Here is a 144,179-nt window from a genome sequence, read left to right as displayed (position 1 = left end):
ACATCTCCTGATATTACCCAAATCATATTCCTCACAAAGCTGCGCAATTTGCTGAAGAGGCTGGCCATCCCCATTTGAGAAGCTTTGTCTTTACTGCTAGAACCTCCAAAGATAATAAACAAGCACCAAGGATTTTTTTAGGGTAGCTCCAAGTCTGCAGACACATCCAAGTTAGGAACTTGGTCTGTGAGAAGATACTTACCTCCCACAGGGATCTCTCCCCGAGAAGGCTGGGTATATATGAGGAAACATCAGGTAGCAGGAGATGTATATGGAGGATGGTAATGACCGCAATGATTATGCTGTGTCCACCCACCTATCTTTTAAAGGTATTGCGCTTCACCCACCCAATTATCTATCTACCGACTTACCCAGCCATCTATTTATCTAGCTATCGATCTATCTAATGATTTACCATCTATCTACCTACCTACCCACCCCTCTAACTCTCTTAAAATGTACCATCTATCTACCCACCCATCCATCTATCTATCTATCTATCTATCTATCTATCTATCTTTTGATTTAACATCTGTATACCCACCCACCTATTTGTCTATCAAATGATATACCACCTGTCTACAAACCCCAAATGGATAACAAAAAACATATTATCAGTAATTAATGATGTTCATTAATTACCTGGCTTGGGTCTCTTGTTGCTGTGCACCATCTTTGATCGTTGACTTGAGGACGATTCTGCAGTCCAGGTCCCGGTCACCCTGCAGTAGTCGCATATTAGGACTTCTTCATCGGTTTCATGTAGACCACTCACCTAAAAAAAAAGGAAAGAGGTATGATAATATGTTCTTGGTATACACTGACAATTAAGCCCCATACACACTGGAGACCAGGGACACTTGCGATATAGTTAACTATATCGACAATTCCACTGGATACTCTAGAAATCGGTTACGACATCGTTCACTGATTTCCTAGTGACCTGCTAAACACGCGGGTCATCAGCTATATGGCCAGTGAAAAAAATAAAAAAAAAATATCGCTCAAAAGTGCCCTTGGAGCGGTATATTTTTATTTCTCATCAACTGTGTATGAGGGCTTTAGAAACATGCACTATGCATGCATCTTCTTTTTAAATAATCGAGCTATGATTTGGCCATTAAAAGAATGATTTGCCAACTATTCATTATGTCTCCAGGATCAGTCAATTATTGATCCATTATCTACCTACTGTATGTATCTATTTAACTGTCTATATAAATATCTATCTATATGTATTGTGCTGGGTTATGCTAATGATTTGCCATCTATGTACCTACCCACATATCTATCTAATGATTTACAATCTTTGTATATACCCACCTATCTATCTTTCGATTTAACATCTGTGTACCCTATTGGAGGGCCATGCTGGTGGTAGCCTCGTGACTCACAAAGAATCATCCTTCAGCACTCAGGAGAGGGAAAACCCCCTGTGGGGGAAACCTCTGGGGACCCGTGGCTGATGGACTGCCCGTCCCTCTGGGCATTAGGAGGCTATGCGGCATTATATTGACAAATTTATCGAAATACTTCATGAATGTGGAAGAATGACATATACATTCATATGAAGCGAAATATACAAATATACCCTAATAGCTATCATTGGCTGATGTCATTAATAAAGCTCCTGTCCACATCTCCTGATATTACCCAAATCATATTCCTCACAAAGCTGCGCAATTTGCTGAAGAGGCTGGCCATCCCCATTTGAGAAGCTTTGTCTTTACTGCTAGAACCTCCAAAGATAATAAACAAGCACCAAGGATTTTTTTAGGGTAGCTCCAAGTCTGCAGACACATCCAAGTTAGGAACTTGGTCTGTGAGAAGATACTTACCTCCCACAGGGATCTCTCCCCGAGAAGGCTGGGTATATATGAGGAAACATCAGGTAGCAGGAGATGTATATGGAGGATGGTAATGACCGCAATGATTATGCTGTGTCCACCCACCTATCTTTTAAAGGTATTGCGCTTCACCCACCCAATTATCTATCTACCGACTTACCCAGCCATCTATTTATCTAGCTATCGATCTATCTAATGATTTACCATCTATCTACCTACCTACCCACCCCTCTAACTCTCTTAAAATGTACCATCTATCTACCCACCCATCCATCTATCTATCTATCTTTTGATTTAACATCTGTATACCCACCCACCTATTTGTCTATCAAATGATTTACCACCTGTCTACAAACCCCAAATGGATACCAAAAAACATATTATCAGTAATTAATGATGTTCATTAATTACCTGGCTTGGGTCTCTTGTTGCTGTGCACCATCTTTGATCGTTGACTTGAGGACGATTCTGCAGTCCAGGTCCCGGTCACCCTGCAGTAGTCGCATATTAGGACTTCTTCATCGGTTTCATGTAGACCACTCACCTAAAAAAAAAGGAAAGAGGTATGATAATATGTTCTTGGTATACACTGACAATTAAGCCCCATACACACTGGAGACCAGGGACACTTGCGATATAGTTAACTATATCGACAATTCCACTGGATACTCTAGAAATCGGTTACAACATCGTTCACTGATTTCCTAGTGACCTGCTAAACACGCGGGTCATCAGCTATATGGCCAGTGGAAAAAAAAAAAAAAATATCGCTCAAAAGTGCCATTGGAGCGGTATATTTTTATTTCTCATCAACTGTGTATGAGGGCTTTAGAAACATGCACTATGCATGCATCTTCTTTTTAAATAATCGAGCTATGATTTGGCCATTAAAAGAATGATTTGCCAACTATTCATTATGTCTCCAGGATCGGTCAATTATTGATCCATTATCTACCTACTGTATGTATCTATTTAACTGTCTATATAAATATCTATCTATATGTATTGTGCTGGGTTATGCTAATGATTTGCCATCTATGTACCTACCCACATATCTATCTAATGATTTACCATCTATGTATATACCCACCTATCTATCTTTTGATTTAACATCTGTGTACCCTATAAGAGGGCAAAGCTGGTGGTAGCCTCGTGACTCACAAAGAATCATCCTTCAGCACTCAGGAGAGGGAAAACTCCCTGTGGGGGAAACCTCTGGGGACCCGTGGCTGATGGACTGCCCGTCCCTCTGGGCATTAGGAGGCTATGCGGCATTATATTGACAAATTTATCGAAATACTTCATGAATGTGGAAGAATGACATATACATTCATATGAAGCGAAATATACAAATATACCCTAATAGCTATCATTGGCTGATGTCATTAATAAAGCTCCTGTCCACATCTCCTGATATTACCCAAATCATATTCCTCACAAAGCTGCGCAATTTGCTGAAGAGAATGGCCATCCCCATTTGAGAAGCTTTGTCTTTACTGCTAGAACCTCCAAAGATAATAAACAAGCACCAAGGATTTTTTTAGGGTAGCTCCAAGTCTGCAGACACATCCAAGTTAGGAACTTGGTCTGTGAGAAGATACTTACCTCCCACAGGGATCTCTCCCCGAGAAGGCTGGGTATATATGAGGAAACATCAGGTAGCAGGAGATGTATATGGAGGATGGTAATGACCGCAATGATTATGCTGTGTCCACCCACCTATCTTTTAAAGGTATTGCGCTTCACCCACCCAATTATCTATCTACCGACTTACCCAGCCATCTATTTATCTATCTATCGATCTATCTAATGATTTACCATCTATCTACCTACCTACCCACCCCTCTAACTCTCTTAAAATGTACCATCTATCTACCCACCCATCCATCTATCTATCTATCTATCTATCTATCTATCTTTTGATTTAACATCTGTATACCCACCCACCTATTTGTCTATCAAATGATTTACCACCTGTCTACAAACCCCAAATGGATAACAAAAAACATATTATCAGTAATTAATGATGTTCATTAATTACCTGGCTTGGGTCTCTTGTTGCTGTGCACCATCTTTGATCGTTGACTTGAGGACGATTCTGCAGTCCAGGTCCCGGTCACCCTGCAGTAGTCGCATATTAGGACTTCTTCATCGGTTTCATGTAGACCACTCACCTAAAAAAAAAGGAAAGAGGTATGATAATATGTTCTTGGTATACACTGACAATTAAGCCCCATACACACTGGAGACCATGGACACTTGCGATATAGTTAACTATATCGACAATTCCACTGGATACTCTAGAAATCGGTTACGACATCGTTCACTGATTTCCTAGTGACCTGCTAAACACGCGGGTCATCAGCTATATGGCCAGTAAAAAAAAAAAAAAAAAAAATATCGCTCAAAAGTGCCCTTGGAGCGGTATATTTTTATTTCTCATCAACTGTGTATGAGGGCTTTAGAAACATGCACTATGCATGCATCTTCTTTTTAAATAATCGAGCTATGATTTGGCCATTAAAAGAATGATTTGCCAACTATTCATTATGTCTCCAGGATCGGTCAATTATTGATCCATTATCTACCTACTGTATGTATCTATTTAACTGTCTATATAAATATCTATCTATATGTATTGTGCTGGGTTATGCTAATGATTTGCCATCTATGTACCTACCCACATATCTATCTAATGATTTACCATCTATGTATATACCCACCTATCTATCTTTTGATTTAACATCTGTGTACCCTATAGGAGGGCCAAGCTGGTGGTAGCCTCGTGACTCACAAAGAATCATCCTTCAGCACTCAGGAGAGGGAAAACCCCCTGTGGGGGAAACCTCTGGGGACCCGTGGCTGATGGACTACCCGTCCCTCTGGGCATTAGGAGGCTATGCGGCATTATATTGACAAATTTATCGAAATACTTCATGAATGTGGAAGAATGACATATACATTCATATGAAGCGAAATATACAAATATACCCTAATAGCTATCATTGGCTGATGTCATTAATAAAGCTCCTGTCCACATCTCCTGATATTACCCAAATCATATTCCTCACAAAGCTGCGCAATTTGCTGAAGAGGCTGGCCATCCCCATTTGAGAAGCTTTGTCTTTACTGCTAGAACCTCCAAAGATAATAAACAAGCACCAAGGATTTTTTTAGGGTAGCTCAAAGTCTGCAGACACATCCAAGTTAGGAACTTGGTCTGTGAGAAGATACTTACCTCCCACAGGGATCTATCCCCGAGAAGGCTGGGTATATATGAGGAAACATCAGGTAGCAGGAGATGTATATGGAGGATGGTAATGACCGCAATGATTATGCTGTGTCCACCCACCTATCTTTTAAAGGTATTGCGCTTCACCCACCCAATTATCTATCTACCGACTTACCCAGCCATCTATTTATCTAGCTATCGATCTATCTAATGATTTACCATCTATCTACCTACCTACCCACCCCTCTAACTCTCTTAAAATGTACCATCTATCTACCCACCCATCCATCTATCTATCTATCTATCTTTTGATTTAACATCTGTATACCCACCCACCTATTTGTCTATCAAATGATTTACCACCTGTCTACAAACCCCAAATGGATACCAAAAAACATTATCAGTAATTAATGATGTTCATTAATTACCTGGCTTGGGTCTCTTGTTGCTGTGCACCATCTTTGATCGTTGACTTGAGGACGATTCTGCAGTCCAGGTCCCGGTCACCCTGCAGTAGTCGCATATTAGGACTTCTTCATCGGTTTCATGTAGACCACTCACCTAAAAAAAAAGGAAAGAGGTATGATAATATGTTCTTGGTATACACTGACAATTAAGCCCCATACACACTGGAGACCAGGGACACTTGCAAAATAGTTAACTATATCGTCGATTCCACTGGATACTCTAGAAATCGGTTACGACATCGTTCACTGATTTCCTAGTGACCTGCTAAACACGCGGGTCATCAGCTATATGGCCAGTGGAAAAAAAAAAAAAATATCGCTCAAAAGTGCCCTTGGAGCGGTATATTTTTATTTCTCATCAACTGTGTATGAGGGCTTTAGAAACATGCACTATGCATGCATCTTCTTTTTAAATAATCGAGCTATGATTTGGCCATTAAAAGAATGATTTGCCAACTATTCATTATGTCTCCAGGATCGGTCAATTATTAATCCATTATCTACCTACTGTATGTATCTATTTAACTGTCTATATAAATATCTATCTATATGTATTGTGCTGGGTTATGCTAATGATTTGCCATTTATGTACCTACCCACATATCTATTTAATGATTTACCATCTATGTATATACCCACCTATCTATCTTTTGATTTAACATCTGTGTACCCTATAGGAGGGCCAAGCTGGTGGTAGCCTCGTGACTCACAAAGAATCATCCTTCAGCACTCAGGAGAGGGAAAACCCCCTGTGGGGGAAACCTCTGGGGACCCGTGGCTGATGGACTGCCCGTCCCTCTGGGCATTAGGAGGCTATGCGGCATTATATTGACAAATTTATCGAAATACTTCATGAATGTGGAAGAATGACATATACATTCATATGAAGCGAAATATACAAATATACCCTAATAGCTATCATTGGCTGATGTCATTAATAAAGCTCCTGTCCACATCTCCTGATATTACCCAAATCATATTCCTCACAAAGCTGCGCAATTTGCTGAAGAGGCTGGCCATCCCCATTTGAGAAGCTTTGTCTTTACTGCTAGAACCTCCAAAGATAATAAACAAGCACCAAGGATTTTTTTAGGGTAGCTCCAAGTCTGCAGACACATTCAAGTTAGGAACTTGGTCTGTGAGAAGATACTTACCTCCCACAGGGATCTCTCCCCGAGAAGGCTGGGTATATATGAGGAAACATCAGGTAGCAGGAGATGTATATGGAGGATGGTAATGACCGCAATGATTATGCTGTGTCCACCAACCTATCTTTTAAAGGTATTGCGCTTCACCCACCCAATTATCTATCTACCGACTTACCCAGCCATCTATTTATCTAGCTATCGATCTATCTAATGATTTACCATCTATCTACCTACCTACCCACCCCTCTAACTCTCTTAAAATGTACCATCTATCTACCCACCCATCCATCTATCTATCTATCTTTTGATTTAACATCTGTATACCCACCCACCTATATGTCTATCAAATGATTTACCACCTGTCTACAAACCCCAAATGGATACCAAAAAACATATTATCAGTAATTAATGATGTTCATTAATTACCTGGCTTGGGTCTCTTGTTGCTGTGCACCATCTTTGATCGTTGACTTGAGGACGATTCTGCAGTCCAGGTCCCGGTCACCCTGCAGTAGTCGCATATTAGGACTTCTTCATCGGTTTCATGTAGACCACTCACCTAAAAAAAAAGGAAAGAGGTATGATAATATGTTCTTGGTATACACTGACAATTAAGCCCCATACACACTGGAGACCAGGGACACTTGCGATATAGTTAACTATATCGTCAATTCCACTGGATACTCTAGAAATCGGTTACGACATCGTTCACTGATTTCCTAGTGACCTGCTAAACACGCGGGTCATCAGCTATATGGCCAGTGGAAAAAAAAAAAAAAATATCGCTCAAAAGTGCCCTTGGAGCGGTATATTTTTATTTCTCATCAACTGTGTATGAGGGCTTTAGAAACATGCACTATGCATGCATCTTCTTTTTAAATAATCGAGCTATGATTTGGCCATTAAAAGAATGATTTGCCAACTATTCATTATGTCTCCAGGATCGGTCAATTATTGATCCATTATCTACCTACTGTATGTATCTATTTAACTGTCTATATAAATATCTATCTATATGTATTGTGCTGGGTTATGCTAATGATTTGCCATCTATGTACCTACCCACATATCTATCTAATGATTTACCATCTATGTATATACCCACCTATCTATCTTTTGATTTAACATCTGTGTACCCTATAGGAGGGCCAAGCTGGTGGTAGCCTCGTGACTCACAAAGAATCATCCTTCAGCACTCAGGAGAGGGAAAACCCCCTGTGGGGGAAACCTCTGGGGACCCGTGGCTGATGGACTGCCCGTCCCTCTGGGCATTAGGAGGCTATGCGGCATTATATTGACAAATTTATCGAAATACTTCATGAATGTGGAAGAATGACATATACATTCATATGAAGCGAAATATACAAATATACCCTAATAGCTATCATTGGCTGATGTCATTAATAAAGCTCCTGTCCACATCTCCTGATATTACCCAAATCATATTCCTCACAAAGCTGCGCAATTTGCTGAAGAGGCTGGCCATCCCCATTTTTATTTCTCATCAACTGTGTATGAGGGCTTTAGAAACATGCACTATGCATGCATCTTCTTTTTAAATAATCGAGCTATGATTTGGCCATTAAAAGAATGATTTGCCAACTATTCATTATGTCTCCAGGATCGGTCAATTATTGATCCATTATCTACCTACTGTATGTATCTATTTAACTGTCTATATAAATATCTATCTATATGTATTGTGCTGGGTTATGCTAATGATTTGCCATCTATGTACCTACCCACATATCTATCTAATGATTTACCATCTATGTATATACCCACCTATCTATCTTTTGATTTAACATCTGTGTACCCTATAGGAGGGCCAAGCTGGTGGTAGCCTCGTGACTCACAAAGAATCATCCCTCAGCACTCAGGAGAGGGAAAACCCCCTGTGGGGGAAACCTCTGGGGACCCGTGGCTGATGGACTGCCCGTCCCTCTGGGCATTAGGAGGCTATGCGGCATTATATTGACAAATTTATCGAAATACTTCATGAATGTGGAAGAATGACATATACATTCATATGAAGCGAAATATACAAATATACCCTAATAGCTATCATTGGCTGATGTCATTAATAAAGCTCCTGTCCACATCTCCTGATATTACCCAAATCATATTCCTCACAAAGCTGCGCAATTTGCTGAAGAGGCTGGCCATCCCCATTTGAGAAGCTTTGTCTTTACTGCTAGAACCTCCAAAGATAATAAACAAGCACCAAGGATTTTTTTAGGGTAGCTCCAAGTCTGCAGACACATCCAAGTTAGGAACTTGGTCTGTGAGAAGATACTTACCTCCCACAGGGATCTCTCCCCGAGAAGGCTGGGTATATATGAGGAAACATCAGGTAGCAGGAGATGTATATGGAGGATGGTAATGACCGCAATGATTATGCTGTGTCCACCCACCTATCTTTTAAAGGTATTGCGCTTCACCCACCCAATTATCTATCTACCGACTTACCCAGCCATCTATTTATCTAGCTATCGATCTATCTAATGATTTACCATCTATCTACCTACCTACCCACCCCTCTAACTCTCTTAAAATGTACCATCTATCTACCCACCCATCCATCTATCTATCTATCTTTTGATTTAACATCTGTATACCCACCCACCTATTTGTCTATCAAATGATTTACCACCTGTCTACAAACCCCAAATGGATACCAAAAAACATATTATCAGTAATTAATGATGTTCATTAATTACCTGGCTTGGGTCTCTTGTTGCTGTGCACCATCTTTGATCGTTGACTTGAGGACGATTCTGCAGTCCAGGTCCCGGTCACCCTGCAGTAGTCGCATATTAGGACTTCTTCATCGGTTTCATGTAGACCACTCACCTAAAAAAAAAGGAAAGAGGTATGATAATATGTTCTTGGTATACACTGACAATTAAGCCCCATACACACTGGAGACCAGGGACACTTGCGATATAGTTAACTATATCGACAATTCCACTGGATACTCTAGAAATCGGTTACGACATCGTTCACTGATTTCCTAGTGACCTGCTAAACACGCGGGTCATCAGCTATATGGCCAGTGGGAAAAAAAAAATATATATTGCTCAAAAGTGCCCTTGGAGCGGTATATTTTTATTTCTCATCAACTGTGTATGAGGGCTTTAGAAACATGCACTATGCATGCATCTTCTTTTTAAATAATCGAGCTATGATTTGGCCATTAAAAGAATGATTTGCCAACTATTCATTATGTCTCCAGGATCGGTCAATTATTGATCCATTATCTACCTACTGTATGTATCTATTTAACTGTCTATATAAATATCTATCTATATGTATTGTGCTGGGTTATGCTAATGATTTGCCATCTATGTACCTACCCACATATCTATCTAATGATTTACCATCTATGTATATACCCACCTATCTATCTTTTGATTTAACATCTGTGTACCCTATAGGAGGGCCAAGCTGGTGGTAGCCTCGTGACTCACAAAGAATCATCCTTCAGCACTCAGGAGAGGGAAAACCCCCTGTGGGGGAAACCTCTGGGGACCCGTGGCTGATGGACTGCCCGTCCCTCTGGGCATTAGGAGGCTATGCGGCATTATATTGACAAATTTATCGAAATACTTCATGAATGTGGAAGAATGACATATACATTCATATGAAGCAAAATATACAAATATACCCTAATAGCTATCATTGGCTGATGTCATTAATAAAGCTCCTGTCCACATCTCCTGATATTACCCAAATCATATTCCTCACAAAGCTGCGCAATTTGCTGAAGAGGCTGGCCATCCCCATTTGAGAAGCTTTGTCTTTACTGCTAGAACCTCCAAAGATAATAAACAAGCACCAAGGATTTTTTTAGGGTAGCTCCAAGTCTGCAGACACATGCAAGTTAGGAACTTGGTCTGTGAGAAGATACTTAACTCCCACAGGGATCTCTCCCCGAGAAGACTGGGTATATATGAGGAAACATCAGGTAGCAGGAGATGTATATGGAGGATGGTAATGACCGCAATGATTATGCTGTGTCCACCCACCTATCTTTTAAAGGTATTGCGCTTCACCCACCCAATTATCTATCTACCGACTTACCCAGCCATCTATTTATCTAGCTATCGATCTATCTAATGATTTACCATCTATCTACCTACCTACCCACCCCTCTAACTCTCTTAAAATGTACCATCTATCTACCCACCCATCCATCTATCTATCTATCTTTTGATTTAACATCTGTATACCCACCCACCTATTTGTCTATCAAATGATTTACCACCTGTCTACAAACCCCAAATGGATACCAAAAAACATATTATCAGTAATTAATGATGTCCATTAATTACCTGGCTTGGGTCTCTTGTTGCTGTGCACCATCTTTGATCGTTGACTTGAGGACGATTCTGCAGTCCAGGTCCCGGTCACCCTGCAGTAGTCGCATATTAGGACTTCTTCATCGGTTTCATGTAGACCACTCACCTAAAAAAAAAGGAAAGAGGTATGATAATATGTTCTTGGTATACACTGACAATTAAGCCCCATACACACTGGAGACCAGGGACACTTGCGATATAGTTAACTATATCGACAATTCCACTGGATACTCTAGAAATCGGTTACAACATCGTTCACTGATTTCCTAGTGACCTGCTAAACACGCGGGTCATCAGCTATATGGCCAGTGGAAAAAAAAAAAAAAATATCGCTCAAAAGTGCCCTTGGTGCGGTATATTTTTATTTCTCATCAACTGTGTATGAGGGCTTTAGAAACATGCACTATGCATGCATCTTCTTTTTAAATAATCGAGCTATGATTTGGCCATTAAAAGAATGATTTGCCAACTATTCATTATGTCTCCAGGATCGGTCAATTATTGATCCATTATCTACCTACTGTATGTATCTATTTAACTGTCTATATAAATATCTATCTATATGTATTGTGCTGGGTTATGCTAATGATTTGCCATCTATGTACCTACCCACATATCTATCTAATGATTTACCATCTATGTATATACCCACCTATCTATCTTTTGATTTAACATCTGTGTACCCTATAGGAGGGCCAAGCTGGTGGTAGCCTCGTGACTCACAAAGAATCATCCTTCAGCACTCAGGAGAGGGAAAACCCCCTGTGGGGGAAACCTCTGGGGACCCGTGGCTGATGGACTGCCCGTCCCTCTGGGCATTAGGAGGCTATGCGGCATTATATTGACAAATTTATCGAAATACTTCATGAATGTGGAAGAATGACATATACATTCATATGAAGCGAAATATACAAATATACCCTAATAGCTATCATTGGCTGATGTCATTAATAAAGCTCCTGTCCACATCTCCTGATATTACCCAAATCATATTCCTCACAAAGCTGCGCAATTTGCTGAAGAGGCTGGCCATCCCCATTTGAGAAGCTTTGTCTTTACTGCTAGAACCTCCAAAGATAATAAACAAGCACCAAGGATTTTTTTAGGGTAGCTCCAAGTCTGCAGACACATCCAAGTTAGGAACTTGGTCTGTGAGAAGATACTTACCTCCCACAGGGATCTCTCCCCGAGAAGGCTGGGTATATATGAGGAAACATCAGGTAGCAGGAGATGTATATGGAGGATGGTAATGACCGCAATGATTATGCTGTGTCCACCCACCTATCTTTTAAAGGTATTGCGCTTCACCCACCCAATTATCTATCTACCGACTTACCCAGCCATCTATTTATCTAGCTATCGATCTATCTAATGATTTACCATCTATCTACCTACCTACCCACCCCTCTAACTCTCTTAAAATGTACCATCTATCTACCCACCCATCCATCTATCTATCTATCTATCTATCTATCTATCTTTTGATTTAACATCTGTATACCCACCCACCTATTTGTCTATCAAATGATTTACCACCTGTCTACAAACCCCAAATGGATACCAAAAAACATATTATCAGTAATTAATGATTAGAGACAGGATTATATGCATTATAAAAAGCTTGAAATATGCATGCAAATATGCAGGAAAAATACTTAAAATATGCATGAAATGTGTTAAAATATGCTACATTAAATAATAAAAAAAGTCATTTTTAACTTATTTATTTAAAAATCAGCATCCTGCTAGTTGCAAATAAACCTCAAAAATAGGCCCACAGCATCTGCAGATGTTTAGTGCGGTACACATGATTTATTTTCTTCCAGGCTGCTACAGCAGACAGCAGCATCCTAGACTCTTCTGTTATCAACTACACAGACCCTCATCTCCAGCGCAGATGGATCAAATATCAGCATAGCATGTGAAAGCGGCACAGTGGAAGGCTTTCTCCCTGTGCCGCATACTCACTGTAAGTTTCCTCCGCGCCCCATGATGTCACAATCCTTCCGCCCACCTCCTCTGCTGCAGAAGTCTCTCTCTTGGCGCAAAGTCCCAGGCCAGGGGCAGGCAAAGGTTCAGGAGCTTTGTGGCATAACCCGCCCCGACTGGCAGCCTAGAGCAATGTCCCCCCACACTGCGCACATATTGGCCCGGCCTGCACACTCTACCAATACCTGGCCAGCAGGAGTGCAAATCAGTGCTGTGATTTGTGGGTGGAAAGGTGGTGGTTCCTAAATTATGCACCATCACTAGATTTTAGGTAAAATATGCAATAACAAGTGAGAATGGGCAAAATATGCGAATGCATATGCAAATATGCAAATGCATATAATCCTGTCTCTATTAATGATGTTCATTAATTACCTGGCTTGGGTCTCTTGTTGCTGTGCACCATCTTTGATCGTTGACTTGAGGACGATTCTGCAGTCCAGGTCCCGGTCACCCTGCAGTAGTCGCATATTAGGACTTCTTCATCGGTTTCATGTAGACCACTCACCTAAAAAAAAAGGAAAGAGGTATGATAATATGTTCTTGGTATACACTGACAATTAAGCCCCATACACACTGGAGACCAGGGACACTTGCGATATAGTTAACTATATCGACAATTCCACTGGATACTCTAGAAATCGGTTACAACATCGTTCACTGATTTCCTAGTGACCTGCTAAACACGCGGGTCATCAGCTATATGGCCAGTGAAAAAAAAAAAAAAATATCGCTCAAAAGTGCCCTTGGAGCGGTATATTTTTATTTCTCATCAACTGTGTATGAGGGCTTTAGAAACATGCACTATGCATGCATCTTCTTTTTAAATAATCGAGCTATGATTTGGCCATTAAAAGAATGATTTGCCAACTATTCATTATGTCTCCAGGATCGGTCAATTATTGATCCATTATCTACCTACTGTATGTATCTATTTAACTGTCTATATAAATATCTATCTATATGTATTGTGCTGGGTTATGCTAATGATTTGCCATCTATGTACCTACCCACATATCTATCTAATGATTTACCATCTATGTATATACCCACCTATCTATCTTTTGATTTAACATCTGTGTACCCTATAGGAGGGCCAAGCTGGTGGTAGCCTCGTGACTCACAAAGAATCATCCTTCAGCACTCAGGAGAGGGAAAACCCCCTGTGGGGGAAACCTCTGGGGACCCGTGGCTGATGGACTGCCCGTCCCTCTGGGCATTAGGAGGCTATGCGGCATTATATTGACAAATTTATCGAAATACTTCATGAATGTGGAAGAATGACATATACATTCATATGAAGCGAAATATACAAATATACCCTAATAGCTATCATTGGCTGATGTCATTAATAAAGCTCCTGTCCACATCTCCTGATATTACCCAAATCATATTCCTCACAAAGCTGCGCAATTTGCTGAAGAGAATGGCCATCCCCATTTGAGAAGCTTTGTCTTTACTGCTAGAACCTCCAAAGATAATAAACAAGCACCAAGGATTTTTTTAGGGTAGCTCCAAGTCTGCAGACACATCCAAGTTAGGAACTTGGTCTGTGAGAAGATACTTACCTCCCACAGGGATCTCTCCCCGAGAAGGCTGGGTATATATGAGGAAATATCAGGTAGCAGGAGATGTATATGGAGGATGGTAATGACCGCAATGATTATGCTGTGTCCACCCACCTATCTTTTAAAGGTATTGCGCTTCACCCACCCAATTATCTATCTACCGACTTACCCAGCCATCTATTTATCTAGCTATCGATCTATCTAATGATTTACCATCTATCTACCTACCTACCCACCCCTCTAACTCTCTTAAAATGTACCATCTATCTACCCACCCATCCATCTATCTATCTATCTATCTATCTATCTATCTATCTTTTGATTTAACATCTGTATACCCACCCACCTATTTGTCTATCAAATGATATACCACCTGTCTACAAACCCCAAATGGATAACAAAAAACATATTATCAGTAATTAATGATGTTCATTAATTACCTGGCTTGGGTCTCTTGTTGCTGTGCACCATCTTTGATCGTTGACTTGAGGACGATTCTGCAGTCCAGGTCCCGGTCACCCTGCAGTAGTCGCATATTAGGACTTCTTCATCGGTTTCATGTAGACCACTCACCTAAAAAAAAAGGAAAGAGGTATGATAATATGTTCTTGGTATACACTGACAATTAAGCCCCATACACACTGGAGACCAGGGACACTTGCGATATAGTTAACTATATCGACAATTCCACTGGATACTCTAGAAATCGGTTACGACATCGTTCACTGATTTCCTAGTGACCTGCTAAACACGCGGGTCATCAGCTATATGGCCAGTGAAAAAAATAAAAAAAAAATATCGCTCAAAAGTGCCCTTGGAGCGGTATATTTTTATTTCTCATCAACTGTGTATGAGGGCTTTAGAAACATGCACTATGCATGCATCTTCTTTTTAAATAATCGAGCTATGATTTGGCCATTAAAAGAATGATTTGCCAACTATTCATTATGTCTCCAGGATCAGTCAATTATTGATCCATTATCTACCTACTGTATGTATCTATTTAACTGTCTATATAAATATCTATCTATATGTATTGTGCTGGGTTATGCTAATGATTTGCCATCTATGTACCTACCCACATATCTATCTAATGATTTACAATCTTTGTATATACCCACCTATCTATCTTTCGATTTAACATCTGTGTACCCTATTGGAGGGCCATGCTGGTGGTAGCCTCGTGACTCACAAAGAATCATCCTTCAGCACTCAGGAGAGGGAAAACCCCCTGTGGGGGAAACCTCTGGGGACCCGTGGCTGATGGACTGCCCGTCCCTCTGGGCATTAGGAGGCTATGCGGCATTATATTGACAAATTTATCGAAATACTTCATGAATGTGGAAGAATGACATATACATTCATATGAAGCGAAATATACAAATATACCCTAATAGCTATCATTGGCTGATGTCATTAATAAAGCTCCTGTCCACATCTCCTGATATTACCCAAATCATATTCCTCACAAAGCTGCGCAATTTGCTGAAGAGGCTGGCCATCCCCATTTGAGAAGCTTTGTCTTTACTGCTAGAACCTCCAAAGATAATAAACAAGCACCAAGGATTTTTTTAGGGTAGCTCCAAGTCTGCAGACACATCCAAGTTAGGAACTTGGTCTGTGAGAAGATACTTACCTCCCACAGGGATCTCTCCCCGAGAAGGCTGGGTATATATGAGGAAACATCAGGTAGCAGGAGATGTATATGGAGGATGGTAATGACCGCAATGATTATGCTGTGTCCACCCACCTATCTTTTAAAGGTATTGCGCTTCACCCACCCAATTATCTATCTACCGACTTACCCAGCCATCTATTTATCTAGCTATCGATCTATCTAATGATTTACCATCTATCTACCTACCTACCCACCCCTCTAACTCTCTTAAAATGTACCATCTATCTACCCACCCATCCATCTATCTATCTATCTTTTGATTTAACATCTGTATACCCACCCACCTATTTGTCTATCAAATGATTTACCACCTGTCTACAAACCCCAAATGGATACCAAAAAACATATTATCAGTAATTAATGATGTTCATTAATTACCTGGCTTGGGTCTCTTGTTGCTGTGCACCATCTTTGATCGTTGACTTGAGGACGATTCTGCAGTCCAGGTCCCGGTCACCCTGCAGTAGTCGCATATTAGGACTTCTTCATCGGTTTCATGTAGACCACTCACCTAAAAAAAAAGGAAAGAGGTATGATAATATGTTCTTGGTATACACTGACAATTAAGCCCCATACACACTGGAGACCAGGGACACTTGCGATATAGTTAACTATATCGACAATTCCACTGGATACTCTAGAAATCGGTTACAACATCGTTCACTGATTTCCTAGTGACCTGCTAAACACGCGGGTCATCAGCTATATGGCCAGTGGAAAAAAAAAAAAAAATATCGCTCAAAAGTGCCATTGGAGCGGTATATTTTTATTTCTCATCAACTGTGTATGAGGGCTTTAGAAACATGCACTATGCATGCATCTTCTTTTTAAATAATCGAGCTATGATTTGGCCATTAAAAGAATGATTTGCCAACTATTCATTATGTCTCCAGGATCGGTCAATTATTGATCCATTATCTACCTACTGTATGTATCTATTTAACTGTCTATATAAATATCTATCTATATGTATTGTGCTGGGTTATGCTAATGATTTGCCATCTATGTACCTACCCACATATCTATCTAATGATTTACCATCTATGTATATACCCACCTATCTATCTTTTGATTTAACATCTGTGTACCCTATAAGAGGGCAAAGCTGGTGGTAGCCTCGTGACTCACAAAGAATCATCCTTCAGCACTCAGGAGAGGGAAAACTCCCTGTGGGGGAAACCTCTGGGGACCCGTGGCTGATGGACTGCCCGTCCCTCTGGGCATTAGGAGGCTATGCGGCATTATATTGACAAATTTATCGAAATACTTCATGAATGTGGAAGAATGACATATACATTCATATGAAGCGAAATATACAAATATACCCTAATAGCTATCATTGGCTGATGTCATTAATAAAGCTCCTGTCCACATCTCCTGATATTACCCAAATCATATTCCTCACAAAGCTGCGCAATTTGCTGAAGAGAATGGCCATCCCCATTTGAGAAGCTTTGTCTTTACTGCTAGAACCTCCAAAGATAATAAACAAGCACCAAGGATTTTTTTAGGGTAGCTCCAAGTCTGCAGACACATCCAAGTTAGGAACTTGGTCTGTGAGAAGATACTTACCTCCCACAGGGATCTCTCCCCGAGAAGGCTGGGTATATATGAGGAAACATCAGGTAGCAGGAGATGTATATGGAGGATGGTAATGACCGCAATGATTATGCTGTGTCCACCCACCTATCTTTTAAAGGTATTGCGCTTCACCCACCCAATTATCTATCTACCGACTTACCCAGCCATCTATTTATCTATCTATCGATCTATCTAATGATTTACCATCTATCTACCTACCTACCCACCCCTCTAACTCTCTTAAAATGTACCATCTATCTACCCACCCATCCATCTATCTATCTATCTATCTATCTTTTGATTTAACATCTGTATACCCACCCACCTATTTGTCTATCAAATGATTTACCACCTGTCTACAAACCCCAAATGGATAACAAAAAACATATTATCAGTAATTAATGATGTTCATTAATTACCTGGCTTGGGTCTCTTGTTGCTGTGCACCATCTTTGATCGTTGACTTGAGGACGATTCTGCAGTCCAGGTCCCGGTCACCCTGCAGTAGTCGCATATTAGGACTTCTTCATCGGTTTCATGTAGACCACTCACCTAAAAAAAAAGGAAAGAGGTATGATAATATGTTCTTGGTATACACTGACAATTAAGCCCCATACACACTGGAGACCAGGGACACTTGCGATATAGTTAACTATATCGACAATTCCACTGGATACTCTAGAAATCGGTTACGACATCGTTCACTGATTTCCTAGTGACCTGCTAAACACGCGGGTCATCAGCTATATGGACAGTAAAAAAAAAAAAAAAAAAAATATCGCTCAAAAGTGCCCTTGGAGCGGTATATTTTTATTTCTCATCAACTGTGTATGAGGGCTTTAGAAACATGCACTATGCATGCATCTTCTTTTTAAATAATCGAGCTATGATTTGGCCATTAAAAGAATGATTTGCCAACTATTCATTATGTCTCCAGGATCGGTCAATTATTGATCCATTATCTACCTACTGTATGTATCTATTTAACTGTCTATATAAATATCTATCTATATGTATTGTGCTGGGTTATGCTAATGATTTGCCATCTATGTACCTACCCACATATCTATCTAATGATTTACCATCTATGTATATACCCACCTATCTATCTTTTGATTTAACATCTGTGTACCCTATAGGAGGGCCAAGCTGGTGGTAGCCTCGTGACTCACAAAGAATCATCCTTCAGCACTCAGGAGAGGGAAAACCCCCTGTGGGGGAAACCTCTGGGGACCCGTGGCTGATGGACTGCCCGTCCCTCTGGGCATTAGGAGGCTATGCGGCATTATATTGACAAATTTATCGAAATACTTCATGAATGTGGAAGAATGACATATACATTCATATGAAGCGAAATATACAAATATACCCTAATAGCTATCATTGGCTGATGTCATTAATAAAGCTCCTGTCCACATCTCCTGATATTACCCAAATCATATTCCTCACAAAGCTGCGCAATTTGCTGAAGAGGCTGGCCATCCCCATTTGAGAAGCTTTGTCTTTACTGCTAGAACCTCCAAAGATAATAAACAAGCACCAAGGATTTTTTTAGGGTAGCTCAAAGTCTGCAGACACATCCAAGTTAGGAACTTGGTCTGTGAGATGATACTTACCTCCCACAGGGATCTCTCCCCGAGAAGGCTGGGTATATATGAGGAAACATCAGGTAGCAGGAGATGTATATGGAGGATGGTAATGACCGCAATGATTATGCTGTGTCCACCCACCTATCTTTTAAAGGTATTGCGCTTCACCCACCCAATTATCTATCTACCGACTTACCCAGCCATCTATTTATCTAGCTATCGATCTATCTAATGATTTACCATCTATCTACCTACCTACCCACCCCTCTAACTCTCTTAAAATGTACCATCTATCTACCCACCCATCCATCTATCTATCTATCTATCTTTTGATTTAACATCTGTATACCCACCCACCTATTTGTCTATCAAATGATTTACCACCTGTCTACAAACCCCAAATGGATACCAAAAAACATTATCAGTAATTAATGATGTTCATTAATTACCTGGCTTGGGTCTCTTGTTGCTGTGCACCATCTTTGATCGTTGACTTGAGGACGATTCTGCAGTCCAGGTCCCGGTCACCCTGCAGTAGTCGCATATTAGGACTTCTTCATCGGTTTCATGTAGACCACTCACCTAAAAAAAAAGGAAAGAGGTATGATAATATGTTCTTGGTATACACTGACAATTAAGCCCCATACACACTGGAGACCAGGGACACTTGCAAAATAGTTAACTATATCGTCGATTCCACTGGATACTCTAGAAATCGGTTACGACATCGTTCACTGATTTCCTAGTGACCTGCTAAACACGCGGGTCATCAGCTATATGGCCAGTGGAAAAAAAAAAAAAATATCGCTCAAAAGTGCCCTTGGAGCGGTATATTTTTATTTCTCATCAACTGTGTATGAGGGCTTTAGAAACATGCACTATGCATGCATCTTCTTTTTAAATAATCGAGCTATGATTTGGCCATTAAAAGAATGATTTGCCAACTATTCATTATGTCTCCAGGATCGGTCAATTATTAATCCATTATCTACCTACTGTATGTATCTATTATACTGTCTATATAAATATCTATCTATATGTATTGTGCTGGGTTATGCTAATGATTTGCCATTTATGTACCTACCCACATATCTATTTAATGATTTACCATCTATGTATATACCCACCTATCTATCTTTTGATTTAACATCTGTGTACCCTATAGGAGGGCCAAGCTGGTGGTAGCCTCGTGACTCACAAAGAATCATCCTTCAGCACTCAGGAGAGGGAAAACCCCCTGTGGGAGAAACCTCTGGGGACCCGTGGCTGATGGACTGCCCGTCCCTCTGGGCATTAGGAGGCTATGCGGCATTATATTGACAAATTTATCGAAATACTTCATGAATGTGGAAGAATGACATATACATTCATATGAAGCGAAATATACAAATATACCCTAATAGCTATCATTGGCTGATGTCATTAATAAAGCTCCTGTCCACATCTCCTGATATTACCCAAATCATATTCCTCACAAAGCTGCGCAATTTGCTGAAGAGGCTGGCCATCCCCATTTGAGAAGCTTTGTCTTTACTGCTAGAACCTCCAAAGATAATAAACAAGCACCAAGGATTTTTTTAGGGTAGCTCCAAGTCTGCAGACACATTCAAGTTAGGAACTTGGTCTGTGAGAAGATACTTACCTCCCACAGGGATCTCTCCCCGAGAAGGCTGGGTATATATGAGGAAACATCAGGTAGCAGGAGATGTATATGGAGGATGGTAATGACCGCAATGATTATGCTGTGTCCACCAACCTATCTTTTAAAGGTATTGCGCTTCACCCACCCAATTATCTATCTACCGACTTACCCAGCCATCTATTTATCTAGCTATCGATCTATCTAATGATTTACCATCTATCTACCTACCTACCCACCCCTCTAACTCTCTTAAAATGTACCATCTATCTACCCACCCATCCATCTATCTATCTATCTTTTGATTTAACATCTGTATACCCACCCACCTATATGTCTATCAAATGATTTACCACCTGTCTACAAACCCCAAATGGATACCAAAAAACATATTATCAGTAATTAATGATGTTCATTAATTACCTGGCTTGGGTCTCTTGTTGCTGTGCACCATCTTTGATCGTTGACTTGAGGACGATTCTGCAGTCCAGGTCCCGGTCACCCTGCAGTAGTCGCATATTAGGACTTCTTCATCGGTTTCATGTAGACCACTCACCTAAAAAAAAAGGAAAGAGGTATGATAATATGTTCTTGGTATACACTGACAATTAAGCCCCATACACACTGGAGACCAGGGACACTTGCGATATAGTTAACTATATCGTCAATTCCACTGGATACTCTAGAAATCGGTTACGACATCGTTCACTGATTTCCTAGTGACCTGCTAAACACGCGGGTCATCAGCTATATGGCCAGTGGAAAAAAAAAAAAAAAATATCGCTCAAAAGTGCCCTTGGAGCGGTATATTTTTATTTCTCATCAACTGTGTATGAGGGCTTTAGAAACATGCACTATGCATGCATCTTCTTTTTAAATAATCGAGCTATGATTTGGCCATTAAAAGAATGATTTGCCAACTATTCATTATGTCTCCAGGATCGGTCAATTATTGATCCATTATCTACCTACTGTATGTATCTATTTAACTGTCTATATAAATATCTATCTATATGTATTGTGCTGGGTTATGCTAATGATTTGCCATCTATGTACCTATTCACATATCTATCTAATGATTTACCATCTATGTATATACCCACCTATCTATCTTTTGATTTAACATCTGTGTACCCTATAGGAGGGCCAAGCTGGTGGTAGCCTCGTGACTCACAAAGAATCATCCTTCAGCACTCAGGAGAGGGAAAACCCCCTGTGGGGGAAACCTCTGGGGACCCGTGGCTGATGGACTGCCCGTCCCTCTGGGCATTAGGAGGCTATGCGGCATTATATTGACAAATTTATCGAAATACTTCATGAATGTGGAAGAATGACATATACATTCATATGAAGCGAAATATACAAATATACCCTAATAGCTATCATTGGCTGATGTCATTAATAAAGCTCCTGTCCACATCTCCTGATATTACCCAAATCATATTCCTCACAAAGCTGCGCAATTTGCTGAAGAGGCTGGCCATCCCCATTTGAGAAGCTTTGTCTTTACTGCTAGAACCTCCAAAGATAATAAACAAGCACCAAGGATTTTTTTAGGGTAGCTCCAAGTCTGCAGACACATCCAAGTTAGGAACTTGGTCTGTGAGAAGATACTTACCTCCCACAGGGATCTCTCCCCGAGAAGGCTGGGTATATATGAGGAAACATCAGGTAGCAGGAGATGTATATGGAGGATGGTAATGACCGCAATGATTATGCTGTGTCCACCCACCTATCTTTTAAAGGTATTGCGCTTCACCCACCCAATTATCTATCTACCGACTTACCCAGCCATCTATTTATCTAGCTATCGATCTATCTAATGATTTACCATCTATCTACCTACCTACCCACCCCTCTAACTCTCTTAAAATGTACCATCTATCTACCCACCCATCCATCTATCTATCTATCTATCTTTTGATTTAACATCTGTATACCCACCCACCTATTTGTCTATCAAATGATATACCACCTGTCTACAAACCCCAAATGGATAACAAAAAACATATTATCAGTAATTAATGATGTTCATTAATTACCTGGCTTGGGTCTCTTGTTGCTGTGCACCATCTTTGATCGTTGACTTGAGGACGATTCTGCAGTCCAGGTCCCGGTCACCCTGCAGTAGTCGCATATTAGGACTTCTTCATCGGTTTCATGTAGACCACTCACCTAAAAAAAAAGGAAAGAGGTATGATAATATGTTCTTGGTATACACTGACAATTAAGCCCCATACACACTGGAGACCAGGGACACTTGCGATATAGTTAACTATATCGACAATTCCACTGGATACTCTAGAAATCGGTTACGACATCGTTCACTGATTTCCTAGTGACCTGCTAAACACACGGGTCATCAGCTATATGGCCAGTGAAAAAAATAAAAAAAAAATATCGCTCAAAAGTGCCCTTTCTTGGAGCGGTATATTTTTATTTCTCATCAACTGTGTATGAGGGCTTTAGAAACATGCACTATGCATGCATCTTCTTTTAAAATAATCGAGCTATGATTTGGCCATTAAAAGAATGATTTGCCAACTATTCATTATGTCTCCAGGATCGGTCAATTATTGATCCATTATCTACCTACTGTATGTATCTATTTAACTGTCTATATAAATATCTATCTATATGTATTGTGCTGGGTTATGCTAATGATTTGCCATCTATGTACCTACCCACATATCTATCTAATGATTTACCATCTATGTATATACCCACCTATCTATCTTTTGATTTAACATCTGTGTACCCTATAGGAGGGCCAAGCTGGTGGTAGCCTCGTGACTCACAAAGAATCATCCCTCAGCACTCAGGAGAGGGAAAACCCCCTGTGGGGGAAACCTCTGGGGACCCGTGGCTGATGGACTGCCCGTCCCTCTGGGCATTAGGAGGCTATGCGGCATTATATTGACAAATTTATCGAAATACTTCATGAATGTGGAAGAATGACATATACATTCATATGAAGCGAAATATACAAATATACCCTAATAGCTATCATTGGCTGATGTCATTAATAAAGCTCCTGTCCACATCTCCTGATATTACCCAAATCATATTCCTCACAAAGCTGCGCAATTTGCTGAAGAGGCTGGCCATCCCCATTTGAGAAGCTTTGTCTTTACTGCTAGAACCTCCAAAGATAATAAACAAGCACCAAGGATTTTTTTAGGGTAGCTCCAAGTCTGCAGACACATCCAAGTTAGGAACTTGGTCTGTGAGAAGATACTTACCTCCCACAGGGATCTCTCCCCGAGAAGGCTGGGTATATATGAGGAAACATCAGGTAGCAGGAGATGTATATGGAGGATGGTAATGACCGCAATGATTATGCTGTGTCCACCCACCTATCTTTTAAAGGTATTGCGCTTCACCCACCCAATTATCTATCTACCGACTTACCCAGCCATCTATTTATCTAGCTATCGATCTATCTAATGATTTACCATCTATCTACCTACCTACCCACCCCTCTAACTCTCTTAAAATGTACCATCTATCTACCCACCCATCCATCTATCTATCTATCTTTTGATTTAACATCTGTATACCCACCCACCTATTTGTCTATCAAATGATTTACCACCTGTCTACAAACCCCAAATGGATACCAAAAAACATATTATCAGTAATTAATGATGTTCATTAATTACCTGGCTTGGGTCTCTTGTTGCTGTGCACCATCTTTGATCGTTGACTTGAGGACGATTCTGCAGTCCAGGTCCCGGTCACCCTGCAGTAGTCGCATATTAGGACTTCTTCATCGGTTTCATGTAGACCACTCACCTAAAAAAAAAGGAAAGAGGTATGATAATATGTTCTTGGTATACACTGACAATTAAGCCCCATACACACTGGAGACCAGGGACACTTGCGATATAGTTAACTATATCGACAATTCCACTGGATACTCTAGAAATCGGTTACGACATCGTTCACTGATTTCCTAGTGACCTGCTAAACACGCGGGTCATCAGCTATATGGCCAGTGAAAAAAAAAAGAAAAAATATCGCTCAAAAGTGCCCTTGGAGCGGTATATTTTTATTTCTCATCAACTGTGTATGAGGGCTTTAGAAACATGCACTATGCATGCATCTTCTTTTTAAATAATCGAGCTATGATTTGGCCATTAAAAGAATGATTTGCCAACTATTCATTATGTCTCCAGGATCGGTCAATTATTGATCCATTATCTACCTACTGTATGTATCTATTTAACTGTCTATATAAATATCTATCTATATGTATTGTGCTGGGTTATGCTAATGATTTGCCATCTATGTACCTACCCACATATCTATCTAATGATTTACCATCTATGTATATACCCACCTATCTATCTTTTGATTTAACATCTGTGTACCCTATAGGAGGGCCAAGCTGGTGGTAGCCTCGTGACTCACAAAGAATCATCCTTCAGCACTCAGGAGAGGGAAAACCCCCTGTGGGGGAAACCTCTGGGGACCCGTGGCTGATGGACTGCCCGTCCCTCTGGGCATTAGGAGGCTATGCGGCATTATATTGACAAATTTATCGAAATACTTCATGAATGTGGAAGAATGACATATACATTCATATGAAGCAAAATATACAAATATACCCTAATAGCTATCATTGGCTGATGTCATTAATAAAGCTCCTGTCCACATCTCCTGATATTACCCAAATCATATTCCTCAAAAAGCTGCGCAATTTGCTGAAGAGGCTGGCCATCCCCATTTGAGAAGCTTTGTCTTTACTGCTAGAACCTCCAAAGATAATAGACAAGCACCAAGGATTTTTTTAGGGTAGCTCCAAGTCTGCAGACACATCCAAGTTAGGAACTTGGTCTGTGAGAAGATACTTACCTCCCACAGGGATCTCTCCCCGAGAAGGCTGGGTATATATGAGGAAACATCAGGTAGCAGGAGATGTATATGGAGGATGGTAATGACCGCAATGATTATGCTGTGTCCACCCACCTATCTTTTAAAGGTATTGCGCTTCACCCACCCAATTATCTATCTACCGACTTACCCAGCCATCTATTTATCTAGCTATCGATCTATCTAATGATTTACCATCTATCTACCTACCTACCCACCCCTCTAACTCTCTTAAAATGTACCATCTATCTACCCACCCATCCATCTATCTATCTATCTATCTTTTGATTTAACATCTGTATACCCACCCACCTATTTGTCTATCAAATGATTTACCACCTGTCTACAAACCCCAAATGGATACCAAAAAACATATTATCAGTAATTAATGATGTTCATTAATTACCTGGCTTGGGTCTCTTGTTGCTGTGCACCATCTTTGATCGTTGACTTGAGGACGATTCTGCAGTCCAGGTCCCGGTCACCCTGCAGTAGTCGCATATTAGGACTTCTTCATCGGTTTCATGTAGACCACTCACCTAAAAAAAAAGGAAAGAGGTATGATAATATGTTCTTGGTATACACTGACAATTAAGCCCCATACACACTGGAGACCAGGGACACTTGCGATATAGTTAACTATATCGACAATTCCACTGGATACTCTAGAAATCGGTTACGACATCGTTCACTGATTTCCTAGTGACCTGCTAAACACGCGGGTCATCAGCTATATGGCCAGTGGAAAAAAAAAAAAATATATTGCTCAAAAGTGCCCTTGGAGCGGTATATTTTTATTTCTCATCAACTGTGTATGAGGGCTTTAGAAACATGCACTATGCATGCATCTTCTTTTTAAATAATCGAGCTATGATTTGGCCATTAAAAGAATGATTTGCCAACTATTCATTATGTCTCCAGGATCGGTCAATTATTGATCCATTATCTACCTACTGTATGTATCTATTTAACTGTCTATATAAATATCTATCTATATGTATTGTGCTGGGTTATGCTAATGATTTGCCATCTATGTACCTACCCACATATCTATCTAATGATTTACCATCTATGTATATACCCACCTATCTATCTTTTGATTTAACATCTGTGTACCCTATAGGAGGGCCAAGCTGGTGGTAGCCTCGTGACTCACAAAGAATCATCCTTCAGCACTCAGGAGAGGGAAAACCCCCTGTGGGGGAAACCTCTGGGGACCCGTGGCTGATGGACTGCCCGTCCCTCTGGGCATTAGGAGGCTATGCGGCATTATATTGACAAATTTATCGAAATACTTCATGAATGTGGAAGAATGACATATACATTCATATGAAGCAAAATATACAAATATACCCTAATAGCTATCATTGGCTGATGTCATTAATAAAGCTCCTGTCCACATCTCCTGATATTACCCAAATCATATTCCTCACAAAGCTGCGCAATTTGCTGAAGAGGCTGGCCATCCCCATTTGAGAAGCTTTGTCTTTATTGCTAGAACCTCCAAAGATAATAAACAAGCACCAAGGACTTTTTTAGGGTAGCTCCAAGTCTGCAGACACATGCAAGTTAGGAACTTGGTCTGTGAGAAGATACTTAACTCCCACAGGGATCTCTCCCCGAGAAGACTGGGTATATATGAGGAAACATCAGGTAGCAGGAGATGTATATGGAGGATGGTAATGACCGCAATGATTATGCTGTGTCCACCCACCTATCTTTTAAAGGTATTGCGCTTCACCCTCCCAATTATCTATCTACCGACTTACCCAGCCATCTATTTATCTAGCTATCGATCTATCTAATGATTTACCATCTATCTACCTACCTACCCACCCCTCTAACTCTCTTAAAATGTACCATCTATCTACCCACCCATCCATCTATCTATCTATCTATCTTTTGATTTAACATCTGTATACCCACCCACCTATTTGTCTATCAAATGATTTACCACCTGTCTACAAACCCCAAATGGATACCAAAAAACATATTATCAGTAATTAATGATGTTCATTAATTACCTGGCTTGGGTCTCTTGTTGCTGTGCACCATCTTTGATCGTTGACTTGAGGACGATTCTGCAGTCCAGGTCCCGGTCACCCTGCAGTAGTCGCATATTAGGACTTCTTCATCGGTTTCATGTAGACCACTCACCTAAAAAAAAAGGAAAGAGGTATGATAATATGTTCTTGGTATACACTGACAATTAAGCCCCATACACACTGGAGACCAGGGACACTTGCGATATAGTTAACTATATCGACAATTCCACTGGATACTCTAGAAATCGGTTACAACATCGTTCACTGATTTCCTAGTGACCTGCTAAACACGCGGGTCATCAGCTATATGGCCAGTGAAAAAAAAAAAAAAAATATCGCTCAAAAGTGCCCTTGGAGCGGTATATTTTTATTTCTCATCAACTGTGTATGAGGGCTTTAGAAACATGCACTATGCATGCATCTTCTTTTTAAATAATCGAGCTATGATTTGGCCATTAAAAGAATGATTTGCCAACTATTCATTATGTCTCCAGGATCGGTCAATTATTGATCCATTATCTACCTACTGTATGTATCTATTTAACTGTCTATATAAATATCTATCTATATGTATTGTGCTGGGTTATGCTAATGATTTGCCATCTATGTACCTACCCACATATCTATCTAATGATTTACCATCTATGTATATACCCACCTATCTATCTTTTGATTTAACATCTGTGTACCCTATAGGAGGGCCAAGCTGGTGGTAGCCTCGTGACTCACAAAGAATCATCCTTCAGCACTCAGGAGAGGGAAAACCTCCTGTGGGGGAAACCTCTGGGGACCCGTGGCTGATGGACTGCCCGTCCCTCTGGGCATTAGGAGGCTATGCGGCATTATATTGACAAATTTATCGAAATACTTCATGAATGTGGAAGAATGACATATACATTCATATGAAGCGAAATATACAAATATACCCTAATAGCTATCATTGGCTGATGTCATTAATAAAGCTCCTGTCCACATCTCCTGATATTACCCAAATCATATTCCTCACAAAGCTGCGCAATTTGCTGAAGAGGCTGGCCATCCCCATTTGAGAAGCTTTGTCTTTACTGCTAGAACCTCCAAAGATAATAAACAAGCACCAAGGATTTTTTTAGGGTAGCTCCAAGTCTGCAGACACATCCAAGTTAGGAACTTGGTCTGTGAGAAGATACTTACCTCCCACAGGGATCTCTCCCCGAGAAGGCTGGGTATATATGAGGAAACATCAGGTAGCAGGAGATGTATATGGAGGATGGTAATGACCGCAATGATTATGCTGTGTCCACCCACCTATCTTTTAAAGGTATTGCGCTTCACCCACCCAATTATCTATCTACCGACTTACCCAGCCATCTATTTATCTAGCTATCGATCTATCTAATGATTTACCATCTATCTACCTACCTACCCACCCCTCTAACTCTCTTAAAATGTACCATCTATCTACCCACCCATCCATCTATCTATCTATCTTTTGATTTAACATCTGTATACCCACCCACCTATTTGTCTATCAAATGATTTACCACCTGTCTACAAACCCCAAATGGATACCAAAAAACATATTATCAGTTATTAATGATGTTCATTAATTACCTGGCTTGGGTCTCTTGTTGCTGTGCACCATCTTTGATCGTTGACTTGAGGACGATTCTGCAGTCCAGGTCCCGGTCACCCTGCAGTAGTCGCATATTAGGACTTCTTCATCGGTTTCATGTAGACCACTCACCTAAAAAAAAAGGAAAGAGGTATGATAATATGTTCTTGGTATACACTGACAATTAAGCCCCATACACACTGGAGACCAGGGACACTTGCGATATAGTTAACTATATCGACAATTCCACTGGATACTCTAGAAATCGGTTACAACATCGTTCACTGATTTCCTAGTGACCTGCTAAACACGCGGGTCATCAGCTATATGGCCAGTGGAAAAAAAAAAAAAAAATATCGCTCAAAAGTGCCCTTGGAGCGGTATATTTTTATTTCTCATCAACTGTGTATGAGGGCTTTAGAAACATGCACTATGCATGCATCTTCTTTTTAAATAATCGAGCTATGATTTGGCCATTAAAAGAATGATTTGCCAACTATTCATTATGTCTCCAGGATCGGTCAATTATTGATCCATTATCTACCTACTGTATGTATCTATTTAACTGTCTATATAAATATCTATCTATATGTATTGTGCTGGGTTATGCTAATGATTTGCCATCTATGTACCTACCCACATATCTATCTAATGATTTACCATCTATGTATATACCCACCTATCTATCTTTTGATTTAACATCTGTGTACCCTATAGGAGGGCCAAGCTGGTGGTAGCCTAGTGACTCACAAAGAATCATCCTTCAGCACTCAGGAGAGGGAAAACCCCCTGTGGGGGAAACCTCTGGGGACCCGTGGCTGATGGACTGCCCGTCCCTCTGGGCATTAGGAGGCTATGCGGCATTATATTGACAAATTTATCGAAATACTTCATGAATGTGGAAGAATGACATATACATTCATATGAAGCGAAATATACAAATATACCCTAATAGCTATCATTGGCTGATGTCATTAATAAAGCTCCTGTCCACATCTCCTGATATTACCCAAATCATATTCCTCACAAAGCTGCGCAATTTGCTGAAGAGGCTGGCCATCCCCATTTGAGAAGCTTTGTCTTTACTGCTAGAACCTCCAAAGATAATAAACAAGCACCAAGGATTTTTTTAGGGTAGCTCCAAGTCTGCAGACACATCCAAGTTAGGAACTTGGTCTGTGAGAAGATACCTACCTCCCACAGGGATCTCTCCCCGAGAAGGCTGGGTATATATGAGGAAACATCAGGTAGCAGGAGATGTATATGGAGGATGGTAATGACCGCAATGATTATGCTGTGTCCACCCACCTATCTTTTAAAGGTATTGCGCTTCACCCACCCAATTATCTATCTACCGACTTACCCAGCCATCTATTTATCTAGCTATCGATTTATCTAATGATTTACCATCTATCTACCTACCTACCCACCCCTCTAACTCTCTTAAAATGTACCATCTATCTACCCACCCATCCATCTATCTATCTATCTATCTATCTATCTATCTATCTATCTTTTGATTTAACATCTGTATACCCACCCACCTATTTGTCTATCAAATGATATACCACCTGTCTACAAACCCCAAATGGATAACAAAAAACATATTATCAGTAATTAATGATGTTCATTAATTACCTGGCTTGGGTCTCTTGTTGCTGTGCACCATCTTTGATCGTTGACTTGAGGACGATTCTGCAGTCCAGGTCCCGGTCACCCTGCAGTAGTCGCATATTAGGACTTCTTCATCGGTTTCATGTAGACCACTCACCTAAAAAAAAAGGAAAGAGGTATGATAATATGTTCTTGGTATACACTGACAATAAAGCCCCATACACACTGGAGACCAGGGACACTTGCGATATAGTTAACTATATCGACAATTCCACTGGATACTCTAGAAATCGGTTACGACATCGTTCACTGATTTCCTAGTGACCTGCTAAACACGCGGGTCATCAGCTATATGGCCAGTGAAAAAAATAAAAAAAAAATATCGCTCAAAAGTGCCCTTGGAGCGGTATATTTTTATTTCTCATCAACTGTGTATGAGGGCTTTAGAAACATGCACTATGCATGCATCTTCTTTTTAAATAATCGAGCTATGATTTGGCCATTAAAAGAATGATTTGCCAACTATTCATTATGTCTCCAGGATCGGTCAATTATTGATCCATTATCTACCTACTGTATGTATCTATTTAACTGTCTATATAAATATCTATCTATATGTATTGTGCTGGGTTATGCTAATGATTTGCCATCTATGTACCTACCCACATATCTATCTAATGATTTACAATCTTTGTATATACCCACCTATCTATCTTTCGATTTAACATCTGTGTACCCTATTGGAGGGCCATGCTGGTGGTAGCCTCGTGACTCACAAAGAATCATCCTTCAGCACTCAGGAGAGGGAAAACCCCCTGTGGGGGAAACCTCTGGGGACCCGTGGCTGATGGACTGCCCGTCCCTCTGGGCATTAGGAGGCTATGCGGCATTATATTGACAAATTTATCGAAATACTTCATGAATGTGGAAGAATGACATATACATTCATATGAAGCGAAATATACAAATATACCCTAATAGCTATCATTGGCTGATGTCATTAATAAAGCTCCTGTCCACATCTCCTGATATTACCCAAATCATATTCCTCACAAAGCTGCGCAATTTGCTGAAGAGGCTGGCCATCCCCATTTGAGAAGCTTTGTCTTTACTGCTAGAACCTCCAAAGATAATAAACAAGCACCAAGGATTTTTTTAGGGTAGCTCCAAGTCTGCAGACACATCCAAGTTAGGAACTTGGTCTGTGAGAAGATACTTACCTCCCACAGGGATCTCTCCCCGAGAAGGCTGGGTATATATGAGGAAACATCAGGTAGCAGGAGATGTATATGGAGGATGGTAATGACCGCAATGATTATGCTGTGTCCACCCACCTATCTTTTAAAGGTATTGCGCTTCACCCACCCAATTATCTATCTACCGACTTACCCAGCCATCTATTTATCTAGCTATCGATCTATCTAATGATTTACCATCTATCTACCTACCTACCCACCCCTCTAACTCTCTTAAAATGTACCATCTATCTACCCACCCATCCATCTATCTATCTATCTTTTGATTTAACATCTGTATACCCACCCACCTATTTGTCTATCAAATGATTTACCACCTGTCTACAAACCCCAAATGGATACCAAAAAACATATTATCAGTAATTAATGATGTTCATTAATTACCTGGCTTGGGTCTCTTGTTGCTGTGCACCATCTTTGATCGTTGACTTGAGGACGATTCTGCAGTCCAGGTCCCGGTCACCCTGCAGTAGTCGCATATTAGGACTTCTTCATCGGTTTCATGTAGACCACTCACCTAAAAAAAAAGGAAAGAGGTATGATAATATGTTCTTGGTATACACTGACAATTAAGCCCCATACACACTGGAGACCAGGGACACTTGCGATATAGTTAACTATATCGACAATTCCACTGGATACTCTAGAAATCGGTTACAACATCGTTCACTGATTTCCTAGTGACCTGCTAAACACGCGGGTCATCAGCTATATGGCCAGTGGAAAAAAAAAAAAAATATATCGCTCAAAAGTGCCCTTGGAGCGGTATATTTTTATTTCTCATCAACTGTGTATGAGGGCTTTAGAAACATGCACTATGCATGCATCTTCTTTTTAAATAATCGAGCTATGATTTGGCCATTAAAAGAATGATTTGCCAACTATTCATTATGTCTCCAGGATCGGTCAATTATTGATCCATTATCTACCTACTGTATGTATCTATTTAACTGTCTATATAAATATCTATCTATATGTATTGTGCTGGGTTATGCTAATGATTTGCCATCTATGTACCTACCCACATATCTATCTAATGATTTACCATCTATGTATATACCCACCTATCTATCTTTTGATTTAACATCTGTGTACCCTATAAGAGGGCCAAGCTGGTGGTAGCCTCGTGACTCACAAAGAATCATCCTTCAGCACTCAGGAGAGGGAAAACCCCCTGTGGGGGAAACCTCTGGGGACCCGTGGCTGATGGACTGCCCGTCCCTCTGGGCATTAGGAGGCTATGCGGCATTATATTGACAAATTTATCTAAATACTTCATGAATGTGGAAGAATGACATATACATTCATATGAAGCGAAATATACAAATATACCCTAATAGCTATCATTGGCTGATGTCATTAATAAAGCTCCTGTCCACATCTCCTGATATTACCCAAATCATATTCCTCACAAAGCTGCGCAATTTGCTGAAGAGGCTGGCCATCCCCATTTGAGAAGCTTTGTCTTTACTGCTAGAACCTCCAAAGATAATAAACAAGCACCAAGGATTTTTTTAGGGTAGCTCCAAGTCTGCAGACACATCCAAGTTAGGAACTTGGTCTGTGAGAAGATACTTACCTCCCACAGGGATCTCTCCCCGAGAAGGCTGGGTATATATGAGGAAACATCAGGTAGCAGGAGATGTATATGGAGGATGGTAATGACCGCAATGATTATGCTGTGTCCACCCACCTATCTTTTAAAGGTATTGCGCTTCACCCACCCAATTATCTATCTACCGACTTACCCAGCCATCTATTTATCTAGCTATCGATCTATCTAATGATTTACCATCTATCTACCTACCTACCCACCCCTCTAACTCTCTTAAAATGTACCATCTATCTACCCACCCATCCATCTATCTATCTATCTATCTATCTATCTTTTGATTTAACATCTGTATACCCACCCACCTATTTGTCTATCAAATGATTTACCACCTGTCTACAAACCCCAAATGGATAACAAAAAACATATTATCAGTAATTAATGATGATCATTAATTACCTGGCTTGGGTCTCTTGTTGCTGTGCACCATCTTTGATCGTTGACTTGAGGACGATTCTGCAGTCCAGGTCCCGGTCACCCTGCAGTAGTCGCATATTAGGACTTCTTCATCGGTTTCATGTAGACCACTCACCTAAAAAAAAAGGAAAGAGGTATGATAATATGTTCTTGGTATACACTGACAATTAAGCCCCATACACACTGGAGACCAGGGACACTTGCGATATAGTTAACTATATCGACAATTCCACTGGATACTCTAGAAATCGGTTACGACATCGTTCACTGATTTCCTAGTGACCTGCTAAACACGCGGGTCATCAGCTATATGGCCAGTAAAAAAAAAAAAAAAAAAAATATCGCTCAAAAGTGCCCTTGGAGCGGTATATTTTTATTTCTCATCAACTGTGTATGAGGGCTTTAGAAACATGCACTATGCATGCATCTTCTTTTTAAATAATCGAGCTATGATTTGGCCATTAAAAGAATGATTTGCCAACTATTCATTATGTCTCCAGGATCGGTCAATTATTGATCCATTATCTACCTACTGTATGTATCTATTTAACTGTCTATATAAATATCTATCTATATGTATTGTGCTGGGTTATGCTAATGATTTGCCATCTATGTACCTACCCACATATCTATCTAATGATTTACCATCTATGTATATACCCACCTATCTATCTTTTGATTTAACATCTGTGTACCCTATAGGAGGGCCAAGCTGGTGGTAGCCTCGTGACTCACAAAGAATCATCCTTCAGCACTCAGGAGAGGGAAAACCCCCTGTGGGGGAAACCTCTGGGGACCCGTGGCTGATGGACTGCCCGTCCCTCTGGGCATTAGGAGGCTATGCGGCATTATATTGACAAATTTATCGAAATACTTCATGAATGTGGAAGAATGACATATACATTCATATGAAGCGAAATATACAAATATACCCTAATAGCTATCATTGGCTGATGTCATTAATAAAGCTCCTGTCCACATCTCCTGATATTACCCAAATCATATTCCTCACAAAGCTGCGCAATTTGCTGAAGAGGCTGGCCATCCCCATTTGAGAAGCTTTGTCTTTACTGCTAGAACCTCCAAAGATAATAAACAAGCACCAAGGATTTTTTTAGGGTAGCTCCAAGTCTGCAGACACATCCAAGTTAGGAACTTGGTCTGTGAGAAGATACTTACCTCCCACAGGGATCTCTCCCCGAGAAGGCTGGGTATATATGAGGAAACATCAGGTAGCAGGAGATGTATATGGAGGATGGTAATGACCGCAATGATTATGCTGTGTCCACCCACCTATCTTTTAAAGGTATTGCGCTTCACCCACCCAATTATCTATCTACCGACTTACCCAGCCATCTATTTATCTAGCTATCGATCTATCTAATGATTTACCATCTATCTACCTACCTACCCACCCCTCTAACTCTCTTAAAATGTACCATCTATCTACCCACCCATCCATCTATCTATCTATCTTTTGATTTAACATCTGTATACCCACCCACCTATTTGTCTATCAAATGATTTACCACCTGTCTACAAACCCCAAATGGATACCAAAAAACATTATCAGTAATTAATGATGTTCATTAATTACCTGGCTTGGGTCTCTTGTTGCTGTGCACCATCTTTGATCGTTGACTTGAGGACGATTCTGCAGTCCAGGTCCCGGTCACCCTGCAGTAGTCGCATATTAGGACTTCTTCATCGGTTTCATGTAGACCACTCACCTAAAAAAAAAGGAAAGAGGTATGATAATATGTTCTTGGTATACACTGACAATTAAGCCCCATACACACTGGAGACCAGGGACACTTGCAAAATAGTTAACTATATCGTCGATTCCACTGGATACTCTAGAAATCGGTTACGACATCGTTCACTGATTTCCTAGTGACCTGCTAAACACGCGGGTCATCAGCTATATGGCCAGTGGAAAAAAAAAAAAAATATCGCTCAAAAGTGCCCTTGGAGCGGTATATTTTTATTTCTCATCAACTGTGTATGAGGGCTTTAGAAACATGCACTATGCATGCATCTTCTTTTTAAATAATCGAGCTATGATTTGGCCATTAAAAGAATGATTTGCCAACTATTCATTATGTCTCCAGGATCGGTCAATTATTGATCCATTATCTACCTACTGTATGTATCTATTTAACTGTCTATATAAATATCTATCTATATGTATTGTGCTGGGTTATGCTAATGATTTGCCATTTATGTACCTACCCACATATCTATTTAATGATTTACCATCTATGTATATACCCACCTATCTATCTTTTGATTTAACATCTGTGTACCCTATAGGAGGGCCAAGCTGGTGGTAGCCTCGTGACTCACAAAGAATCATCCTTCAGCACTCAGGAGAGGGAAAACCCCCTGTGGGGGAAACCTCTGGGGACCCGTGGCTGATGGACTGCCCGTCCCTCTGGGCATTAGGAGGCTATGCGGCATTATATTGACAAATCTATCGAAATACTTCATGAATGTGGAAGAATGACATATACATTCATATGAAGCGAAATATACAAATATACCCTAATAGCTATCATTGGCTGATGTCATTAATAAAGCTCCTGTCCACATCTCCTGATATTACCCAAATCATATTCCTCACAAAGCTGCGCAATTTGCTGAAGAGGCTGGCCATCCCCATTTGAGAAGCTTTGTCTTTACTGCTAGAACCTCCAAAGATAATAAACAAGCACCAAGGATTTTTTTAGGGTAGCTCCAAGTCTGCAGACACATTCAAGTTAGGAACTTGGTCTGTGAGAAGATACTTACCTCCCACAGGGATCTCTCCCCGAGAAGGCTGGGTATATATGAGGAAACATCAGGTAGCAGGAGATGTATATGGAGGATGGTAATGACCGCAATGATAATGCTGTGTCCACCAACCTATCTTTTAAAGGTATTGCGCTTCACCCACCCAATTATCTATCTACCGACTTACCCAGCCATCTATTTATCTAGCTATCGATCTATCTAATGATTTACCATCTATCTACTTACCTACCCACCCCTCTAACTCTCTTAAAATGTACCATCTATCTACCCACCCATCCATCTATCTATCTATCTTTTGATTTAACATCTGTATACCCACCCACCTATATGTCTATCAAATGATTTACCACCTGTCTACAAACCCCAAATGGATACCAAAAAACATATTATCAGTAATTAATGATGTTCATTAATTACCTGGCTTGGGTCTCTTGTTGCTGTGCACCATCTTTGATCGTTGACTTGAGGACGATTCTGCAGTCCAGGTCCCGGTCACCCTGCAGTAGTCGCATATTAGGACTTCTTCATCGGTTTCATGTAGACCACTCACCTAAAAAAAAAGGAAAGAGGTATGATAATATGTTCTTGGTATACACTGACAATTAAGCCCCATACACACTGGAGACCAGGGACACTTGCGATATAGTTAACTATATCGTCAATTCCACTGGATACTCTAGAAATCGGTTACGACATCGTTCACTGATTTCCTAGTGACCTGCTAAACACGCGGGTCATCAGCTATATGGCCAGTGGAAAAAAAAAAAAAATATCGCTCAAAAGTGCCCTTGGAGCGGTATATTTTTATTTCTCATCAACTGTGTATGAGGGCTTTAGAAACATGCACTATGCATGCATCTTCTTTTTAAATAATCGAGCTATGATTTGGCCATTAAAAGAATGATTTGCCAACTATTCATTATGTCTCCAGGATCGGTCAATTATTGATCCATTATCTACCTACTGTATGTATCTATTTAACTGTCTATATAAATATCTATCTATATGTATTGTGCTGGGTTATGCTAATGATTTGCCATCTATGTACCTATTCACATATCTATCTAATGATTTACCATCTATGTATATACCCACCTATCTATCTTTTGATTTAACATCTGTGTACCCTATAGGAGGGCCAAGCTGGTGGTAGCCTCGTGACTCACAAAGAATCATCCTTCAGCACTCAGGAGAGGGAAAACCCCCTGTGGGGGAAACCTCTGGGGACCCGTGGCTGATGGACTGCCCGTCCCTCTGGGCATTAGGAGGCTATGCGGCATTATATTGACAAATTTATCTAAATACTTCATGAATGTGGAAGAATGACATATACATTCATATGAAGCGAAATATACAAATATACCATAATAGCTATCATTGGCTGATGTCATTAATAAAGCTCCTGTCCACATCTCCTGATATTACCCAAATCATATTCCTCACAAAGCTGCGCAATTTGCTGAAGAGGCTGGCCATCCCCATTTGAGAAGCTTTGTCTTTACTGCTAGAACCTCCAAAGATAATAAACAAGCACCAAGGATTTTTTTAGGGTAGCTCCAAGCCTGCAGACACATCCAAGTTAGGAACTTTGTCTGTGAGAAGATACTTACCTCCCACAGGGATCTCTCCCCGAGAAGGCTGGGTATATATGAGGAAACATCAGGTAGCAGGAGATGTATATGGAGGATGGTAATGACCGCAATGATTATGCTGTGTCCACCCACCTATCTTTTAAAGGTATTGCGCTTCACCCACCCAATTATCTATCTACCGACTTACCCAGCCATCTATTTATCTAGCTATCGATCTATCTAATGATTTACCATCTATCTACCTACCTACCCACCCCTCTAACTCTCTTAAAATGTACCATCTATCTACCCACCCATCCATCTATCTATCTATCTATCTATCTATCTATCTATCTTTTGATTTAACATCTGTATACCCACCCACCTATTTGTCTATCAAATGATTTACCACCTGTCTACAAACCCCAAATGGATAACAAAAAACATATTATCAGTAATTAATGATGTTCATTAATTACCTGGCTTGGGTCTCTTGTTGCTGTGCACCATCTTTGATTCGTTGACTTGAGGACGATTCTGCAGTCCAGGTCCCGGTCACCCTGCAGTAGTCGCATATTAGGACTTCTTCATCGGTTTCATGTAGACCACTCACCTAAAAAAAAAGGAAAGAGGTATGATAATATGTTCTTGGTATACACTGACAATTAAGCCCCATACACACTAGAGACCAGGGACACTTGCGATATAGTTAACTATATCGACAATTCCACTGGATACTCTAGAAATCGGTTACGACATCGTTCACTGATTTCCTAGTGACCTGCTAAACACGCGGGTCATCAGCTATATGGCCAGTGGAAAAAAAATAAAAAATATCGCTCAAAAGTGCCCTTGGAGCGGTATATTTTTATTTCTCATCAACTGTGTATGAGGGCTTTAGAAACATGCACTATGCATGCATCTTCTTTTTAAATAATCAAGCTATGATTTGGCCATTAAAAGAATGATTTGCCAACTATTCATTATGTCTCCAGGATCGGTCAATTATTGATCCATTATCTACCTACTGTATGTATCTATTTAACTGTCTATATAAATATCTATCTATATGTATTGTGCTGGGTTATGCTAATGATTTGCCATCTATGTACCTACCCACATATCTATCTAATGATTTACCATCTATGTATATACCCACCTATCTATCTTTTGATTTAACATCTGTGTACCCTATAGGAGGGCCAAGCTGGTGGTAGCCTCGTGACTCACAAAGAATCATCCTTCAGCACTCAGGAGAGGGAAAACCCCCTGTGGGGGAAACCTCTGGGGACCCGTGGCTGATGGACTGCCCGTCCCTCTGGGCATTAGGAGGCTATGCGGCATTATATTGACAAATTTATCGAAATACTTCATGAATGTGGAAGAATGACATATACATTCATATGAAGCGAAATATACAAATATACCCTAATAGCTATCATTGGCTGATGTCATTAATAAAGCTCCTGTCCACATCTCCTGATATTACCCAAATCATATTCCTCACAAAGCTGCGCAATTTGCTGAAGAGGCTGGCCATCCCCATTTGAGAAGCTTTGTCTTTACTGCTAGAACCTCCAAAGATAATAAACAAGCACCAAGGATTTTTTTAGGGTAGCTCCAAGTCTGCAGACACATCCAAGTTAGGAACTTGGTCTGTGAGAAGATACTTACCTCCCACAGGGATCTCTCCCCGAGAAGGCTGGGTATATATGAGGAAACATCAGGTAGCAGGAGATGTATATGGAGGATGGTAATGACCGCAATGATTATGCTGTGTCCACCCACCTATCTTTTAAAGGTATTGCGCTTCACCCACCCAATTATCTATCTACCGACTTACCCAGCCATCTATTTATCTAGCTATCGATCTATCTAATGATTTACCATCTATCTACCTACCTACCCACCCCTCTAACTCTCTTAAAATGTACCATCTATCTACCCACCCATCCATCTATCTATCTATCTATCTATCTTTTGATTTAACATCTGTATACCCACCCACCTATTTGTCTATCAAATGATTTACCACCTGTCTACAAACCCCAAATGGATACCAAAAAACATATTATCAGTAATTAATGATGTTCATTAATTACCTGGCTTGGGTCTCTTGTTGCTGTGCACCATCTTTGATCGTTGACTTGAGGACGATTCTGCAGTCCAGGTCCCGGTCACCCTGCAGTAGTCGCATATTAGGACTTCTTCATCGGTTTCATGTAGACCACTCACCTAAAAAAAAAGGAAAGAGGTATGATAATATGTTCTTGGTATACACTGACAATTAAGCCCCATACACACTGGAGACCAGGGACACTTGCGATATAGTTAACTATATCGACAATTCCACTGGATACTCTAGAAATCGGTTACGACATCGTTCACTGATTTCCTAGTGACCTGCTAAACACGCGGGTCATCAGCTATATGGCCAGTGAAAAAAATAAAAAAAAAATATCGCTCAAAAGTGCCCTTGGAGCGGTATATTTTTATTTCTCATCAACTGTGTATGAGGGCTTTAGAAACATGCACTATGCATGCATCTTCTTTTTAAATAATCGAGCTATGATTTGGCCATTAAAAGAATGATTTGCCAACTATTCATTATGTCTCCAGGATCGGTCAATTATTGATCCATTATCTACCTACTGTATGTATCTATTTAACTGTCTATATAAATATCTATCTATATGTATTGTGCTGGGTTATGCTAATGATTTGCCATCTATGTACCTACCCACATATCTATCTAATGATTTACCATCTATGTATATACCCACCTATCTATCTTTTGATTTAACATCTGTGTACCCTATAGGAGGGCCAAGCTGGTGGTAGCCTCGTGACTCACAAAGAATCATCCTTCAGCACTCAGGAGAGGGAAAACCCCCTGTGGGGGAAACCTCTGGGGACCCGTGGCTGATGGACTGCCCGTCCCTCTGGGCATTAGGAGGCTATGCGGCATTATATTGACAAATTTATCGAAATACTTCATGAATGTGGAAGAATGACATATACATTCATATGAAGCGAAATATACAAATATACCCTAATAGCTATCATTGGCTGATGTCATTAATAAAGCTCCTGTCCACATCTCCTGATATTACCCAAATCATATTCCTCACAAAGCTGCGCAATTTGCTGAAGAGGCTGGCCATCCCCATTTGAGAAGCTTTGTCTTTACTGCTAGAACCTCCAAAGATAATAAACAAGGACCAAGGATTTTTTTAGGGTAGCTCCAAGTCTGCAGACACATCCAAGTTAGGAACTTGGTCTGTGAGAAGATACTTACCTCCCACAGGGATCTCTCCCCGAGAAGGCTGGGTATATATGAGGAAACATCAGGTAGCAGGAGATGTATATGGAGGATGGTAATGACCGCAATGATTATGCTGTGTCCACCCACCTATCTTTTAAAGGTATTGCGCTTCACCCACCCAATTTTCTATCTACCGACTTACCCAGCCATCTATTTATCTAGCTATCGATCTATCTAATGATTTACCATCTATCTACCTACCTACCCACCCCTCTAACTCTCTTAAAATGTACCATCTATCTACCCACCCATCCATCTATCTATCTATCTATCTTTTGATTTAACATCTGTATACCCACCCACCTATTTGTCTATCAAATGATTTACCACCTGTCTACAAACCCCAAATGGATACCAAAAAACATATTATCAGTAATTAATGATGTTCATTAATTACCTGGCTTTGGTCTCTTGTTGCTGTGCACCATCTTTGATCGTTGACTTGAGGACGATTCTGCAGTCCAGGTCCCGGTCACCCTGCAGTAGTCGCATATTAGGACTTCTTCATCGGTTTCATGTAGACCACTCACCTAAAAAAAAAGGAAAGAGGTATGATAATATGTTCTTGGTATACACTGACAATTAAGCCCCATACACACTGGAGACCAGGGACACTTGCGATATAGTTAACTATATCGACAATTCCACTGGATACTCTAGAAATCGGTTACAACATCGTTCACTGATTTCCTAGTGACCTGCTAAACACGCGGGTCATCAGCTATATGGCCAGTGAAAAAAAAAAAAAAATATCGCTCAAAAGTGCCCTTGGAGCGGTATATTTTTATTTCTCATCAACTGTGTATGAGGGCTTTAGAAACATGCACTATGCATGCATCTTCTTTTTAAATAATCGAGCTATGATTTGGCCATTAAAAGAATGATTTGCCAACTATTCATTATGTCTCCAGGATCGGTCAATTATTGATCCATTATCTACCTACTGTATGTATCTATTTAACTGTCTATATAAATATCTATCTATATGTATTGTGCTGGGTTATGCTAATGATTTGCCATCTATGTACCTACCCACATATCTATCTAATGATTTACCATCTATGTATATACCCACCTATCTATCTTTTGATTTAACATCTGTGTACCCTATAGGAGGGCCAAGCTGGTGGTAGCCTCGTGACTCACAAAGAATCATCCTTCAGCACTCAGGAGAGGGAAAACCCCCTGTGGGGGAAACCTCTGGGGACCCGTGGCTGATGGACTGCCCGTCCCTCTGGGCATTAGGAGGCTATGCGGCATTATATTGACAAATTTATCGAAATACTTCATGAATGTGGAAGAATGACATATACATTCATATGAAGCGAAATATACAAATATACCCTAATAGCTATCATTGGCTGATGTCATTAATAAAGCTCCTGTCCACATCTCCTGATATTACCCAAATCATATTCCTCACAAAGCTGCGCAATTTGCTGAAGAGGCTGGCCATCCCCATTTGAGAAGCTTTGTCTTTACTGCTAGAACCTCCAAAGATAATAAACAAGCACCAAGGATTTTTTTAGGGTAGCTCCAAGTCTGCAGACACATCCAAGTTAGGAACTTGGTCTGTGAGAAGATACTTACCTCCCACAGGGATCTCTCCCCGAGAAGGCTGGGTATATATGAGGAAACATCAGGTAGCAGGAGATGTATATGGAGGATGGTAATGACCGCAATGATTATGCTGTGTCCACCCACCTATCTTTTAAAGGTATTGCGCTTCACCCACCCAATTATCTATCTACCGACTTACCCAGCCATCTATTTATCTAGCTATCGATCTATCTAATGATTTACCATCTATCTACCTACCTACCCACCCCTCTAACTCTCTTAAAATGTACCATCTATCTACCCACCCATCCATCTATCTATCTATCTATCTATCTTTTGATTTAACATCTGTATACCCACCCACCTATTTGTCTATCAAATGATATACCACCTGTCTACAAACCCCAAATGGATAACAAAAAACATATTATCAGTAATTAATGATGTTCATTAATTACCTGGCTTGGGTCTCTTGTTGCTGTGCACCATCTTTGATCGTTGACTTGAGGACGATTCTGCAGTCCAGGTCCCGGTCACCCTGCAGTAGTCGCATATTAGGACTTCTTCATCGGTTTCATGTAGACCACTCACCTAAAAAAAAAGGAAAGAGGTATGATAATATGTTCTTGGTATACACTGACAATTAAGCCCCATACACACTGGAGACCAGGGACACTTGCGATATAGTTAACTATATCGACAATTCCACTGGATACTCTAGAAATCGGTTACGACATCGTTCACTGATTTCCTAGTGACCTGCTAAACACGCGGGTCATCAGCTATATGGCCAGTGAAAAAAATAAAAAAAAAATATCGCTCAAAAGTGCCCTTGGAGCGGTATATTTTTATTTCTCATCAACTGTGTATGAGGGCTTTAGAAACATGCACTATGCATGCATCTTCTTTTTAAATAATCGAGCTATGATTTGGCCATTAAAAGAATGATTTGCCAACTATTCATTATGTCTCCAGGATTGGTCAATTATTGATCCATTATCTACCTACTGTATGTATCTATTTAACTGTCTATATAAATATCTATCTATATGTATTGTGCTGGGTTATGCTAATGATTTGCCATCTATGTACCTACCCACATATCTATCTAATGATTTACCATCTATGTATATACCCACCTATCTATCATTTGATTTAACATCTGTGTACCCTATAGGAGGGCCAAGCTGGTGGTAGCCTCGTGACTCACAAAGAATCATCCTTCAGCACTCAGGAGAGGGAAAACCCCCTGTGGGGGAAACCTCTGGGGACCCGTGGCTGATGGACTGCCCGTCCCTCTGGGCATTAGGAGGCTATGCGGCATTATATTGACAAATTTATCGAAATACTTCATGAATGTGGAAGAATGACATATACATTCATATGAAGCGAAATATACAAATATACCCTAATAGCTATCATTGGCTGATGTCATTAATAAAGCTCCTGTCCACATCTCCTGATATTACCCAAATCATATTCCTCACAAAGCTGCGCAATTTGCTGAAGAGGCTGGCCATCCCCATTTGAGAAGCTTTGTCTTTACTGCTAGAACCTCCAAAGATAATAAACAAGGACCAAGGATTTTTTTTAGGGTAGCTCCAAGACTGCAGACACATCCAAGTTAGGAACTTGGTCTGTGAGAAGATACTTACCTCCCACAGGGATCTCTCCCCGAGAAGGCTGGGTATATATGAGGAAACATCAGGTAGCAGGAGATGTATATGGAGGATGGTAATGACCGCAATGATTATGCTGTGTCCACCCACCTATCTTTTAAAGGTATTGCGCTTCACCCACCCAATTATCTATCTACCGACTTACCCAGCCATCTATTTATCTAGCTATCGATCTATCTAATGATTTACCATCTATCTACCTACCTACCCACCCCTCTAACTCTCTTAAAATGTACCATCTATCTACCCACCCATCCATCTGTCTATCTATCTATCTTTTGATTTAACATCTGTATACCCACCCACCTATTTGTCTATCAAATGATTTACCACCTGTCTACAAACCCCAAATGGATACCAAAAAACATATTATCAGTAATTAATGATGTTCATTAATTACCTGGCTTGGGTCTCTTGTTGCTGTGCACCATCTTTGATCGTTGACTTGAGGACGATTCTGCAGTCTAGGTCCCGGTCACCCTGCAGTAGTCGCATATTAGGACTTCTTCATCGGTTTCATGTAGACCACTCACCTAAAAAAAAAGGAAAGAGGTATGATAATATGTTCTTGGTATACACTGACAATTAAGCCCCATACACACTGGAGACCAGGGACACTTGCGATATAGTTAACTATATCGACAATTCCACTGGATACTCTAGAAATCGGTTACAACATCGTTCACTGATTTCCTAGTGACCTGCTAAACACGCGGGTCATCAGCTATATGGCCAGTGAAAAAAAAAAAAAAAATATCGCTCAAAAGTGCCCTTGGAGCGGTATATTTTTATTTCTCATCAACTGTGTATGAGGGCTTTAGAAACATGCACTATGCATGCATCTTCTTTTTAAATAATCGAGCTATGATTTGGCCATTAAAAGAATGATTTGCCAACTATTCATTATGTCTCCAGGATCGGTCAATTATTGATCCATTATCTACCTACTGTATGTATCTATTTAACTGTCTATATAAATATCTATCTATATGTATTGTGCTGGGTTATGCTAATGATTTGCCATCTATGTACCTACCCACATATCTATCTAATGATTTACCATCTATGTATATACCCACCTATCTATCTTTTGATTTAACATCTGTGTACCCTATAGGAGGGCCAAGCTGGTGGTAGCCTCGTGACTCACAAAGAATCATCCTTCAGCACTCAGGAGAGGGAAAACCCCCTGTGGGGGAAACCTCTGGGGACCCGTGGCTGATGGACTGCCCGTCCCTCTGGGCATTAGGAGGCTATGCGGCATTATATTGACAAATTTATCGAAATACTTCATGAATGTGGAAGAATGACATATACATTCATATGAAGCGAAATATACAAATATACCCTAATAGCTATCATTGGCTGATGTCATTAATAAAGCTCCTGTCCACATCTCCTGATATTACCCAAATCATATTCCTCACAAAGCTGCGCAATTTGCTGAAGAGGCTGGCCATCCCCATTTGAGAAGCTTTGTCTTTACTGCTAGAACCTCCAAAGATAATAAACAAGCACCAAGGATTTTTTTAGGGTAGCTCCAAGTCTGCAGACACATCCAAGTTAGGAACTTGGTCTGTGAGAAGATACTTACCTCCCACAGGGATCTCTCCCCGAGAAGGCTGGGTATATATGAGGAAACATCAGGTAGCAGGAGATGTATATGGAGGATGGTAATGACCGCAATGATTATGCTGTGTCCACCCACCTATCTTTTAAAGGTATTGCGCTTCACCCACCCAATTATCTATCTACCGACTTACCCAGCCATCTATTTATCTAGCTATCGATCTATCTAATGATTTACCATCTATCTACCTACCTACCCACCCCTCTAACTCTCTTAAAATGTACCATCTATCTACCCACCCATCCATCTATCTATCTATCTTTTGATTTAACATCTGTATACCCACCCACCTATTTGTCTATCAAATGATTTACCACCTGTCTACAAACCCCAAATGGATACCAAAAAACATATTATCAGTAATTAATGATGTTCATTAATTACCTGGCTTGGGTCTCTTGTTGCTGTGCACCATCTTTGATCGTTGACTTGAGGACGATTCTGCAGTCCAGGTCCCGGTCACCCTGCAGTAGTCGCATATTAGGACTTCTTCATCGGTTTCATGTAGACCACTCACCTAAAAAAAAAGGAAAGAGGTATGATAATATGTTCTTGGTATACACTGACAATTAAGCCCCATACACACTGGAGACCAGGGACACTTGCGATATAGTTAACTATATCGACAATTCCACTGGATACTCTAGAAATCGGTTACAACATCGTTCACTGATTTCCTAGTGACCTGCTAAACACGCGGGTCATCAGCTATATGGCCAGTGGAAAAAAAAAAAAAAATATCGCTCAAAAGTGCCCTTGGAGCGGTATATTTTTATTTCTCATCAACTGTGTATGAGGGCTTTAGAAACATGCACTATGCATGCATCTTCTTTTTAAATAATCGAGCTATGATTTGGCCATTAAAAGAATGATTTGCCAACTATTCATTATGTCTCCAGGATCGGTCAATTATTGATCCATTATCTACCTACTGTATGTATCTATTTAACTGTCTATATAAATATCTATCTATATGTATTGTGCTGGGTTATGCTAATGATTTGCCATCTATGTACCTACCCACATATCTATCTAATGATTTACCATCTATGTATATACCCACCTATCTATCTTTTGGTTTAACATCTGTGTACCCTATAAGAGGGCCAAGCTGGTGGTAGCCTCGTGACTCACAAAGAATCATCCTTCAGCACTCAGGAGAGGGAAAACCCCCTGTGGGGGAAACCTCTGGGGACCCGTGGCTGATGGACTGCCCGTCCCTCTGGGCATTAGGAGGCTATGCGGCATTATATTGACAAATTTATCGAAATACTTCATGAATGTGGAAGAATGACATATACATTCATATGAAGCGAAATATACAAATATACCCTAATAGCTATCATTGGCTGATGTCATTAATAAAGCTCCTGTCCACATCTCCTGATATTACCCAAATCATATTCCTCACAAAGCTGCGCAATTTGCTGAAGAGGCTGGCCATCCCCATTTGAGAAGCTTTGTCTTTACTGCTAGAACCTCCAAAGATAATAAACAAGCACCAAGGATTTTTTTAGGGTAGCTCCAAGTCTGCAGACACATCCAAGTTAGGAACTTGGTCTGTGAGAAGATACTTACCTCCCACAGGGATCTCTCCCCGAGAAGGCTGGGTATATATGAGGAAACATCAGGTAGCAGGAGATGTATATGGAGGATGGTAATGACCGCAATGATTATGCTGTGTCCACCCACCTATCTTTTAAAGGTATTGCGCTTCACCCACCCAATTATCTATCTACCGACTTACCCAGCCATCTATTTATCTAGCTATCGATCTATCTAATGATTTACCATCTATCTACCTACCTACCCACCCCTCTAACTCTCTTAAAATGTACCATCTATCTACCCACCCATCCATCTATCTATCTATCTATCTATCTATCTTTTGATTTAACATCTGTATACCCACCCACCTATTTGTCTATCAAATGATTTACCACCTGTCTACAAACCCCAAATGGATACCAAAAAACATATTATCAGTAATTAATGATGTTCATTAATTACCTGGCTTGGGTCTCTTGTTGCTGTGCACCATCTTTGATCGTTGACTTGAGGACGATTCTGCAGTCCAGGTCCCGGTCACCCTGCAGTAGTCGCATATTAGGACTTCTTCATCGGTTTCATGTAGACCACTCACCTAAAAAAAAAGGAAAGAGGTATGATAATATGTTCTTGGTATACACTGACAATTAAGCCCCATACACACTGGAGACCAGGGACACTTGCGATATAGTTAACTATATCGACAATTCCACTGGATACTCTAGAAATCGGTTACAACATCGTTCACTGATTTCCTAGTGACCTGCTAAACACGCGGGTCATCAGCTATATGGCCAGTGGAAAAAAAAAAAAAAATATCGCTCAAAAGTGCCCTTGGAGCGGTATATTTTTATTTCTCATCAACTGTGTATGAGGGCTTTAGAAACATGCACTATGCATGCATCTTCTTTTTAAATAATCGAGCTATGATTTGGCCATTAAAAGAATGATTTGCCAACTATTCATTATGTCTCCAGGATCGGTCAATTATTGATCCATTATCTACCTACTGTATGTATCTATTTAACTGTCTATATAAATATCTATCTATATGTATTGTGCTGGGTTATGCTAATGATTTGCCATCTATGTACCTACCCACATATCTATCTAATGATTTACCATCTATGTATATACCCACCTATCTATCTTTTGGTTTAACATCTGTGTACCCTATAAGAGGGCCAAGCTGGTGGTAGCCTCGTGACTCACAAAGAATCATCCTTCAGCACTCAGGAGAGGGAAAACCCCCTGTGGGGGAAACCTCTGGGGACCCGTGGCTGATGGACTGCCCGTCCCTCTGGGCATTAGGAGGCTATGCGGCATTATATTGACAAATTTATCGAAATACTTCATGAATGTGGAAGAATGACATATACATTCATATGAAGCGAAATATACAAATATACCCTAATAGCTATCATTGGCTGATGTCATTAATAAAGCTCCTGTCCACATCTCCTGATATTACCCAAATCATATTCCTCACAAAGCTGCGCAATTTGCTGAAGAGGCTGGCCATCCCCATTTGAGAAGCTTTGTCTTTACTGCTAGAACCTCCAAAGATAATAAACAAGCACCAAGGATTTTTTTAGGGTAGCTCCAAGTCTGCAGACACATCCAAGTTAGGAACTTGGTCTGTGAGAAGATACTTACCTCCCACAGGGATCTCTCCCCGAGAAGGCTGGGTATATATGAGGAAACATCAGGTAGCAGGAGATGTATATGGAGGATGGTAATGACCGCAATGATTATGCTGTGTCCACCCACCTATCTTTTAAAGGTATTGCGCTTCACCCACCCAATTATCTATCTACCGACTTACCCAGCCATCTATTTATCTAGCTATCGATCTATCTAATGATTTACCATCTATCTACCTACCTACCCACCCCTCTAACTCTCTTAAAATGTACCATCTATCTACCCACCCATCCATCTATCTATCTATCTATCTATCTATCTATCTATCTTTTGATTTAACATCTGTATACCCACCCACCTATTTGTCTATCAAATGATTTACCACCTGTCTACAAACCCCAAATGGATAACAAAAAACATATTATCAGTAATTAATGATGTTCATTAATTACCTGGCTTGGGTCTCTTGTTGCTGTGCACCATCTTTGATCGTTGACTTGAGGACGATTCTGCAGTCCAGGTCCCGGTCACCCTGCAGTAGTCGCATATTAGGACTTCTTCATCGGTTTCATGTAGACCACTCACCTAAAAAAAAAGGAAAGAGGTATGATAATATGTTCTTGGTATACACTGACAATTAAGCCCCATACACACTGGAGACCAGGGACACTTGCGATATAGTTAACTATATCGACAATTCCACTGGATACTCTAGAAATCGGTTACGACATCGTTCACTGATTTCCTAGTGACCTGCTAAACACGCGGGTCATCAGCTATATGGCCAGTAAAAAAAAAAAAAAAAAAAATATCGCTCAAAAGTGCCCTTGGAGCGGTATATTTTTATTTCTCATCAACTGTGTATGAGGGCTTTAGAAACATGCACTATGCATGCATCTTCTTTTTAAATAATCGAGCTATGATTTGGCCATTAAAAGAATGATTTGCCAACTATTCATTATGTCTCCAGGATCGGTCAATTATTGATCCATTATCTACCTACTGTATGTATCTATTTAACTGTCTATATAAATATCTATCTATATGTATTGTGCTGGGTTATGCTAATGATTTGCCATCTATGTACCTACCCACATATCTATCTAATGATTTACCATCTATGTATATACCCACCTATCTATCTTTTGATTTAACATCTGTGTACCCTATAGGAGGGCCAAGCTGGTGGTAGCCTCGTGACTCACAAAGAATCATCCTTCAGCACTCAGGAGAGGGAAAACCCCCTGTGGGGGAAACCTCTGGGGACCCGTGGCTGATGGACTGCCCGTCCCTCTGGGCATTAGGAGGCTATGCGGCATTATATTGACAAATTTATCGAAATACTTCATGAATGTGGAAGAATGACATATACATTCATATGAAGCGAAATATACAAATATACCCTAATAGCTATCATTGGCTGATGTCATTAATAAAGCTCCTGTCCACATCTCCTGATATTACCCAAATCATATTCCTCACAAAGCTGCGCAATTTGCTGAAGAGGCTGGCCATCCCCATTTGAGAAGCTTTGTCTTTACTGCTAGAACCTCCAAAGATAATAAACAAGCACCAAGGATTTTTTTAGGGTAGCTCCAAGTCTGCAGACACATCCAAGTTAGGAACTTGGTCTGTGAGAAGATACTTACCTCCCACAGGGATCTCTCCCCGAGAAGGCTGGGTATATATGAGGAAACATCAGGTAGCAGGAGATGTATATGGAGGATGGTAATGACCGCAATGATTATGCTGTGTCCACCCACCTATCTTTTAAAGGTATTGCGCTTCACCCACCCAATTATCTATCTACCGACTTACCCAGCCATCTATTTATCTAGCTATCGATCTATCTAATGATTTACCATCTATCTACCTACCTACCCACCCCTCTAACTCTCTTAAAATGTACCATCTATCTACCCACCCATCCATCTATCTATCTATCTATCTATCTATCTTTTGATTTAACATCTGTATACCCACCCACCTATTTGTCTATCAAATGATATACCACCTGTCTACAAACCCCAAATGGATAACAAAAAACTTATTATCAGTAATTAATGATGTTCATTAATTACCTGGCTTGGGTCTCTTGTTGCTGTGCACCATCTTTGATCGTTGACTTGAGGACGATTCTGCAGTCCAGGTCCCGGTCACCCTGCAGTAGTCGCATATTAGGACTTCTTCATCGGTTTCATGTAGACCACTCACCTAAAAAAAAAGGAAAGAGGTATGATAATATGTTCTTGGTATACACTGACAATTAAGCCCCATACACACTGGAGACCAGGGACACTTGCGATATAGTTAACTATATCGACAATTCCACTGGATACTCTAGAAATCGGTTACGACATCGTTCACTGATTTCCTAGTGACCTGCTAAACACGCGGGTCATCAGCTATATGGCCAGTGAAAAAAATAAAAAAAAAATATCGCTCAAAAGTGCCCTTGGAGCGGTATATTTTTATTTCTCATCAACTGTGTATGAGGGCTTTAGAAACATGCACTATGCATGCATCTTCTTTTTAAATAATCGAGCTATGATTTGGCCATTAAAAGAATGATTTGCCAACTATTCATTATGTCTCCAGGATCGGTCAATTAGTGATCCATTATCTACCTACTGTATGTATCTATTTAACTGTCTATATAAATATCTATCTATATGTATTGTGCTGGGTTATGCTAATGATTTGCCATCTATGTACCTACCCACATATCTATCTAATGATTTACCATCTATGTATATACCCACCTATCTATCTTTTGATTTAACATCTGTGTACCCTATAGGAGGGCCAAGCTGGTGGTAGCCTCGTGACTCACAAAGAATCATCCTTCAGCACTCAGGAGAGGGAAAACCCCCTGTGGGGGAAACCTCTGGGGACCCGTGGCTGATGGACTGCCCGTCCCTCTGGGCATTAGGAGGCTATGCGGCATTATATTGACAAATTTATCGAAATACTTCATGAATGTGGAAGAATGACATATACATTCATATGAAGCGAAATATACAAATATACCCTAATAGCTATCATTGGCTGATGTCATTAATAAAGCTCCTGTCCACATCTCCTGATATTACCCAAATCATATTCCTCACAAAGCTGCGCAATTTGCTGAAGAGGCTGGCCATCCCCATTTGAGAAGCTTTGTCTTTACTGCTAGAACCTCCAAAGATAATAAACAAGGACCAAGGATTTTTTTAGGGTAGCTCCAAGACTGCAGACACATCCAAGTTAGGAACTTGGTCTGTGAGAAGATACTTACCTCCCACAGGGATCTCTCCCCGAGAAGGCTGGGTATATATGAGGAAACATCAGGTAGCAGGAGATGTATATGGAGGATGGTAATGACCGCAATGATTATGCTGTGTCCACCCACCTATCTTTTAAAGGTATTGCGCTTCACCCACCCAATTATCTATCTACCGACTTACCCAGCCATCTATTTATCTAGCTATCGATCTATCTAATGATTTACCATCTATCTACCTACCTACCCACCCCTCTAACTCTCTTAAAATGTACCATCTATCTACCCACCCATCCATCTATCTATCTATCTATCTATCTTTTGATTTAACATCTGTATACCCACCCACCTATTTGTCTATCAAATGATTTACCACCTGTCTACAAACCCCAAATGGATAACAAAAAACATATTATCAGTAATTAATGATGTTCATTAATTACCTGGCTTGGGTCTCTTGTTGCTGTGCACCATCTTTGATCGTTGACTTGAGGACGATTCTGCAGTCCAGGTCCCGGTCACCCTGCAGTAGTCGCATATTAGGACTTCTTCATCGGTTTCATGTAGACCACTCACCTAAAAAAAAAGGAAAGAGGTATGATAATATGTTCTTGGTATACACTGACAATTAAGCCCCATACACACTGGAGACCAGGGACACTTGCGATATAGTTAACTATATCGACAATTCCACTGGATACTCTAGAAATCGGTTACGACATCGTTCACTGATTTCCTAGTGACCTGCTAAACACGCGGGTCATCAGCTATATGGCCAGTAAAAAAAAAAAAAAAAAAAATATCGCTCAAAAGTGCCCTTGGAGCGGTATATTTTTATTTCTCATCAACTGTGTATGAGGGCTTTAGAAACATGCACTATGCATGCATCTTCTTTTTAAATAATCGAGCTATGATTTGGCCATTAAAAGAATGATTTGCCAACTATTCATTATGTCTCCAGGATCGGTCAATTATTGATCCATTATCTACCTACTGTATGTATCTATTTAACTGTCTATATAAATATCTATCTATATGTATTGTGCTGGGTTATGCTAATGATTTGCCATCTATGTACCTACCCACATATCTATCTAATGATTTACCATCTATGTATATACCCACCTATCTATCTTTTGATTTAACATCTGTGTACCCTATAGGAGGGCCAAGCTGGTGGTAGCCTCGTGACTCACAAAGAATCATCCTTCAGCACTCAGGAGAGGGAAAACCCCCTGTGGGGGAAACCTCTGGGGACCCGTGGCTGATGGACTGCCCGTCCCTCTGGGCATTAGGAGGCTATGCGGCATTATATTGACAAATTTATCGAAATACTTCATGAATGTGGAAGAATGACATATACATTCATATGAAGCGAAATATACAAATATACCCTAATAGCTATCATTGGCTGATGTCATTAATAAAGCTCCTGTCCACATCTCCTGATATTACCCAAATCATATTCCTCACAAAGCTGCGCAATTTGCTGAAGAGGCTGGCCATCCCCATTTGAGAAGCTTTGTCTTTACTGCTAGAACCTCCAAAGATAATAAACAAGCACCAAGGATTTTTTTAGGGTAGCTCCAAGTCTGCAGACACATCCAAGTTAGGAACTTGGTCTGTGAGAAGATACTTACCTCCCACAGGGATCTCTCCCCGAGAAGGCTGGGTATATATGAGGAAACATCAGGTAGCAGGAGATGTATATGGAGGATGGTAATGACCGCAATGATTATGCTGTGTCCACCCACCTATCTTTTAAAGGTATTGCGCTTCACCCACCCAATTATCTATCTACCGACTTACCCAGCCATCTATTTATCTAGCTATCGATCTATCTAATGATTTACCATCTATCTACCTACCTACCCACCCCTCTAACTCTCTTAAAATGTACCATCTATCTACCCACCCATCCATCTATCTATCTATCTATCTATCTTTTGATTTAACATCTGTATACCCACCCACCTATTTGTCTATCAAATGATATACCACCTGTCTACAAACCCCAAATGGATAACAAAAAACTTATTATCAGTAATTAATGATGTTCATTAATTACCTGGCTTGGGTCTCTTGTTGCTGTGCACCATCTTTGATCGTTGACTTGAGGACGATTCTGCAGTCCAGGTCCCGGTCACCCTGCAGTAGTCGCATATTAGGACTTCTTCATCGGTTTCATGTAGACCACTCACCTAAAAAAAAAGGAAAGAGGTATGATAATATGTTCTTGGTATACACTGACAATTAAGCCCCATACACACTGGAGACCAGGGACACTTGCGATATAGTTAACTATATCGACAATTCCACTGGATACTCTAGAAATCGGTTACGACATCGTTCACTGATTTCCTAGTGACCTGCTAAACACGCGGGTCATCAGCTATATGGCCAGTGAAAAAAATAAAAAAAAAATATCGCTCAAAAGTGCCCTTGGAGCGGTATATTTTTATTTCTCATCAACTGTGTATGAGGGCTTTAGAAACATGCACTATGCATGCATCTTCTTTTTAAATAATCGAGCTATGATTTGGCCATTAAAAGAATGATTTGCCAACTATTCATTATGTCTCCAGGATCGGTCAATTAGTGATCCATTATCTACCTACTGTATGTATCTATTTAACTGTCTATATAAATATCTATCTATATGTATTGTGCTGGGTTATGCTAATGATTTGCCATCTATGTACCTACCCACATATCTATCTAATGATTTACCATCTATGTATATACCCACCTATCTATCTTTTGATTTAACATCTGTGTACCCTATAGGAGGGCCAAGCTGGTGGTAGCCTCGTGACTCACAAAGAATCATCCTTCAGCACTCAGGAGAGGGAAAACCCCCTGTGGGGGAAACCTCTGGGGACCCGTGGCTGATGGACTGCCCGTCCCTCTGGGCATTAGGAGGCTATGCGGCATTATATTGACAAATTTATCGAAATACTTCATGAATGTGGAAGAATGACATATACATTCATATGAAGCGAAATATACAAATATACCCTAATAGCTATCATTGGCTGATGTCATTAATAAAGCTCCTGTCCACATCTCCTGATATTACCCAAATCATATTCCTCACAAAGCTGCGCAATTTGCTGAAGAGGCTGGCCATCCCCATTTGAGAAGCTTTGTCTTTACTGCTAGAACCTCCAAAGATAATAAACAAGGACCAAGGATTTTTTTAGGGTAGCTCCAAGACTGCAGACACATCCAAGTTAGGAACTTGGTCTGTGAGAAGATACTTACCTCCCACAGGGATCTCTCCCCGAGAAGGCTGGGTATATATGAGGAAACATCAGGTAGCAGGAGATGTATATGGAGGATGGTAATGACCGCAATGATTATGCTGTGTCCACCCACCTATCTTTTAAAGGTATTGCGCTTCACCCACCCAATTATCTATCTACCGACTTACCCAGCCATCTATTTATCTAGCTATCGATCTATCTAATGATTTACCATCTATCTACCTACCTACCCACCCCTCTAACTCTCTTAAAATGTACCATCTATCTACCCACCCATCCATCTGTCTATCTATCTATCTTTTGATTTAACATCTGTATACCCACCCACCTATTTGTCTATCAAATGATTTACCACCTGTCTACAAACCCCAAATGGATACCAAAAAACATATTATCAGTAATTAATGATGTTCATTAATTACCTGGCTTGGGTCTCTTGTTGCTGTGCACCATCTTTGATCGTTGACTTGAGGACGATTCTGCAGTCCAGGTACCGGTCACCCTGCAGTAGTCGCATATTAGGACTTCTTCATCGGTTTCATGTAGACCACTCACCTAAAAAAAAAGGAAAGAGGTATGATAATATGTTCTTGGTATACACTGACAATTAAGCCCCATACACACTGGAGACCAGGGACACTTGCGATATAGTTAACTATATCGACAATTCCACTGGATACTCTAGAAATCGGTTACAACATCGTTCACTGATTTCCTAGTGACCTGCTAAACACGCGGGTCATCAGCTATATGGCCAGTGAAAAAAAAAAAAAAATATCGCTCAAAAGTGCCCTTGGAGCGGTATATTTTTATTTCTCATCAACTGTGTATGAGGGCTTTAGAAACATGCACTATGCATGCATCTTCTTTTTAAATAATCGAGCTATGATTTGGCCATTAAAAGAATGATTTGCCAACTATTCATTATGTCTCCAGGATCGGTCAATTATTGATCCATTATCTACCTACTGTATGTATCTAACTGTCTATATAAATATCTATCTATATGTATTGTGCTGGGTTATGCTAATGATTTGCCATCTATGTACCTACCCACATATCTATCTAATGATTTACCATCTATGTATATACCCACCTATCTATCTTTTGATTTAACATCTGTGTACCCTATAGGAGGGCCAAGCTGGTGGTAGCCTCGTGACTCACAAAGAATCATCCTTCAGCACTCAGGAGAGGGAAAACCCCCTGTGGGGGAAACCTCTGGGGACCCGTGGCTGATGGACTGCCCGTCCCTCTGGGCATTAGGAGGCTATGCGGCATTATATTGACAAATTTATGGAAATACTTCATGAATGTGGAAGAATGACATATACATTCATATGAAGCGAAATATACAAATATACCCTAATAGCTATCATTGGCTGATGTCATTAATAAAGCTCCTGTCCACATCTCCTGATATTACCCAAATCATATTCCTCACAAAGCTGCGCAATTTGCTGAAGAGGCTGGCCATCCCCATTTGAGAAGCTTTGTCTTTACTGCTAGAACCTCCAAAGATAATAAACAAGCACCAAGGATTTTTTTAGGGTAGCTCCAAGTCTGCAGACACATCCAAGTTAGGAACTTGGTCTGTGAGAAGATACTTACCTCCCACAGGGATCTCTACCCGAGAAGGCTGGGTATATATGAGGAAACATCAGGTAGCAGGAGATGTATATGGAGGATGGTAATGACCGCAATGATTATGCTGTGTCCACCCACCTATCTTTTAAAGGTATTGCGCTTCACCCACCCAATTATCTATCTACCGACTTACCCAGCCATCTATTTATCTAGCTATCGATCTATCTAATGATTTACCATCTATCTACCTACCTACCCACCCCTCTAACTCTCTTAAAATGTACCATCTATCTACCCACCCATCCATCCATCTATCTATCTATCTTTTGATTTAACATCTGTATACCCACCCACCTATTTGTCTATCAAATGATTTACCACCTGTCTACAAACCCCAAATGGATAACAAAAAACATATTATCAGTAATTAATGATGTTCATTAATTACCTGGCTTGGGTCTCTTGTTGCTGTGCACCATCTTTGATCGTTGACTTGAGGACGATTCTGCAGTCCAGGTCCCGGTCACCCTGCAGTAGTCGCATATTAGGACTTCTTCATCGGTTTCATGTAGACCACTCACCTAAAAAAAAAGGAAAGAGGTATGATAATATGTTCTTGGTATACACTGACAATTAAGCCCCATACACACTGGAGACCAGGGACACTTGCGATATAGTTAACTATATCGACAATTCCACTGGATACTCTAGAAATCGGTTACGACATCGTTCACTGATTTCCTAGTGACCTGCTAAACACGCGGGTCATCAGCTATATGGCCAGTGAAAAAAATAAAAAAAAAATATCGCTCAAAAGTAACCTTGGAGCGGTATATTTTTATTTCTCATCAACTGTGTATGAGGGCTTTAGAAACATGCACTATGCATGCATCTTCTTTTTAAATAATCGAGCTATGATTTGGCCATTAAAAGAATGATTTGCCAACTATTCATTATGTCTCCAGGATCGGTCAATTATTGATCAATTATCTACCTACTGTATGTATCTATTTAACTGTCTATATAAATATCTATCTATATGTATTGTGCTGGGTTATGCTAATGATTTGCCATCTATGTACCTATTCACATATCTATCTAATGATTTACCATCTATGTATATACCCACCTATCTATCTTTTGATTTAACATCTGTGTACCCTATAGGAGGGCCAAGCTGGTGGTAGCCTCGTGACTCACAAAGAATCATCCTTCAGCACTCAGGAGAGGGAAAACCCCCTGTGGGGGAAACCTCTGGGGACCCGTGGCTGATGGACTGCCCGTCCCTCTGGGCATTAGGAGGCTATGCGGCATTATATTGACAAATTTATCTAAATACTTCATGAATGTGGAAGAATGACATATACATTCATATGAAGCGAAATATACAAATATACCATAATAGCTTACATTGGCTGATGTCATTAATAAAGCTCCTGTCCACATCTCCTGATATTACCCAAATCATATTCCTCACAAAGCTGCGCAATTTGCTGAAGAGGCTGGCCATCCCCATTTGAGAAGCTTTGTCTTTACTGCTAGAACCTCCAAAGATAATAAACAAGCACCAAGGATTTTTTTAGGGTAGCTCCAAGCCTGCAGACACATCCAAGTTAGGAACTTTGTCTGTGAGAAGATACTTACCTCCCACAGGGATCTCTCCCCGAGAAGGCTGGGTATATATGAGGAAACATCAGGTAGCAGGAGATGTATATGGAGAATGGTAATGACCGCAATGATTATGCTGTGTCCACCCACCTATCTTTTAAAGGTATTGCGCTTCACCCACCCAATTATCTATCTACCGACTTACCCAGCCATCTATTTATCTAGCTATCGATCTATCTAATGATTTACCATCTATCTACCTACCTACCCACCCCTCTAACTCTCTTAAAATGTACCATCTATCTACCCACCCATCCATCTATCTATCTATCTATCTATCTTTTGATTTAACATCTGTATACCCACCCACCTATTTGTCTATCAAATGATTTACCACCTGTCTACAAACCCCAAATGGATAACAAAAAACATATTATCAGTAATTAATGATGTTCATTAATTACCTGGCTTGGGTCTCTTGTTGCTGTGCACCATCTTTGATTCGTTGACTTGAGGACGATTCTGCAGTCCAGGTCCCGGTCACCCTGCAGTAGTCGCATATTAGGACTTCTTCATCGGTTTCATGTAGACCACTCACCTAAAAAAAAAGGAAAGAGGTATGATAATATGTTCTTGGTATACACTGACAATTAAGCCCCATACACACTGGAGACCAGGGACACTTGCGATATAGTTAACTATATCGACAATTCCACTGGATACTCTAGAAATCGGTTACGACATCGTTCACTGATTTCCTAGTGACCTGCTAAACACGCGGGTCATCAGCTATATGGCCAGTGGAAAAAAAAATAAAAATATCGCTCAAAAGTGCCCTTGGAGCGGTATATTTTTATTTCTCATCAACTGTGTATGAGGGCTTTAGAAACATGCACTATGCATGCATCTTCTTTTTAAATAATCAAGCTATGATTTGGCCATTAAAAGAATGATTTGCCAACTATTCATTATGTCTCCAGGATCGGTCAATTATTGATCCATTATCTACCTACTGTATGTATCTATTTAACTGTCTATATAAATATCTATCTATATGTATTGTGCTGGGTTATGCTAATGATTTGCCATCTATGTACCTACCCACATATCTATCTAATGATTTACCATCTATGTATATACCCACCTATCTATCTTTTGATTTAACATCTGTGTACCCTATAGGAGGGCCAAGCTGGTGGTAGCCTCGTGACTCACAAAGAATCATCCTTCAGCACTCAGGAGAGGGAAAACCCCCTGTGGGGGAAACCTCTGGGGACCCGTGGCTGATGGACTGCCCGTCCCTCTGGGCATTAGGAGGCTATGCGGCATTATATTGACAAATTTATCGAAATACTTCATGAATGTGGAAGAATGACATATACATTCATATGAAGCGAAATATACAAATATACCCTAATAGCTATCATTGGCTGATGTCATTAATAAAGCTCCTGTCCACATCTCCTGATATTACCCAAATCATATTCCTCACAAAGCTGCGCAATTTGCTGAAGAGGCTGGCCATCCCCATTTGAGAAGCTTTGTCTTTACTGCTAGAACCTCCAAAGATAATAAACAAGCACCAAGGATTTTTTTAGGGTAGCTCCAAGTCTGCAGACACATCCAAGTTAGGAACTTGGTCTGTGAGAAGATACTTACCTCCCACAGGGATCTCTCCCCGAGAAGGCTGGGTATATATGAGGAAACATCAGGTAGCAGGAGATGTATATGGAGGATGGTAATGACCGCAATGATTATGCTGTGTCCACCCACCTATCTTTTAAAGGTATTGCGCTTCACCCACCCAATTATCTATCTACCGACTTACCCAGCCATCTATTTATCTGGCTATCGATCTATCTAATGATTTACCATCTATCTACCTACCTACCCACCCCTCTAACTCTCTTAAAATGTACCATCTATCTACCCACCCATCCATCTATCTATCTATCTATCTTTTGATTTAACATCTGTATACCCACCCACCTATTTGTCTATCAAATGATTTACCACCTGTCTACAAACCCCAAATGGATACCAAAAAACATATTATCAGTAATTAATGATGTTCATTAATTACCTGGCTTGGGTCTCTTGTTGCTGTGCACCATCTTTGATCGTTGACTTGAGGACGATTCTGCAGTCCAGGTCCCGGTCACCCTGCAGTAGTCGCATATTAGGACTTCTTCATCGGTTTCATGTAGACCACTCACCTAAAAAAAAAGGAAAGAGGTATGATAATATGTTCTTGGTATACACTGACAATTAAGCCCCATACACACTGGAGACCAGGGACACTTGCGATATAGTTAACTATATCGACAATTCCACTGGATACTCTAGAAATCGGTTACAACATCGTTCACTGATTTCCTAGTAACCTGCTAAACACGCGGGTCATCAGCTATATGGCCAGTGAAAAAAAAAAAAAATATCGCTCAAAAGTGCCCTTGGAGCGGTATATTTTTATTTCTCATCAACTGTGTATGAGGGCTTTAGAAACATGCACTATGCATGCATCTTCTTTTTAAATAATCGAGCTATGATTTGGCCATTAAAAGAATGATTTGCCAACTATTCATTATGTCTCCAGGATCGGTCAATTATTGATCAATTATCTACCTACTGTATGTATCTATTTAACTGTCTATATAAATATCTATCTATATGTATTGTGCTGGGTTATGCTAATGATTTGCCATCTATGTACCTACCCACATATCTATCTAATGATTTACCATCTATGTATATACCCACCTATCTATCTTTTGATTTAACATCTGTGTACCCTATAGGAGGGCCAAGCTGGTGGTAGCCTCGTGACTCACAAAGAATCATCCTTCAGCACTCAGGAGAGGGAAAACCCCCTGTGGGGGAAACCTCTGGGGACCCGTGGCTGATGGACTGCCCGTCCCTCTGGGCATTAGGAGGCTATGCGGCATTATATTGACAAATTTATCGAAATACTTCATGAATGTGGAAGAATGACATATACATTCATATGAAGCGAAATATACAAATATACCCTAATAGCTATCATTGGCTGATGTCATTAATAAAGCTCCTGTCCACATCTCCTGATATTACCCAAATCATATTCCTCACAAAGCTGCGCAATTTGCTGAAGAGGCTGGCCATCCCCATTTGAGAAGCTTTGTCTTTACTGCTAGAACCTCCAAAGATAATAAACAAGCACCAAGGATTTTTTTAGGGTAGCTCCAAGTCTGCAGACACATCCAAGTTAGGAACTTGGTCTGTGAGAAGATACTTACCTCCCACAGGGATCTCTCCCCGAGAAGGCTGGGTATATATGAGGAAACATCAGGTAGCAGGAGATGTATATGGAGGATGGTAATGACCGCAATGATTATGCTGTGTCCACCCACCTATCTTTTAAAGGTATTGCGCTTCACCCACCCAATTATCTATCTACCGACTTACCCAGCCATCTATTTATCTAGCTATCGATCTATCTAATGATTTACCATCTATCTACCTACCTACCCACCCCTCTAACTCTCTTAAAATGTACCATCTATCTACCCACCCATCCATCTATCTATCTATCTATCTTTTGATTTAACATCTGTATACCCACCCACCTATTTGTCTATCAAATGATATACCACCTGTCTACAAACCCCAAATGGATAACAAAAAATATATTATCAGTAATTAATGATGTTCATTAATTACCTGGCTTGGGTCTCTTGTTGCTGTGCACCATCTTTGATCGTTGACTTGAGGACGATTCTGCAGTCCAGGTCCCGGTCACCCTGCAGTAGTCGCATATTAGGACTTCTTCATCGGTTTCATGTAGACCACTCACCTAAAAAAAAGGAAAGAGGTATGATAATATGTTCTTGGTATACACTGACAATTAAGCCCCATACACACTGGAGACCAGGGACACTTGCGATATAGTTAACTATATCGACAATTCCACTGGATACTCTAGAAATCGGTTACGACATCGTTCACTGATTTCCTAGTGACCTGCTAAACACGCGGGTCATCAGCTATATGGCCAGTGAAAAAAATAAAAAAAAAATATCGCTCAAAAGTGCCCTTGGAGCGGTATATTTTTATTTCTCATCAACTGTGTATGAGGGCTTTAGAAACATGCACTATGCATGCATCTTCTTTTTAAATAATCGAGCTATGATTTGGCCATTAAAAGAATGATTTGCCAACTATTCATTATGTCTCCAGGATCGGTCAATTATTGATCCATTATCTACCTACTGTATGTATCTATTTAACTGTCTATATAAATATCTATCTATATGTATTGTGCTGGGTTATGCTAATGATTTGCCATCTATGTACCTACCCACATATCTATCTAATGATTTACCATCTATGTATATACCCACCTATCTATCTTTTGATTTAACATCTGTGTACCCTATAGGAGGGCCAAGCTGGTGGTAGCCTCGTGACTCACAAAGAATCATCCTTCAGCACTCAGGAGAGGGAAAACCCCCTGTGGGGGAAACCTCTGGGGACCCGTGGCTGATGGACTGCCCGTCCCTCTGGGCATTAGGAGGCTATGCGGCATTATATTGACAAATTTATCGAAATACTTCATGAATGTGGAAGAATGACATATACATTCATATGAAGCGAAATATACAAATATACCCTAATAGCTATCATTGGCTGATGTCATTAATAAAGCTCCTGTCCACATCTCCTGATATTACCCAAATCATATTCCTCACAAAGCTGCGCAATTTGCTGAAGAGGCTGGCCATCCCCATTTGAGAAGCTTTGTCTTTACTGCTAGAACCTCCAAAGATAATAAACAAGGACCAAGGATTTTTTTAGGGTAGCTCCAAGTCTGCAGACACATCCAAGTTAGGAACTTGGTCTGTGAGAAGATACTTACCTCCCACAGGGATCTCTCCCCGAGAAGGCTGGGTATATATGAGGAAACATCAGGTAGCAGGAGATGTATATGGAGGATGGTAATGACCGCAATGATTATGCTGTGTCCACCCACCTATCTTTTAAAGGTATTGCGCTTCACCCACCCAATTATCTATCTACCGACTTACCCAGCCATCTATTTATCTAGCTATCGATCTATCTAATGATTTACCATCTATCTACCTACCTACCCACCCCTCTAACTCTCTTAAAATGTACCATCTATCTACCCACCCATCCATCTATCTATCTATCTATCTTTTGATTTAACATCTGTATACCCACCCACCTATTTGTCTATCAAATGATTTACCACCTGTCTACAAACCCCAAATGGATACCAAAAAACATATTATCAGTAATTAATGATGTTCATTAATTACCTGGCTTGGGTCTCTTGTTGCTGTGCACCATCTTTGATCGTTGACTTGAGGACGATTCTGCAGTCCAGGTCCCGGTCACCCTGCAGTAGTCGCATATTAGGACTTCTTCATCGGTTTCATGTAGACCACTCACCTAAAAAAAAAGGAAAGAGGTATGATAATATGTTCTTGGTATACACTGACAATTAAGCCCCATACACACTGGAGACCAGGGACACTTGCGATATAGTTAACTATATCGACAATTCCACTGGATACTCTAGAAATCGGTTACAACATCGTTCACTGATTTCCTAGTGACCTGCTAAACACGCGGGTCATCAGCTATATGGCCAGTGAAAAAAAAAAAAAAAATATCGCTCAAAAGTGCCCTTGGAGCGGTATATTTTTATTTCTCATCAACTGTGTATGAGGGCTTTAGAAACATGCACTATGCATGCATCTTCTTTTTAAATAATCGAGCTATGATTTGGCCATTAAAAGAATGATTTGCCAACTATTCATTATGTCTCCAGGATCGGTCAATTATTGATCAATTATCTACCTACTGTATGTATCTATTTAACTGTCTATATAAATATCTATCTATATGTATTGTGCTGGGTTATGCTAATGATTTGCCATCTATGTACCTACCCACATATCTATCTAATGATTTACCATCTATGTATATACCCACCTATCTATCTTTTGATTTAACATCTGTGTACCCTATAGGAGGGCCAAGCTGGTGGTAGCCTCGTGACTCACAAAGAATCATCCTTCAGCACTCAGGAGAGGGAAAACCCCCTGTGGGGGAAACCTCTGGGGACCCGTGGCTGATGGACTGCCCGTCCCTCTGGGCATTAGGAGGCTATGCGGCATTATATTGACAAATTTATCGAAATACTTCATGAATGTGGAAGAATGACATATACATTCATATGAAGCGAAATATACAAATATACCCTAATAGCTATCATTGGCTGATGTCATTAATAAAGCTCCTGTCCACATCTCCTGATATTACCCAAATCATATTCCTCACAAAGCTGCGCAATTTGCTGAAGAGGCTGGCCATCCCCATTTGAGAAGCTTTGTCTTTACTGCTAGAACCTCCAAAGATAATAAACAAGCACCAAGGATTTTTTTAGGGTAGCTCCAAGTCTGCAGACACATCCAAGTTAGGAACTTGGTCTGTGAGAAGATACTTACCTCCCACAGGGATCTCTCCCCGAGAAGGCTGGGTATATATGAGGAAACATCAGGTAGCAGGAGATGTATATGGAGGATGGTAATGACCGCAATGATTATGCTGTGTCCACCCACCTATCTTTTAAAGGTATTGCGCTTCACCCACCCAATTATCTATCTACCGACTTACCCAGCCATCTATTTATCTAGCTATCGATCTATCTAATGATTTACCATCTATCTACCTACCTACCCACCCCTCTAACTCTCTTAAAATGTACCATCTATCTACCCACCCATCCATCTATCTATCTATCTATCTATCTATCTATCTATCTATCTATCTTTTGATTTAACATCTGTATACCCACCCACCTATTTGTCTATCAAATGATATACCACCTGTCTACAAACCCCAAATGGATAACAAAAAACATATTATCAGTAATTAATGATGTTCATTAATTACCTGGCTTGGGTCTCTTGTTGCTGTGCACCATCTTTGATCGTTGACTTGAGGACGATTCTGCAGTCCAGGTCCCGGTCACCCTGCAGTAGTCGCATATTAGGACTTCTTCATCGGTTTCATGTAGACCACTCACCTAAAAAAAAAGGAAAGAGGTATGATAATATGTTCTTGGTATACACTGACAATTAAGCCCCATACACACTGGAGACCAGGGACACTTGCGATATAGTTAACTATATCGACAATTCCACTGGATACTCTAGAAATCGGTTACGACATCGTTCACTGATTTCCTAGTGACCTGCTAAACACGCGGGTCATCAGCTATATGGCCAGTGAAAAAAAAAAAAAAAAAATATCGCTCAAAAGTGCCCTTGGAGCGGTATATTTTTATTTCTCATCAACTGTGTATGAGGGCTTTAGAAACATGCACTATGCATGCATCTTCTTTTTAAATAATCGAGCTATGATTTGGCCATTAAAAGAATGATTTGCCAACTATTCATTATGTCTCCAGGATCGGTCAATTATTGATCCATTATCTACCTACTGTATGTATCTATTTAACTGTCTATATAAATATCTATCTATATGTATTGTGCTGGGTTATGCTAATGATTTGCCATCTATGTACCTACCCACATATCTATCTAATGATTTACCATCTATGTATATACCCACCTATCTATCTTTTGATTTAACATCTGTGTACCCTATAGGAGGGCCAAGCTGGTGGTAGCCTCGTGACTCACAAAGAATCATCCTTCAGCACTCAGGAGAGGGAAAACCCCCTGTGGGGGAAACCTCTGGGGACCCGTGGCTGATGGACTGCCCGTCCCTCTGGGCATTAGGAGGCTATGCGGCATTATATTGACAAATTTATCGAAATACTTCATGAATGTGGAAGAATGACATATACATTCATATGAAGCGAAATATACAAATATACCCTAATAGCTATCATTGGCTGATGTCATTAATAAAGCTCCTGTCCACATCTCCTGATATTACCCAAATCATATTCCTCACAAAGCTGCGCAATTTGCTGAAGAGGCTGGCCATCCCCATTTGAGAAGCTTTGTCTTTACTGCTAGAACCTCCAAAGATAATAAACAAGGACCAAGGATTTTTTTAGGGTAGCTCCAAGACTGCAGACACATCCAAGTTAGGAACTTGGTCTGTGAGAAGATACTTACCTCCCACAGGGATCTCTCCCCGAGAAGGCTGGGTATATATGAGGAAACATCAGGTAGCAGGAGATGTATATGGAGGATGGTAATGACCGCAATGATTATGCTGTGTCCACCCACCTATCTTTTAAAGGTATTGCGCTTCACCCACCCAATTATCTATCTACTGACTTACCCAGCCATCTATTTATCTAGCTATCGATCTATCTAATGATTTACCATCTATCTACCTACCTACCCACCCCTCTAACTCTCTTAAAATGTACCATCTATCTACCCACCCATCCATCTGTCTATCTATCTATCTTTTGATTTAACATCTGTATACCCACCCACCTATTTGTCTATCAAATGATTTACCACCTGTCTACAAACCCCAAATGGATACCAAAAAACATATTATCAGTAATTAATGATGTTCATTAATTACCTGGCTTGGGTCTCTTGTTGCTGTGCACCATCTTTGATCGTTGACTTGAGGACGATTCTGCAGTCCAGGTCCCGGTCACCCTGCAGTAGTCGCATATTAGGACTTCTTCATCGGTTTCATGTAGACCACTCACCTAAAAAAAAAGGAAAGAGGTATGATAATATGTTCTTGGTATACACTGACAATTAAGCCCCATACACACTGGAGACCAGGGACACTTGCGATATAGTTAACTATATCGACAATTCCACTGGATACTCTAGAAATCGGTTACAACATAGTTCACTGATTTCCTAGTGACCTGCTAAACACGCGGGTCATCAGCTATATGGCCAGTGAAAAAAAAAAAAAAATATCGCTCAAAAGTGCCCTTGGAGCGGTATATTTTTATTTCTCATCAACTGTGTATGAGGGCTTTAGAAACATGCACTATGCATGCATCTTCTTTTTAAATAATCGAGCTATGATTTGGCCATTAAAAGAATGATTTGCCAACTATTCATTATGTCTCCAGGATCGGTCAATTATTGATCCATTATCTACCTACTGTATGTATCTATTTAACTGTCTATATAAATATCTATCTATATGTATTGTGCTGGGTTATGCTAATGATTTGCCATCTATGTACCTACCCACATATCTATCTAATGATTTACCATCTATGTATATACCCACCTATCTATCTTTTGATTTAACATCTGTGTACCCTATAGGAGGGCCAAGCTGGTGGTAGCCTCGTGACTCACAAAGAATCATCCTTCAGCACTCAGGAGAGGGAAAACCCCCTGTGGGGGAAACCTCTGGGGACCCGTGGCTGATGGACTGCCCGTCCCTCTGGGCATTAGGAGGCTATGCGGCATTATATTGACAAATTTATCGAAATACTTCATGAATGTGGAAGAATGACATATACATTCATATGAAGCGAAATATACAAATGTACCCTAATAGCTATCATTGGCTGATGTCATTAATAAAGCTCCTGTCCACATCTCCTGATATTACCCAAATCATATTCCTCACAAAGCTGCGCAATTTGCTGAAGAGGCTGGCCATCCCCATTTGAGAAGCTTTGTCTTTACTGCTAGAACCTCCAAAGATAATAAACAAGCACCAAGGATTTTTTTAGGGTAGCTCCAAGTCTGCAGACACATCCAAGTTAGGAACTTGGTCTGTGAGAAGATACTTACCTCCCACAGGGATCTCTCCCCGAGAAGGCTGGGTATATATGAGGAAACATCAGGTAGCAGGAGATGTATATGGAGGATGGTAATGACCGCAATGATTATGCTGTGTCCACCCACCTATCTTTTAAAGGTATTGCGCTTCACCCACCCAATTATCTATCTACCGACTTACCCAGCCATCTATTTATCTAGCTATCGATCTATCTAATGATTTACCATCTATCTACCTACCTACCCACCCCTCTAACTCTCTTAAAATGTACCATCTATCTACCCACCCATCCATCCATCTATCTATCTATCTTTTGATTTAACATCTGTATACCCACCCACCTATTTGTCTATCAAATGATATACCACCTGTCTACAAACCCCAAATGGATAACAAAAAACATATTATCAGTAATTAATGATGTTCATTAATTACCTGGCTTGGGTCTCTTGTTGCTGTGCACCATCTTTGATCGTTGACTTGAGGACGATTCTGCAGTCCAGGTCCCGGTCACCCTGCAGTAGTCGCATATTAGGACTTCTTCATCGGTTTCATGTAGACCACTCACCTAAAAAAAAAGGAAATAGGTATGATAATATGTTCTTGGTATACACTGACAATTAAGCCCCATACACACTGGAGACCAGGGACACTTGCGATATAGTTAACTATTTCGACAATTCCACTGGATACTCTAGAAATCGGTTACGACATCGTTCACTGATTTCCTAGTGACCTGCTAAACACGCGGGTCATCAGCTATATGGCCAGTGAAAAAAATAAAAAAAAAATATCGCTCAAAAGTGCCCTTGGAGCGGTATATTTTTATTTCTCATCAACTGTGTATGAGGGCTTTAGAAACATGCACTATGCATGCATCTTCTTTTTAAATAATCGAGCTATGATTTGGCCATTAAAAGAATGATTTGCCAACTATTCATTATGTCTCCAGGATCGGTCAATTATTGATCAATTATCTACCTACTGTATGTATCTATTTAACTGTCTATATAAATATCTATCTATATGTATTGTGCTGGGTTATGCTAATGATTTGCCATCTATGTACCTACCCACATATCTATCTAATGATTTACCATCTATGTATATACCCACCTATCTATCTTTTGATTTAACATCTGTGTACCCTATAGGAGGGCCAAGCTGGTGGTAGCCTCGTGACTCACAAAGAATCATCCTTCAGCACTCAGGAGAGGGAAAACCCCCTGTGGGGGAAACCTCTGGGGACCCGTGGCTGATGGACTGCCCGTCCCTCTGGGCATTAGGAGGCTATGCGGCATTATATTGACAAATTTATCGAAATACTTCATGAATGTGGAAGAATGACATATACATTCATATGAAGCGAAATATACAAATATACCCTAATAGCTATCATTGGCTGATGTCATTAATAAAGCTCCTGTCCACATCTCCTGATATTACCCAAATCATATTCCTCACAAAGCTGCGCAATTTGCTGAAGAGGCTGGCCATCCCCATTTGAGAAGCTTTGTCTTTACTGCTAGAACCTCCAAAGATAATAAACAAGGACCAAGGATTTTTTTAGGGTAGCTCCAAGTCTGCAGACACATCCAAGTTAGGAACTTGGTCTGTGAGAAGATACTTACCTCCCACAGGGATCTCTCCCCGAGAAGGCTGGGTATATATGAGGAAACATCAGGTAGCAGGAGATGTATATGGAGGATGGTAATGACCGCAATGATTATGCTGTGTCCACCCACCTATCTTTTAAAGGTATTGCGCTTCACCCACCCAATTATCTATCTACCGACTTACCCAGCCATCTATTTATCTAGCTATCGATCTATCTAATGATTTACCATCTATCTACCTACCTACCCACCCCTCTAACTCTCTTAAAATGTACCATCTATCTACCCACCCATCCATCTATCTATCTATCTATCTTTTGATTTAACATCTGTATACCCACCCACCTATTTGTCTATCAAATGATTTACCACCTGTCTACAAACCCCAAATGGATACCAAAAAACATATTATCAGTAATTAATGATGTTCATTAATTACCTGGCTTGGGTCTCTTGTTGCTGTGCACCATCTTTGATCGTTGACTTGAGGACGATTCTGCAGTCCAGGTCCCGGTCACCCTGCAGTAGTCGCATATTAGGACTTCTTCATCGGTTTCATGTAGACCACTCACCTAAAAAAAAGGAAAGAGGTATGATAATATGTTCTTGGTATACACTGACAATTAAGCCCCATACACACTGGAGACCAGGGACACTTGCGATATAGTTAACTATATCGACAATTCCACTGGATACTCTAGAAATCGGTTACAACATCGTTCACTGATTTCCTAGTGACCTGCTAAACACGCGGGTCATCAGCTATATGGCCAGTGAAAAAAAAAAAAAAAAATATCGCTCAAAAGTGCCCTTGGAGCGGTATATTTTTATTTCTCATCAACTGTGTATGAGGGCTTTAGAAACATGCACTATGCATGCATCTTCTTTTTAAATAATCGAGCTATGATTTGGCCATTAAAAGAATGATTTGCCAACTATTCATTATGTCTCCAGGATCGGTCAATTATTGATCCATTATCTACCTACTGTATGTATCTATTTAACTGTCTATATAAATATCTATCTATATGTATTGTGCTGGGTTATGCTAATGATTTGCCATCTATGTACCTACCCACATATCTATCTAATGATTTACCATCTATGTATATACCCACCTATCTATCTTTTGATTTAACATCTGTGTACCCTATAGGAGGGCCAAGCTGGTGGTAGCCTCGTGACTCACAAAGAATCATCCTTCAGCACTCAGGAGAGGGAAAACCCCCTGTGGGGGAAACCTCTGGGGACCCGTGGCTGATGGACTGCCCGTCCCTCTGGGCATTAGGAGGCTATGCGGCATTATATTGACAAATTTATCGAAATACTTCATGAATGTGGAAGAATGACATATACATTCATATGAAGCGAAATATACAAATATACCCTAATAGCTATCATTGGCTGATGTCATTAATAAAGCTCCTGTCCACATCTCCTGATATTACCCAAATCATATTCCTCACAAAGCTGCGCAATTTGCTGAAGAGGCTGGCCATCCCCATTTGAGAAGCTTTGTCTTTACTGCTAGAACCTCCAAAGATAATAAACAAGCACCAAGGATTTTTTTAGGGTAGCTCCAAGTCTGCAGACACATCCAAGTTAGGAACTTGGTCTGTGAGAAGATACTTACCTCCCACAGGGATCTCTCCCCGAGAAGGCTGGGTATATATGAGGAAACATCAGGTAGCAGGAGATGTATATGGAGGATGGTAATGACCGCAATGATTATGCTGTGTCCACCCACCTATCTTTTAAAGGTATTGCGCTTCACCCACCCAATTATCTATCTACCGACTTACCCAGCCATCTATTTATCTAGCTATCGATCTATCTAATGATTTACCATCTATCTACCTACCTACCCACCCCTCTAACTCTCTTAAAATGTACCATCTATCTACCCACCCATCCATCCATCCATCTATCTATCTATCTATCTTTTGATTTAACATCTGTATACCCACCCACCTATTTGTCTATCAAATGATATACCACCTGTCTACAAACCCCAAATGGATAACAAAAAACATATTATCAGTAATTAATGATGTTCATTAATTACCTGGCTTGGGTCTCTTGTTGCTGTGCACCATCTTTGATCGTTGACTTGAGGACGATTCTGCAGTCCAGGTCCCGGTCACCCTGCAGTAGTCGCATATTAGGACTTCTTCATCGGTTTCATGTAGACCACTCACCTAAAAAAAAAGGAAAGAGGTATGATAATATGTTCTTGGTATACACTGACAATTAAGCCCCATACACACTGGAGACCAGGGACACTTGCGATATAGTTAACTATATCGACAATTCCACTGGATACTCTAGAAATCGGTTACGACATCGTTCACTGATTTCCTAGTGACCTGCTAAACACGCGGGTCATCAGCTATATGGCCAGTGAAAAAAATAAAAAAAAAATATCGCTCAAAAGTGCCCTTGGAGCGGTATATTTTTATTTCTCATCTACTGTGTATGAGGGCTTTAGAAACATGCACTATGCATGCATCTTCTTTTTAAATAATCGAGCTATGATTTGGCCATTAAAAGAATGATTTGCCAACTATTCATTATGTCTCCAGGATCGGTCAATTATTGATCCATTATCTACCTACTGTATGTATCTATTTAACTGTCTATATAAATATCTATATGTATTGTGCTGGGTTATGCTAATGATTTGCCATCTATGTACCTACCCACATATCTATCTAATGATTTACCATCTATGTATATACCCACCTATCTATCTTTTGATTTAACATCTGTGTACCCTATAGGAGGGCCAAGCTGGTGGTAGCCTCGTGACTCACAAAGAATCATCCTTCAGCACTCAGGAGAGGGAAAACCCCCTGTGGGGGAAACCTCTGGGGACCCGTGGCTGATGGACTGCCCGTCCCTCTGGGCATTAGGAGGCTATGCGGCATTATATTGACAAATTTATCGAAATACTTCATGAATGTGGAAGAATGACATATACATTCATATGAAGCGAAATATACAAATATACCCTAATAGCTATCATTGGCTGATGTCATTAATAAAGCTCCTGTCCACATCTCCTGATATTACCCAAATCATATTCCTCACAAAGCTGCGCAATTTGCTGAAGAGGCTGGCCATCCCCATTTGAGAAGCTTTGTCTTTACTGCTAGAACCTCCAAAGATAATAAACAAGCACCAAGGATTTTTTTAGGGTAGCTCCAAGTCTGCAGACACATCCAAGTTAGGAACTTGGTCTGTGAGAAGATACTTACCTCCCACAGGGATCTCTCCCCGAGAAGGCTGGGTATATATGAGGAAACATCAGGTAGCAGGAGATGTATATGGAGGATGGTAATGACCGCAATGATTATGCTGTGTCCACCCACCTATCTTTTAAAGGTATTGCGCTTCACCCACCCAATTATCTATCTACCGACTTACCCAGCCATCTATTTATCTAGCTATCGATCTATCTAATGATTTACCATCTATCTACCTACCTACCCACCCCTCTAACTCTCTTAAAATGTACCATCTATCTACCCACCCATCCATCTATCTATCTATCTATCTTTTGATTTAACATCTGTATACCCACCCACCTATTTGTCTATCAAATGATTTACCACCTGTCTACAAACCCCAAATGGATAACAAAAAACATATTATCAGTAATTAATGATGTTCATTAATTACCTGGCTTGGGTCTCTTGTTGCTGTGCACCATCTTTGATCGTTGACTTGAGGACGATTCTGCAGTCCAGGTCCCGGTCACCCTGCAGTAGTCGCATATTAGGACTTCTTCATCGGTTTCATGTAGACCACTCACCTAAAAAAAAAGGAAAGAGGTATGATAATATGTTCTTGGTATACACTGACAATTAAGCCCCATACACACTGGAGACCAGGGACACTTGCGATATAGTTAACTATATCGACAATTCCACTGGATACTCTAGAAATCGGTTACAACATCGTTCACTGATTTCCTAGTGACCTGCTAAACACGCGGGTCATCAGCTATATGGCCAGTGAAAAAAATAAAAAATAAATATCGCTCAAAAGTGCCCTTGGAGCGGTATATTTTTATTTCTCATCAACTGTGTATGAGGGCTTTAGAAACATGCACTATGCATGCATCTTCTTTTTAAATAATCGAGCTATGATTTGGCCATTAAAAGAATGATTTGCCAACTATTCATTATGTCTCCAGGATCGGTCAATTATTGATCCATTATCTACCTACTGTATGTATCTATTTAACTGTCTATATAAATATCTATCTATATGTATTGTGCTGGGTTATGCTAATGATTTGCCATCTATGTACCTACCCACATATCTATCTAATGATTTACCATCTATGTATATACCCACCTATCTATCTTTTGATTTAACATCTGTGTACCCTATAGGAGGGCCAAGCTGGTGGTAGCCTCGTGACTCACAAAGAATCATCCTTCAGCACTCAGGAGAGGGAAAACCCCCTGTGGGGGAAACCTCTGGGGACCCGTGGCTGATGGACTGCCCGTCCCTCTGGGCATTAGGAGGCTATGCGGCATTATATTGACAAATTTATCGAAATACTTCATGAATGTGGAAGAATGACATATACATTCATATGAAGCGAAATATACAAATATACCCTAATAGCTATCATTGGCTGATGTCATTAATAAAGCTCCTGTCCACATCTCCTGATATTACCCAAATCATATTCCTCACAAAGCTGCGCAATTTGCTGAAGAGGCTGGCCATCCCCATTTGAGAAGCTTTGTCTTTACTGCTAGAACCTCCAAAGATAATAAACAAGCACCAAGGATTTTTTTAGGGTAGCTCCAAGTCTGCAGACACATCCAAGTTAGGAACTTGGTCTGTGAGAAGATACTTACCTCCCACAGGGATCTCTCCCCGAGAAGGCTGGGTATATATGAGGAAACATCAGGTAGCAGGAGATGTATATGGAGGATGGTAATGACCGCAATGATTATGCTGTGTCCACCCACCTATCTTTTAAAGGTATTGCGCTTCACCCACCCAATTATCTATCTACCGACTTACCCAGCCATCTATTTATCTAGCTATCGATCTATCTAATGATTTACCATCTATCTACCTACCTACCCACCCCTCTAACTCTCTTAAAATGTACCATCTATCTACCCACCCATCCATCTATCTCTCTATCTATCTTTTGATTTAACATCTGTATACCCACCCTCCTATTTGTCTATCAAATGATTTACCACCTGTCTACAAACCCCAAATGGATACCAAAAAACATATTATCAGTAATTAATGATGTTCATTAATTACCTGGCTTGGGTCTCTTGTTGCTGTGCACCATCTTTGATCGTTGACTTGAGGACGATTCTGCAGTCCAGGTCCCGGTCACCCTGCAGTAGTCGCATATTAGGACTTCTTCATCGGTTTCATGTAGACCACTCACCTAAAAAAAAAGGAAAGAGGTATGATAATATGTTCTTGGTATACACTGACAATTAAGCCCCATACACACTGGAGACCAGGGACACTTGCGATATAGTTAACTATATCGACAATTCCACTGGATACTCTAGAAATCGGTTACGACATCGTTCACTGATTTCCTAGTGACCTGCTAAACACGCGGGTCATCAGCTATATGGCCAGTGAAAAAAATAAAAAATAAATATCGCTCAAAAGTGCCCTTGGAGCGGTATATTTTTTTTTCTCATCAACTGTGTATGAGGGCTTTAGAAACATGCACTATGCATGCATCTTCTTTTTAAATAATCGAGCTATGATTTGGCCATTAAAAGAATGATTTGCCAACTATTCATTATGTCTCCAGGATCGGTCAATTATTGATCCATTATCTACCTACTGTATGTATCTATTTAACTGTCTATATAAATATCTATCTATATGTATTGTGCTGGGTTATGCTAATGATTTGCCATCTATGTACCTACCCACATATCTATCTAATGATTTACCATCTATGTATATACCCACCTATCTATCTTTTGATTTAACATCTGTGTACCCTATAGGAGGGCCAAGCTGGTGGTAGCCTCGTGACTCACAAAGAATCATCCTTCAGCACTCAGGAGAGGGAAAACCCCCTGTGGGGGAAACCTCTGGGGACCCGTGGCTGATGGACTGCCCGTCCCTCTGGGCATTAGGAGGCTATGCGGCATTATATTGACAAATATATCGAAATACTTCATGAATGTGGAAGAATGACATATACATTCATATGAAGCGAAATATACAAATATACCCTAATAGCTATCATTGGCTGATGTCATTAATAAAGCTCCTGTCCACATCTCCTGATATTACCCAAATCATATTCCTCACAAAGCTGCGCAATTTGCTGAAGAGGCTGGCCATCCCCATTTGAGAAGCTTTGTCTTTACTGCTAGAACCTCCAAAGATAATAAACAAGCACCAAGGATTTTTTTTAGGGTAGCTCCAAGTCTGCAGACACATCCAAGTTAGGAACTTGGTCTGTGAGAAGATACTTACCTCCCACAGGGATCTCTCCCCGAGAAGGCTGGGTATATATGAGGAAACATCAGGTAGCAGGAGATGTATATGGAGGATGGTAATGACCGCAATGATTATGCTGTGTCCACCCACCTATCTTTTAAAGGTATTGCGCTTCACCCACCCAATTATCTATCTACCGACTTACCCAGCCATCTATTTATCTAGCTATCGATCTATCTAATGATTTACCATCTATCTACCTACCTACCCACCCCTCTAACTCACTTAAAATGTACCATCTATCTACCCACCCATCCATCTATCTCTCTATCTTTTGATTTAACATCTGTATACCCACCCACCTATTTGTCTATCAAATGATTTACCACCTGTCTACAAACCCCAAATGGATACCAAAAAACATATTATCAGTAATTAATGATGTTCATTAATTACCTGGCTTGGGTCTCTTGTTGCTGTGCACCACCTTTGATCGTTGACTTGAGGACGATTCTGCAGTCCAGGTCCCGGTCACCCTGCAGTAGTTGCATATTAGGACTTCTTCATCGGTTTCATGTAGACCACTCACCTAAAAAAAAAGGAAAGAGGTATGATAATATGTTCTTGGTATACACTGACAATTAAGCCCCATACACACTGGGGACCAGGGACACTTGCGATATAGTTAACTATATCGACAATTCCACTGGATACTCTAGAAATCGGTTACGACATCGTTTACTGATTTCCTAGTGACCTGCTAAACACGCGGGTCATCAGCTATATGGCCAGTGAAAAAAAAAAAAAAAAATCGCTCAAAAGTGCCCTTGGAGCGGTATATTTTTATTTCTCATCAACTGTGTATGAGGGCTTTAGAAACATGCACTATGCATGCATCTTCTTTTTAAATAATCGAGCTATGATTTGGCCATTAAAAGAATGATTTGCCAACTATTCATTATGTCTCCAGGATCGGTCAATTATTGATCCATTATCTACCTACTGTATGTATCTATTTTACTGTCTATATAAATATCTATCTATATGTATTGTGCTGGGTTATGCTAATGATTTGCCATCTATGTACCTACCCACATATCTATCTAATGATTTACCATCTATGTATATACCCACCTATCTATCTTTTGATTTAACATCTGTGTACCCTATAGGAGGGCCAAGCTGGTGGTAGCCTCGTGACTCACAAAGAATCATCCTTCAGCACTCAGGAGAGGGAAAACCCCCTGTGGGGGAAACCTCTGGGGACCCGTGGCTGATGGACTGCCCGTCCCTCTGGGCATTAGGAGGCTATGCGGCATTATATTGACAAATTTATCGAAATACTTCATGAATGTGGAAGAATGACATACAGTATACATTCATATGAAGCGAAATATACAAATATACCCTAATAGCTATCATTGGCTGATGTCATTAATAAAGCTCCTGTCCACATCTCCTGATATTACCCAAATCATATTCCTCACAAAGCTGCGCAATTTGCTGAAGAGGCTGGCCATCCCCATTTGAGAAGCTTTGTCTTTACTGCTAGAACCTCCAAAGATAATAAACAAGCACCAAGGATTTTTTTAGGGTAGCTCCAAGTCTGCAGACACATCCAAGTTAGGAACTTGGTCTGTGAGAAGATACTTACCTCCCACAGGGATCTCTCCCCGAGAAGGCTGGGTATATATGAGGAAACATCAGGTAGCAGGAGATGTATATGGAGGATGGTAATGACCGCAATGATTATGCTGTGTCCACCCACCTATCTTTAAAGGTATTGCGCTTCACCCACCCAATTATCTATCTACCGACTTACTCAGCCATCTATTTATCTAGCTATCGATCTATCTAATGATTTACCATCTATCTACCTACCTACCCACCCCTCTAACTCTCTTAAAATGTACCATCTATCTACCCACCCATCCATCTATCTATCTATCTTTTGATTTAACATCTGTATACCCACCCACCTATTTGTCTATCAAATGATTTACCACCTGTCTACAAACCCCAAATGGATACCAAAAAACATATTATCAGTAATTAATGATGTTCATTAATTACCTGGCTTGGGTCTCTTGTTGCTGTGCACCATCTTTGATCGTTGACTTGAGGACGATTCTGCAGTCCAGGTCCCGGTCACCCTGCAGTAGTCGCATATTAGGACTTCTTCATCGGTTTCATGTAGACCACTCACCTAAAAAAAAAAGGAAAGAGGTATGATAATATGTTCTTGGTATACACTGACAATTAAGCCCCATACACACTGGAGACCAGGGACACTTGCGATATAGTTAACTATATTGTCAATTCCACTGGATACTCTAGAAATCGGTTACGACATCGTTCACTGAATTCCTAGTGACCTGCTAAACACGCGGGTCATCAGCTATATGGCCAGTGAAAAAAAAAAAAAAAATATCGCTCAAAAGTGCCCTTGGAGCGGTATATTTTTATTTCTCATCAACTGTGTATGAGGGCTTTAGAAACATGCACTATGCATGCATCTTCTTTTTAAATAATCGAGCTATGATTTGGCCATTAAAAGAATGATTTGCCAACTATTCATTATGTCTCCAGGATCGGTCAATTATTGATCCATTATCTACCTACTGTATGTATCTATTTAACTGTCTATATAAATATCTATCTATATGTATTGTGCTGGGTTATGCTAATGATTTGCCATTTATGTACCTACCCACATATCTATTTAATGATTTACCATCTATGTATATACCCACCTATCTATCTTTTGATTTAACATCTGTGTACCCTATAGGAGGGCCAAGCTGGTGGTAGCCTCGTGACTCACAAAGAATCATCCTTCAGCACTCAGGAGAGGGAAAACCCCCTGTGGGGGAAACCTCTGGGGACCCGTGGCTGATGGACTGCCCATCCCTCTGGGCATTAGGAGGCTATGCGGCATTATATTGACAAATTTATCGAAATACTTCATGAATGTGGAAGAATGACATATACATTCATATGAAGCGAAATATACAAATATACCCTAATAGCTATCATTGGCTGATGTCATTAATAAAGCTCCTGTCCACATCTCCTGATATTACCCAAATCATATTCCTCACAAAGCTGCGCAATTTGCTGAAGAGGCTGGCCATCCCCATTTGAGAAGCTTTGTCTTTACTGCTAGAACCTCCAAAGATAATAAACAAGCACCAAGGATTTTTTTAGGGTAGCTCCAAGTCTGCAGACACATCCAAGTTAGGAACTTGGTCTGTGAGAAGATACTTACCTCCCACAGGGATCTCTCCCCGAGAAGGCTGGGTATATATGAGGAAACATCAGGTAGCAGGAGATGTATATGGAGGATGGTAATGACCGCAATGATTATGCTGTGTCCACCCACCTATCTTTTAAAGGTATTGCGCTTCACCCACCCAATAATCTATCTACCGACTTACCCAGCCATCTATTTATCTAGCTATCGATCTATCTAATGATTTACCATCTATCTACCTACCTACCCACCCCTCTAACTCTCTTAAAATGTACCATCTATCTACCCACCCATCCATCTATCTATCTATCTATCTTTTGATTTAACATCTGTATACCCACCCACCTATTTGTCTATCAAATGATTTACCACCTGTCTACAAACCCCAAATGGATACCAAAAAACATATTATCAGTAATTAATGATGTTCATTAATTACCTGGCTTGGGTCTCTTGTTGCTGTGCACCACCTTTGATCGTTGACTTGAGGACGATTCTGCAGTCCAGGTCCCGGTCACCCTGCAGTAGTCGCATATTAGGACTTCTTCATCGGTTTCATGTAGACCACTCACCTAAAAAAAAAGGAAAGAGGTATGATAATATGTTCTTGGTATACACTGACAATTAAGCCCCATACACACTGGGGACCAGGGACACTTGCGATATAGTTAACTATATCGACAATTCCACTGGATACTCTAGAAATCGGTTACGACATCGTTTACTGATTTCCTAGTGACCTGCTAAACACGCGGGTCATCAGCTATATGGCCAGTGAAAAAAAAAAAAAAAAATCGCTCAAAAGTGCCCTTGGAGCGGTATATTTTTATTTCTCATCAACTGTGTATGAGGGCTTTAGAAACATGCACTATGCATGCATCTTCTTTTTAAATAATCGAGCTATGATTTGGCCATTAAAAGAATGATTTGCCAACTATTCATTATGTCTCCAGGATCGGTCAATTATTGATCCATTATCTACCTACTGTATGTATCTATTTTACTGTCTATATAAATATCTATCTATATGTATTGTGCTGGGTTATGCTAATGATTTGCCATCTATGTACCTACCCACATATCTATCTAATGATTTACCATCTATGTATATACCCACCTATCTATCTTTTGATTTAACATCTGTGTACCCTATAGGAGGGCCAAGCTGGTGGTAGCCTCGTGACTCACAAAGAATCATCCTTCAGCACTCAGGAGAGGGAAAACCCCCTGTGGGGGAAACCTCTGGGGACCCGTGGCTGATGGACTGCCCGTCCCTCTGGGCATTAGGAGGCTATGCGGCATTATATTGACAAATTTATCGAAATACTTCATGAATGTGGAAGAATGACATACAGTATACATTCATATGAAGCGAAATATACAAATATACCCTAATAGCTATCATTGGCTGATGTCATTAATAAAGCTCCTGTCCACATCTCCTGATATTACCCAAATCATATTCCTCACAAAGCTGCGCAATTTGCTGAAGAGGCTGGCCATCCCCATTTGAGAAGCTTTGTCTTTACTGCTAGAACCTCCAAAGATAATAAACAAGCACCAAGGATTTTTTTAGGGTAGCTCCAAGTCTGCAGACACATCCAAGTTAGGAACTTGGTCTGTGAGAAGATACTTACCTCCCACAGGGATCTCTCCCCGAGAAGGCTGGGTATATATGAGGAAACATCAGGTAGCAGGAGATGTATATGGAGGATGGTAATGACCGCAATGATTATGCTGTGTCCACCCACCTATCTTTAAAGGTATTGCGCTTCACCCACCCAATTATCTATCTACCGACTTACTCAGCCATCTATTTATCTAGCTATCGATCTATCTAATGATTTACCATCTATCTACCTACCTACCCACCCCTCTAACTCTCTTAAAATGTACCATCTATCTACCCACCCATCCATCTATCTATCTATCTTTTGATTTAACATCTGTATACCCACCCACCTATTTGTCTATCAAATGATTTACCACCTGTCTACAAACCCCAAATGGATACCAAAAAACATATTATCAGTAATTAATGATGTTCATTAATTACCTGGCTTGGGTCTCTTGTTGCTGTGCACCATCTTTGATCGTTGACTTGAGGACGATTCTGCAGTCCAGGTCCCGGTCACCCTGCAGTAGTCGCATATTAGGACTTCTTCATCGGTTTCATGTAGACCACTCACCTAAAAAAAAAAGGAAAGAGGTATGATAATATGTTCTTGGTATACACTGACAATTAAGCCCCATACACACTGGAGACCAGGGACACTTGCGATATAGTTAACTATATTGTCAATTCCACTGGATACTCTAGAAATCGGTTACGACATCGTTCACTGAATTCCTAGTGACCTGCTAAACACGCGGGTCATCAGCTATATGGCCAGTGAAAAAAAAAAAAAAAATATCGCTCAAAAGTGCCCTTGGAGCGGTATATTTTTATTTCTCATCAACTGTGTATGAGGGCTTTAGAAACATGCACTATGCATGCATCTTCTTTTTAAATAATCGAGCTATGATTTGGCCATTAAAAGAATGATTTGCCAACTATTCATTATGTCTCCAGGATCGGTCAATTATTGATCCATTATCTACCTACTGTATGTATCTATTTAACTGTCTATATAAATATCTATCTATATGTATTGTGCTGGGTTATGCTAATGATTTGCCATTTATGTACCTACCCACATATCTATTTAATGATTTACCATCTATGTATATACCCACCTATCTATCTTTTGATTTAACATCTGTGTACCCTATAGGAGGGCCAAGCTGGTGGTAGCCTCGTGACTCACAAAGAATCATCCTTCAGCACTCAGGAGAGGGAAAACCCCCTGTGGGGGAAACCTCTGGGGACCCGTGGCTGATGGACTGCCCATCCCTCTGGGCATTAGGAGGCTATGCGGCATTATATTGACAAATTTATCGAAATACTTCATGAATGTGGAAGAATGACATATACATTCATATGAAGCGAAATATACAAATATACCCTAATAGCTATCATTGGCTGATGTCATTAATAAAGCTCCTGTCCACATCTCCTGATATTACCCAAATCATATTCCTCACAAAGCTGCGCAATTTGCTGAAGAGGCTGGCCATCCCCATTTGAGAAGCTTTGTCTTTACTGCTAGAACCTCCAAAGATAATAAACAAGCACCAAGGATTTTTTTAGGGTAGCTCCAAGTCTGCAGACACATCCAAGTTAGGAACTTGGTCTGTGAGAAGATACTTACCTCCCACAGGGATCTCTCCCCGAGAAGGCTGGGTATATATGAGGAAACATCAGGTAGCAGGAGATGTATATGGAGGATGGTAATGACCGCAATGATTATGCTGTGTCCACCCACCTATCTTTTAAAGGTATTGCGCTTCACCCACCCAATAATCTATCTACCGACTTACCCAGCCATCTATTTATCTAGCTATCGATCTATCTAATGATTTACCATCTATCTACCTACCTACCCACCCCTCTAACTCTCTTAAAATGTACCATCTATCTACCCACCCATCCATCTATCTATCTATCTATCTTTTGATTTAACATCTGTATACCCACCCACCTATTTGTCTATCAAATGATTTACCACCTGTCTACAAACCCCAAATGGATACCAAAAAACATATTATCAGTAATTAATGATGTTCATTAATTACCTGGCTAGGGTCTCTTGTTGCTGTACACCATCTTTGATCGTTGACTTGAGGACGATTCTGCAGTCCAGGTCCCGGTCACCCTGCAGTAGTCGCATATTAGGACTTCTTCATCGGTTTCATGTAGACCACTCACCTAAAAAAAAAGGAAAGAGGTATGATAATATGTTCTTGGTATACACTGACAATTAAGCCCCATACACACTGGAGACCAGGGACACTTGCGATATAGTTAACTATATCGACAATTCCACTGGATACTCTAGAAATCGGTTACGACATCGTTCACTGATTTCCTAGTGACCTGCTAAACACGCGGGTCATCAGCTATATGGCCAGTGGAAAAAAAAAAAAAAAAACGCTCAAAAGTGCCCTTGGAGCGGTATATTTTTATTTCTCATCAACTGTTTATGAGGGCTTTAGAAACATGCACTATGCATGCATCTTCTTTTTAAATAATCGAGCTATGATTTGGCCATTAAAAGAATGATTTGCCAACTATTCATTATGTCTCCAGGATCGGTCAATTATTGATCCATTATCTACCTACTGTATGTATCTATTTAACTGTCTATATAAATATCTATCTATATGTATTGTGCTGGGTTATGCTAATGATTTGCCATCTATGTACCTACCCACATATCTATCTAATGATTTACCATCTATGTATATACCCACCTATCTATCTTTTGATTTAACATCTGTGTACCCTATAGGAGGGCCAAGCTGGTGGTAGCCTCGTGACTCACAAAGAATCATCCTTCAGCACTCAGGAGAGGGAAAACCCCCTGTGGGGGAAACCTCTGGGGACCCGTGGCTGATGGACTGCCCGTCCCTCTGGGCATTAGGAGGCTATGCGGCATTATATTGACAAATATATCGAAATACTTCATGAATGTGGAAGAATGACATATACATTCATATGAAGCGAAATATACAAATATACCCTAATAGCTATCATTGGCTGATGTCATTAATAAAGCTCCTGTCCACATCTCCTGATATTACCCAAATCATATTCCTCACAAAGCTGCGCAATTTGCTGAAGAGGCTGGCCATCCCCATTTGAGAAGCTTTGTCTTTACTGCTAGAACCTCCAAAGATAATAAACAAGCACCAAGGATTTTTTTAGGGTAGCTCCAAGTCTGCAGACACATCCAAGTTAGGAACTTGGTCTGTGAGAAGATACTTACCTCCCACAGGGATCTCTCCCCGAGAAGGCTGGGTATATATGAGGAAACATCAGGTAGCAGGAGATGTATATGGAGGATGGTAATGACCGCAATGATTATGCTGTGTCCACCCACCTATCTTTTAAAGGTATTGCGCTTCACCCACCCAATTATCTATCTACCGACTTACCCAGCCATCTATTTATCTAGCTATCGATCTATCTAATGATTTACCATCTATCTACCTACCTTCCCACCCCTCTAACTCTCTTAAAATGTACCATCTATCTACCCACCCATCCATCTATCTCTCTATCTATCTTTTGATTTAACATCTGTATACCCACCCACCTATTTGTCTATCAAATGATTTACCACCTGTCTACAAACCCCAAATGGATACCAAAAAACATATTATCAGTAATTAATGATGTTCATTAATTACCTGGCTTGGGTCTCTTGTTGCTGTGCACCATCTTTGATCGTTGACTTGAGGACGATTCTGCAGTCCAGGTCCCGGTCACCCTGCAGTAGTCGCATATTAGGACTTCTTCATCGGTTTCATGTAGACCACTCACCTAAAAAAAAAAGGAAAGAGGTATGATAATATGTTCTTGGTATACACTGACAATTAAGCCCCATACACACTGGGGACCAGGGACACTTGCGATATAGTTAACTATATCGACAATTCCACTGGATACTCTAGAAATCGGTTACGACATCGTTCACTGATTTCCTAGTGACCTGCTAAACACGCGGGTCATCAGCTATATGGCCAGTGAAAAAAAAAAAAAAAAAATCGCTCAAAAGTGCCCTTGGAGCGGTATATTTTTATTTCTCATCAACTGTGTATGAGGGCTTTAGAAACATGCACTATGCATGCATCTTCTTTTTAAATAATCGAGCTATGATTTGGCCATTAAAAGAATGATTTGCCAACTATTCATTATGTCTCCAGGATCGGTCAATTATTGATCCATTATCTACTTACTGTATGTATCTATTTAACTGTCTATATAAATATCTATCTATATGTATTGTGCTCGGTTATGCTAATGATTTGCCATCTATGTACCTACCCACATATCTATCTAATGATTTACCATCTATGTATATACCCACCTATCTATCTTTTGATTTAACATCTGTGTACCCTATAGGAGGGCCAAGCTGGTGGTAGCCTCGTGACTCACAAAGAATCATCCTTCAGCACTCAGGAGAGGGAAAACCCCCTGTGGGGGAAACCTCTGGGGACCCGTGGCTGATGGACTGCCCGTCCCTCTGGGCATTAGGAGGCTATGCGGCATTATATTGACAAATTTATCGAAATACTTCATGAATGTGGAAGAATGACATATACATTCATATGAAGCGAAATATACAAATATACCCTAATAGCTATCATTGGCTGATGTCATTAATAAAGCTCCTGTCCACATCTCCTGATATTACCCAAATCATATTCCTCACAAAGCTGCGCAATTTGCTGAAGAGGCTGGCCATCCCCATTTGAGAAGCTTTGTCTTTACTGCTAGAACCTCCAAAGATAATAAACAAGCACCAAGGATTTTTTTAGGGTAGCTCCAAGTCTGCAGACACATCCAAGTTAGGAACTTGGTCTGTGAGAAGATACTTACCTCCCACAGGGATCTCTCCCCGAGAAGGCTGGGTATATATGAGGAAACATCAGGTAGCAGGAGATGTATATGGAGGATGGTAATGACCGCAATGATTATGCTGTGTCCACCCACCTATCTTTTAAAGGTATTGCGCTTCACCCACCCAATTATCTATCTACCGACTTACCCAGCCATCTATTTATCTAGCTATCGATCTATCTAATGATTTACCATCTATCTACCTACCTACCCACCCCTCTAACTCTCTTAAAATGTACCATCTATCTACCCACCCATCCATCTATCTATCTATCTATCTATCTTTTGATTTAACATCTGTATACCCACCCACCTATTTGTCTATCAAATGATTTACCACCTGTCTACAAAACCCAAATGGATACCAAAAAACATATTATCAGTAATTAATGATGTTCATTAATTACCTGGCTTGGGTCTCTTGTTGCTGTACACCATCTTTGATCGTTGACTTGAGGACGATTCTGCAGTCCAGGTCCCGGTCACCCTGCAGTAGTCGCATATTAGGACTTCTTCATCGGTTTCATGTAGACCACTCACCTAAAAAAAAAGGAAAGAGGTATGATAATATGTTCTTGGTATACACTGACAATTAAGCCCCATACACACTGGAGACCAGGGACACTTGCAATATAGTTAACTATATCGACAATTCCACTGGATACTCTAGAAATCGGTTACGACATCGTTCACTGATTTCCTAGTGACCTGCTAAACACGCGGGTCATCAGCTATATGGCCAGTGAAAAAAATAAAAAATATCGCTCAAAAAGCCCCTTGGAGCGGTATATTTTTATTTCTCATCAACTGTGTATGAGGGCTTTAGAAACATGCACTATGCATGCATCTTCTTTTTAAATAATTGAGCTATGATTTGGCCATTAAAAGAATGATTTGCCAACTATTCATTATGTCTCCAGGATCGGTCAATTATTGATCCATTATCTACCTACTGTATGTATCTATTTTACTGTCTATATAAATATCTATCTATATGTATTGTGCTGGGTTATGCTAATGATTTGCCATCTATGTACATACCCACATATCTATCTAATGATTTACCATCTATGTATATACCCACCTATCTATCTTTTGATTTAACATCTGTGTACCCTATAGGAGGGCCAAGCTGGTGGTAGCCTCGTGACTCACAAAGAATCATCCTTCAGCACTCAGGAGAGGGAAAACCCCCTGTGGGGGAAACCTCTGGGGACCCGTGGCTGATGGACTGCCCGTCCCTCTGGGCATTAGGAGGCTATGCGGCATTATATTGACAAATTTATCGAAATACTTCATGAATGTGGAAGAATGACATATACATTCATATGAAGCGAAATATACAAATATACCCTAATAGCTATCATTGGCTGATGTCATTAATAAAGCTCCTGTCCACATCTCCTGATATTACCCAAATCATATTCCTCACAAAGCTGCGCAATTTGCTGAAGAGGCTGGCCATCCCCATTTGAGAAGCTTTGTCTTTACTGCTAGAACCTCCAAAGATAATAAACAAGCACCAAGGATTTTTTTAGGGTAGCTCCAAGTCTGCAGACACATCCAAGTTAGGAACTTGGTCTGTGAGAAGATACTTACCTCCCACAGGGATCTCTCCCCGAGAAGGCTGGGTATATATGAGGAAACATCAGGTAGCAGGAGATGTATATGGAGGATGGTAATGACCGCAATGATTATGCTGTGTCCACCCACCTATCTTTTAAAGGTATTGCGCTTCACCCACCCAATTATCTATCTACCGACTTACCCAGCCATCTATTTATCTAGCTATCGATCTATCTAATGATTTACCATCTATCTACCTACCTACCCACCCCTCTAACTCTCTTAAAATGTACCATCTATCTACCCACCCATCCATCTATCTATCTATCTATCTATCTATCTTTTGATTTAACATCTGTATACCCACCCACCTATTTGTCTATCAAATGATTTACCACCTGTCTACAAACCCCAAATGGATACCAAAAAACATATTATCAGTAATTAATGATGTTCATTAATTACCTGGCTTGGGTCTCTTGTTGCTGTGCACCATCTTTGATCGTTGACTTGAGGACGATTCTGCAGTCCAGGTCCCGGTCACCCTGCAGTAGTCGCATATTAGGACTTCTTCATCGGTTTCATGTAGACCACTCACCTAAAAAAAAAGGAAAGAGGTATGATAATATGTTCTTGGTATACACTGACAATTAAGCCCCATACACACTGGAGACCAGGGACACTTGCGATATAGTTAACTATATCGACAATTCCACTGGATACTCTAGAAATCGGTTACGACATCGTTCACTGATTTCCTAGTGACCTGCTAAACACGCGGGTCATCAGCTATATGGCCAGTGAAAAAAATAAAAAATATCGCTCAAAAAGCCCCTTGGAGCGGTATATTTTTATTTCTCATCAACTGTGTATGAGGGCTTTAGAAACATGCACTATGCATGCATCTTCTTTTTAAATAATTGAGCTATGATTTGGCCATTAAAAGAATGATTTGCCAACTATTCATTATGTCTCCAGGATCGGTCAATTATTGATCCATTATCTACCTACTGTATGTATCTATTTTACTGTCTATATAAATATCTATCTATATGTATTGTGCTGGGTTATGCTAATGATTTGCCATCTATGTACCTACCCACATATCTATCTAATGATTTACCATCTATGTATATACCCACCTATCTATCTTTTGATTTAACATCTGTGTACCCTATAGGAGGGCCAAGCTGGTGGTAGCCTCGTGACTCACAAAGAATCATCCTTCAGCACTCAGGAGAGGGAAAACCCCCTGTGGGGGAAACCTCTGGGGACCCGTGGCTGATGGACTGCCCGTCCCTCTGGGCATTAGGAGGCTATGCGGCATTATATTGACAAATTTATCGAAATACTTCATGAATGTGGAAGAATGACATATACATTCATATGAAGCGAAATATACAAATATACCCTAATAGCTATCATTGGCTGATGTCATTAATAAAGCTCCTGTCCACATCTCCTGATATTACCCAAATCATATTCCTCACAAAGCTGCGCAATTTGCTGAAGAGGCTGGCCATCCCCATTTGAGAAGCTTTGTCTTTACTGCTAGAACCTCCAAAGATAATAAACAAGCACCAAGGATTTTTTTAGGGTAGCTCCAAGTCTGCAGACACATCCAAGTTAGGAACTTGGTCTGTGAGAAGATACTTACCTCCCACAGGGATCTCTCCCCGAGAAGGCTGGGTATATATGAGGAAACATCAGGTAGCAGGAGATGTATATGGAGGATGGTAATGACCGCAATGATTATGCTGTGTCCACCCACCTATCTTTTAAAGGTATTGCGCTTCACCCACCCAATTATCTATCTACTGACTTACCCAGCCATCTATTTATCTAGCTATCGATCTATCTAATGATTTACCATCTATCTACCTACCTACCCACCCCTCTAACTCTCTTAAAATGTACCATCTATCTACCCACCCATCCATCTATCTCTCTATCTATCTTTTGATTTAACATCTGTATACCCACCCACCTATTTGTCTATCAAATGATTTACCACCTGTCTACAAACCCCAAATGGATACCAAAAAACATATTATCAGTAATTAATGATGTTCATTAATTACCTGGCTTGGGTCTCTTGTTGCTGTGCACCATCTTTGATCGTTGACTTGAGGACGATTCTGCAGTCCAGGTCCCGGTCACCCTGCAGTAGTCGCATATTAGGACTTCTTCATCGGTTTCATGTAGACCACTCACCTAAAAAAAAAGGAAAGAGGTATGATAATATGTTCTTGGTATACACTGACAATTAAGCCCCATACACACTGGGGACCAGGGACACTTGCGATATAGTTAACTATATCGACAATTCCACTGGATACTCTAGAAATCGGTTACGACATCGTTCACTGATTTCCTAGTGACCTGCTAAACACGCGGGTCATCAGCTATATGGCCAGTGAAAAAAAAAAAAAAAAAATCGCTCAAAAGTGCCCTTGGAGCGGTATATTTTTATTTCTCATCAACTGTGTATGAGGGATTTAGAAACATGCACTATGCATGCATCTTCTTTTTAAATAATCGAGCTATGATTTGGCCATTAAAAGAATGATTTGCCAACTATTCATTATGTCTCCAGGATCGGTCAATTATTGATCCATTATCTACCTACTGTATGTATCTATTTAACTGTCTATATAAATATCTATCTATATGTTTTGTGCTCGGTTATGCTAATGATTTGCCATCTATGTACCTACCCACATATCTATCTAATGATTTACCATCTATGTATATACCCACCTATCTATCTTTTGATTTAACATCTGTGTACCCTATAGGAGGGCCAAGCTGGTGGTAGCCTCGTGACTCACAAAGAATCATCCTTCAGCACTCAGGAGAGGGAAAACCCCCTGTGGGGGAAACCTCTGGGGACCCGTGGCTGATGGACTGCCCATCCCTCTGGGCATTAGGAGGCTATGCGGCATTATATTGACAAATTTATCGAAATACTTCATGAATGTGGAAGAATGACATATACATTCATATGAAGCGAAATATACAAATATACCCTAATAGCTATCATTGGCTGATGTCATTAATAAAGCTCCTGTCCACATCTCCTGATATTACCCAAATCATATTCCTCACAAAGCTGCGCAATTTGCTGAAGAGGCTGGCCATCCCCATTTGAGAAGCTTTGTCTTTACTGCTAGAACCTCCAAAGATAATAAACAAGCACCAAGGATTTTTTTAGGGTAGCTCCAAGTCTGCAGACACATCCAAGTTAGGAACTTGGTCTGTGAGAAGATACTTACCTCCCACAGGGATCTCTCCCCAAGAAGGCTGGGTATATATGAGGAAACATCAGGTAGCAGGAGATGTATATGGAGGATGGTAATGACCGCAATGATTATGCTGTGTCCACCCACCTATCTTTTAAAGGTATTGCGCTTCACCCACCCAATTATCTATCTACCGACTTACCCAGCCATCTATTTATCTAGCTATCGATCTATCTAATGATTTACCATCTATCTACCTACCTACCCACCCCTCTAACTCTCTTAAAATGTACCATCTATCTACCCACCCATCCATCTATCTATCTATCTATCTATCTATCTATCTATCTTTTGATTTAACATCTGTATACCCACCCACCTATTTGTCTATCAAATGATTTACCACCTGTCTACAAAACCCAAATGGATACCAAAAAACATATTATCAGTAATTAATGATGTTCATTAATTACCTGGCTTGGGTCTCTTGTTGCTGTACACCATCTTTGATCGTTGACTTGAGGACGATTCTGCAGTCCAGGTCCCGGTCACCCTGCAGTAGTCGCATATTAGGACTTCTTCATCGGTTTCATGTAGACCACTCACCTAAAAAAAAAGGAAAGAGGTATGATAATATGTTCTTGGTATACACTGACAATTAAGCCCCATACACACTGGAGACCAGGGACACTTGCAATATAGTTAACTATATCGACAATTCCACTGGATACTCTAGAAATCGGTTACGACATCGTTCACTGATTTCCTAGTGACCTGCTAAACACGCGGGTCATCAGCTATATGGCCAGTGAAAAAAATAAAAAATATCGCACAAAAAGCCCCTTGGAGCGGTATATTTTTATTTCTCATCAACTGTGTATGAGGGCTTTAGAAACATGCACTATGCATGCATCTTCTTTTTAAATAATTGAGCTATGATTTGGCCATTAAAAGAATGATTTGCCAACTATTCATTATGTCTCCAGGATCGGTCAATTATTGATCCATTATCTACCTACTGTATGTATCTATTTTACTGTCTATATAAATATCTATCTATATGTATTGTGCTGGGTTATGCTAATGATTTGCCATCTATGTACATACCCACATATCTATCTAATGATTTACCATCTATGTATATACCCACCTATCTATCTTTTGATTTAACATCTGTGTACCCTATAGGAGGGCCAAGCTGGTGGTAGCCTCGTGACTCACAAAGAATCATCCTTCAGCACTCAGGAGAGGGAAAACCCCCTGTGGGGGAAACCTCTGGGGACCCGTGGCTGATGGACTGCCCGTCCCTCTGGGCATTAGGAGGCTATGCGGCATTATATTGACAAATTTATCGAAATACTTCATGAATGTGGAAGAATGACATATACATTCATATGAAGCGAAATATACAAATATACCCTAATAGCTATCATTGGCTGATGTCATTAATAAAGCTCCTGTCCACATCTCCTGATATTACCCAAATCATATTCCTCACAAAGCTGCGCAATTTGCTGAAGAGGCTGGCCATCCCCATTTGAGAAGCTTTGTCTTTACTGCTAGAACCTCCAAAGATAATAAACAAGCACCAAGGATTTTTTTAGGGTAGCTCCAAGTCTGCAGACACATCCAAGTTAGGAACTTGGTCTGTGAGAAGATACTTACCTCCCACAGGGATCTCTCCCCGAGAAGGCTGGGTATATATGAGGAAACATCAGGTAGCAGGAGATGTATATGGAGGATGGTAATGACTGCAATGATTATGCTGTGTCCACCCACCTATCTTTTAAAGGTATTGCGCTTCACCCACCCAATTATCTATCTACCGACTTACCCAGCCATCTATTTATCTAGCTATCGATCTATCTAATGATTTACCATCTATCTACCTACCTACCCACCCCTCTAACTCTCTTAAAATGTACCATCTATCTACCCACCCATCCATCTATCTATCTATCTATCTTTTGATTTAACATCTGTATACCCACCCACCTATTTGTCTATCAAATGATTTACCACCTGTCTACAAACCCCAAATGGATACCAAAAAACATATTATCAGTAATTAATGATGTTCATTAATTACCTGGCTTGGGTCTCTTGTTGCTGTGCACCATCTTTGATCGTTGACTTGAGGACGATTCTGCAGTCCAGGTCCCGGTCACCCTGCAGTAGTCGCATATTAGGACTTCTTCATCGGTTTCATGTAGACCACTCACCTAAAAAAAAAGGAAAGAGGTATGATAATATGTTCTTGGTATACACTGACAATTAAGCCCCATACACACTGGAGACCAGGGACACTTGCGATATAGTTAACTATATCGACAATTCCACTGGATACTCTAGAAATCGGTTACGACATCGTTCACTGATTTCCTAGTGACCTGCTAAACACGCGGGTCATCAGCTATATGGCCAGTGAAAAAAAAAAAAAATATCGCTCAAAAAGCCCCTTGGAGCGGTATATTTTTATTTCTCATCAACTGTGTATGAGGGCTTTAGAAACATGCACTATGCATGCATCTTCTTTTTAAATAATTGAGCTATGATTTGGCCATTAAAAGAATGATTTGCCAACTATTCATTATGTCTCCAGGATCGGTCAATTATTGATCCATTATCTACCTACTGTATGTATCTATTTTACTGTCTATATAAATATCTATCTATATGTATTGTGCTGGGTTATGCTAATGATTTGCCATCTATGTACCTACCCACATATCTATCTAATGATTTACCATCTATGTATATACCCACCTATCTATCTTTTGATTTAACATCTGTGTACCCTATAGGAGGGCCAAGCTGGTGGTAGCCTCGTGACTCACAAAGAATCATCCTTCAGCACTCAGGAGAGGGAAAACCCCCTGTGGGGGAAACCTCTGGGGACCCGTGGCTGATGGACTGCCCGTCCCTCTGGGCATTAGGAGGCTATGCGGCATTATATTGACAAATTTATCGAAATACTTCATGAATGTGGAAGAATGACATATACATTCATATGAAGCGAAATATACAAATATACCCTAATAGCTATCATTGGCTGATGTCATTAATAAAGCTCCTGTCCACATCTCCTGATATTACCCAAATCATATTCCTCACAAAGCTGCGCAATTTGCTGAAGAGGCTGGCCATCCCCATTTGAGAAGCTTTGTCTTTACTGCTAGAACCTCCAAAGATAATAAACAAGCACCAAGGATTTTTTTAGGGTAGCTCCAAGTCTGCAGACACATCCAAGTTAGGAACTTGGTCTGTGAGAAGATACTTACCTCCCACAGGGATCTCTCCCCGAGAAGGCTGGGTATATATGAGGAAACATCAGGTAGCAGGAGATGTATATGGAGGATGGTAATGACCGCAATGATTATGCTGTGTCCACCCACCTATCTTTTAAAGGTATTGCGCTTCACCCACCCAATTATCTATCTACCGACTTACCCAGCCATCTATTTATCTAGCTATCGATCTATCTAATGATTTACCATCTATCTACCTACCTACCCACCCCTCTAACTCTCTTAAAATGTACCATCTATCTACCCACCCATCCATCTATCTCTCTATCTATCTTTTGATTTAACATCTGTATACCCACCCACCTATTTGTCTATCAAATGATTTACCACCTGTCTACAAACCCCAAATGGATACCAAAAAACATATTATCAGTAATTAATGATGTTCATTAATTACCTGGCTTGGGTCTCTTGTTGCTGTGCACCATCTTTGATCGTTGACTTGAGGACGATTCTGCAGTCCAGGTCCCGGTCACCCTGCAGTAGTCGCATATTAGGACTTCTTCATCGGTTTCATGTAGACCACTCACCTAAAAAAAAAGGAAAGAGGTATGATAATATGTTCTTGGTATACACTGACAATTAAGCCCCATACACACTGGAGACCAGGGACACTTGCGATATAGTTAACTATATCGACAATTCCACTGGATACTCTAGAAATCGGTTACGACATCGTTCACTGATTTCCTAGTGACCTGCTAAACACGCGGGTCATCAGCTATATGGCTAGTGAAAAAAATAAAAAATATCGCTCAAAAAGCCCCTTGGAGCGGTATATTTTTATTTCTCATCAACTGTGTATGAGGGCTTTAGAAACATGCACTATGCATGCATCTTCTTTTTAAATAATTGAGCTATGATTTGGCCATTAAAAGAATGATTTGCCAACTATTCATTATGTCTCCAGGATCGGTCAATTATTGATCCATTATCTACCTACTGTATGTATCTATTTAACTGTCTATATAAATATCTATCTATATGTATTGTGCTGGGTTATGCTAATGATTTGCCATCTATGTACCTACCCACATATCTATCTAATGATTTACCATCTATGTATATACCCACCTATCTATCTTTTGATTTAACATCTGTGTACCCTATAGGAGGGCCAAGCTGGTGGTAGCCTTGTGACTCACAAAGAATCATCCTTCAGCACTCAGGAGAGGGAAAACCCCCTGTGGGGGAAACCTCTGGGGACCCGTGGCTGATGGACTGCCCGTCCCTCTGGGCATTAGGAGGCTATGCGGCATTATATTGACAAATTTATCGAAATACTTCATGAATGTGGAAGAATGACATATACATTCATATGAAGCGAAATATACAAATATACCCTAATAGCTATCATTGGCTGATGTCATTAATAAAGCTCCTGTCCACATCTCCTGATATTACCCAAATCATATTCCTCACAAAGCTGCGCAATTTGCTGAAGAGGCTGGCCATCCCCATTTGAGAAGCTTTGTCTTTACTGCTAGAACCTCCAAAGATAATAAACAAGCACCAAGGATTTTTTTAGGGTAGCTCCAAGTCTGCAGACACATCCAAGTTAGGAACTTGGTCTGTGAGAAGATACTTACCTCCCACAGGGATCTCTCCCCGAGAAGGCTGGGTATATATGAGGAAACATCAGGTAGCAGGAGATGTATATGGAGGATGGTAATGACCGCAATGATTATGCTGTGTCCACCCACCTATCTTTTAAAGGTATTGCGCTTCACCCACCCAATTATCTATCTACCGACTTACCCAGCCATCTATTTATCTAGCTATCGATCTATCTAATGATTTACCATCTATCTACCTACCTACCCACCCCTCTAACTCTCTTAAAATGTACCATCTATCTACCCACCCATCCATCTATCTATCTATCTATCTATCTATCTTTTGATTTAACATCTGTATACCCACCCACCTATTTGTCTATCAAATGATTTACCACCTGTCTACAAACCCCAAATGGATACCAAAAAACATATTATCAGTAATTAATGATGTTCATTAATTACCTGGCTTGGGTCTCTTGTTGCTGTGCACCATCTTTGATCGTTGACTTGAGGACGATTCTGCAGTCCAGGTCCCGGTCACCCTGCAGTAGTCGCATATTAGGACTTCTTCATCGGTTTCATGTAGACCACTCACCTAAAAAAAAAGGAAAGAGGTATGATAATATGTTCTTGGTATACACTGACAATTAAGCCCCATACACACTGGAGACCAGGGACACTTGCGATATAGTTAACTATATCGACAATTCCACTGGATACTCTAGAAATCGGTTACGACATCGTTCACTGATTTCCTAGTGACCTGCTAAACACGCGGGTCATCAGCTATATGGCCAGTGAAAAAAAAAAAAAATATATCGCTCAAAAGTGCCCTTGGAGCGGTATATTTTTATTTCTCATCAACTGTGTATGAGGGCTTTAGAAACACGCACTATGCATGCATCTTCTTTTTAAATAATCGAGCTATGATTTGGCCATTAAAAGAATGATTTGCCAACTATTCATTATGTCTCCAGGATCGGTCAATTATTGATCCATTATCTACCTACTGTATGTATCTATTTAACTGTCTATATAAATATCTATCTATATGTATTGTGCTGGGTTATGCTAATGATTTGCCATCTATGTACCTACCCACATATCTATCTAATGATTTACCATCTATGTATATACCCACCTATCTATCTTTTGATTTAACATCTGTGTACCCTATAGGAGGGCCAAGCTGGTGGTAGCCTCGTGACTCACAAAGAATCATCCTTCAGCACTCAGGAGAGGGAAAAACCCCTGTGGGGGAAACCTCTGGGGACCCGTGGCTGATGGACTGCCCGTCCCTCTGGGCATTAGGAGGCTATGCGGCATTATATTGACAAATTTATCAAAATACTTCATGAATGTGGAAGAATGACATATACATTCATATGAAGCGAAATATACAAATATACCCTAATAGCTATCATTGGCTGATGTCATTAATAAAGCTCCTGTCCACATCTCCTGATATTACCCAAATCATATTCCTCACAAAGCTGCGCAATTTGCTGAAGAGGCTGGCCATCCCCATTTGAGAAGCTTTGTCTTTACTGCTAGAACCTCCAAAGATAATAAACAAGCACCAAGGATTTTTTTAGGGTAGCTCCAAGTCTGCAGACACATCCAAGTTAGGAACTTGGTCTGTGAGAAGATACTTACCTCCCACAGGGATCTCTCCCCGAGAAGGCTGGGTATATATGAGGAAACATCAGGTAGCAGGAGATGTATATGGAGGATGGTAATGACCGCAATGATTATGCTGTGTCCACCCACCTATCTTTTAAAGGTATTGCGCTTCACCCACCCAATTATCTATCTACCGACTTACCCAGCCATCTATTTATCTAGCTATCGATCTATCTAATGATTTACCATCTATCTACCTACCTACCCACCCCTCTAACTCTCTTAAAATGTACCATCTATCTACCCACCCATCCATCTATCTATCTATCTATCTTTTGATTTAACATCTGTATACCCACCCACCTATTTGTCTATCAAATGATTTACCACCTGTCTACAAACCCCAAATGGATACCAAAAAACATATTATCAGTAATTAATGATGTTCATTAATTACCTGGCTTGGGTCTCTTGTTGCTGTGCACCATCTTTGATCGTTGACTTGAGGACGATTCTGCAGTCCAGGTCCCGGTCACCCTGCAGTAGTCGCATATTAGGACTTCTTCATCGGTTTCATGTAGACCACTCACCTAAAAAAAAAGGAAAGAGGTATGATAATATGTTCTTGGTATACACTGACAATTAAGCCCCATACACACTGGAGACCAGGGACACTTGCGATATAGTTAACTATATCGACAATTCCACTGGATACTCTAGAAATCGGTTACGACATTGTTCACTGATTTCCTAGTGACCTGCTAAACACGCGGGTCATCAGCTATATGGCCAGTGAAAAAAAAAAAAAAAATATCGCTCAAAAGTGCCCTTGGAGCGGTATATTTTTATTTCTCATCAACTGTGTATGAGGGCTTTAGAAACATGCACTATGCATGCATCTTCTTTTTAAATAATCGAGCTATGATTTGGCCATTAAAAGAATGATTTGCCAACTATTCATTATGTCTCCAGGATCGGTCAATTATTGATCCATTATCTACCTACTGTATGTATCTATTTTACTGTCTATATAAATATCTATCTATATGTATTGTGCTGGGTTATGCTAATGATTTGCCATCTATGTACCTACCCACATATCTATCTAATAATTTACCATCTATGTATATACCCACCTATCTATCTTTTGATTTAACATCTGTGTACCCTATAGGAGGGCCAAGCTGGTGGTAGCCTCGTGACTCACAAAGAATCATCCTTCAGCACTCAGGAGAGGGAAAACCCCCTGTGGGGGAAACCTCTGGGGACCCGTGGCTGATGGACTGCCCGTCCCTCTGGGCATTAGGAGGCTATGCGGCATTATATTGACAAATTTATCGAAATACTTCATGAATGTGGAAGAATGACATATACATTCATATGAAGCGAAATATACAAATATACCCTAATAGCTATCATTGGCTGATGTCATTAATAAAGCTCCTGTCCACATCTCCTGATATTACCCAAATCATATTCCTCACAAAGCTGCGCAATTTGCTGAAGAGGCTGGCCATCCCCATTTGAGAAGCTTTGTCTTTACTGCTAGAACCTCCAAAGATAATAAACAAGCACCAAGGATTTTTTTAGGGTAGCTCCAAGTCTGCAGACACATCCAAGTTAGGAACTTGGTCTGTGAGAAGATACTTACCTCCCACAGGGATCTCTCCCCGAGAAGGCTGGGTATATATGAGGAAACATCAGGTAGCAGGAGATGTATATGGAGGATGGTAATGACCGCAATGATTATGCTGTGTCCACCCACCTATCTTTTAAAGGTATTGCGCTTCACCCACCCAATTATCTATCTACCGACTTACCCAGCCATCTATTTATCTAGCTATCGATCTATCTAATGATTTACCATCTATCTACCTACCTACCCACCCCTCTAACTCTCTTAAAATGTACCATCTATCTACCCACCCATCCATCTATCTATCTATCTTTTGATTTAACATCTGTATACCCACCCACCTATTTGTCTATCAAATGATTTACCACCTGTCTACAAACCCCAAATGGATACCAAAAAACATATTATCAGTAATTAATGATGTTCATTAATTACCTGGCTTGGGTCTCTTGTTGCTGTGCACCATCTTTGATCGTTGACTTGAGGACGATTCTGCAGTCCAGGTCCCGGTCACCCTGCAGCAGTCGCATATTAGGACTTCTTCATCGGTTTCATGTAGACCACTCACCTAAAAAAAAAGGAAAGAGGTATGATAATATGTTCTTGGTATACACTGACAATTAAGCCCCATACACACTGGAGACCAGGGACACTTGCGATATAGTTAACTATATCGACAATTCCACTGGATACTCTAGAAATCGGTTACGACATCGTTCACTGATTTCCTAGTGACCTGCTAAACACGCGGGTCATCAGCTATATGGCCAGTGAAAAAAAAAAAAAAAAAATATCGCTCAAAAGTGCCCTTGGAGCGGTATATTTTTATTTCTCATCAACTGTGTATGAGGGCTTTAGAAACATGCACTATGCATGCATCTTCTTTTTAAATAATCGAGCTATGATTTGGCCATTAAAAGAATGATTTGCCAACTATTCATTATGTCTCCAGGATCGGTCAATTATTGATCCATTATCTACCTACTGTATGTATCTATTTAACTGTCTATATAAATATCTATCTATATGTATTGTGCTGGGTTATGCTAATGATTTGCCATCTATGTACCTACCCACATATCTATCTAATGATTTACCATCTATGTATATACCCACCTATCTATCTTTTGATTTAACATCTGTGTACCCTATAGGAGGGCCAAGCTGGTGGTAGCCTCGTGAATCACAAAGAATCATCCTTCAGCACTCAGGAGAGGGAAAACCCCCTGTGGGGGAAACCTCTGGGGACCCGTGGCTGATGGACTGCCCGTCCCTCTGGGCATTAGGAGGCTATGCGGCATTATATTGACAAATTTATCGAAATACTTCATGAATGTGGAAGAATGACATATACATTCATATGAAGCGAAATATACAAATATACCCTAATAGCTATCATTGGCTGATGTCATTAATAAAGCTCCTGTCCACATCTCCTGATATTACCCAAATCATATTCCTCACAAAGCTGCGCAATTTGCTGAAGAGGCTGGCCATCCCCATTTGAGAAGCTTTGTCTTTACTGCTAGAACCTCCAAAGATAATAAACAAGCACCAAGGATTTTTTTAGGGTAGCTCCAAGTCTGCAAACACATCCAAGTTAGGAACTTGGTCTGTGAGAAGATACTTACCTCCCACAGGGATCTCTCCCCGAGAAGGCTGGGTATATATGAGGAAACATCAGGTAGCAGGAGATGTATATGGAGGATGGTAATGACCGCAATGATTATGCTGTGTCCACCCACCTATCTTTTAAAGGTATTGCGCTTCACCCACCCAATTATCTATCTACCGACTTACCCAGCCATCTATTTATCTAGCTATCGATCTATCTAATGATTTACCATCTATCTACCTACCTACCCACCCCTCTAACTATCTTAAAATGTACCATCTATCTACCCACCCATCCATCCATCTCTCTATCTATCTTTTGATTTAACATCTGTATACCCACCCACCTATTTGTCTATCAAATGATTTACCACCTGTCTACAAACCCCAAATGGATACCAAAAAACATATTATCAGTAATTAATGATGTTCATTAATTACCTGGCTTGGGTCTCTTGTTGCTGTGCACCATCTTTGATCGTTGACTTGAGGACGATTCTGCAGTCCAGGTCCCGGTCACCCTGCAGTAGTCGCATATTAGGACTTCTTCATCGGTTTCATGTAGACCACTCACCTAAAAAAAAAGGAAAGAGGTATGATAATATGTTCTTGGTATACACTGACAATTAAGCCCCATACACACTGGAGACCAGGGACACTTGCGATATAGTTAACTATATTGACAATTCCACTGGATACTCTAGAAATCGGTTACGACATCGTTCACTGATTTCCTAGTGACCTGCTAAACACGCGGGTCATCAGCTATATGGCCAGTGAAAAAAAAAAAAAAAATATCGCTCAAAAGTGCCCTTGGAGCGGTATATTTTTATTTCTCATCAACTGTGTATGAGGGCTTTAGAAACATGCACTATGCATGCATCTTCTTTTTAAATAATCGAGCTATGATTTGGCCATTAAGAGAATGATTTGCCAACTATTCATTATGTCTCCAGGATCGGTCAATTATTGATCCATTATCTACCTACTGTATGTATCTATTTAACTGTCTATATAAATATCTATCTATATGTATTGTGCTGGGTTATGCTAATGATTTGCCATCTATGTACCTACCCACATATCTATCTAATGATTTACCATCTATGTATATACCCACCTATCTATCTTTTGATTTAACATCTGTGTACCCTATAGGAGGGCCAAGCTGGTGGTAGCCTCGTGACTCACAAAGAATCATCCTTCAGCACTCAGGAGAGGGAAAACCCCCTGTGGGGGAAACCTCTGGGGACCCGTGGCTGATGGACTGCCCATCCCTCTGGGCATTAGGAGGCTATGCGGCATTATATTGACAAATTTATCGAAATACTTCATGAATGTGGAAGAATGACATATACATTCATATGAAGCGAAATATACAAATATACCCTAATAGCTATCATTGGCTGATGTCATTAATAAAGCTCCTGTCCACATCTCCTGATATTACCCAAATCATATTCCTCACAAAGCTGCGCAATTTGCTGAAGAGGCTGGCCATCCCCATTTGAGAAGCTTTGTCTTTACTGCTAGAACCTCCAAAGATAATAAACAAGCACCAAGGATTTTTTTAGGGTAGCTCCAAGTCTGCAGACACATCCAAGTTAGGAACTTGGTCTGTGAGAAGATACTTACCTCCCACAGGGATCTCTCCCCGAGAAGGCTGGGTATATATGAGGAAACATCAGGTAGCAGGAGATGTATATGGAGGATGGTAATGACCGCAATGATTATGCTGTGTCCACCCACCTATCTTTTAAAGGTATTGCGCTTCACCCACCCAATTATCTATCTACCGACTTACCCAGCCATCTATTTATCTAGCTATCAATCTATCTAATGATTTACCATCTATCTACCTACCTACCCACCCCTCTAACTCTCTTAAAATGTACCATCTATCTACCCACCCATCCATCTATCTATCTATCTATCTTTTGATTTAACATCTGTATACCCACCCACCTATTTGTCTATCAAATGATTTACCACCTGTCTACAAACCCCAAATGGATACCAAAAAACATATTATCAGTAATTAATGATGTTCATTAATTACCTGGCTTGGGTCTCTTGTTGCTGTGCACCATCTTTGATCGTTGACTTGAGGACGATTCTGCAGTCCAGGTCCCGGTCACCCTGCAGTAGTCGCATATTAGGACTTCTTCATCGGTTTCATGTAGACCACTCACCTAAAAAAAAAGGAAAGAGGTATGATAATATGTTCTTGGTATACACTGACAATTAAGTCCCATACACACTGGGGACCAGGGACACTTGCGATATAGTTAACTATATCGACAATTCCACTGGATACTCTAGAAATCGGTTACGACATCGTTTACTGATTTCCTAGTGACCTGCTAAACACGCGGGTCATCAGCTATATGGCCAGTGGAAAAAAAAAATAAAAAATCGCTCAAAAGTGCCCTTGGAGCGGTATATTTTTATTTCTCATCAACTGTGTATGAGGGCTTTAGAAACATGCACTATGCATGCATCTTCTTTTTAAATAATCGAGCTATGATTTGGCCATTAAAAGAATGATTTGCCAACTATTCATTATGTCTCCAGGATCGGTCAATTATTGATCCATTATCTACCTACTGTATGTATCTATTTTACTGTCTATATAAATATCTATCTATATGTATTGTGCTGGGTTATGCTAATGATTTGCCATCTATGTACCTACCCACATATCTATCTAATGATTTACCATCTATGTATATACCCACCTATCTATCTTTTGATTTAACATCTGTGTACCCTATAGGAGGGCCAAGCTGGTGGTAGCCTCGTGACTCACAAAGAATCATCCTTCAGCACTCAGGAGAGGGAAAACCCCCTGTGGGGGAAACCTCTGGGGACCCGTGGCTGATGGACTGCCCGTCCCTCTGGGCATTAGGAGGCTATGCGGCATTATATTGACAAATTTATCGAAATACTTCATGAATGTGGAAGAATGACATATACATTCATATGAAGCGAAATATACAAATATACCCTAATAGCTATCATTGGCTGATGTCATTAATAAAGCTCCTGTCCACATCTCCTGATATTACCCAAATCATATTCCTCACAAAGCTGCGCAATTTGCTGAAGAGGCTGGCCATCCCCATTTGAGAAGCTTTGTCTTTACTGCTAGAACCTCCAAAGATAACAAACAAGCACCAAGGATTTTTTTAGGGTAGCTCCAAGTCTGCAGACACATCCAAGTTAGGAACTTGGTCTGTGAGAAGATACTTACCTCCCACAGGGATCTCTCCCCGAGAAGGCTGGGTATATATGAGGAAACATCAGGTAGCAGGAGATGTATATGGAGGATGGTAATGACCGCAATGATTATGCTGTGTCCACCCACCTATCTTTAAAGGTATTGCGCTTCACCCACCCAATTATCTATCTACCGACTTACTCAGCCATCTATTTATCTAGCTATCGATCTATCTAATGATTTACCATCTATCTACCTACCTACCCACCCCTCTAACTCTCTTAAAATGTACCATCTATCTACCCACCCATCCATCTATCTCTCTATCTATCTTTTGATTTAACATCTGTATACCCACCCACCTATTTGTCTATCAAATGATTTACCACCTGTCTACAAACCCCAAATGGATACCAAAAAACATATTATCAGTAATTAATGATGTTCATTAATTACCTGGCTTGGGTCTCTTGTTGCTGTGCACCACCTTTGATCGTTGACTTGAGGACGATTCTGCAGTCCAGGTCCCGGTCACCCTGCAGTAGTCGCATATTAGGACTTCTTCATCGGTTTCATGTAGACCACTCACCTAAAAAAAAAGGAAAGAGGTATGATAATATGTTCTTGGTATACACTGACAATTAAGCCCCATACACACTGGGGACCAGGGACACTTGCGATATAGTTAACTATATCGACAATTCCACTGGATACTCTAGAAATCGGTTACGACATCGTTTACTGATTTCCTAGTGACCTGCTAAACACGCGGGTCATCAGCTATATGGCCAGTGAAAAAAAAAAAAAAAAATCGTTCAAAAGTGCCCTTGGAGCGGTATATTTTTATTTCTCATCAACTGTGTATGAGGGCTTTAGAAACATGCACTATGCATGCATCTTCTTTTTAAATAATCGAGCTATGATTTGGCCATTAAAAGAATGATTTGCCAACTATTCATTATGTCTCCAGGATCGGTCAATTATTGATCCATTATCTACCTACTGTATGTATCTATTTTACTGTCTATATAAATATCTATCTATATGTATTGTGCTGGGTTATGCTAATGATTTGCCATCTATGTACCTACCCACATATCTATCTAATGATTTACCATCTATGTATATACCCACCTATCTATCTTTTGATTTAACATCTGTGTACCCTATAGGAGGGCCAAGCTGGTGGTAGCCTCGTGACTCACAAAGAATCATCCTTCAGCACTCAGGAGAGGGAAAATCCCCTGTGGGGGAAACCTCTGGGGACCCGTGGCTGATGGACTGCCCGTCCCTCTGGGCATTAGGAGGCTATGCGGCATTATATTGACAAATTTATCGAAATACTTCATGAATGTGGAAGAATGACATATACATTCATATGAAGCGAAATATACAAATATACCCTAATAGCTATCATTGGCTGATGTCATTAATAAAGCTCCTGTCCACATCTCCTGATATTACCCAAATCATATTCCTCACAAAGCTGCGCAATTTGCTGAAGAGGCTGGCCATCCCCATTTGAGAAGCTTTGTCTTTACTGCTAGAACCTCCAAAGATAATAAACAAGCACCAAGGATTTTTTTAGGGTAGCTCCAAGTCTGCAGACACATCCAAGTTAGGAACTTGGTCTGTGAGAAGATACTTACCTCCCACAGGGATCTCTCCCCTAGAAGGCTGGGTATATATGAGGAAACATCAGGTAGCAGGAGATGTATATGGAGGATGGTAATGACCGCAATGATTATGCTGTGTCCACCCACCTATCTTTTAAAGGTATTGCGCTTCACCCACCCAATTATCTATCTACCGACTTACCCAGCCATCTATTTATCTAGCTATTGATCTATCTAATGATTTACCATCTATCTACCTACCTACCCACCCCTCTAACTCTCTTAAAATGTACCATCTATCTACCCACCCATCCATCTATCTATCTATCTATCTATCTTTTGATTTAACATCTGTATACCCACCCACCTATTTGTCTATCAAATGATTTACCACCTGTCTACAAACCCCAAATGGATACCAAAAAACATATTATCAGTAATTAATGATGTTCATTAATTACCTGGCTTGGGTCTCTTGTTGCTGTGCACCATCTTTGATCGTTGACTTGAGGACGATTCTGCAGTCCAGGTCCCGGTCACCCTGCAGTAGTCGCATATTAGGACTTCTTCATCGGTTTCATGTAGACCACTCACCTAAAAAAAAAGGAAAGAGGTATGATAATATGTTCTTGGTATACACTGACAATTAAGCCCCATACACACTGGAGACCAGGGACACTTGCGATATAGTTAACTATATCGACAATTCCACTGGATACTCTAGAAATCGGTTACGACATCGTTCACTGATTTCCTAGTGACCTGCTAAACACGCGGGTCATCAGCTATATGGCCAGTGAAAAAATAAATAAAAAATATCGCTCAAAAGTGCCCTTGGAGCGGTATATTTTTATTTCTCATCAACTGTGTATGAGGGCTTTAGAAACATGCACTATGCATGCATCTTCTTTTTAAATAATCGAGCTATGATTTTGCCATTAAAAGAATGATTTGCCAACTATTCATTATGTCTCCAGGATCGGTCAATTATTGATCCATTATCTACCTACTGTATGTATCTATTTAACTGTCTATATAAATATCTATCTATATGTATTGTGCTGGGTTATGCTAATGATTTGCCATCTATGTACCTACCCACATATCTATCTAATGATTTACCATCTATGTATATACCCACCTATCTATCTTTTGATTTAACATCTGTGTACCCTATAGGAGGGCCAAGCTGGTGGTAGCCTCGTGACTCACAAAGAATCATCCTTCAGCACTCAGGAGAGGGAAAACCCCCTGTGGGGGAAACCTCTGGGGACCCGTGGCTGATGGACTGCCCGTCCCTCTGGGCATTAGGAGGCTATGCGGCATTATATTGACAAATTTATCGAAATACTTCATGAATGTGGAAGAATGACATATACATTCATATGAAGCGAAATATACAAATATACCCTAATAGCTATCATTGGCTGATGTCATTAATAAAGCTCCTGTCCACATCTCCTGATATTACCCAAATCATATTCCTCACAAAGCTGCGCAATTTGCTGAAGAGGCTGGCCATCCCCATTTGAGAAGCTTTGTCTTTACTGCTAGAACCTCCAAAGATAATAAACAAGCACCAAGGATTTTTTTAGGGTAGCTCCAAGTCTGCAGACACATCCAAGTTAGGAACTTGGTCTGTGAGAAGATACTTACCTACCACAGGGATCTCTCCCCGAGAAGGCTGGGTATATATGAGGAAACATCAGGTAGCAGGAGATGTATATGGAGGATGGTAATGACCGCAATGATTATGCTGTGTCCACCCACCTATCTTTTAAAGGTATTGCGCTTCACCCACCCAATTATCTATCTACCAACTTACCCAGCCATCTATTTATCTAGCTATCGATCTATCTAATGATTTACCATCTATCTACCTACCTACCCACCCCTCTAACTATCTTAAAATGTACCATCTATCTACCCACCCATCCATCTATCTATCTATCTTTTGATTTAACATCTGTATACCCACCCACCTATTTGTCTATCAAATGATTTACCACCTGTCTACAAACCCCAAATGGATACCAAAAAACATATTATCAGTAATTAATGATGTTCATTAATTACCTGGCTTGGGTCTCTTGTTGCTGTGCACCATCTTTGATCGTTGACTTGAGGACGATTCTGCAGTCCAGGTCCCGGTCACCCTGCAGTAGTCGCATATTAGGACTTCTTCATCGGTTTCATGTAGACCACTCACCTAAAAAAAAAGGAAAGAGGTATGATAATATGTTCTTGGTATACACTGACAATTAAGCCCCATACACACTGGAGACCAGGGACACTTGCGATATAGTTAACTATATCGACAATTCCACTGGATACTCTAGAAATCGGTTACGACATCGTTCACTGATTTCCTAGTGACCTGCTAAACACGCGGGTCATCAGCTATATGGCCAGTGAAAAAATAAAAAAAAAAATATCGCTCAAAAGTGCCCTTGGAGCGGTATATTTTTATTTCTCATCAACTGTGTATGAGGGCTTTAGAAACATGCACTATGCATGCATCTTCTTTTTAAATAATCGAGCTATGATTTGGCCATTAAAAGAATGATTTGCCAACTATTCATTATGTCTCCAGGATCGGTCAATTATTGATCCATTATCTACCTACTGTATGTATCTATTTAACTGTCTATATAAATATCTATCTATATGTATTGTGCTGGGTTATGCTAATGATTTGCCATCTATGTACCTACCCACATATCTATCTAATGATTTACCATCTATGTATATACCCACCTATCTATCTTTTGATTTAACATCTGTGTACCCTATAGGAGGGCCAAGCTGGTGGTAGCCTCGTGACTCACAAAGAATCATCCTTCAGCACTCAGGAGAGGGAAAACCCCCTGTGGGGGATACCTCTGGGGACCCGTGGCTGATGGACTGCCCGTCCCTCTGGGCATTAGGAGGCTATGCGGCATTATATTGACAAATTTATCGAAATACTTCATGAATGTGGAAGAATGACATATACATTCATATGAAGCGAAATATACAAATATATCCTAATAGCTATCATTGGCTGATGTCATTAATAAAGCTCCTGTCCACATCTCCTGATATTACCCAAATCATATTCCTCACAAAGCTGCGCAATTTGCTGAAGAGGCTGGCCATCCCCATTTGAGAAGCTTTGTCTTTACTGCTAGAACCTCCAAAGATAATAAACAAGCACCAAGGATTTTTTTAGGGTAGCTCCAAGTCTGCAGACACATCCAAGTTAGGAACTTGGTCTGTGAGAAGATACTTACCTCCCACAGGGATCTCTCCCCGAGAAGGCTGGGTATATATGAGGAAACATCAGGTAGCAGGAGATGTATATGGAGGATGGTAATGACCGCAATGATTATGCTGTGTCCACCCACCTATCTTTTAAAGGTATTGCGCTTCACCCACCCAATTATCTATCTACCGACTTACCCAGCCATCTATTTATCTAGCTATCGATCTATCTAATGATTTACCATCTATCTACCTACCTACCCACCCCTCTAACTATCTTAAAATGTACCATCTATCTACCCACCCATCCATCCATCTCTCTATCTATCTTTTGATTTAACATCTGTATACCCACCCACCTATTTGTCTATCAAATGATTTACCACCTGTCTACAAACCCCAAATGGATACCAAAAAACATATTATCAGTAATTAATGATGTTCATTAATTACCTGGCTTGGGTCTCTTGTTGCTGTGCACCATCTTTGATCGTTGACTTGAGGACGATTCTGCAGTCCAGGTCCCGGTCACCCTGCAGTAGTCGCATATTAGGACTTCTTCATCGGTTTCATGTAGACCACTCACCTAAAAAAAAAGGAAAGAGGTATGATAATATGTTCTTGGTATACACTGACAATTAAGCCCCATACACACTGGAGACCAGGGACACTTGCGATATAGTTAACTATATCGACAATTCCACTGGATACTCTAGAAATCGGTTACGACATCGTTCACTGATTTCCTAGTGACCTGCTAAACACGCGGGTCATCAGCTATATGGCCAGTAAAAAAAAAAAAAAAAATATCGCTCAAAAGTGCCCTTGGAGCGGTATATTTTTATTTCTCATCAACTGTGTATGAGGGCTTTAGAAACATGCACTATGCATGCATCTTCTTTTTAAATAATCGAGCTATGATTTGGCCATTAAAAGAATGATTTGCCAACTATTCATTATGTCTCCAGGATCGGTCAATTATTGATCCATTATCTACCTACTGTATGTATCTATTTAACTGTCTATATAAATATCTATCTATATGTATTGTGCTGGGTTATGCTAATGATTTGCCATCTATGTACCTACCCACATATCTATCTAATGATTTACCATCTATGTATATACCCACCTATCTATCTTTTGATTTAACATCTGTGTACCCTATAGGAGGGCCAAGCTGGTGGTAGCCTCGTGACTCACAAAGAATCATCCTTCAGCACTCAGGAGAGGGAAAACCCCCTGTGGGGGAAACCTCTGGGGACCCGTGGCTGATGGACTGCCCGTCCCTCTGGGCATTAGGAGGCTATGCGGCATTATATTGACAAATTTATCGAAATACTTCATGAATGTGGAAGAATGACATATACATTCATATGAAGCGAAATATACAAATATACCCTAATAGCTATCATTGGCTGATGTCATTAATAAAGCTCCTGTCCACATCTCCTGATATTACCCAAATCATATTCCTCACAAAGCTGCGCAATTTGCTGAAGAGGCTGGCCATCCCCATTTGAGAAGCTTTGTCTTTACTGCTAGAACCTCCAAAGATAATAAACAAGCACCAAGGATTTTTTTAGGGTGGCTCCAAGTCTGCAGACACATCCAAGTTAGGAACTTGGTCTGTGAGAAGATACTTACCTCCCACAGGGATCTCTCCCCGAGAAGGCTGGGTATATATGAGGAAACATCAGGTAGCAGGAGATGTATATGGAGGATGGTAATGACCGCAATGATTATGCTGTGTCCACCCACCTATCTTTTAAAGGTATTGCGCTTCACCCACCCAATTATCTATCTACCGACTTACCCAGCCATCTATTTATCTAGCTATCGATCTATCTAATGATTTACCATCTATCTACCTACCTACCCACCCCTCTAACTATCTTAAAATGTACCATCTATCTACCCACCCATCCATCTATCTATCTATCTATCTTTTGATTTAACATCTGTATACCCACCCACCTATTTGTCTATCAAATGATTTACCACCTGTCTACAAACCCCAAATGGATACCAAAAAACATATTATCAGTAATTAATGATGTTCATTAATTACCTGGCTTGGGTCTCTTGTTGCTGTGCACCATCTTTGATCGTTGACTTGAGGACGATTCTGCAGTCCAGGTCCCGGTCACCCTGCAGTAGTCGCATATTAGGACTTCTTCATCGGTTTCATGTAGACCACTCACCTAAAAAAAAAGGAAAGAGGTATGATAATATGTTCTTGGTATACACTGACAATTAAGCCCCATACACACTGGAGACCAGGGACACTTGCGATATAGTTAACTATATCGACAATTCCACTGGATACTCTAGAAATCGGTTACGACATCGTTCACTGATTTCCTAGTGACCTGCTAAACACGCGGGTCATCAGCTATATGGCCAGTGAAAAAAAAAATAAAAAATATCGCTCAAAAGTGCCCTTGGAGCGGTATATTTTTATTTCTCATCAACTGTGTATGAGGGCTTTAGAAACATGCACTATGCATGCATCTTCTTTTTAAATAATCGAGCTATGATTTGGCCATTAAAAGAATGATTTGCCAACTATTCATTATGTCTCCAGGATCGGTCAATTATTGATCCATTATCTACCTACTGTATGTATCTATTTAACTGTCTATATAAATATCTATCTATATGTATTGTGCTGGGTTATGCTAATGATTTGCCATCTATGTACCTACCCACATATCTATCTAATGATTTACCATCTATGTATATACCCACCTATCTATCTTTTGATTTAACATCTGTGTACCCTATAGGAGGGCCAAGCTGGTGGTAGCCTCGTGACTCACAAAGAATCATCCTTCAGCACTCAGGAGAGGGAAAACCCCCTGTGGGGGAAACCTCTGGGGACCCGTGGCTGATGGACTGCCCGTCCCTCTGGGCATTAGGAGGCTATGCGGCATTATATTGACAAATTTATCGAAATACTTCATGAATGTGGAAGAATGACATATACATTCATATGAAGCGAAATATACAAATATACCCTAATAGCTATCATTGGCTGATGTCATTAATAAAGCTCCTGTCCACATCTCCTGATATTACCCAAATCATATTCCTCACAAAGCTGCGCAATTTGCTGAAGAGGCTGGCCATCCCCATTTGAGAAGCTTTGTCTTTACTGCTAGAACCTCCAAAGATAATAAACAAGCACCAAGGATTTTTTTAGGGTAGCTCCAAGTCTGCAGACACATCCAAGTTAGGAACTTGGTCTGTGAGAAGATACTTACCTCCCACAGGGATCTCTCCCCGAGAAGGCTGGGTATATATGAGGAAACATCAGGTAGCAGGAGATGTATATGGAGGATGGTAATGACCGCAATGATTATGCTGTGTCCACCCACCTATCTTTTAAAGGTATTGCGCTTCACCCACCCAATTATCTATCTACCGACTTACCCAGCCATCTATTTATCTAGCTATCGATCTATCTAATGATTTACCATCTATCTACCTACCTACCCACCCCTCTAACTATCTTAAAATGTACCATCTATCTACCCACCCATCCATCTATCTATCTATCTATCTATCTTTTGATTTAACATCTGTATACCCACCCACCTATTTGTCTATCAAATGATTTACCACCTGTCTACAAACCCCAAATGGATACCAAAAAACATATTATCAGTAATTAATGATGTTCATTAATTACCTGGCTTGGGTCTCTTGTTGCTGTGCACCATCTTTGATCGTTGACTTGAGGACGATTCTGCAGTCCAGGTCCCGGTCACCCTGCAGTAGTCGCATATTAGGACTTCTTCATCGGTTTCATGTAGACCACTCACCTAAAAAAAAAGGAAAGAGGTATGATAATATGTTCTTGGTATACACTGACAATTAAGCCCCATACACACTGGAGACCAGGGACACTTGCGATATAGTTAACTATATCGACAATTCCACTGGATACTCTAGAAATCGGTTACGACATCGTTCACTGATTTCCTAGTGACCTGCTAAACACGCGGGTCATCAGCTATATGGCCAGTGAAAAAAAAAAAAAAAAAATATCGCTCAAAAGTGCCCTTGGAGCGGTATATTTTTATTTCTCATCAACTGTGTATGAGGGCTTTAGAAACATGCACTATGCATGCATCTTCTTTTTAAATAATCGAGCTATGATTTGGCCATTAAATGAATGATTTGCCAACTATTCATTATGTCTCCAGGATCGGTCAATTATTGATCCATTATCTACCTACTGTATGTATCTATTTAACTGTCTATATAAATATCTATCTATATGTATTGTGCTGGGTTATGCTAATGATTTGCCATCTATGTACCTACCCACATATCTATCTAATGATTTACCATCTATGTATATACCCACCTATCTATCTTTTGATTTAACATCTGTGTACCCTATAGGAGGGCCAAGCTGGTGGTAGCCTCGTGACTCACAAAGAATCATCCTTCAGCACTCAGGAGAGGGAAAACCCCCTGTGGGGGAAACCTCTGGGGACCCGTGGCTGATGGACTGCCCGTCCCTCTGGGCATTAGGAGGCTATATGGCATTATATTGACAAATTTATCGAAATACTTCATGAATGTGGAAGAATGACATATACATTCATATGAAGCGAAATATACAAATATACCCTAATAGCTATCATTGGCTGATGTCATTAATAAAGCTCCTGTCCACATCTCCTGATATTACCCAAATCATATTCCTCACAAAGCTGCGCAATTTGCTGAAGAGGCTAGCCATCCCCATTTGAGAAGCTTTGTCTTTACTGCTAGAACCTCCAAAGATAATAAACAAGCACCAAGGATTTTTTTAGGGTAGCTCCAAGTCTGCAGACACATCCAAGTTAGGAACTTGGTCTGTGAGAAGATACTTACCTCCCACAGGGATCTCTCCCCGAGAAGGCTGGGTATATATGAGGAAACATCAGGTAGCAGGAGATGTATATGGAGGATGGTAATGACCGCAATGATTATGCTGTGTCCACCCACCTATATTTTAAAGGTATTGCGCTTCACCCACCCAATTATCTATCTACTGACTTACCCAGCAATCTATTTATCTAGCTATCGATCTATCTAATGATTTACCATCTATCTACCTACCTACCCACCCCTCTAACTCTCTTAAAATGTACCATCTATCTACCCACCCATCCATCTATCTATCTATCTTTTGATTTAACATCTGTATACCCACCCACCTATTTGTCTATCAAATGATTTACCACCTGTCTACAAACCCCAAATGGATACCAAAAAACATATTATCAGTAATTAATGATGTTCATTAATTACCTGGCTTGGGTCTCTTGTTGCTGTGCACCATCTTTGATCGTTGACTTGAGGACGATTCTGCAGTCCAGGTCCCGGTCACCCTGCAGTAGTCGCATATTAGGACTTCTTCATCGGTTTTATGTAGACCACTCACCTAAAAAAAAAGGAAAGAGGTATGATAATATGTTCTTGGTATACACTGACAATTAAGCCCCATACACACTGGAGACCAGGGACACTTGCAATATAGTTAACTATATCGACAATTCCACTGGATACTCTAGAAATCGGTTACGACATCGTTCACTGATTTCCTAGTGACCTGCTAAACACGCGGGTCATCAGCTATATGGCCAGTGAAAAAAAAAATAAAAAAAATATCGCTCAAAAGTGCCCTTGGAGCGGTATATTTTTATTTCTCATCAACTGTGTATGAGGGCTTTAGAAACATGCACTATGCATGCATCTTCTTTTTAAATAATCGAGCTATGATTTGGCCATTAAAAGAATGATTTGCCAACTATTCATTATGTCTCCAGGATCGGTCAATTATTGATCCATTATCTACCTACTGTATGTATCTATTTAACTGTCTATATAAATATCTATCTATATGTATTGTGCTGGGTTATGCTAATGATTTGTCATCTATGTACCTACCCACATATCTATCTAATGATTTACCATCTATGTATATACCCACCTATCTATCTTTTGATTTAACATCTGTGTACCCTATAGGAGGGCCAAGCTGGTGGTAGCCTCGTGACTCACAAAGAATCATCCTTCAGCACTCAGGAGAGGGAAAACCCCCTGTGGGGGAAACCTCTGGGGACCCGTGGCTGATGGACTGCCCGTCCCTCTGGGCATTAGGAGGCTATGCGGCATTATATTGACAAATTTATCGAAATACTTCATGAATGTGGAAGAATGACATATACATTCATATGAAGCGAAATATACAAATATACCCTAATAGCTATCATTGGCTGATGTCATTAATAAAGCTCCTGTCCACATCTCCTGATATTACCCAAATCATATTCCTCACAAAGCTGCGCAATTTGCTGAAGAGGCTGGCCATCCCCATTTGAGAAGCTTTGTCTTTACTGCTAGAACCTCCAAAGATAATAAACAAGCACCAAGGATTTTTTTAGGGTAGCTCCAAATCTGCAGACACATCCAAGTTAGGAACTTGGTCTGTGAGAAGATACTTACCTCCCACAGGGATCTCTCCCCGAGAAGGCTGGGTATATATGAGGAAACATCAGGTAGCAGGAGATGTATATGGAGGATGGTAATGACCGCAATGATTATGCTGTGTCCACCCACCTATCTTTTAAAGGTATTGCGCTTCACCCACCCAATTATCTATCTACCGACTTACCCAGCCATCTATTTATCTAGCTATCGATCTATCTAATGATTTACCATCTATCTACCTACCTACCCACCCCTCTAACTCTCTTAAAATGTACCATCTATCTACCCACCCATCCATCTATCTATCTATCTATCTATCTATCTATCTTTTGATTTAACATCTGTATACCCACCCACCTATTTGTCTATCAAATGATTTACCACCTGTCTACAAACCCCAAATGGATACCAAAAAACATATTATCAGTAATTAATGATGTTCATTAATTACCTGGCTTGGGTCTCTTGTTGCTGTGCACCATCTTTGATCGTTGACTTGAGGACGATTCTGCAGTCCAGGTCCCGGTCACCCTGCAGTAGTCGCATATTAGGACTTCTTCATCGGTTTCATGTAGACCACTCACCTAAAAAAAAAAGGAAAGAGGTATGATAATATGTTCTTGGTATACACTGACAATTAAGCCCCATACACACTGGAGACCAGGGACACTTGCGATATAGTTAACTATATCGACAATTCCACTGGATACTCTAGAAATCGGTTACGACATCGTTCACTGATTTCCTAGTGACCTGCTAAACACGCGGGTCATCAGCTATATGGCCAGTGAAAAAAAAAAAATATCGCTCAAAAGTGCCCTTGGAGCGGTATATTTTTATTTCTCATCAACTGTGTATGAGGGCTTTAGAAACATGCACTATGCATGCATCTTCTTTTTAAATAATCGAGCTATGATTTGGCCATTAAAAGAATGATTTGCCAACTATTCATTATGTCTCCAGGATCGGTCAATTATTGATCCATTATCTACCTACTGTATGTATCTATTTAACTGTCTATATAAATATCTATCTATATGTATTGTGCTGGGTTATGCTAATGATTTGCCATCTATGTACCTATTCACATATCTATCTAATGATTTACCATCTATGTATATACCCACCTATCTATCTTTTGATTTAACATCTGTGTACCCTATAGGAGGGCCAAGCTGGTGGTAGCCTCGTGACTCACAAAGAATCATCCTTCAGCACTCAGGAGAGGGAAAACAACCTGTGGGGGAAACCTATGGGGACCCGTGGCTGATGGACTGCCCGTCCCTCTGGGCATTAGGAGGCTATGCGGCATTATATTGACAAATTTATCGAAATACTTCATGAATGTAGAAGAATGACATATACATTCATATGAAGCGAAATATACAAATATACCCTAATAGCTATCATTGGCTGATGTCATTAATAAAGCTCCTGTCCACATCTCCTGATATTACCCAAATCATATTCCACACAAAGCTGCGCAATTTGCTAAAGAGGCTGGCCATCCCCATTTGAGAAGCTTTGTCTTTACTGCTAGAACCTCCAAAGATAATAAACAAGCACCAAGGATTTTTTTAGGGTAGCTCCAAGTCTGCAGACACATCCAAGTTAGGAACTTGGTCTGTGAGAAGATACTTACCTCCCACAGGGATCTCTCCCCGAGAAGGCTGGGTATATATGAGGAAACATCAGGTAGCAGGAGATGTATATGGAGGATGGTAATGACCGCAATGATTATGCTGTGTCCACCCACCTATCTTTTAAAGGTATTGCGCTTCACCCACCCAATTATCTATCTACCGACTTACCCAGCCATCTATTTATCTAGCTATCGATCTATCTAATGATTTACCATCTATCTACCTACCTACCCACCCCTCTAACTCTCTTAAAATGTACCATCTATCTACCCACCCATCCATCTATCTATCTATCTATCTATCTATCTTTTGATTTAACATCTGTATACCCACCCACCTATTTGTCTATCAAATGATTTACCACCTGTCTACAAACCCCAAATGGATACCAAAAAACATATTATCAGTAATTAATGATGTTCATTAATTACCTGGCTTGGGTCTCTTGTTGCTGTGCACCATCTTTGATCGTTGACTTGAGGACGATTCTGCAGTCCAGGTCCCGGTCACCCTGCAGTAGTCGCATATTAGGACTTCTTCATCGGTTTCATGTAGACCACTCACCTAAAAAAAAGGAAAGAGGTATGATAATATGTTCTTGGTATACACTGACAATTAAGCCCCATACACACTGGAGACCAGGGACACTTGCGATATAGTTAACTATATCGACAATTCCACTGGATACTCTAGAAATCGGTTACGACATCGTTCACTGATTTCCTAGTGACCTGCTAAACACGCGGGTCATCAGCTATATGGCCAGTGAAAAAAAAAAAAAAAATATTGCTCAAAAGTGCCCTTGGAGCGGTATATTTTTATTTCTCATCAACTGTGTATGAGGGCTTTAGAAACATGCACTATGCATGCATCTTCTTTTTAAATAATCGAGCTATGATTTGGCCATTAAAAGAATGATTTGCCAACTATTCATTATGTCTCCAGGATCGGTCAATTATTGATCCATTATCTACCTACTGTATGTATCTATTTAACTGTCTATATAAATATCTATCTATATGTATTGTTCTGGGTTATGCTAATGATTTGCCATCTATGTACCTACCCACATATCTATCTAATGATTTACCATCTATGTATATACCCACTTATCTATCTTTTGATTTAACATCTGTGTACCCTATAGGAGGGCCAAGCAGGTGGTAGCCTCGTGACTCACAAAGAATCATCCTTCAGCACTCAGGAGAGGGAAAACCCCCTGTGGGGGAAACCTCTGGGGACCCGTGGCTGATGGACTGCCCGTCCCTCTGGGCATTAGGAGGCTATGCGGCATTATATTGACAAATTTATCGAAATACTTCATGAATGTGGAAGAATGACATATACATTCATATGAAGCGAAATATACAAATATACCCTAATAGCTATCATTGGCTGATGTCATTAATAAAGCTCCTGTCCACATCTCCTGATATTACCCAAATCATATTCCTCACAAAGCTGCGCAATTTGCTGAAGAGGCTGGCCATCCCCATTTGAGAAGCTTTGTCTTTACTGCTAGAACCTCCAAAGATAATAAACAAGCACCAAGGATTTTTTTAGGGTAGCTCCAAGTCTGCAGACACATCCAAGTTAGGAACTTGGTCTGTGAGAAGATACTTACCTCCCACAGGGATCTCTCCCCGAGAAGGCTGGGTATATATGAGGAAACATCAGGTAGCAGGAGATGTATATGGAGGATGGTAATGACCGCAATGATTATGCTGTGTCCACCCACCTATCTTTTAAAGGTATTGCGCTTCACCCACCCAATTATCTATCTACCGACTTACCCAGCCATCTATTTATCTAGCTATCGATCTATCTAATGATTTACCATCTATCTACCTACCTACCCACCCCTCTAACTCTCTTAAAATGTACCATCTATCTACCCACCCATCCATCTATCTATCTATCTATCTTTTGATTTAACATCTGTATACCCACCCACCTATTTGTCTATCAAATGATTTACCACCTGTCTACAAACCCCAAATGGATACCAAAAAACATATTATCAGTAATTAATGATGTTCATTAATTACCTGGCTTGGGTCTCTTGTTGCTGTGCACCATCTTTGATCGTTGACTTGAGGACGATTCTGCAGTCCAGGTCCCGGTTACCCTGCAGTAGTCGCATATTAGGACTTCTTCATCGGTTTCATGTAGACCACTCACCTAAAAAAAAAGGAAAGAGGTATGATAATATGTTCTTGGTATACACTGACAATTAAGCCCCATACACACTGGAGACCAGGAACACTTGCGATATAGTTAACTATATCGACAATTCCACTGGATACTCTAGAAATCGGTTACGACATCGTTCACTGATTTCCTAGTGACCTGCTAAACACGCGGGTCATCAGCTATATGGCCAGTGAAAAAAAAAAAAAAAAATATCGCTCAAAAGTGTCCTTGGAGCGGTATATTTTTATTTCTCATCAACTGTGTATGAGGGATTTAGAAACATGCACTATGCATGCATCTTCTTTTTAAATAATCGAGCTATGATTTGGCCATTAAAAGAATGATTTGCCAACTATTCATTATGTCTCCAGGATCGGTCAATTATTGATCCATTATCTACCTACTGTATGTATCTATTTAACTGTCTATATAAATATCTATCTATATGTATTGTGCTGGGTTATGCTAATGATTTGCCATCTATGTACCTACCCACATATCTATCTAATGATTTACCATCTATGTATATACCCACCTATCTATCTTTTGATTTAACATCTGTGTACCCTATAGGAGGGCCAAGCCGGTGGTAGCCTCGTGACTCACAAAGAATCATCCTTCAGCACTCAGGAGAGGGAAAACCCCCTGTGGGGGAAACCTCTGGGGACCCGTGGCTGATGGACTGCCCGTCCCTCTGGGCATTAGGAGGCTATGCGGCATTATATTGACAAATTTATCGAAATACTTCATGAATGTGGAAGAATGACATATACATTCATATGAAGCGAAATATACAAATATACCCTAATAGCTATCATTGGCTGATGTCATTAATAAAGCTCCTGTCCACATCTCCTGATATTACCCAAATCATATTCCTCACAAAGCTGCGCAATTTGCTGAGGAGGCTGGCCATCCCCATTTGAGAAGCTTTGTCTTTACTGCTAGAACCTCCAAAGATAATAAACAAGCACCAAGGATTTTTTTAGGGTAGCTCCAAGTCTGCAGACACATCCAAGTTAGGAACTTTGTCTGTGAGAAGATACTTACCTACCACAGGGATCTCTCCCCGAGAAGGCTGGGTATATATGAGGAAACATCAGGTAGCAGGAGATGTATATGGAGGATGGTAATGACTGCAATGATTATGCTGTGTCCACCCACCTATCTTTTAAAGGTATTGCGCTTCACCCACCCAATTATCTATCTACCGACTTACCCAGCCATCTATTTATCTAGCTATCGATCTATCTAATGATTTACCATCTATCTACCTACCTACCCACCCCTCTAACTCTCTTAAAATGTACCATCTATCTACCCACCCATCCATCTATCTATCTATCTATCTTTTGATTTAACATCTGTATACCCACCCACCTATTTGTCTATCAAATGATTTACCACCTGTCTACAAACCCCAAATGGATACCAAAAAACATATTATCAGTAATTAATGATGTTCATTAATTACCTGGCTTGGGTCTCTTGTTGCTGTGCACCATCTTTGATCGTTGACTTGAGGACGATTCTGCAGTCCAGGTCCCGGTCACCCTGCAGTAGTCGCATATTAGGACTTCTTCATCGGTTTCATGTAGACCACTCACCTAAAAAAAAAGGAAAGAGGTATGATAATATGTTCTTGGTATACACTGACAATTAAGCCCCATACACACTGGAGACCAGGGACACTTGCGATATAGTTAACTATATCGACAATTCCACTGGATACTCTAGAAATCGGTTACGACATCGTTCACTGATTTCCTAGTGACCTGCTAAACACGCGGGTCATCAGCTATATGGCCAGTGAAAAAAAAAAAAAATATCGCTCAAAAGTGCCCTTGGAGCGGTATATTTTTATTTCTCATCAACTGTGTATGAGGGCTTTAGAAACATGCACTATGCATGCATCTTCTTTTTAAATAATCGAGCTATGATTTGGCCATTAAAAGAATGATTTGCCAACTATTCATTATGTCTCCAGGATCGGTCAATTATTGATCCATTATCTACCTACTGTATGTATCTATTTAACTGTCTATATAAATATCTATCTATATGTATTGTGCTGGGTTATGCTAATGATTTGCCATCTATGTACCTACCCACATATCTATCTAATGATTTACCATCTATGTATATACCCACTTATCTATCTTTTGATTTAACATCTGTGTACCCTATAGGAGGGCCAAGCTGGTGGTAGCCTCGTGACTCACAAAGAATCATCCTTCAGCACTCAGGAGAGGGAAAACCCCCTGTGGGGGAAACCTCTGGGGACCCGTGGCTGATGGACTGCCCGTCCCTCTGGGCATTAGGAGGCTATGCGGCATTATATTGACAAATTTATCGAAATACTTCATGAATGTGGAAGAATGACATATACATTCATATGAAGCGAAATATACAAATATACCCTAATAGCTATCATTGGCTGATGTCATTAATAAAGCTCCTGTCCACATCTCCTGATATTACCCAAATCATATTCCTCACAAAGCTGCGCAATTTGCTGAAGAGGCTGGCCATCCCCATTTGAGAAGCTTTGTCTTTACTGCTAGAACCTCCAAAGATAATAAACAAGCACCAAGGATTTTTTTAGGGTAGCTCCAAGTCTGCAGACACATCCAAGTTAGGAACTTGGTCTGTGAGAAGATACTTACCTCCCACAGGGATCTCTCCCCGAGAAGGCTGGGTATATATGAGGAAACATCAGGTAGCAGGAGATGTATATGGAGGATGGTAATGACCGCAATGATTATGCTGTGTCCACCCACCTATCTTTTAAAGGTATTGCGCTTCACCCACCCAATTATCTATCTACCGACTTACCCAGCCATCTATTTATCTAGCTATCGATCTATCTAATGATTTACCATCTATCTACCTACCTACCCACCCCTCTAACTCTCTTAAAATGTACCATCTATCTACCCACCCATCCATCTATCTATCTATCTATCTTTTGATTTAACATCTGTATACCCACCCACCTATTTGTCTATCAAATGATTTACCACCTGTCTACAAACCCCAAATGGATACCAAAAAACATATTATCAGTAATTAATGATGTTTATTAATTACCTGGCTTGGGTCTCTTGTTGCTGTGCACCATCTTTGATCGTTGACTTGAGGACGATTCTGCAGTCCAGGTCCCGGTCACCCTGCAGTAGTCGCATATTAGGACTTCTTCATCGGTTTCATGTAGACCACTCACCTAAAAAAAAAGGAAAGAGGTATGATAATATGTTCTTGGTATACACTGACAATTAAGCCCCATACACACTGGAGACCAGGGACACTTGCGGTATAGTTAACTATATCGACAATTCCACTGGATACTCTAGAAATCGGTTACGACATCGTTCACTGATTTCCTAGTGACCTGCTAAACACGCGGGTCATCAGCTATATGGCCAGTGAAAAAAAAAAATATCGCTCAAAAGTGCCCTTGGAGCGGTATATTTTTATTTCTCATCAACTGTGTATGAGGGCTTTAGAAACATGCACTATGCATGCATCTTCTTTTTAAATAATCGAGCTATGATTTGGCCATTAAAAGAATGATTTGCCAACTATTCATTATGTCTCCAGGATCGGTCAATTATTGATCCATTATCTACCTACTGTATGTATCTATTTAACTGTCTATATAAATATCTATATATATGTATTGTGCTGGGTTATGCTAATGATTTGCCATCTATGTACCTATTCACATATCTATCTAATGATTTACCATCTATGTATATACCCACCTATCTATCTTTTGATTTAACATCTGTGTACCCTATAGGAGGGCCAAGCTGGTGGTAGCCTCGTGACTCACAAAGAATCATCCTTCAGCACTCAGGAGAGGGAAAACCCCCTGTGGGGGAAACCTCTGGGGACCCGTGGCTGATGGACTGCCCGTCCCTCTGGGCATTAGGAGGCTATGCGGCATTATATTGACAAATTTATCGAAATACTTCATGAATGTGGAAGAATGACATATACATTCATATGAAGCGAAATATACAAATATACCCTAATAGCTATCATTGGCTGATGTCATTAATAAAGCTCCTGTCCACATCTCCTGATATTACCCAAATCATATTCCTCACAAAGCTGCGCAATTTGCTGAAGAGGCTAGCCATCCCCATTTGAGAAGCTTTGTCTTTACTGCTAGAACCTCCAAAGATAATAAACAAGCACCAAGGATTTTTTTAGGGTAGCTCCAAGTCTGCAGACACATCCAAGTTAGGAACTTGGTCTGTGAGAAGATACTTACCTCCCACAGGGATCTCTCCCCGAGAAGGCTGGGTATATATGAGGAAACATCAGGTAGCAGGAGATGTATATGGAGGATGGTAATGACCGCAATGATTATGCTGTGTCCACCCACCTATCTTTTAAAGGTATTGCGCTTCACCCACCCAATTATCTATCTACTGACTTACCCAGCAATCTATTTATCTAGCTATCGATCTATCTAATGATTTACCATCTATCTACCTACCTACCCACCCCTCTAACTCTCTTAAAATGTACCATCTATCTACCCACCCATCCATCTATCTATCTATCTTTTGATTTAACATCTGTATACCCACCCACCTATTTGTCTATCAAATGATTTACCACCTGTCTACAAACCCCAAATGGATACCAAAAAACATATTATCAGTAATTAATGATGTTCATTAATTACCTGGCTTGGGTCTCTTGTTGCTGTGCACCATCTTTGATCGTTGACTTGAGGACGATTCTGCAGTCCAGGTCCCGGTCACCCTGCAGTAGTCGCATATTAGGACTTCTTCATCGGTTTCATGTAGACCACTCACCTAAAAAAAAAGGAAAGAGGTATGATAATATGTTCTTGGTATACACTGACAATTAAGCCCCATACACACTGGAGACCAGGGACACTTGCAATATAGTTAACTATATCGACAATTCCACTGGATACTCTAGAAATCGGTTACGACATCGTTCACTGATTTCCTAGTGACCTGCTAAACACGCGGGTCATCAGCTATATGGCCAGTGAAAAAATAAATAAAAAAAATATCGCTCAAAAGTGCCCTTGGAGCGGTATATTTTTATTTCTCATCAACTGTGTATGAGGGCTTTAGAAACATGCACTATGCATGCATCTTCTTTTTAAATAATCGAGCTATGATTTGGCCATTAAAAGAATGATTTGCCAACTATTCATTATGTCTCCAGGATCGGTCAATTATTGATCCATTATCTACCTACTGTATGTATCTATTTAACTGTCTATATAAATATCTATCTATATGTATTGTGCTGGGTTATGCTAATGATTTGCCATCTATGTACCTACCCACATATCTATCTAATGATTTACCATCTATGTATATACCCACCTATCTATCTTTTGATTTAACATCTGTGTACCCTATAGGAGGGCCAAGCTGGTGGTAGCCTCGTGACTCACAAAGAATCATCCTTCAGCACTCAGGAGAGGGAAAACCCCCTGTGGGGGAAACCTCTGGGGACCCGTGGCTGATGGACTGCCCGTCCCTCTGGGCATTAGAAGGCTATGCGGTATTATATTGACAAATTTATCGAAATACTTCATGAATGTGGAAGAATGACATATACATTCATATGAAGCGAAATATACAAATATACCCTAATAGCTATCATTGGCTGATGTCATTAATAAAGCTCCTGTCCACATCTCCTGATATTACCCAAATCATATTCCTCACAAAGCTGCGCAATTTGCTGAAGAGGCTGGCCATCCCCATTTGAGAAGCTTTGTCTTTACTGCTAGAACCTCCAAAGATAATAAACAAGCACCAAGGATTTTTTTAGGGTAGCTCCAAGTCTGCAGACACATCCAAGTTAGGAACTTGGTCTGTGAGAAGATACTTACCTCCCACAGGGATCTCTCCCCGAGAAGGCTGGGTATATATGAGGAAACATCAGGTAGCAGGAGATGTATATGGAGGATGGTAATGACCGCAATGATTATGCTGTGTCCACCCACCTATCTTTTAAAGGTATTGCGCTTCACCCACCCAATTATCTATCTACCGACTTACCCAGCCATCTATTTATCTAGCTATCGATCTATCTAATGATTTACCATCTATCTACCTACCTACCCACCCCTCTAACTCTCTTAAAATGTACCATCTATCTACCCACCCATCCATCTATCTATCTATCTTTTGATTTAACATCTGTATACCCACCCACCTATTTGTCTATCAAATGATTTACCACCTGTCTACAAACCCCAAATGGATACCAAAAAACATATTATCAGTAATTAATGATGTTCATTAATTACCTGGCTTGGGTCTCTTGTTGCTGTGCACCATCTTTGATCGTTGACTTGAGGACGATTCTGCAGTCCAGGTCCCGGTCACCCTGCAGTAGTCGCATATTAGGACTTCTTCATCGGTTTCATGTAGACCACTCACCTAAAAAAAAAGGAAAGAGGTATGATAATATGTTCTTGGTATACACTGACAATTAAGCCCCATACACACTGGAGACCAGGAACACTTGCGATATAGTTAACTATATCGACAATTCCACTGGATACTCTAGAAATCGGTTACAACATCGTTCACTGATTTCCTAGTGACCTGCTAAACACGCGGGTCATCAGCTATATGGCCAGTGAAAAAAAAAATAAAAAAAATATCGCTCAAAAGTGCCCTTGGAGCGGTATATTTTTATTTCTCATCAACTGTGTATGAGGGCTTTAGAAACATGCACTATGCATGCATCTTCTTTTTAAATAATCGAGCTATGATTTGGCCATTAAAAGAATGATTTGCCAACTATTCATTATGTCTCCAGGATCGGTCAATTATTGATCCATTATCTACCTACTGTATGTATCTATTTAACTGTCTATATAAATATCTATCTATATGTATTGTGCTGGGTTATGCTAATGATTTGCCATCTATGTACCTACCCACATATCTATCTAATGATTTACCATCTATGTATATACCCACCTATCTATCTTTTGATTTAACATCTGTGTACCCTATAGGAGGGCCAAGCTGGTGGTAGCCTCGTGACTCACAAAGAATCATCCTTCAGCACTCAGGAGAGGGAAAACCCCCTGTGGGGGAAACCTCTGGGGACCCGTGGCTGATGGACTGCCCGTCCCTCTGGGCATTAGGAGGCTATGCGGCATTATATTGACAAATTTATCGAAATACTTCATGAATGTGGAAGAATGACATATACATTCATATGAAGCGAAATATACAAATATACCCTAATAGCTATCATTGGCTGATGTCATTAATAAAGCTCCTGTCCACATCTCCTGATATTACCCAAATCATATTCCTCACAAAGCTGCGCAATTTGCTGAAGAGGCTGGCCATCCCCATTTGAGAAGCTTTGTCTTTACTGCTAGAACCTCCAAAGATAATAAACAAGCACCAAGGATTTTTTTAGGGTAGCTCCAAGTCTGCAGACACATCCAAGTTAGGAACTTGGTCTGTGAGAAGATACTTACCTCCCACAGGGATCTCTCCCCGAGAAGGCTGGGTATATATGAGGAAACATCAGGTAGCAGGAGATGTATATGGAGGATGGTAATGACCGCAATGATTATGCTGTGTCAACCCACCTATCTTTTAAAGGTATTGCGCTTCACCCACCCAATTATCTATCTACCGACTTACCCAGCCATCTATTTATCTAGCTATCGATCTATCTAATGATTTACCATCTATCTACCTACCTACCCACCCCTCTAACTCTCTTAAAATGTACCATCTATCTACCCACCCATCCATCTATCTATCTATCTATCTTTTGATTTAACATCTGTATACCCACCCACCTATTTGTCTATCAAATGATTTACCACCTGTCTACAAACCCCAAATGGATACCAAAAAACATATTATCAGTAATTAATGATGTTCATTAATTACCTGGCTTGGGTCTCTTGTTGCTGTGCACCATCTTTGATCGTTGACTTGAGGACGATTCTGCAGTCCAGGTCCCGGTCACCCTGCAGTAGTCGCATATTAGGACTTCTTCATCGGTTTCATGTAGACCACTCACCTAAAAAAAAAGGAAAGAGGTATGATAATATGTTCTTGGTATACACTGACAATTAAGCCCCATACACACTGGAGACCAGGAACACTTGCGATATAGTTAACTATATCGACAATTCCACTGGATACTCTAGAAATCGGTTACGACATCGTTCACTGATTTCCTAGTGACCTGCTAAACACGCGGGTCATCAGCTATATGGCCAGTGAAAAAAAGAAAAAAAAATATCGCTCAAAAGTGCCCTTGGAGCGGTATATTTTTATTTCTCATCAACTGTGTATGAGGGCTTTAGAAACATGCACTATGCATGCATCTTATTTTTAAATAATCGAGCTATGATTTGGCCATTAAAAGAATGATTTGCCAACTATTCATTATGTCTCCAGGATCGGTCAATTATTGATCCATTATCTACCTACTGTATGTATCTATTTAACTGTCTATATAAATATCTATCTATATGTATTGTGCTGGGTTATGCTAATGATTTGCCATCTATGTACCTACCCACATATCTATCTAATGATTTACCATCTATGTATATACCCACCTATCTATCTTTTGATTTAACATCTGTGTACCCTATAGGAGGGCCAAGCTGGTGGTAGCCTCGTGACTCACAAAGAATCATCCTTCAGCACTCAGGAGAGGGAAAACCCCCTGTGGGGGAAACCTCTGGGGACCCGTGGCTGATGGACTGCCCGTCCCTCTGGGCATTAGGAGGCTATGCGGCATTATATTGACAAATTTATCGAAATACTTCATGAATGTGGAAGAATGACATATACATTCATATGAAGCGAAATATACAAATATACCCTAATAGCTATCATTGGCTGATGTCATTAATAAAGCTCCTGTCCACATCTCCTGATATTACCCAAATCATATTCCTCACAAAGCTGCGCAAATTGCTGAAGAGGCTGGCCATCCCCATTTGAGAAGCTTTATCTTTACTGCTAGAACCTCCAAAGATAATAAACAAGCACCAAGGATTTTTTTAGGGTAGCTCCAAGTCTGCAGACACATCCAAGTTAGGAACTTTGTCTGTGAGAAGATACTTACCTCCCACAGGGATCTCTCCCCGAGAAGGCTGGGTATATATGAGGAAACATCAGGTAGCAGGAGATGTATATGGAGGATGGTAATGACCGCAATGATTATGCTGTGTCCACCAACCTATCTTTTAAAGGTATTGCGCTTCACCCACCCAATTATCTATCTACCGACTTACCCAGCCATCTATTTATCTAGCTATCGATCTATCTAATGATTTACCATCTATCTACCTACCTACCCACCCCTCTAACTCTCTTAAAATGTACCATCTATCTACCCACCCATCCATCTATCTATCTTTTGATTTAACATCTGTATACCCACCCACCTATATGTCTATCAAATGATTTACCACCTGTCTACAAACCCCAAATGGATACCAAAAAACATATTATCAGTAATTAATGATGTTCATTAATTACCTGGCTTGGGTCTCTTGTTGCTGTGCACCATCTTTGATCGTTGACTTGAGGACGATTCTGCAGTCCAGGTCCCGGTCACCCTGCAGTAGTCGCATATTAGGACTTCTTCATCGGTTTCATGTAGACCACTCACCTAAAAAAAAAGGAAAGAGGTATGATAATATGTTCTTGGTATACACTGACAATTAAGCCCCATACACACTGGAGACCAGGGACACTTGCAATATAGTTAACTGTATCGACAATTCCACTGGATACTCTAGAAATCGGTTACGACATCGTTCACTGATTTCCTAGTGACCTGCTAAACACGCGGGTCATCAGCTATATGGCCAGTGAAAAAAAAAAAAATATCGCTCAAAAGTGCCCTTGGAGCGGTATATTTTTATTTCTCATCAACTGTGTATGAGGGCTTTAGAAACATGCACTATGCATGCATCTTCTTTTTAAATAATCGAGCTATGATTTGGCCATTAAAAGAATGATTTGCCAACTATTCATTATGTCTCCAGGATCGGTCAATTATTGATCCATTATCTACCTACTGTATGTATCTATTTAACTGTCTATATAAATATCTATCTATATGTATTGTGCTGGGTTATGCTAATGATTTGCCATCTATGTACCTATTCACATATCTATCTAATGATTTACCATCTATGTATATACCCACCTATCTATCTTTTGATTTAACATCTGTGTACCCTATAGGAGGGCCAAGCTGGTGGTAGCCTCGTGACTCACAAAGAATCATCCTTCAGCACTCAGGAGAGGGAAAACCCCCTGTGGGGGAAACCTCTGGGGACCCGTGGCTGATGGACTGCCCGTCCCTCTGGGCATTAGGAGGCTATGCGGCATTATATTGACAAATTTATCGAAATACTTCATGAATGTGGAAGAATGACATACAGATGGGGCCGGGCTCATCTTTCCAGGGGATGGCGATGGCGACGCCATTCGCCATTCCCTGCTCCGGCGCCATCTGTGTGTCGGAAGGGGACGCGCGCGCACGAGGTGCGCGCGCGTCCCCTTCCGACGGTGCTGCCGTCCCCTTCCGACGGGCGCCCGGTGCCCACACCGGGCGCCCGCACCCCCCCACAGCCGCCTCGGGTCCCCCCAGCCCCCCTCGAGCGGGAGGCGGACAGTATTGCGTCCGCCTCGCCCGCCGGCCGCCCGGATACTGAGACGCACGTGCGTGGGGGACGCACGCGCGTCTCAGTCAGATGGCGCGCCGTGTTGCTGGCGGATCGCCAGCGGCATGCTGCTGGCGATTCGCCAGCAAGCATAAGGCTTGCCCCATCTGTATACATTCATATGAAGCGAAATATACAAATATACCCTAATAGCTATCATTGGCTGATGTCATTAATAAAGCTCCTGTCCACATCTCCTGATATTACCCAAATCATATTCCTCACAAAGCTGCGCAATTTGCTGAAGAGGCTGGCCATCCCCATTTGAGAAGCTTTGTCTTTACTGCTAGAACCTCCAAAGATAATAAACAAGCACCAAGGATTTTTTTAGGGTAGCTCCAAGTCTGCAGACACATCCAAGTTAGGAACTTGGTCTGTGAGAAGATACTTACCTCCCACAGGGATCTCTCCCCGAGAAGGCTGGGTATATATGAGGAAACATCAGGTAGCAGGAGATGTATATGGAGGATGGTAATGACCGCAATGATTATGCTGTGTCCACCCACCTATCTTTTAAAGGTATTGCGCTTCACCCACCCAATTATCTATCTACTGACTTACCCAGCCATCTATTTATCTAGCTATCGATCTATCTAATGATTTACCATCTATCTACCTACCTACCCACCCCTCTAACTCTCTTAAAATGTACCATCTATCTACCCACCCATCCATCTATCTATCTATCTTTTGATTTAACATCTGTATACCCACCCACCTATTTGTCTATCAAATGATTTACCACCTGTCTACAAACCCCAAATGGATACCAAAAAACATATTATCAGTAATTAATGATGTTCATTAATTACCTGGCTTGGGTCTCTTGTTGCTGTGCACCATCTTTGATCGTTGACTTGAGGACGATTCTGCAGTCCAGGTCCCGGTCACCCTGCAGTAGTCGCATATTAGGACTTCTTCATCGGTTTCATGTAGACCACTCACCTAAAAAAAAAGGAAAGAGGTATGATAATATGTTCTTGGTATACACTGACAATTAAGCCCCATACACACTGGAGACCAGGGACACTTGCGATATAGTAAACTATATCGACAATTCCACTGGATACTCTAGAAATCGGTTACGACATCGTTCACTGATTTCCTAGTGACCTGCTAAACACGCGGGTCATCAGCTATATGGCCAGTGAAAAAAAAAAAAAATATCGCTCAAAAGTGCCCTTGGAGCGGTATATTTTTATTTCTCATCAACTGTGTATGAGGGCTTTAGAAACATGCACTATGCATGCATCTTCTTTTTAAATAATCGAGCTATGATTTGGCCATTAAAAGAATGATTTGCCAACTATTCATTATGTCTCCAGGATCGGTCAATTATTGATCCATTATCTACCTACTGTATGTATCTATTTAACTGTCTATATAAATATCTATCTATATGTATTGTGCTGGGTTATGCTAATGATTTGCCATCTATGTACCTACCCACATATCTATCTAATGATTTACCATCTATGTATATACCCACTTATCTATCTTTTGATTTAACATCTGTGTACCCTATAGGAGGGCCAAGCTGGTGGTAGCCTCGTGACTCACAAAGAATCATCCTTCAGCACTCAGGAGAGGGAAAACCCCCTGTGGGGGAAACCTCTGGGGACCCGTGGCTGATGGACTGCCCGTCCCTCTGGGCATTAGGAGGCTATGCGGCATTATATTGACAAATTTATCGAAATACTTCATGAATGTGGAAGAATGACATATACATTCATATGAAGCGAAATATACAAATATACCCTAATAGCTATCATTGGCTGATGTCATTAATAAAGCTCCTGTCCACATCTCCTGATATTACCCAAATCATATTCCTCACAAAGCAGCGCAATTTGCTGAAGAGGCTGGCCATCCCCATTTGAGAAGCTTTGTCTTTACTGCTAGAACCTCCAAAGATAATAAACAAGCACCAAGGATTTTTTTAGGGTAGCTCCAAGTCTGCAGACACATCCAAGTTAGGAACTTGGTCTGTGAGAAGATACTTACCTCCCACAGGGATCTCTCCCCGAGAAGGCTGGGTATATATGAGGAAACATCAGGTAGCAGGAGATGTATATGGAGGATGGTAATGACCGCAATGATTATGCTGTGTCCACCCACCTATCTTTTAAAGGTATTGCGCTTCACCCACCCAATTATCTATCTACCGACTTACCCAGCCATCTATTTATCTAGCTATCGATCTATCTAATGATTTACCATCTATCTACCTACCTACCCACCCCTCTAACTCTCTTAAAATGTACCATCTATCTACCCACCCATCCATCTATCTATCTATCTATCTTTTGATTTAACATCTGTATACCCACCCACCTATTTGTCTATCAAATGATTTACCACCTGTCTACAAACCCCAAATGGATACCAAAAAACATATTATCAGTAATTAATGATGTTTATTAATTACCTGGCTTGGGTCTCTTGTTGCTGTGCACCATCTTTGATCGTTGACTTGAGGACGATTCTGCAGTCCAGGTCCCGGTCACCCTGCAGTAGTCGCATATTAGGACTTCTTCATCGGTTTCATGTAGACCACTCACCTAAAAAAAAAGGAAAGAGGTATGATAATATGTTCTTGGTATACACTGACAATTAAGCCCCATACACACTGGAGACCAGGGACACTTGCGGTATAGTTAACTATATCGACAATTCCACTGGATACTCTAGAAATCGGTTACGACATCGTTCACTGATTTCCTAGTGACCTGCTAAACACGCGGGTCATCAGCTATATGGCCAGTGAAAAAAAAAAATATCGCTCAAAAGTGCCCTTGGAGCGGTATATTTTTATTTCTCATCAACTGTGTATGAGGGCTTTAGAAACATGCACTATGCATGCATCTTCTTTTTAAATAATCGAGCTATGATTTGGCCATTAAAAGAATGATTTGCCAACTATTCATTATGTCTCCAGGATCGGTCAATTATTGATCCATTATCTACCTACTGTATGTATCTATTTAACTGTCTATATAAATATCTATATATATGTATTGTGCTGGGTTATGCTAATGATTTGCCATCTATGTACCTATTCACATATCTATCTAATGATTTACCATCTATGTATATACCCACCTATCTATCTTTTGATTTAACATCTGTGTACCCTATAGGAGGGCCAAGCTGGTGGTAGCCTCGTGACTCACAAAGAATCATCCTTCAGCACTCAGGAGAGGGAAAACCCCCTGTGGGGGAAACCTCTGGGGACCCGTGGCTGATGGACTGCCCGTCCCTCTGGGCATTAGGAGGCTATGCGGCATTATATTGACAAATTTATCGAAATACTTCATGAATGTGGAAGAATGACATATACATTCATATGAAGCGAAATATACAAATATACCCTAATAGCTATCATTGGCTGATGTCATTAATAAAGCTCCTGTCCACATCTCCTGATATTACCCAAATCATATTCCTCACAAAGCTGCGCAATTTGCTGAAGAGGCTAGCCATCCCCATTTGAGAAGCTTTGTCTTTACTGCTAGAACCTCCAAAGATAATAAACAAGCACCAAGGATTTTTTTAGGGTAGCTCCAAGTCTGCAGACACATCCAAGTTAGGAACTTGGTCTGTGAGAAGATACTTACCTCCCACAGGGATCTCTCCCCGAGAAGGCTGGGTATATATGAGGAAACATCAGGTAGCAGGAGATGTATATGGAGGATGGTAATGACCGCAATGATTATGCTGTGTCCACCCACCTATCTTTTAAAGGTATTGCGCTTCACCCACCCAATTATCTATCTACTGACTTACCCAGCAATCTATTTATCTAGCTATCGATCTATCTAATGATTTACCATCTATCTACCTACCTACCCACCCCTCTAACTCTCTTAAAATGTACCATCTATCTACCCACCCATCCATCTATCTATCTATCTTTTGATTTAACATCTGTATACCCACCCACCTATTTGTCTATCAAATGATTTACCACCTGTCTACAAACCCCAAATGGATACCAAAAAACATATTATCAGTAATTAATGATGTTCATTAATTACCTGGCTTGGGTCTCTTGTTGCTGTGCACCATCTTTGATCGTTGACTTGAGGACGATTCTGCAGTCCAGGTCCCGGTCACCCTGCAGTAGTCGCATATTAGGACTTCTTCATCGGTTTCATGTAGACCACTCACCTAAAAAAAAAGGAAAGAGGTATGATAATATGTTCTTGGTATACACTGACAATTAAGCCCCATACACACTGGAGACCAGGGACACTTGCAATATAGTTAACTATATCGACAATTCCACTGGATACTCTAGAAATCGGTTACGACATCGTTCACTGATTTCCTAGTGACCTGCTAAACACGCGGGTCATCAGCTATATGGCCAGTGAAAAAAAAAATAAAAAAAATATCGCTCAAAAGTGCCCTTGGAGCGGTATATTTTTATTTCTCATCAACTGTGTATGAGGGCTTTAGAAACATGCACTATGCATGCATCTTCTTTTTAAATAATCGAGCTATGATTTGGCCATTAAAAGAATGATTTGCCAACTATTCATTATGTCTCCAGGATCGGTCAATTATTGATCCATTATCTACCTACTGTATGTATCTATTTAACTGTCTATATAAATATCTATCTATATGTATTGTGCTGGGTTATGCTAATGATTTGCCATCTATGTACCTACCCACATATCTATCTAATGATTTACCATCTATGTATATACCCACCTATCTATCTTTTGATTTAACATCTGTGTACCCTATAGGAGGGCCAAGCTGGTGGTAGCCTTGTGACTCACAAAGAATCATCCTTCAGCACTCAGGAGAGGGAAAACCCCCTGTGGGGGAAACCTCTGGGGACCCGTGGCTGATGGACTGCCCGTCCCTCTGGGCATTAGGAGGCTATGCGGCATTATATTGACAAATTTATCGAAATACTTCATGAATGTGGAAGAATGACATATACATTCATATGAAGCGAAATATACAAATATACCCTAATAGCTATCATTGGCTGATGTCATTAATAAAGCTCCTGTCCACATCTCCTGATATTACCCAAATCATATTCCTCACAAAGCTGCGCAATTTGCTGAAGAGGCTGGCCATCCCCATTTGAGAAGCTTTGTCTTTACTGCTAGAACCTCCAAAGATAATAAACAAGCACCAAGGATTTTTTTAGGGTAGCTCCAAGTCTGCAGACACATCCAAGTTAGGAACTTGGTCTGTGAAAAGATACTTACCTCCCACAGGGATCTCTCCCCGACAAGGCTGGGTATATATGAGGAAACATCAGGTAGCAGGAGATGTATATGGAGGATGGTAATGACCGCAATGATTATGCTGTGTCCACCCACCTATCTTTTAAAGGTATTGCGCTTCACCCACCCAATTATCTATCTACCGACTTACCCAGCCATCTATTTATCTAGCTATCGATCTATCTAATGATTTACCATCTATCTACCTACCTACCCACCCCTCTAACTCTCTTAAAATGTACCATCTATCTACCCACCCATCCATCTATCTATCTATCTTTTGATTTAACATCTGTATACCCACCCACCTATTTGTCTATCAAATGATTTACCACCTGTCTACAAACCCCAAATGGATACCAAAAAACATATTATCAGTAATTAATGATGTTCATTAATTACCTGGCTTGGGTCTCTTGTTGCTGTGCACCATCTTTGATCGTTGACTTGAGGACGATTCTGCAGTCCAGGTCCCGGTCACCCTGCAGTAGTCGCATATTAGGACTTCTTCATCGGTTTCATGTAGACCACTCACCTAAAAAAAAAGGAAAGAGGTATGATAATATGTTCTTGGTATACACTGACAATTAAGCCCCATACACACTGGAGACCAGGAACACTTGCGATATAGTTAACTATATCGACAATTCCACTGGATACTCTAGAAATCGGTTACAACATCGTTCACTGATTTCCTAGTGACCTGCTAAACACGCGGGTCATCAGCTATATGGCCAGTGAAAAAAAAAATAAAAAAAATATCGCTCAAAAGTGCCCTTGGAGCGGTATATTTTTATTTCTCATCAACTGTGTATGAGGGCTTTAGAAACATGCACTATGCATGCATCTTCTTTTTAAATAATCGAGCTATGATTTGGCCATTAAAATAATGATTTGCCAACTATTCATTATGTCTCCAGGATCGGTCAATTATTGATCCATTATCTACCTACTGTATGTATCTATTTAACTGTCTATATAAATATCTATCTATATGTATTGTGCTGGGTTATGCTAATGATTTGCCATCTATGTACCTACCCACATATCTATCTAATGATTTACCATCTATGTATATACCCACCTATCTATCTTTTGATTTAACATCTGTGTACCCTATAGGAGGGCCAAGCTGGTGGTAGCCTCGTGACTCACAAAGAATCATCCTTCAGCACTCAGGAGAGGGAAAACCCCCTGTGGGGGAAACCTCTGGGGACCCGTGGCTGATGGACTGCCCGTCCCTCTGGGCATTAGGAGGCTATGCGGCATTATATTGACAAATTTATCGAAATACTTCATGAATGTGGAAGAATGACATATACATTCATATGAAGCGAAATATACAAATATACCCTAATAGCTATCATTGGCTGATGTCATTAATAAAGCTCCTGTCCACATCTCCTGATATTACCCAAATCATATTCCTCACAAAGCTGCGCAATTTGCTGAAGAGGCTGGCCATCCCCATTTGAGAAGCTTTGTCTTTACTGCTAGAACCTCCAAAGATAATAAACAAGCACCAAGGATTTTTTTAGGGTAGCTCCAAGTCTGCAGACACATCCAAGTTAGGAACTTGGTCTGTGAGAAGATACTTACCTCCCACAGGGATCTCTCCCCGAGAAGGCTGGGTATATATGAGGAAACATCAGGTAGCAGGAGATGTATATGGAGGATGGTAATGACCGCAATGATTATGCTGTGTCAACCCACCTATCTTTTAAAGGTATTGCGCTTCACCCACCCAATTATCTATCTACCGACTTACCCAGCCATCTATTTATCTAGCTATCGATCTATCTAATGATTTACCATCTATCTACCTACCTACCCACCCCTCTAACTCTCTTAAAATGTACCATCTATCTACCCACCCATCCATCTATCTATCTATCTATCTTTTGATTTAACATCTGTATACCCACCCACCTATTTGTCTATCAAATGATTTACCACCTGTCTACAAACCCCAAATGGATACCAAAAAACATATTATCAGTAATTAATGATGTTCATTAATTACCTGGCTTGGGTCTCTTGTTGCTGTGCACCATCTTTGATCGTTGACTTGAGGACGATTCTGCAGTCCAGGTCCCGGTCACCCTGCAGTAGTCGCATATTAGGACTTCTTCATCGGTTTCATGTAGACCACTCACCTAAAAAAAAAGGAAAGAGGTATGATAATATGTTCTTGGTATACACTGACAATTAAGCCCCATACACACTGGAGACCAGGAACACTTGCGATATAGTTAACTATATCGACAATTCCACTGGATACTCTAGAAATCGGTTACGACATCGTTCACTGATTTCCTAGTGACCTGCTAAACACGCGGGTCATCAGCTATATGGCCAGTGAAAAAAAAAAAAAAAATATATCGCTCAAAAGTGCCCTTGGAGCGGTATATTTTTATTTCTCATCAACTGTGTATGAGGGCTTTAGAAACATGCACTATGCATGCATCTTATTTTTTAATAATCGAGCTATGATTTGGCCATTAAAAGAATGATTTGCCAACTATTCATTATGTCTCCAGGATCGGTCAATTATTGATCCATTATCTACCTACTGTATGTATCTATTTAACTGTCTATATAAATATCTATCTATATGTATTGTGCTGGGTTATGCTAATGATTTGCCATCTATGTACCTACCCACATATCTATCTAATGATTTACCATCTATGTATATACCCACCTATCTATCTTTTGATTTAACATCTGTGTACCCTATAGGAGGGCCAAGCTGGTGGTAGCCTCGTGACTCACAAAGAATCATCCTTCAGCACTCAGGAGAGGGAAAACCCCCTGTGGGGGAAACCTCTGGGGACCCGTGGCTGATGGACTGCCCGTCCCTCTGGGCATTAGGAGGCTATGCGGCATTATATTGACAAATTTATCGAAATACTTCATGAATGTGGAAGAATGACATATACATTCATATGAAGCGAAATATACAAATATACCCTAATAGCTATCATTGGCTGATGTCATTAATAAAGCTCCTGTCCACATCTCCTGATATTACCCAAATCATATTCCTCACAAAGCTGCGCAAATTGCTGAAGAGGCTGGCCATCCCCATTTGAGAAGCTTTATCTTTACTGCTAGAACCTCCAAAGATAATAAACAAGCACCAAGGATTTTTTTAGGGTAGCTCCAAGTCTGCAGACACATCCAAGTTAGGTTCTTTGTCTGTGAGAAGATACTTACCTCCCACAGGGATCTCTCCCCGAGAAGGCTGGGTATATATGAGGAAACATCAGGTAGCAGGAGATGTATATGGAGGATGGTAATGACCGCAATGATTATGCTGTGTCCACCAACCTATCTTTTAAAGGTATTGCGCTTCACCCACCCAATTATCTATCTACCGACTTACCCAGCCATCTATTTATCTAGCTATCGATCTATCTAATGATTTACCATCTATCTACCTACCTACCCACCCCTCTAACTCTCTTAAAATGTACCATCTATCTACCCACCCATCCATCTATCTATCTTTTGATTTAACATCTGTATACCCACCCACCTATATGTCTATCAAATGATTTACCACCTGTCTACAAACCCCAAATGGATACCAAAAAACATATTATCAGTAATTAATGATGTTCATTAATTACCTGGCTTGGGTCTCTTGTTGCTGTGCACCATCTTTGATCGTTGACTTGAGGACGATTCTGCAGTCCAGGTCCCGGTCACCCTGCAGTAGTCGCATATTAGGACTTCTTCATCGGTTTCATGTAGACCACTCACCTAAAAAAAAAGGAAAGAGGTATGATAATATGTTCTTGGTATACACTGACAATTAAGCCCCATACACACTGGAGACCAGGGACACTTGCAATATAGTTAACTATATCGACAATTCCACTGGATACTCTAGAAATCGGTTACGACATCGTTCACTGATTTCCTAGTGACCTGCTAAACACGCGGGTCATCAGCTATATGGCCAGTGAAAAAAAAAAAATATCGCTCAAAAGTGCCCTTGGAGCGGTATATTTTTATTTCTCATCAACTGTGTATGAGGGCTTTAGAAACATGCACTATGCATGCATCTTCTTTTTAAATAATCGAGCTATGATTTGGCCATTAAAAGAATGATTTGCCAACTATTCATTATGTCTCCAGGATCGGTCAATTATTGATCCATTATCTACCTACTGTATGTATCTATTTAACTGTCTATATAAATATCTATCTATATGTATTGTGCTGGGTTATGCTAATGATTTGCCATCTATGTACCTATTCACATATCTATCTAATGATTTACCATCTATGTATATACCCACCTATCTATCTTTTGATTTAACATCTGTGTACCCTATAGGAGGGCCAAGCTGGTGGTAGCCTCGTGACTCACAAAGAATCATCCTTCAGCACTCAGGAGAGGGAAAACCCTCTGTGGGGGAAACCTCTGGGGACCCGTGGCTGATGGACTGCCCGTCCCTCTGGGCATTAGGAGGCTATGCGGCATTATATTGACAAATTTATCGAAATACTTCATGAATGTGGAAGAATGACATACAGATGGGGCCGGGCTCATCTTTCCAGGGGATGGCGATGGCGACGCCATTCGCCATTCCCTGCTCCGGCGCCATCTGTGTGTCGGAAGGGGACGCGTGCGCACGAGGTGCGCGCGCGTCCCCTTCCGACGGTGCTGCCGTCCCCTTCCGACGGGCGCCCGGTGCCCACACCGGGCGCCCGCACCCCCCCACAGCCGCCTCGGGTCCCCCCAGCCCCCCTCGAGCGGGAGGCGGACAGTATTGCGTCCGCCTCGCCCGCCGGCCGCCCGGATACTGAGACGCACGTGCGTGGGGGACGCACGTGCGTCTCAGTCAGATGGCGCGCCGTGTTGCTGGCGGATCGCCAGCGGCATGCTGCTGGCGATTCACCAGCAAGCATAAGGCTTGCCCCATCTGTATACATTCATATGAAGCGAAATATACAAATATACCCTAATAGCTATCATTGGCTGATGTCATTAATAAAGCTCCTGTCCACATCTCCTGATATTACCCAAATCATATTCCTCACAAAGCTGCGCAATTTGCTGAAGAGGCTGGCCATCCCCATTTGAGAAGCTTTGTCTTTACTGCTAGAACCTCCAAAGATAATAAACAAGCACCAAGGATTTTTTTAGGGTAGCTCCAAGTCTGCAGACACATCCAAGTTAGGAACTTGGTCTGTGAGAAGATACTTACCTCCCACAGGGATCTCTCCCCGAGAAGGCTGGGTATATATGAGGAAACATCAGGTAGCAGGAGATGTATATGGAGGATGGTAATGACCGCAATGATTATGCTGTGTCCACCCACCTATCTTTTAAAGGTATTGCGCTTCACCCACCCAATTATCTATCTACCGACTTACCCAGCCATCTATTTATCTAGCTATCGATCTATCTAATGATTTACCATCTATCTACCTACCTACCCACCCCTCTAACTCTCTTAAAATGTACCATCTATCTACCCACCCATCCATCTATCTATCTATCTATCTTTTGATTTAACATCTGTATACCCACCCACCTATATGTCTATCAAATGATTTACCACCTGTCTACAAACCCCAAATGGATACCAAAAAACATATTATCAGTAATTAATGATGTTCATTAATTACCTGGCTTGGGTCTCTTGTTGCTGTGCACCATCTTTGATCGTTGACTTGAGGACGATTCTGCAGTCCAGGTCCCGGTCACCCTGCAGTAGTCGCATATTAGGACTTCTTCATCGGTTTCATGTAGACCACTCACCTAAAAAAAAAGGAAAGAGGTATGATAATATGTTCTTGGTATACACTGACAATTAAGCCCCATACACACTGGAGACCAGGGACACTTGCGATATAGTTAACTATATCGACAATTCCACTGGATACTCTAGAAATCGGTTACGACATCGTTCACTGATTTCCTAGTGACCTGCTAAACACGCGGGTCATCAGCTATATGGCCAGTGAAAAAAAAAAAATATCGCTCAAAAGTGCCCTTGGAGCGGTATATTTTTATTTCTCATCAACTGTGTATGAGGGCTTTAGAAACATGCACTATGCATGCATCTTCTTTTTAAATAATCGAGCTATGATTTGGCCATTAAAAGAATGATTTGCCAACTATTCATTATGTCTCCAGGATCGGTCAATTATTGATCCATTATCTACCTACTGTATGTATCTATTTAACTGTCTATATAAATATCTATCTATATGTATTGTGCTGGGTTATGCTAATGATTTGCCATCTATGTACCTATTCACATATCTATCTAATGATTTACCATCTATGTATATACCCACCTATCTATCTTTTGATTTAACATCTGTGTACCCTATAGGAGGGCCAAGCTGGTGGTAGCCTCGTGACTCACAAAGAATCATCCTTCAGCACTCAGGAGAGGGAAAACCCCCTGTGGGGGAAACCTCTGGGGACCCGTGGCTGATGGACTGCCCGTCCCTCTGGGCATTAGGAGGCTATGCGGCATTATATTGACAAATTTATCGAAATACTTCATGAATGTGGAAGAATGACATATACATTCATATGAAGCGAAATATACAAATATACCCTAATAGCTATCATTGGCTGATGTCATTAATAAAGCTCCTGTCCACATCTCCTGATATTACCCAAATCATATTCCTCACAAAGCTGCGCAATTTGCTGAAGAGGCTGGCCATCCCCATTTGAGAAGCTTTGTCTTTACTGCTAGAACCTCCAAAGATAATAAACAAGCACCAAGGATTTTTTTAGGGTAGCTCCAAGTCTGCAGACACATCCAAGTTAGGAACTTGGTCTGTGGGAAGATACTTACCTCCCACAGGGATCTCTCCCCGAGAAGGCTGGGTATATATGAGGAAACATCAGGTAGCAGGAGATGTATATGGAGGATGGTAATGACCGCAATGATTATGCTGTGTCCACCCACCTATCTTTTAAAGGTATTGCGCTTCACCCACCCAATTATCTATCTACTGACTTACCCAGCCATCTATTTATCTAGCTATCGATCTATCTAATGATTTACCATCTATCTACCTACCTACCCACCCCTCTAACTCTCTTAAAATGTACCATCTATCTACCCACCCATCCATCTATCTATCTATCTATCTTTTGATTTAACATCTGTATACCCACCCACCTATTTGTCTATCAAATGATTTACCACCTGTCTACAAACCCCAAATGGATACCAAAAAACATATTATCAGTAATTAATGATGTTCATTAATTACCTGGCTTGTGTCTCTTGTTGCTGTGCACCATCTTTGATCGTTGACTTGAGGACGATTCTGCAGTCCAGGTCCCGGTCACCCTGCAGTAGTCGCATATTAGGACTTCTTCATCGGTTTCATGTAGACCACTCACCTAAAAAAAAAGGAAAGAGGTATGATAATATGTTCTTGGTATACACTGACAATTAAGCCCCATACACACTGGAGACCAGGGACACTTGCGATATAGTTAACTATATCGACAATTCCACTGGATACTCTAGAAATCGGTTACGACATCGTTCACTGATTTCCTAGTGACCTGCTAAACACGCGGGTCATCAGCTATATGGCCAGTGAAAAAAAAATAAAAAAAATATCGCTCAAAAGTGCCCTTGGAGCG

This window comes from Crinia signifera, chromosome 6 (assembly GCF_055691185.1).
Source record: "Crinia signifera chromosome 6, ASM5569118v1, whole genome shotgun sequence".
In the NCBI taxonomy this organism is placed as follows: Eukaryota; Metazoa; Chordata; class Amphibia; order Anura; family Myobatrachidae; genus Crinia; species Crinia signifera.
Note: the sequence above shows the minus strand (reverse complement) of the source record.